Source organism: Pseudorasbora parva, chromosome 6 (assembly GCF_024679245.1).
Source record: "Pseudorasbora parva isolate DD20220531a chromosome 6, ASM2467924v1, whole genome shotgun sequence".
Classification (NCBI taxonomy): Eukaryota; Metazoa; Chordata; class Actinopteri; order Cypriniformes; family Gobionidae; genus Pseudorasbora; species Pseudorasbora parva.
The window spans coordinates 21094924-21239102 of record NC_090177.1 but is presented as its reverse complement, the minus strand read 5'-3'; the positions used below and the strand labels follow the sequence as shown (position 1 = coordinate 21239102).

The 144179-nt window shown below is 38.0% G+C and overlaps 8 protein-coding genes and 1 long non-coding RNA gene across 15 annotated transcripts in view; 5 read left to right on the top strand and 4 right to left on the bottom strand.

Moving 5' to 3' along the window:
- Nucleotides 1-34960, top strand: part of rbms2b (RNA binding motif, single stranded interacting protein 2b) — a 37168-nt gene extending 2208 nt beyond the window's left edge. Inside the window, exons 2-14 of one of the 2 annotated variants that reach the window (XM_067446133.1) lie at nt 13442-13608; nt 19334-19392; nt 20100-20191; nt 26097-26254; nt 26341-26420; nt 26510-26610; nt 26700-26746; nt 26839-26932; nt 28043-28093; nt 28171-28281; nt 33441-33521; nt 33616-33703; nt 33931-34960. In XM_067446133.1, the coding sequence (XP_067302234.1) occupies nt 13442-13608; nt 19334-19392; nt 20100-20191; nt 26097-26254; nt 26341-26420; nt 26510-26610; nt 26700-26746; nt 26839-26932; nt 28043-28093; nt 28171-28281; nt 33441-33521; nt 33616-33696 (1122 nt within the window). In that variant the 3' untranslated portion in view covers nt 33697-33703; nt 33931-34960. Of the gene's footprint in view, nt 1-13441; nt 13609-19333; nt 19393-20099; nt 20192-26096; nt 26255-26340; nt 26421-26500; nt 26611-26699; nt 26747-26838; nt 26933-28042; nt 28094-28170; nt 28282-33440; nt 33522-33615; nt 33704-33930 lie in introns of both variants that reach the window. The other variant, XM_067446132.1, reaches the window with a different exon arrangement.
- A 4074-nt stretch (nt 34961-39034) lies between these two features.
- On the bottom strand, nt 39035-51148 carry senp1 (SUMO specific peptidase 1). The gene is made up of 18 exons (XM_067446121.1): nt 50586-51148; nt 50055-50116; nt 49762-49952; nt 49528-49624; nt 49238-49421; nt 48901-49048; nt 48433-48551; nt 46698-46981; nt 46549-46612; nt 46410-46448; nt 46219-46303; nt 46000-46143; nt 40716-40847; nt 40347-40550; nt 40042-40121; nt 39806-39890; nt 39604-39699; nt 39035-39517 (listed from the first exon to the last, which is right to left on the bottom strand). Exons 1-18 carry the CDS (start codon nt 50720-50722, stop codon nt 39455-39457), a joined length of 2214 nt encoding a protein of 737 aa, XP_067302222.1. The 5' UTR covers nt 50723-51148; the 3' UTR covers nt 39035-39454.
- A 382-nt stretch (nt 51149-51530) lies between these two features.
- Nucleotides 51531-55896, bottom strand: LOC137078644 (protein lifeguard 2-like). Its single transcript, XM_067446139.1, has 12 exons — nt 55737-55896; nt 54774-54858; nt 54482-54582; nt 54338-54402; nt 54201-54254; nt 53984-54034; nt 53815-53854; nt 53589-53626; nt 53353-53440; nt 53142-53237; nt 52975-53028; nt 51531-52780 (listed from the first exon to the last, which is right to left on the bottom strand). The coding sequence occupies exons 1-12, from the start codon at nt 55749-55751 to the stop codon at nt 52628-52630; spliced, it is 840 nt and encodes a 279-aa protein (XP_067302240.1). The 5' UTR covers nt 55752-55896; the 3' UTR covers nt 51531-52627.
- Nucleotides 55897-58853: 2957 nt separating this feature from the next.
- Nucleotides 58854-61542, bottom strand: fitm2 (fat storage inducing transmembrane protein 2). Its single transcript, XM_067446145.1, has 2 exons — nt 61330-61542; nt 58854-61094 (listed from the first exon to the last, which is right to left on the bottom strand). The coding sequence occupies exons 1-2, from the start codon at nt 61500-61502 to the stop codon at nt 60515-60517; spliced, it is 753 nt and encodes a 250-aa protein (XP_067302246.1). The 5' UTR covers nt 61503-61542; the 3' UTR covers nt 58854-60514.
- A 21712-nt stretch (nt 61543-83254) lies between these two features.
- On the top strand, nt 83255-87814 carry r3hdml (R3H domain containing-like). 2 transcript variants are annotated; one of them, XM_067446146.1, is made up of 7 exons: nt 83255-83303; nt 84499-84590; nt 85395-85702; nt 86066-86184; nt 86334-86436; nt 87423-87538; nt 87663-87814. In XM_067446146.1, exons 3-7 carry the CDS (start codon nt 85433-85435, stop codon nt 87802-87804), a joined length of 750 nt encoding a protein of 249 aa, XP_067302247.1. In that variant the 5' UTR covers nt 83255-83303; nt 84499-84590; nt 85395-85432; the 3' UTR covers nt 87805-87814. The 2 variants fall into 2 exon arrangements, with proteins under 2 accessions (XP_067302247.1, XP_067302249.1); XM_067446148.1 differs by lacking the exon at nt 83255-83303 and having other exon boundaries at nt 84465-84590.
- A 24-nt stretch (nt 87815-87838) lies between these two features.
- On the bottom strand, nt 87839-110000 carry LOC137078651 (uncharacterized). Of its 3 annotated transcripts, none has more exons than XR_010905332.1 (4): nt 109907-109974; nt 109689-109770; nt 106747-106935; nt 87839-91953 (listed from the first exon to the last, which is right to left on the bottom strand). It is a non-coding gene; the product is annotated as an uncharacterized lncRNA (long non-coding RNA). The 3 variants fall into 3 exon arrangements; XR_010905333.1 differs by lacking the exon at nt 87839-91953 and adding an exon at nt 97426-99413; XR_010905334.1 differs by lacking the exon at nt 109689-109770 and having other exon boundaries at nt 109907-110000.
- On the top strand, nt 102835-109094 carry hnf4a (hepatocyte nuclear factor 4, alpha). Of its 2 annotated transcripts, none has more exons than XM_067446126.1 (10): nt 102835-103061; nt 104425-104599; nt 104703-104797; nt 105200-105306; nt 106003-106158; nt 106585-106672; nt 106770-106922; nt 107024-107260; nt 107562-107708; nt 108041-108178. In XM_067446126.1, the coding sequence occupies exons 1-9, from the start codon at nt 102947-102949 to the stop codon at nt 107690-107692; spliced, it is 1257 nt and encodes a 418-aa protein (XP_067302227.1). In that variant the 5' UTR covers nt 102835-102946; the 3' UTR covers nt 107693-107708; nt 108041-108178. The 2 variants fall into 2 exon arrangements, with proteins under 2 accessions (XP_067302227.1, XP_067302226.1); XM_067446125.1 differs by having other exon boundaries at nt 102839-103061; nt 107562-107684; nt 108041-109094.
- Nucleotides 110001-110082: 82 nt separating the features above from the next.
- On the top strand, nt 110083-115833 carry ttpal (tocopherol (alpha) transfer protein-like). Its single transcript, XM_067446136.1, has 5 exons — nt 110083-110351; nt 110913-111357; nt 113872-114065; nt 114147-114257; nt 114338-115833. The coding sequence occupies exons 2-5, from the start codon at nt 110916-110918 to the stop codon at nt 114614-114616; spliced, it is 1026 nt and encodes a 341-aa protein (XP_067302237.1). The 5' UTR covers nt 110083-110351; nt 110913-110915; the 3' UTR covers nt 114617-115833.
- A 395-nt stretch (nt 115834-116228) lies between these two features.
- Nucleotides 116229-143326, top strand: pkig (protein kinase (cAMP-dependent, catalytic) inhibitor gamma). 2 transcript variants are annotated; one of them, XM_067446149.1, is made up of 4 exons: nt 116229-116382; nt 116479-116640; nt 140594-140772; nt 142570-143326. In XM_067446149.1, the coding sequence occupies exons 3-4, from the start codon at nt 140622-140624 to the stop codon at nt 142650-142652; spliced, it is 234 nt and encodes a 77-aa protein (XP_067302250.1). In that variant the 5' UTR covers nt 116229-116382; nt 116479-116640; nt 140594-140621; the 3' UTR covers nt 142653-143326. The 2 variants fall into 2 exon arrangements, with proteins under 2 accessions (XP_067302250.1, XP_067302251.1); XM_067446150.1 differs by lacking the exons at nt 116229-116382; nt 116479-116640 and adding an exon at nt 122169-122371.
- Nucleotides 143327-144179: the final 853 nt, after the last annotated feature.

Here is a 144179-nt window from a genome sequence, read left to right as displayed (position 1 = left end):
GGCTATTGGCCAAAAGCCTAAATGCAGCCCTATTAGTTGAGCACGGAAAGCTGTTGTTGCTGCCAATGTAAGCCAAAAAGGAGAATGACAAGTCCAGTTTGGACAACAATTTCAGACCCATGAGGTTTCACTTGGAATATGTACTGGCCATAGTGTACTGGGAAGCTGTGGGAGCCCTCTATATCGATTTTTTTTTCTGTAGCTATGTTAAAATGAAGAGAGAGAATGTCATGTGTGGGCAAAACTACAAAAAAACAGTATTTCTGCAGTGGTACTGCAGCTCTTACAGAGTGTGGTCACTGAGACGTACCATGAACAGAGCGAAAATGCTAATCAAAAGCACTCATTCGTATGCGGGTCAAATTAAGATTTTTGACTTATCAGAAATACTGGTTAACCTATGATGTTTGTCTTGAACATGCCTGCATAGTATCAACACACCACTGTGTTGTGGAAAGTGCATAACATTTTCTGTCACTATTATGATGATTGTTTAATAAGGGTGCTGCATATACCGGAAATAAATGTAATTTCTTGTTGCAGTTTGGTAGTTTCTCAACTAGGGTATTTACATGAATGCATTTGGTAGATGCTTTTATCTGAACTGTACATTTTTATTTGTTCATGCATGTTCAGTTTGCTGGAAAACTACCCCAAGATCTTAGCGTCGCTAGCGCAATGCATGCTCTGTTTGAGCTTCAGGACAGAACCCAGAAGAAGTGCTTTTCCACAGCTCTTCGGTTTAAAATGTTACAAAACCAGTAACAATACTATTAATAATAATATTCACAGTTTATGAATTAAATTAGGGTGCATATGACCCTGACCATAACAATTATACCAATATATTTTACATCCTTATGCAAGGGTTAAAGTTAATATTTCTGGCAATGCAACATCACCTACAAGATACATATTTAATAATATTTTACTCATGGTCAATTTTTGTGCTTGGTGTGAATAAGCTCTGCAGAAAATGTAATTTGCCTATGAATTATCAAGGAAGGGACATACATTTTTTCCAGAATATTTGAATATTGAGAGTGTGCAGCCACTGGTCTCTAATTTCCTCCTTAAGTGCCCCAAACTTAGATAGGCTTCCTAAGCCCTGCAGGTCGGCTAAGCACTGGTGCACTGACTCACCCAACGGCTGTCAGCTTTGGTGGAATAAAATCCGCTGGAGAATGACACTCTGTGGGGTGGAAAAATGTTGCAAAATATAATTTTACACATGAATATTTGAAGAAATTTTCTTTGACCTTTCAGGTAAATATTATTAACATTTTACAAATGGAGTTACAAGTTTTTTGACTAGCAAATGTCAGACATATATGTTTGGTCCATCACTGGAACGGCTGTTAGTGCATTGCATTTATGTTTTCATCAACTTACAGTTTATAAAGTTTACTGTAGCTATCTGTTATTAAAGATAAAGTGCTACGCACAGGGTTTTAAAAACAATTCTGGCTATAAATTGAAGACAAATGCAACACTAAGACACTCTTCTCCGCTCCTCAAATACTCAAAACATTAGCCTTTATATATATTGATTTTTGAGTAAAGAAAATGCTGTACTTATTCAAAGAACCAGTTCTCTATTGACCTTTGCATTGCAAACAAACAGAGATGGTCCAAACTCCGTGCAGCATTTTATTCACGATAGAGGAGTGGTGGAGTTATGAGGTCTTACCCACCTTTTGCGGATCCAGTGGAATTATAAGGTTAAGCTCTCTTTAATACTTTTCATTGGTTAAATATTTGCAAAGCCCTAAGACCGACGTAAAGGGCTACCAATAGTAATTGGTGAAGTAATTAAGAAAAAAAACACTGTCAATGCTGGATGATGAAGGCATACTTCATCAAGATATACTTCAAACTATATCAAGAATAATCTAAAGTACTAATAGGCTACATTTTTTATAAACGGCAAACTTTGACTTTTAACCTTTGTAAAGTTTTAAATTGTAACAAAGTTTTAAACTAACATGTAAAGTTTTCTGCAAATTGTGTAATTCTAAAGTATTTAAATCACTCAGTAGTGCATGTAGATTCCTGGAGACAGAGTCTGTTTCTCTTGGTACCGCCACAGAAATGTGTGTTCACTCACACGCACGCACTTAGAAATTCTCCTTCACGGGATGGATCGCTGCTGAAAGACAGTTTTGAAAACCAAGCAGCCTAGACGGAGAGTCATTCCCCTCCTTCCCGCACTCTTGGCAGGGATGCAGATTGCTCAGATAAATGACCTAGAATTCCTGAAATTCCCATCTCAAACATTTTGCATGGATCCCGGGTTACTGGCCGTGACAAGAGTTATTTGTTAAGTTTCTTTCTTACCAAAGGATATTTTCTGACATTTCATATCAGAAGCTGAGAAAATTGTAATACAAGATGTAATCCTGATTTGTGTAGCTTGAAATGGGTGGAGAACTGAGGGATTTTTTGTTTTGGTGAAAAATGGCATATTTCACAAGAATCACATATGCGTGATTTATAGACCATGTCTCTATTCACATCTCTGGGGAAATGGGAGTGAGGGACAAAAATCTGTATTTCGGAGTATATTTGACCTCATACCGAATCTATATTCTCTATATATGCCGAGAATCCGTATTTGTAGTTAAATGTTCTTCTTCTTTTCTTTTTTTTTAAACATTACATACTATATCATTAAACAAACACACTTTTGAATATTTCTATTTAATCCAGACTCTAATATGTAATTGATTAATTTGACTAACTATATAAAAATAAAGAATTACATATTGCATTATGACCCAGAGTACTGGCCAAAAGTGATGTCTGGAAAGAGAATGGTTTGGCTATTTGTCTCTAAAAGTTTGATTAAACCATTGAAAAAATTAAATGTGATTTATATTTTTTTAATAAATTCAAATTTTGAGTTTATTGAAATTAAAAATTTGAGTTGATACAATGAAGGAAATTTGTTTAATAAATAAAAACTCAAAATATTATTGTATCTGAAGCACATAAAATATTTGATAAATCATGAAAATTGCACTATTGGGCATGTTTCACTGCGTCATCAGAAATAAAATACACACAATTACCCAATATGCTTACAAAATCTTAAAAAAATATTTTAATAAAGGTTGTCGAATCTCAAAAAAATATTGTTGTATTAACTCAAAATTTTAATTTCAATAAACTCAAAATTTTAAGGCAACCAGGTAACTTTTTTTCTAAATATTTTTTTACAGTATAGAGAAGAACAAAACACTAAACTTGTTAAAGGTATTTATCTAACAATGTTTGGCAAAAAGGGGTAAATTACAGCTAGGGGTTTTACTACAATATAATCTTTTTATGTTATAATATTTTGTTGGTTCTCTCTTGTTTTCGCTTGTGTTCATAATTTATTTGTTTGACAGCCTTGACAAAATTTGGCATGTTTCATTGCGTCATCACAGAAAACAATTAAAGCAAAACTACGCAATATGCTTACTAAATCTTTAACAGAATTTAAAAAATTTAATAAAAAGATGTCAGTGAAGATGTCACTTTTGATCACTACTTCATATGATATTATTATGTATTCTTAGAAATTGAAAACTAAAAAAAGAATTGTACTTAAACAAATAGGAAAAAAGTACAACCATTAGACTGTCATTGTATACCATAACTCATTTCAAACAATAATGGCATATAAAATGAATGAAAGTTATTTTCAATTGCTACTGTAGACCGCATTATGCTGCAATGTGTGCTGGTAGGTCATTAAATGTCCATATTCCCCAGCAAAACCCAAAGCACACCACAATTCTATAACCTATGCAGGTTGGAGTGGTAGACAGACCATTTATTTCCATTCACAGTCACACCTGGTGCCAGCCCTTTAGTGCCAGATCCCCTGCTAACCCATCCGAGCTGCTTACTGCCTCCTGTGACCTCTATTTCTGCAAGCCTTCCCAAGAGTCTGCCCTAGTGGCACTGCAATGGAGTAATCAAGAGAGGTGCAAACCCCGCCATGCTCTCATTACCACACTGCGCATATCTATGGAAATGAAGAGGCGGCCTATAGCCGCTTCCACTGCAGTGCTGTCCTCAAGTGCAAATAAGGGAAAACTCTCGGGTTTCATTATAGTGCAACTGAGATGTTCAAGGGCAGGTTTGCTGGTATTGATTAGTTGTTGACAAGGATTTGTTCTGCATTCAGGTACAATCTGAAGTAAACCGAGCAGTCGCAGCAGATGGAGCATGTGAGGATGGTCGTGATGCATGAATCACTGTCAGCATGGTTGTGGACTCGGAGGAATGTCTTCACCTAATATATCACATGCTTTGCATGAACAAGAATTAAAGCTGTAGGTTTAACAGATGTACTTGAATGGGAGCTGTTTGTGTAGAGTCCATATGGGTCACGGGAAGTCAGGAGAAACAAGGCATGCAAATATAGTTAAACAAGCCCTTTTAAAATGCATAGCTAAATTTCCTCCCCAGAATGCAAGCATAAAATGACCCATGATACAATTACACGTTTTTGTAACATTACTTGTTTAGTACATTTTAATGAGCTACAGTCTCTTGTTCTGCATTTACACTTACGTATTCCTCTGATAGCAAAGTTGAATTTTCAGCAGCCATTACATGTGTGTGTGTGTGTGCGTGCGTGTGCGTGTGCGTGTGTGTGTGTGTGTGTGCGCGTGCGTGCGTGCGTGCGTGCGTGTGTGTGTTTGCGTGTATGTGTTTTAGATCTAAAAAAAATATATCACAAACTTCCTTTTAGGGGGGGGGGTAGGGTTATTGTATAGAAATTATATAAAAACGGGAAAAAAATTATGCACATAGAAATTTTATAAACATTTACAAATATGTATGTTAAAGTAACCCGGTTTTTCTGGGTAAGAAAATCTGTTAATTAGAAAACAATATGGCTTTATTTGAACAACTATCTGGATATATGTCATTAGTGGGGGTTGTTATTTTTAGCATGTAGTGTTTGTGCGGGGAAGACGGGTGTTGTTAGGTGTGCAGCGCTGCTCAACCTTGAACAGTGTTGCAGGGCAGATGGGCTTAGTGGGGGGCAGCGGTTCAGTCATCTGTTTTCCCATGCAGAGGCAGAGTTAGCCGAGTAGAGCAGTCCTAATGAGACGGTGCTTTCTGACTGCACCCAGCACATGAGAGGGATTAGCGCTCAACGCTAACAAGCTCAGATCTCAATTAGACAGGCTTCTATAACTAAGTTCAACCGGCTCAAGAGGAGAGGAAAAGACAAGAGTCCTATATATGACATAACGTTTGTGCGGGCACTTCTGATTGTGCCCTCTCCCTTTTTTCCAACAATCTCAGCCAAACCAGTGAACTTGTGGCATGTATTAAACTGGCCCATTGTTCCCTGTCTGAGATTTGATTTCACAGGCTTGACTAATGAAATACTTCATCCTTGCCTGCCCCTCTGACTGATGAGGAGTTAATTAGAAAACTAACAGAACCTCTCAGGAGAGGGAAAGCCCCAGGCTCTGGACACAACAACAATCTGAGACATATTCTTTTTTTAAGAATCTGCTTGTTTTCGTAAACAAATTACACTTTAAAGAGATAGTTCACCTAAAAATGAAAATGCTGTCATTATTCACTCTCCCTCACTTCATTCCATACCTTGTTGGAATGATACCTTCATTCCATACCATACCTCTCCTTGAGCCTTATGATTTTTTCAACTTGAGAACCAAACTATTGAATCAGTGAAAAATGGATCAGTTGGATTCATGAATGAATCACTCCAGTGTCAGAAAGCTTTCAGATTTCATAAAATCCACTACGTTTGTGTGAGAAAAATACCCATATTTAAAACTTTATAAATTACAATAACTAGCTTCCGGCAGATAGCCGAACGCATTGATTTAAAGCGAAAGAATAACCCTAGACCCGTCGCATGACGTATTGGTGAACACGGAAGTACAGAGGATAGTGCAAAACAAAACACCGGCCATGACCTAGAAATCTAAAACGAGATTTTTTAATGAGAAACGTCAGAGGATTTCGATAAGTGAAGAGGGGCTTGAGTGTGTTGCCCAGCCCTATTTGTTTGAAGGCGTTAACTTGCGATACTTTTATACATTGTGTTAGGGGTTGCTTTTTTGTATTTGTGGGAAGTTTGGATCATTTTATGGACTCGGATCTTTGAATCTCGTTCAGAAAAATGAATCAATCTTTTTTTCAATTCGTTTAGTTTATCTCAGCAGAATATAATAAAAATGTCACATTAACACATATATTTCTTATGCAACAGTTGATCATATTTGGAGTAATAAATAAATTATAAGCTAATGCAGCCAAGGCCAAACTTTGAGAAATAAATTATTAATTAATTGCTTAGCTGGGTCTTAAGGCTATGCAGTCTGTTAGTTCACCTCACCTCCGAATCCGAGTCGTTCTTTCTTTTATCACATTCACATTTAATCACATCTGTTCCCTGGAAAGATTAGTACACCTCTCCTGTCTCCGTGTTTGAGTTGTTAGTTGCGTGATCAGTGTCTGATCTGGGCCGTGACAGCCTCATATGCAATGCATGCAGTCCCGGAAACAGAATTCATTAGTTCACCTCTCGAGTCTTCGGGTTCGAGACATTCGTTCACCAACTCACAGCCCCATAGGCTGAATGCAGAAACAGAAAAGATCCTTTACAAACTGATGTTATCTTGCGCATGCACGGTCAAACCAAAATTAAGTTAACGTTATTAGGGGCCAAGCACCGAAGGTGCGGAGGCACCTATTGAAATCGTTAGTGTTCCTATTATTATTATTCTGCTTCTTCTTCCGCCATAGGAGTCTCTGGCAGCCCATAGAACCGTATGGTAAAAAGTTGTGAAATTTGGCACACTCATAGAGGCCAGTCTGAGCTGTCATTTTAGTTTGTAATTAGGGGCCAAGCACCGAAGGTGCGGAGGCACCTATTGAAACCGTTGTCGCACTTTCTTCTTCCGCCATGGAGGTCTATGGCAGCCCATAGAACCGTTTGCGGGAAAGTTGTAACGATTTGACATTCTGATAGAGGGCAGTCCCAACATTAAATACACCAATTTTGGTGTCTCCAACTCAATCCCTCTAGCGCCACCACCTGTCCAAAGTTGCACTCATGTTTATGCTAATAACTTTTGAACCTTAAGGGCTAGAAACAAAATTCTTGTTTCCTCAGATTTCTGAGCTCCTGCCAATCCGAAAACACCCTATGACGTCATTTCCGACATTATATGTTTCCCGCCATTTTGAATTTCCCCAAAATCCTACTTTTGCGAACTCGTCCTAGACTGTTCGTCCGATTTGCACGAAAATTGAACCAGATCATCTTCAGCCAGTGTCGACAAAAAGTTATGGAATTCAAGTTGATTCGTCAAATCTTTTCCGTTAAACGCGCAAACAAATTTTACGTAGCGCTTGCAAAAACAGACGTATGGCTGTATCTCCGCAACGCTTTATCGTATTCAGACCAAACTTGGTACATGTCGGCACAAGCATGTCTTGAGGCAACCTGCTGCGTTTCGGCGCAGCGCCACCTACTGGCCCGGAGATAGGAAAAATGGCTATTTTTGCTTTTTTTTGCTGAACCGTTTGCCCAAAAATCACAAAAGTGGTCTCGTCAGATCCGAGACGTCATGCCGAGTCGACTGATGTCCAATTTTACCATGTCGGCCATTTTGGCTGTCGGCCATCTTGAATTATGTGCCAAAATGCTGTATTTTATGAACGCATGAACGGATTGTTACCAAACTCGGCATGGGTCATCACCACGATGCCCTGAAGTAGCCTGAGAAGTTTCGAAACAGCGCCACCTAGTTGAGATTTTTTTTAAAAAGTGCTTATAACTTTGGGTGTGGTTGACTTATTTTCACGGGACTCATCTCCTTAGACTCCTGAATCGTTGCCGAGTCCAACGATACCACACTTGCCAGGTTTTGGCGTATGGTTTGTGCACCGTTGTAATTTAGCGCTTTAAGAAAATTAGCCGATATCTTCGAAACCACTGGTCCGATCGAGACGAAACCAGCGTCAGAAGTTCGGAAACATAGGTCGCTAGGCACAGTCGTGAGGCCAAATCTCAAAATTTTGATAGTAAGGGGTAGTAAAATCCAATCAAAGTCAGGCGTCAGGCTGAAACCATATTGGAACTGTTCATTTCCCCATGATGCATCATTTTCCAGCTAAAACTGCTCGGGCAGACCAAACCGTAAGTCGTAGAGACTTGAAACTTTCAGGGCTGGTAGTACTCACAACCACTGCAGACGTCACCGAAGCCCGCCCCGATCGGCCTGACGGGGGCGCTACAGCGATCAAAAGTACGAAACGGCGGCCAAAAGTACGAAACGGCTCATAACTCCTCAACCGTAAGGCTTAGCCTCGAGTGTCTTATATTGCTGGAATCCTTGGCTCGAGTCGGACAAAATGCATATCTCGGATTTGCTCGCCCTTCAGGCGCCAATTTCGAGATATTTTAGGTTTTTTGTAAAACCTACTTTTGCAAATTACTCCCAGCTTATTTGACTGATCGGAACCAAACCACTGCAGAAATGTTCTCTGGAGAGAGTCTATCAATAATTATCAAAAAAAAAAAAAACATTTTGATTTATGGTTGCTAAGGGAAGCCAAAATGTTTGATGTGACCGGGACCTTATTTAATAAAATGGCTATAACTTGTGAACAAATCGAGATATTTCCACCAAATTAAGGTCACGTGTGAGTGAGATCAGTCTGAGATCACATGAAAAAAATCGCAACGATTGATCACTTGGTGGCGCTATAACAGGGGAAAAACTCATGAAACTGGCAATATACGCACCCAAACATTAGTCAGATGAAAATGGGCATTCATTGTCTTTATCCTTGGTGCCATGATAGTCGATGAGGACAATGGCGTATCACAAACAAAGCATACTTCATTGGCGCAATGCCCTGAAGGAGCCTGAGAATTTTCAAGCCAGTGTTTTTCATAGTATTCACCTCATTAGACTCCTGAATCCTTGCCGAGTCCAATAATACCAAACATTCCTGGTTTCACCTTATGGTTTGTAAAAAGGTGTACTTTAGCACCTAAAAAACCTTTGCGAATGTAGGAAACAGTTAGTCCAATTAAAACAAAACCACAATAGGAAATTCTGAATACTTACATAGGTCAATAGCTAAACAATAATGACCAAAACAAAGCCAAAATTTTGGAAGAAAAAAAAATCCAATCAATGCAGCCCATGCTCTCATAAATATATTTTGCTATAACTTTAAAAGAAAATTAGATATTTACAACAAATTTGACATATATTTATGGACCCCTTTGAGGACACCTAAAAAAGCTATGATATTATATTTTTCCTTAGTTAATTTACCCATGAATGCTCTTTCCCATCTATGATCTAAGTTTATTTGTTTATTTGGATCCCCATTAGCCAATACCTAGGCAGTGACTACTCTTCCTGAGGTCCCAAAAAGTAAAAAATACAAAACTACATTGAAGCTACAAGAGGAATAAAAGGGTCCTCGCAACTGTGCCACCACTACCTTGTGGTTGTAGGAACACAGAGCACGGTGGGCAATATGCATTTAAGTATATAAAAATAGGAGGACTATATCAATCATTTGTATTTGCCACACTTCCTGCTACTGGGCTGTATTCTGATCAGAGGGTGGACCTGTGCCAGGACATGACCAATGCATCCCTGAAATGTCTGAAGAGAGTGTGTCAATTAAACTCTGCCCTGTAAATGCAGACTCGAAAAGACATCCTTATAAACCTGTCTCCGGCACGACAACTCCAATCTATCAAATGATCTTACGAATATCTATTTATCTAATATGACTTCTGAACTGTAATGTTGCCAGTTTAAAAGGTAAAAAATAATCATACACTGTTATACGCAAAATAATAATCATACACTGTTTGTTCGTCGGCCAGAGGAGAACTGGCATCCCGACTTAGCCTGGTTTCTCCCAAGATTTTTTTATCTTCATCCTGGCCCTAAAGGATATTTGGTTCCTTGCCACCGTTGCCTTTGGCTTGGCTTGCTCAGTTGGGGACACCTAAATTTCAACTATATTACTGATCTGCCCGCATTGACACTACATGATAATTGAAATTAGCTGGATAACATCACCATTTTCAACAGAGCAGTTGTACATAATCTGTTGCATTATTTTCCTGTTAAAACTGTGAAGCTGCTTTGAAACTGGACTTGTTAAAAGTGCTATATAAATAAAGGCGACTTGACCAGCTAGTGGCACTATGAATAACTAAAATTTTGCCGAAACATCAGACTTTGTCAGGATACCACGGACACGTTCAACAAAACTCAAGATCTTTGAAATTTAACATCATTAAGTCTATTAACTATTAGACTGACCAAATATGATGTTGTTTTTGTTCAATCTTAATTAGTAGTTAATCACAATTTACTCTTGCCCACAGGTGACAATATAACTGACTAAATATTGACATGTAGACCACCATCAGTGCTCGGGCCCTAATTAAATCCACAACAATAAAATGAAACATACAAATCCCATTAAATGTCCCTTCCTTTTAAAACTCATTTTACTTCTTAAAATATGTAATATCTAATAGTAGTTAATTCTATATTTTCATTCCGATCGAGACGAAACCAGCGCCGGAAGTTCGGAAACATAGGTCGATAGCTATACACTAATTCCCAAATGTCAAAATATTGATAGTAAGGGGAAGTAAAATCCAATCAAAGTCAGGTGTCAGTCATTTTTTACGTGTTTTTTCATACAACTGTTTATAACTCCAAAACAAAATGAGATATTTTCACCAAACTCGACACACATATGTATGGGCTCACTCTGAGGACATATAAAAAATGGTAGGATTCTGCCTCTTGGTGGCGCTATAATAGAACAAAACATGAAATTCCCATTGACTTCAATGCAGTATTAGGGTATAAAATGCATATGCTATACTTTACGAATGCATTAGTGTATAATTACAAAACTCAGTATGTGTCTTCCGCTCTATGTCCTGAAGGTACTCAAAAAGTTTTCGGGCAACGCCACCTTGTGGTCAAAAGTTGTAATAAAGTGTACAAAAATGCTAATAACTTTTTATTAAATTAGCCTATTGCAATGAGACTGGTTATAAATCATTCTATGGCTCATGCCGAGAACATAGATACCAATTTTTCCCATATTTGGCAAACCTCTCTGCCCTCTATCTTGTTATTGGTTAAAAACCTACTTTTTCAAACTCGTCCTAGACCGTTTGTCCAATTTTCACCAAAATTAAATCGTCTCGTCTTCAGACCATGTGAACAAATAATTATGGATTTCGTGTTGATAGACAAAACAGTTGTCATATACCACAGCAACGCAGTTGAGCTCTGATGCAAAAACTACTCTTGAGGCCGTATCTCTGCAATGCTTTGACATATTGACACCAAACTTTGCATGTGTCATTGTCTCCTCAATCTGACTACACCACATCAGTTTAGTAACAGTGCCACCTATTGGTCGAAAATGATAAACCATTAAATCATTATTATTGACTGTATTTAAAATTGTACTGCTTTTTTGCCTAAAATCAAATTAATAATTCTTTAATGGCTCATTGTTGCAGTTGGTTTGACACTTCCAGCCATGCTGGCATGTCTTGTCTTCTACTTTGCGCTTGGCCCCGACAATTGCTGCTTGCAGCTATATTTTTAAATATGATTATTTTTCTCACACAAATGCAACACTTCCCTTCAGATGGCGTTTATTAACACCTAGAAGCCATGTGGATTACTTTTAAGATGGATAGATAAGGTTGATTTCAAAACAGAAATAGCCGTTCACTGCCATTATAATGCTTAGAAGAGCCAGGACATTTTTTAATATAACTCTGATTGTATTCGTCTGAAAGAACCTAAGATGACTTGATTGTGAGTAAATCATGGGCTAATTTTAAAATTTTGGGTGAACTATCCCTTTAAAGGTGTCACGAACTGGCTTTTTACATTTTTTATACTATTGTCGGAGTCAACTAATGACATTAGTGTGGTTTTTACATTCAAAACCATCATAAATAATAAGTAATAGGCTATTTTCTAGACTGGTTTTAAAGCTCTCTCCTGAACGCTGGGTTTTGATGGATGTGCCTCACTGGAGACTTGGAAGTAAACGGCCACGGCTAGGATTGGATAAGATTTGCATATTTAATGAGCTTCAGCTCCCCTGTCACATCTATGCCCCTGTCAGTTTAGTTCACATGAGGGATTGTTTTGAAAGCGGCGACCGAAATGATTCAAGTACGTCTTTATCAAACAAACACAATGATTTATTTCTTATCCACCCGCGATTGATTGGACTATTATTTTTGTATTACATAGCCCGCACAATCGTTCAATATAAGCGTGAACTGTTTGCACACACATACACGTGCGCAAGCACGCCCTTCAAATGTCGAGAGAGAGAATAGCAGAACAAGAAAGGAATATTACGAGAATCATAGGCCTGCCAACAGGCTTCCGTTTTGGTAGCCCGTCTGGAAAACACACAGCCATAGCTGGGATGTTGGGCTTTGCGAGCCCTGGCCCATGCGTGTCTGACTCCAGCATGCTAAAGGTGTGTTCTGTTAGATACGTACACATAAGCAAAAACATGTTTTACTCACCTAAGTGTGCTGCACCATTCCTCCTTTCGGATTCGATATATAAAAGAATAGCATTGTGAGATTTGTTTACAAACGATCCTGCAGTGAAATGAAGTGAACACACGTACATGTCTTCCCTTCGTCAGCTCACATTCAACCACACATTCCTAATATTAGGATCCGAAAGAAGCTTATGCAGCGACTGTGTTCTTCCACAACCAGGAATAGCGCAATATCTTGCTATCTTCTTCAGCATGTTTATTGCTGCTGGCTAGCATGATCCGATGAGTCGGTGGACGGGGCTACTGAATTACACGCGCTTATTATTCTGTAGAGGTGGTGTTTTGTCAGTTGATAACGTCAAGATGCAAACACAATCGTTTTCTGGGCCTGGTGTCTATCAAAGCTTTTCTTTGACTTAAAAGGATGTTTTTTTAGCTCTGAAACTTAGAGGATAATCTTATATTATCATGACCTTTTATATGTCAAAAGTTCAAGGGAAAGTTGATTTCTCAATTCATAACCCCTTTAAATCTTTCCTTTTGTGTTGCATGGGGAAAAAAATTATCAAATGGGTTTGGAATGACTGTGACACCCTTGTGAGCAATAATAACAGAATTTTAATTTCTGAGTGAACTAATTCTTTAAAGGTCAAGTATGTGGGAAAATATTCCTGTTAGCCTATAAAGAAATGTTGATATTGCAGTATTTAGCTTTGCATGCGTCAATAAGGGTTAGAAGAATATGAAAATGATTCACTACATCTGTAAAAGTCACAGGGGAAATTTGTACACACTCTGGAATTTTCATCTAATAGCATTGTATTGCATCTTATCTCTGTTTTCACAGCAGGCTTATGCGTCCTCCACCCAGCAGATGGCACCACCCAGTCCCAACACCACCACCAACAGTAATGGAAGCAGCAGTGCTGGGGACCAGCTGAGCAAAACCAACCTGTACATCCGTGGTCTCCATCCAGGAACCACAGACCAGGACCTGGTCAAACTCTGTCAACCGTGAGTGTCCTTTAGCGATCCTTATTTCATGTGGAAAAGAATTCATGATTAGGTATGGTGAAGGCAAGTAAGGTTCATAATCAGCAGTTTAAGAGGAGCTCAGGGTGTATAATAAGAGCAGAATATGCATTGAAAAACATGGGTTTGTGGGAAAGAAAAACTCAGAGTTCGAGCGTCCTAATTTGACCCTTCATGAGAAGGTTAGAAATGCACTGCTGGCAGATCATGTTGAAATTAATGCGAATTACTTAAAGTGTTTTTGGATGGGCTTATGCAGCATCTTGATTTAGTAGATGGTGTGTAAATCCCACATTTTCTATTCATGAAATGTTTTTGATATTTTTATAACATTTTGGTGCAATGCCTGAGGGGTGCTCGTTTTTCATCCTGGTATGTGTTTTGTTGGTAGATGGGGAATTCATCTTTTGAAATGAATGTCACTTTTTTACATTAGAGCCGTGCTTTCATGTTAGAGGACGTTTTGATGGAATGTAATGACACAAACTCAACAGAGGTTTGGGTTTCAAACAAAGCTCTTTTTCTGTTGACCGACTGCAGTGTTTCCAACAGCTAGGCATGACGGTTCCCTCTCCTCGCCTCTTTCCCTGCCTGCGCCTCACTTCCTTTTAGGGTTGATAAAAGTAAGGAAAGGTTTGAAGAGAGATCATTGCTTTTGCTTCTCCCACCTAGATGTTTCAAAATATACACAAAAATATATATGAATTATGAGATCGTCCTTTTAACATTAACAACACGGTACTTTCTGACTACTCAATTTTGTCACTTTTGTTAGTTTTAATCACTAAGTACATTTAAAATGGTTTGTTTTTACTTGTTTTTTGTGATATTTGTATTTGTAAATCTGCTGGTAAACAGCAATGCAGTGTTGTAATTGTTAACTAAAACTATTTTAAATGATTTATTAAATAATTGACAAAGCTACAATAAAATTTTGACTAAAATGAATGTAAATATTGACTAAAAAATAACAACTTAAACATTTATAAATGTTCACTTGGCAACTAACTAAGTTTAAAATTATATAAATTAAAACTAAATATAAATGTATAAAATATATATTACAAATGACAAAAGCACATCAATTACTAAACCCTAAACTGAAAATGTAAAAATGTGAGTCATTCAAAATATTAAAATAATTATAGAACTCTAAATGTTTTAGTTTATTGTATATTAAAAAAATTATCTTGTTTTTTTTATTTTTGTATCATGCTGCCAAAGCAAAAGTTAAAAAAAAACCTCATTATCTTTGATACCCAATTTGATGTGATTTATGTTTGGCAATACAAATATGTATCTTTTTGAGCTTTATTGAACTATATATCCCATTTTTAGAACAAAGGGCTTGTATATTTAAGTTGGTATACAAAGAAAGTGCACAGATTTGAGAAGTAGTGTTGGAGATTCTAAGAAACGGCTGAGATGAGGCTGCCCAGCCCTACAGGAAACTCTGAGCCCAGGGGGAAAGGGAAAGACAAACAAGGGCAACAGCTGGGAGGGAGAGGAGACGAAAAGTTGTTGGTGATGGGGGTGGGGAGAGAGAGAGAGAGAAAGAGAGAGTGAGAGAGTGAGAGAGTGAGAGAGTGAGAGAGAAAGAGAGAGTGAGAGAGTGAGAGAGTGAGAGAGTGAGAGAGAGAGAGAGAGAGAGAGAGAGAGAGAGAGAGATAAGAGTTAGTCAAATATATCAGGTGTTTCTTAGCAAAGAAGCTGTTACCTAAATGGAAAGCGAAAGAGCATATCACAAGCTGAATGGTTTCAGAACACTAAAGCTTGTTTTATGAAGGAAATGCTATGGATATCACGAGCAAAAGACAGCCACGTGTATATATCTAATTTAAGTGCAAAAGTGCCATTGTTCTGAATATCAGTGGTTCAGAAAAAAGCATGATCGCATCAGTGACATTGCTTCAATATACAAAAAGTTAAAGGGTTATTTCACACAAAAATGACAGTTTTGTCATTAATTACTTACCCTCATGTCGTTTGGCACCCGTAAGACCTCCGTTCATCTTCAGAACACAAATGAAGATATTTTTGTTGAAATCCGATGGCTCAGAAAGACCTCAATTGGCCACAATGTCATTTCCTCTCTCAAGACCCATAAAAGGCACTAAAGACGTCCAATCATCTCTCTTCGTGGTTCTACAATAATTTTATGAAGAAAAAAATAGTTTGAAAAAACAAAAACAAACTAAATAACGACTTTATTCAACTTGATTCTTGTCTTCCGTCTGGGCCTCTGACGTGAACTCACAAAGCACCACGACGCATGCGGGAGAATATGACCTGGAAGCAAGGAACTTTGTTTACAAGCAGAGGAAGACGCGCCATATCTAAGCTGCTGAATTCTACATTGATTGTGCTTTAGGTCTTGGCGTAGCGCTCAAAATGGTGCTAAAGTGTGCATTTCCTGGAAAAGTGCCTCATCAAACCGTGAAATGAAGGGCTCTACGTGGTGCTTTTTGAGTTCACATCAGAGGTCCAGACAGAAGACAAGAACTTGTCGAATAAAGCCGTTATTTAAATTGTAGAGCCACTGTAGTTAGATGGACTTTATAACAATGTCTTTAGTGCCTTTTATGGGTCTTGAGAGAGGAAATGACATTGGTGTCAATGGAGGCCTTTCTGAGCCATCGGATTTCAACAAAAATATCTTCATTTGTGTTCTGAAGATGAACATAGGGTTTCGAACGACATGAGGATGAGTAGCTAATGAGAGAATTAACATTTTTGAGTGAACTAACCCTTTAAAGTAGTAACTTACATTTTAGACAATATTGCTAGTTCATTTGTCTATTTTTAATCTACCAACAAAAATAGTTCCAAATGGAGAAAAAAACTAAATAAACATTGGTCCTTAATGATTCAGCGATTTTTGTTTTGACCAAATCAGTGGAGTGACATATTGTCACTTGTTTTGTTTCTGAATGAATCAGTGTTTTGAATGAATTAGTGGAGTGAATGATTCACTGTGTTTCATTTAAATTAATTAGAGTTACTGAAGCATTACAGAAGTAAAAACAGTAACAGAAACCTTTTCTTGAATTAATTTTTTAGTGCTAACTGCCTCAACAAGGCTGCAACAAGGTCAAATATGAGTACAAGTTACTAGTCAGGATACACTAAGTCCATAGTTTGCTTGACCATGATTCTTGGTTGGATCATCTCACACATGACTAACGGTCATTTCACCCCATAGGGGACATCAGGGATAAACAATACTAAATGCCTAACTAACCATACAGTCATGCATATTTAGGATGGCAAAATAAATAGGCTTTTGTAGAGGAGGAGAAAAGGCTTCCCTTATTTTTGTTATTAACGTCAATGGCAGTGGGTCCAATCAAATTATACCATGTTTTGTAAGCAGTATTTTATGTGTTACGTAAATGAGGATAATATTACAATTTAATTTGACCAGTTTTTGTTTCATGTTTTAGGCTGGTAAATCATACTTTTGATGCATTATCAATAGTGATACCCTTAAATAAATATATTAGACTCAAAAACATCAAAACCAAAGTTAAAGGTGCACTATGCAACTTTCCGTCCACTGGAGGGCGCCTATTCAAAACAAAGGTGTAGTTTGATGACGCCAAGTGTGAGCGCAGTATCTTGGGAAATGTGGTCATCACCTCACAGCCGGTGGAAAATAGGACTCGGGCAGATATAATGTTCATGGATGCAGTTATTAACATTACTGTAGTGTAAAACAGAGCAGGGCGAAGTGTTGTGGAGCTGATCACGGCCGCTGGAGTGATTGTTATACAAGCACACGGCTCGCGAGTACCGGGACTTTTATTATGATGGGATGAGACACAGTCGCCGCGTGCGCGCACTTCCGTTTTTTCCGGTCATGACTATAAGGTAAAGCCAGCAGCTTTGTTTATCATATTAGATACATTTAAGTGTGTTTAAAATTATGTTATGATGTTACTCTGTGCGTTCGCTCGGCGCTGATGTGACATAAGAGACCCCTCATAATATTAGGAATGTGTGATACTTCATTTATTTTTAATGAAGTTCCAGCTGGTGGGGAAGACTGAACGTTTGCTTCATTTCACTGCGGAATCGTTTGTAAACAAGTCTCAAGTGCTGGATTTGCAGACACAATGTTGTGCCTTCTATGTTGGATCCGACAGGAATGGTGCAACAAACTTATGCGAGTAAAACGTCTTTCTTATTATAATAGTACTAACAATAACAAAACGTACGCCTGTCGGCAGAAATTCTTTTTTGATCTGGGTGTGCGTGTGTGTGTGTGTGTGTGTGTGTGTGTGTGTGTGTGTGTGTGTGTGTGTGTGTGTGTGTGTGTGTGTGTGTGTGTGTGTGTGTGTGTGTGTGTGTGTGTGTGTGTGTGCGCGGTTCGCGCTTATATCGAACGATTGCTCGGGCCATGTAATACAATCGCGGGTGGATGAGAAATAAATCATTGTTTGTTTGACAAATACAAGTTGCATTTGCCACTTTCAAAATAATCTCTTCCTTTATGTGAACTGACAGGGGCATAGATATGACAGCAGCTGAGCTCATTAAATATGCAAATCTTTTCCAATCCTTGCCGTGGGCGTTTACTTCCAAGTCTCCCGTGCCTGCACATCCATCAAAACCCAGCGTTCAGGAGAGAGCTTCAAAACCAGTCTAGAAAATAGCCTATAACTTATTAGTTATGATGTTTTTGAATGTAAAAACCACACAAACGTCATTAGTTGACCTCAGACAACAGTATAAATAAAAGAAAAAAAGCCAGTGCATGACAACTTTAATATTTTGTTTGTTAATTTTAAATTTGCAGGGCAATGGGTTTCCACTTGCATGCGCCTGCGCTGTTTTATATATCTTAATTTTAATGAAAACATATGCTAGACAGACACATTTTATTTGATGCTTGAAGATGTCTTGTGACATTCCAAAAAAACTGCCATTTTTTTTATTCTATGTCCAGCATGAACAAGAACAACCGTTAAAGGGTTTGAAGGATTAAGTAAAAAACTCAAACTGTTTGGAAGGTTCTCATATTGCTTCCATCTATACTACAATTACACTATAGAGATTTAGTTCAATCATGTAGCTCAGTGTGAGGTGCCATGCACTGGCAGTAAGACCCATGAGGAGCCTGGCAGAGGGCATTGTTGGTTGATTGTTGTGGATTCCAGCCAGAGCTGTGCAGGGCAGACGAGGAGAACTCTCAGGTTACACTGCAAGCACATGCCTGGAGAGAGAACATCCTACCCCCCTTCCCGTCCCTCAAACACCCGCATGCCGCCAGTAATCCATAGAAGCGTACGCAATCCTACAGCTATATACCTGTATCATGCTGCGGCAATGCCTTTTCCTAAGATATGCAAAGCAGTTGGCCTATGAACACAATTCATAGAGCACTACCATTTGATCAGGGCTTCACCACACTGGCACCCTCATGAAGATTTCAAACAAATTATTTCTGAATATGGGGGCCCATTGATCAGCGCATTGTGAATTGGGCAGAGATGGTGCCCGCCGTTTATGGGTTTTTGTGCCCCTGCTGCTCGGCTGTTTCCGGCTTAGATTACACTGGCTCTTCCAAACTGTGTTTGACCCTATAAAATTTCAGACGCACATCAGCAAGTCTTCTAAGTTTGATTGTATTTATTAAAAGCAAGATGTTAAAAATCTGTTCATCTAAACCAAATGTTACTTTTTGTTCTTGTTTTGTAATGCACAGCTATGGAAAAATAGTGTCCACTAAGGCCATCCTTGACAAGACCACCAACAAGTGTAAAGGTAAGATGTAATATTTAAAGGGATATTTTTTCCCAAAAAGAGAAATATATTACTTATTCCCTATATTCCAAGTTTTCTGAAGTGACATTTCTGAGAAACAGACTGAAAATTAAGCTGATATTCATATAGAATCTTGCTTGAAAGCTTTGGCCACCATTCGCTTTCATTGTACGGAAAAGAGCAGGGCATTCTTCTAAATATCCTTTTGTGATCCACAGAAGAAAGAATGTCATACAGGTTTTAAAAGTCATGAGAATGAATAATCGAATTTCATTTTTGGGTGAACTGTTCCCTTTTAACTTGTGAGTGGTCTTTGAAAATACTTCATCTATTTTATCTCTAGCAAATGTGTGCTGATGTAACAGCAATGAGATTGATATTGCATAACCCTACATCTGTCAAATGGACCAATGCTATTACATTTGTGTGTGTGTGTGTGTGTGTGTGTGTGTGTGTGTGTGTGTGTGTGTGTGTGTGTGTGTGTGTGTGTGTGTGTGTGTGTGTGTGTGTGTGTGTGTGTGTGTGCGCGCGCATGGTTAACTTGGTCTGATAGCTCTTTTCTCACAGATTAGATTACCAGTGTGAGCTAAGGTGTAGAGGAGTGATAGGAACGCCATTGGCTTAACAACTAAACTTTAAGCAGTGATCACTGATCCTCTGTGTGTGTGTGTATGTGTGTGTGTGTGTGTGTGTGTGTGTGTGTTCAGGATATGGCTTTGTGGATTTCGACAGCCCGGCCTCTGCACAGAAAGCAGTGACAGCGCTTAAGGCCAGTGGAGTTCAGGCTCAGATGGCAAAGGTAAGAGTCAGTGACACTAAACACACTGTTCCTTAACTGCTCATACTTTCTGTAAACTTTCCTCATACTTGCTGTTGTGAGACACTTTGAAACGGCTTCAAACGAATTTTAAACACAAACATCAGTGTTGTTATTGCTAAGTTTTGGATTTGAACAGACCACTAAGCCAAAGTATTCAACTTTGGCTCATATTTCGTCCTGCTACATTTGTGCTACGGACATGAACGATGCTTCAAATCGTGCAGATTGATGAGGAAACGTGCTTTTCTTAACAGACTTTACATTTGTGGCTGGTAGATGATAAAATGGGTGAAACATTTCATGAATTTAGTTTGAAGGAGTACTTGCAATATCTAGGAACTAGAATATCATATACAAACTGATATTATATAATGGTGAAAAAAGTATACAATATTATACAGTAATTATATTGAGAAATGTATTATTACAATTTAGTATAATTCTATTTGAATATATTTTGAAATGTAATTTATTACTGTGATGCAAAAAAGCCTTTTTTTAATAGAATTCTTTTGTAAATGTTCGCTTTTGATCAATTTAGTGCATCCTTGCTGAATAAAGGTATTAATTAAAAAAAATTCTTACTGACCTCAAACTTTTGAATGGTATACAGCTTTATTAATCATAACAATTATGATTTTTGTCATAATCGTGAAGTCCTACAGAAGTGCACACTCATATGTGACCCTGGACCACGTCATAAGTCGCACGGTATATTTGTGGCAATAGCCAACAATACATTTTATGGTTCAAAAGATTTTTCTTTTATGCCAAAAATCATAAGGATATTAAGTAAATATCATACTCCATTAAGACATTTTGTAAATGTCCTACTGTAAATATATCTAAAATGTATTATTAGTAGTAATATGGACTGCTAAGGACTTCATTTGGACAACTTTAAAGGCAATATTCTCAATATTTAGGGTTTTTTTCACCCTCAGATTCCAGATTTTCAAATAGTTGTGTCTCAGCCAAATAATGTCCTATCCTAATCCTAACAAACCATACATCAGTGGAAAGCTTATTTATTCAGCTTTCAGATGTATAAAAATAAATAAAAAATGTGTCCTTTTTGACTGGTTTTGTGGTCCAGGGTCACATATTTGTGTAGTTTTAATATGATTCTTGGATAAGGTATCACTATAAAAAAATATTGCATATCTGATTCAAGGAGAAGCTAATTAATGTTGAAAGTAAATGGCGGCAATCACTTTAATGTAGGGCGGCTGATTATTTTACCACCATTGGCCTGTCTGTGGGTGTTGAGCCATGAAAATGGACCTGGTGTCCCCATTAGGCTCATGCAGGTCCACCATTGAGAGCAGTTCAAAGTAAGTGCCTGAGGAGTATTTGTCCCGTTCCTGCTCCTGCGTGGTGCTCCAGCTCTACAAAGAGTTTGTGTGTTCTCTCTTTCACCCATGGCTGAGTCACTGTCTGAGCAGCTTGGCTGGTAGTTCTGCACGCACTCCGCAGAGGACTGTGGCCCTGCAGGCCAGCACTGCTCCTGCCCTGGCCAACCACTCACAAAGCCCTGCTGTCACTCAGACCCTCCCACTGATTTCACATCCTTTTTATCAAGTTTATGTAGAACATTGCATAAATCTCACGGAAAAATATCAAGATCATTTCCTAAAGAAAAAAAACGTAATTTTTTCCTAAATGGTAATTATCATTAGATTGTCCTTCTGTGATGTGCTTTGTTTTTTTTAAATGTAAATCATCAAATTAAAGGGGGTATAATACATTTAAGTATGTTACCTTATCTATCTTTGCATTACAGTAAAAACATAATTGTATTGAGATGAGGGAGGTTTATTGTGCTTAATATCCCCAATACAAAAATGCAACAAAAGCAAGGTTGTTTTTCTTTAAAGGTCCCGTTCTTCGCGTGTTTTCGAAGCTTTGATTATGTTTACAGTGTGCAATATAACATGAGTTCATGTTTCGCGTGTTTAAACACAGTATTTTTCACACAATTTACTTATCTGAACACCGCTGTTTCCTCTGTCCTAAAAACGGCCTGATGATTTCCTTGTTCTATGAAGTCCCTCCTTCAGAAATACATAATGAGTTCTGATTGGGCCAGCGAAGCGCTGTTGCGAAGCCGTGTTGTGATTGGACAGCAGCTTAGCGCACTTTGCCCGGAAAGGTCCCGCCTCTTACCATAACGGGGAGATGCAAGCGCTGAATGCGCGCTCTTCTCCACGTGGGAGAGCAACAAGACCACGCCCCCTATTTTGCGTGTTCTTGTGGGCGGAGGGTTAGTCAACAAACGGTTCTAGTGACGTCATTAAAGCAGAAAGTGCAGGGGTGTAGTCCAAACCGGCCGTTCGCTGTAGGCTTTGAAAGGGAACTTCTGTTAAATAAAATATCTCGCTTGGCATTAAACTTTGAGCTTTATAATTTTACAGGTATTATTTATGCTCCAACAACAACATTTCACACTAACTAAAGTTTGAAAGATGGAATCGCAAAGAACAGGACCTTTAAGCAAATTTATTTCTTTTTAAATTTTTTTGGAGGGTAAAATGTGAAGATTTTGTGAGATTCACCCATTTAACCTGTAGGTCAGCGTGAAAGGGCAGCCTCTTCACACAAGAACATCACGAGCACCCATCTTAATTACAGCCATTTTAGAGTCTTTTAGTGACCTGACCCGTTTAAGAGTCTGTTGAGGCAATTGCAGTGGATTTTCCTCCTCCCATTCACTCTGTGGAAAAAGGGAATCGTCGTGTGATTAGATCAGTATAAAAATCACCTTCATCGCAGGTCACTGCAATTAGATATTCATTATTCATGGTGGCGAGATGATCTGGTAATACATTTACAGCTCACATTTTAATCTCATCTGCACACCAAAGCAATGAATATGCAAATTAGCAGCAGGGTGAATAGGAGGTTTGCTGTCTTGCAGCTATCTTTACTGTCTTTCTGATTTGTTTAGACAAGTAACACACAGCTCATGCTTCAGTGATAATGAACAAAATTAATTTGATATGCATAATATGATTAAGGATTTTTGAGATCCTAAAGTAAAACCTCCTACTCGCACCTCACGCAGGGTAATCTGTAGAAGACATTCAAGCACCAGTTCTGTGTATCCGTTCATTTGAGGTTAGAAAGGTGTCACTTTGCACTGTATGCATATTTGCTGTCATGCCCGCAGCTTCAAATGAAGCTAATTAGGTGTTTATATGGTAATGAGCTGACTCAGTACTGGCCTTGAAAACGGTCATTTTGACACGTTTTCCTAAAAAACATACTCCTGCATATAATTATGCAAACGTAAAAGACAAATATGGCACAAAATATGTGAAATGCACTCTTTGGCTTTTCAATTTCATTAATATTTTTCTATGAATTTGTTCTATTTTTTTGGAAAAGAACATCCAAGACTAAAGTGATATGTTTAGTTGACTTTCAACAAAACAAGCATCATATAGGATTCGGCAGGAGCTGAACAGTCTTATCTCTCCACACACACACACACACACACACACACACACACACACACACACACACACACACACACACACACACACACACACACACGTTTATTTTTGTGACATATGGGGACATTCCATAGGTGTAATGGTTATACTGTACAAACCGGATTTTCTATCCCCCTACACTGCCCTTGCCCCTAAACCTACCCATCACAGAAAACCGTCTGCATTTTTAGAAATTTTTACTTTCTAAAAAAAGTCATCCTGTATGATTTATAAGCATTTTGAAAAGTGGGGACATGGCCAATGTCCTCATATTTCACCCTCTCCTTGTGATACCTATGTAATACCCATGTCATAATACACATTTGTGTCCTCGTCACAAAAACATTCCCGCCCACACACATACACACACACACACACACACACACGGCTGCTGGGACAGTGGAAATCAAAAGGAAGATGGGAAAGACTGAAATTATGAGGTCGGACACCTGAAAACCTCTAAACTCCTTTACAGTCTTTCCTACCGTCCTTCTTTGATTTCCAATATATTTTAAAGGTGGAATGCGTCATTATTGGAATAATCAGGTCATTCCAAACATAATGTCTGTATGAAGTGCTTATGGTTGTCGAATGCTTAACAAATAATAACAATCATTTTGATTCTGGAAAATTAACCTGGCTACTTATCTATGTGAGCATATTGTGAAGGTGGCATAGAAAGGATGTGACATAACTATCCTAAAAAAGGCCCAGTGTTTGATGGTGCTCTGCTTTGTCACCTTTATTTATATAGCGTTTTTACATTACAGATTGTTTCAAAGCAGCTTCCCAGTGTTAAACAGAAAAGTAATGCAGCAGAATTTGATTTGGCTGTACAGCCGCTGTGAAGAAAACGGAGACGTCATCCAGCTCATTTAAATTATCATATAGTGTCAATGCGGGCAGATCAGTAATAAAGTTTAATATGTAGTGTCCACAACTGAGCAAGCCAAAGGGCGAAAGTCAAACCTGATCCGTCTGACAGGTCTGACAGGCTGATCAGGTTCTAACCTCACTTACCCATAATCCTAACCTTACTGAGCCTGTAAGGCTGATCAGTCCTTCAGGAAGAAATCAGGGCACTTTGCACACATCCACCTACAGGAATTATGTCAGTAACACATAACCAGAAGTTTCTCCACCTACATGAATTGATTGAGGACTGAGACGATCAAGCTCCAAAATGGAGAAAAAGAAGAAGAAGAAACCCATCATGAGCCGTGGCCCGTGCATATTTGCATTCCTCAGCTCTGCTTTTCCATTTTCCATAAGCTAGATGAAGAAGGACTCACACATAACACAGCATTCTAAAATATGGTGCTCGAGTTAGTTATTCAAGTAGTCATTAAAGACTGCCTTGGGTTATGAACGACTTCTAAAACTAGTCCGTATGACCAATGTGTCCAAGTGCTAAGTTAATCACTGTATTTATCTTAAGTCATTCGACAGCGTTGTGTGAAAAAATAGGCTGAAATTCAGAGGGATAGTTCACCTAAAAATTAAAATTTTGCAATCAATTACTCACCCTCATATACTTCCAAACCTGTAAGACTTTCATTCATCTTCGGAACACAAATGAAGATTTTTTATTTAAATCTTTATTTGTACATGTCTTCCCCACGTGAGCTGGAACTTCCTAATATTAGGATCCGAAGGAAGCTTATGCAGCGACTGTGTTCTTCCACAACCAGGAATAGCGCAATATCTTGCTTCTTCGGCATGTTTATTGCTGCTGGCTAGCGCAATCCGATCAGCTCAATGAGTCGGTGGGCAGGGCTGAATTAGGCGTGATTATTATTCTGTAGAGGTGTGTTTCGTCGCGTGATGACGTAAAGATCCGCTCACGATCGTTTTCTGGTGTCTTTCAAAGCTTTTCTTTGCCTAGTAACAAGGAAGTTTTCAGCTCTGAAATTTACAGGATAATCTTATATTACTATGACCTTTTATATATATCAAAAGCTCAAGGGAAAGTTGATTTCTCAATTCATCACCCCTTTAATATTTTAATAAAAGCCTAAATTCAATCTGTTCAACATATAAAGTGATTGTGTCACCTCAGAAGATTCTAAACCGCTCAATTCATCTTGATGACTTTTACAATCTCTTTATGAACATTTTGAAGCGTAAAAGTGGTAGTTGCGTAGCTATCAATGAAGGGACAGAAACATCTCAGTCAGATTTAATAAAAATAATCAATGTTTCGAAGATTAATGAAAGTTTTACGCGTTTGGAAAGACATGGTGGTGAGGAAATGATGACAGAATTTTCATTTTTGGTTGAACAACAGTATTTCAGAAACAAACGTATTGTTTGAGTTGAAAACAACCCAGAATATTGCTTTAGCCTAGTCATGCCCACATTTGTTTCTCTCTTCTTCATTTCCTCTGCAGCAACAGGAACAGGACCCCACCAATCTGTACATCTCCAATCTGCCTATGTCTATGGATGAGCAGGAGTTAGAGAGCATGCTTAAGCCCTTCAGCCAGGTCATCTCCACTCGCATCTTACGAGACGCAAACGGCACTAGCCGAGGAGTGGGGTTTGCCAGGTACACCTGATCAGCTCTCACGCGTATAACATGACATTATCATCATTAATATACCATTAATAATGCATTTGCAATTACTCTGTTAGAATGGAATCGACTGAAAAATGTGAGGCCATCATTCAACATTTTAATGGCAAATACATCAAGACTCCTCCTGGAGTAGCAGGTACGGCATTATGGTTGTTTTTCATATTGAGGAGGATATGGCTATGACAGATAAATAACGACTAATGTGTGTTTACTAAGTGCCTACAGAACCCTTGTTGTGTAAATTTGCGGACGGTGGACAGAAGAAACGTCAGAATCAGGGGAAATATCACCAAAATGGGCGGCAGTGGCCAAGAGAGGGCGAGACTGTGAGCGACTGTGCTTTTTCATGTTGATTTAAATCATTCTCTAGCCCAAGTCTTAATTTGACTGTCTCTTTTGTTCCACACACATACAGGGCGGGATGACGCTAACATATGACCCTACTCCCGCTTTACAAAATGGGTGGGTTATGAAATTATTACTCAAGAAAGAAATGTTGTACTTCGTGCTTTCATTATGTAAAATATATCAAATGTGTTTGTCGCCCCCTGCAGGTTTTATTCTCCTTCCTACAGCATCGCTCCTAACAGAATTATTGCTCAGACTTCTATCTCTCCCTACATGCACTCACCTGTATCCACCTACCAGGTATGATTTCTTTTTGCTTTATATATATTACTGCTTTGGCAAATATGTATATTTGTAGTATTGTTTAAAAGGAATTGTTCGACCAAAAATGAAAACTCTGTCATAATTTACTCTCCCTCATGTCATTCCAAATCATCAAGCACTAAAATATACAACTTTTAGAAAAACTGTTTAAAAATAAAACTGCTATAAAGTTACAAAACCACCACTAAATATACTGCATACAATTCATGCTCTATTATTTATAAATGTAAGTCTATTGCCGACAAATGATGCAAGACATTTTAAGGATTAGTTGATCCAAAAAGGAGAATTACCCTGTGATTTACTCACCCTCAGGCCATCCTAGGTGTATATGACATTCTTCTTTCAGACGAATACAATCAGAGTTATATTTAAAAAAATGTCCTGGCTCGTCCAAGCATTATAATGGCAGTGAATGGCAGCTCAAAAAGTGCATTCATCCATTATGAAAGTACTGGTAATCTCAATGGCTCCGGGGGTTAATAAAGGCCTTCTGAAGCGGTTTGGGTTTGTGTGAGAAAAATATCCATATTTAAAACTGTATAAAGTTAAATATCTAGCTTCCGCCAGACCGCCTTCCGTATTCAACTTATGACGAAAGTGTAACGCCTCTAGCAGTTCAAAACGCTTATGCTACGTCTGACTTCGTCGTTGTGCCATTTTTTGTAAATTGGACGAAAAAGCTAGATATTTTACTTTATAACGTGTTAAATATGGATATTTTTCCAACACAATCCCATCAATTTGCTTCAGAAGGCCTTTATTAACCCCCTGAACTGTGTGGATTACTGTTATAATGGATGGATGCACTTTTTTCGGATTCAAATTTTGGGCTGCTGATTAGCCAGGACATTTTTTTTAAATAACTCTGATTGTATTTGTCTGAAAGAAGAATGTCATATACACCTTGGATGGCTTGAGGGTGAGTAAATCATGGGATCGTTTTAAATTTTTAAATAAACTACACCTTTAAGTTGTATTATACAACTTATACCTAAGTTCTTGACATCCACCTTTATAAATCATTATAGATCTGAATGATATAGAATAAGGACCTAAATCTAAAGTGTATTTTTTTTATTTCAGGTACACAATCCCTCCTGGATCCATCACCAGTCTTACCTCATGCAGCCCACAGTAAGTTGCAGTTGAATGGCTGCTTTCCTAAAGCACCTTTCTTTACCTGTCTAACTTTCTTTCCGTCTTGTGCACAGGGTACCGTCCTCACGCCTACAGTGGACCACACCATGGCCATCCAGCCCACTGCCATATTAGGGCCTCTCACACAGCAGCTCAGCCATCTAACCCTGGGCAGCACAGGCACGGTATGTCCCCCACAGATATATTGCTAATGTCAAAAAATACACTTTTTTATTTTTTATTTAGTTTACTATTTTTATTAATAATATGTCTATTCAATTTAGTTTTGGTTTTAGTTTTCAAGTTTTACATTATTTTACTTTTTAGTATGTTAGGGCTCCCAAAGTTATATCTGGTATCATTTATAATATTTAACACAGGTTATTATATAGGCCATTACATAGGTATTTTTTGACACACACACACACACACACACACACACACACACACACACACACACACACACACACACACACACACACACACACACACACACACACACACACACACACACACACACACACACACACACACATATAGATGCAATATAACAGAGTGAAAAATATTAGGGGGTCTGAATACTTTCTGTACCCACTGTACATACATATATGCATATTTTGCACTTAAAATCTCATGTCAATCTTGAGTACCTATAGAGTAGTATTGAATCCTTCATAACCGAAAAGTCTTTAGTTTTCTCGTGTTAATAAAAGACAACTACTCTGTACAGAGTCTTTCCAAATAAAACCGAGCAGCTGGAGGCATATCATGTGAATGGAGCTAAAGAGTCAGATTCATGTTGTTTACTTGATGTGCACTTATGCGCCGATAAGCCAACAACACGCACAAATCACCTACATGCATTATAGCTGCATATTATTCCTCGTGAACACTTTTACTCACTATCACGGCGCTTGCTGCCCAAGGGAACGTCTGCCAATTGCACCATGCAGTTGAAAGATGTCATTTGTATGAAATAAAATGACTTTTAACATTTAAAAAGAGACATGTTAAAATTCAACAGCTTGGTTGCATTGGTAAAACTGACTCAGTAATGCAAAACTTTGGAATTTGGACATTTAAACACAAAAGGTAATTCATACAAATTGAAATTATACGTTTCAAACACTTGGGAAATTGGCAAACGTTCCCTTAACCCATTCCCTTAAAGGGTTAGTTCACCCAAATATAAAAATTAGATGTCTATCTGCTTACCCCAGTGCATCCAACATTTAGGTGTGTCTGTTTCTTCAATAGAACACAAATGAAGATTTTTAACTCCAACCGCTGCTGTGTGTCATATAATGGTGTGAATGGGTAACAACTCTGAGAGCAAAACAAACAACAACAAAAAAACATGCTTAGGCAACATGCACAAAAACCCTGCTGCTCCTGACGACACATTGATGTCTTAAGACACAAACCGATTGGTTTCTGTGAGAAACCCAACAGTATTTATGTTATTTTTTTTACCTAATATCCCAACGAGTCTCATCAAGTTTTTCCATTACTTGCAAAAAAATGGCGCGGTTATAGAAATATATTATGTAGATGGATCATTCGACCGATCCAACAGGCACTAATAAGGAATCTATATATATATATATATATATATATATATATAATGTTAGCTCTAGTTTGATCTTATCAGACGGAAGTAATAGCCGATGGAAAAACTTGATGAGACTCGTCAGGATAGGAGGTAAAAAAATAACATAAATACTGTTGGGTTTCTCACAGAAACCAATCGGTTTGTGTCTTAAGACATCAATGTGTTGTCAGGAGCAGCAGGGGTTTTGTGCACGTTGTCCAAGCATGTTTTTTTTTGCTCTCATAGACTTGTTACCTATTCACATCATTATATGACTGGCACACAGCAACGGTTGGAGTTAAAAAAAATCTTCATTTGTGTTCTATTGAAGAAACAGACACCTACATGTTGGATGCACTGGGGGTCAGCAGATAAACATTATTTTTTAATTTTTGGGTGAACTAACCCTTTAAGTGCCGTGATAGCGATTAAAAGTATTTTAAATATGCAGCTATAATGCATGTAGGTGATTTTGAATTTATATTTAATGTAGATATACACTCCTGAACAAAATCTTAAAGGGGGGGTGAAACACTCAGTTTCAGTCAGTGTCATGTCAATCTTGAGTACCTATAGAGTAGCATTGCATCCTGCATATCTCCGAAAAGTCTTTATTTTTTTAATAATTATATAAGAAAGATGCGCTGTTCCGAGTCTTTCCGAAAAAAGCCGAGCAGGTGGGGGCGTGTCGTGTGAGCGGAGCTAAATAATGACGTGCGCGCTGCTGCTATGTTGAGTCGAGTGCGTCGTAAAGCTGTGTCATCCCTAACAGCGGGAAAAAAACTTCATTCAAAATAAAAATATGGCTTTTAATCAGATACAGCCATACATCTATGATCCGGAATCAGACCCAGAGGCTGCAGTTGAACAGGAGCAGCAGCAAAAACGACTAGAGCAGGACGTCTCTATGTGGTACAAGTTATACACTAACTATATAATATGCTTAGCGGCTTGTGTTATTTACATATTTATACTTGAATTATATCGTCGTATTTTTGTCTTTGAAGGTGTACATGTGGGAAGTGCAGTTGTGCACGTGTGTTTGTGTGTTTACGCGTGGTTTGTGTAGACAGTAAGCGGACTAAAAAAAACACAGACATTTGAAGCAGTCTCACTCACCCTTCTAACGTTGGGACTGCTCCATCCTTCAGCATTAGGCGATTGGGAAAATCCGGTGTCGAGCTGGGCCTTGATTATGAAACAGTCGGCACCGAAATGCAGCGAACAGATATAAACATTCGCGCAACTCAGTTGCTGATCCGGAAAAGCAAATTACATCCACTGTTGCCTTAACGCGGGGTTTTTGGCGAATCTGTGCAGGACTGTCTTGGTCTGGCAACCAAAAACGCACTTTTTTGGTGACATTGTTATGTGCACATCACCTGTCCAGCATCCTACAAGCCAGCGCTTTGATGGGCGTAGCCTGTTACTTTCGCTCTCTCCCTCTCTCTCTCTCACGCGCTTCCGATAGAATTGTCCGTAAGGCCCATACAAGGAAATTCCGCCCCCATTAACGTCAAAGGGGACGCATGATCTCAAAAAACTTGCCGAAACTTATGACTAACCGGAAGTAGTATTTTTGACAAAGAAATACTCCCATCAAACGTCCACCTTAACTTTTGAAACTTTGTCTATGTTTAGTATGGGATTCCAAGTCTTTAACAGTGTAAAAAGATCAGTATGCATGAAACAGCATTTCACCCCCCCTTTAAGACCAGGGGATGCATTGCAAGTTTTACACATTTCGCACTTGTGGATCATAACCGGGTTGTAAGTGCTGCTTCAAAATGCCAAAAGAAGAAACAGGAGCAAGAGACAAAAAATAGAGAGTAGGCAATTTATTGAAAACTGCATTTAACTCAAACAGGCCGTTCATCAGCTGATCAAAAGTTTAAGACCATAGCCCAAAAATAAACACACAACAGTACTAAAAGTGTCAAAAAAGGACTCAGTAGTGAATACCCCCACCGTTCTTGTTGATCACTTCAAAAACTCGTTTCGGCATGCTTGATGCGACTGTTTCCAGGAGGCTGGTGGATGAAGTGCTCCATGTGGTGAAGATGGCTTCACGAAGGGCATCCACAGACTGGAACTGACGTCCATTTTTGTAAACTTCCCTTGCCATCCATCCCCAAATGTACTCAATGGGATTTAGATCAGGAGAACACGTGTATGGTCCAAAAGAGCAACGTTATTCACCTGGAAGAAGTCCTTCCTCAGGCGGGCGTTGTCAATTGCAGCATTGTCCTGTTGAAAGACCCAGTCATTAACGCACAGACGGGGGCCCTCGGTCAAGAGGGATGCCCGCTGCAACAGATCCACATAGCCAGTCGCCGTTTGACGCCCCTGCACAACCTGAAGCTCCATTTTCCCATTGAAGGAAAAAGCGCCCCAGATCATGATGGAGCCTCCTCCACTGTGCCGCAGGTTGGAAAACGCAAAAACATCTCAGGTTGGATCTCCTTGTCGTGCCAGTAACGTTGGAAGCAATCAGGACCGTCCAGGTTAAATTATTTCTCGTCAGAGATTAAAACTTTCTTCCACTTTTTAATGTCCCATGTTTGGTGCTCCCTTGCAAATTCCAAACAGGCAAGTTTGTGTTGTGGGAGGAGACGTGGCCTTTGAAGATGTTTTTTGTTCTTGAAGCCCTTCTCTAGCAGATGACGTCTTATGGTTATTGGGCTGCAGTCAGCATCAGTAAGGGCCTTAATTTGAGTTGAGGATTGACCTGTGTCTTCACGGACGACCCGTCGGATCATGCGGATCAGTGCAGGTGAAATCTTTTTGGGTCTACCACTTGACTTTTTTGTCCCATTACTCTCAGGATTTTTGAAGAAATTTAAAATCTTACTGCGTCCAACCTCAGCAGCAATGGCGCCGAGGTTGCTTGTGCAGCTCAACAATCCTGCCACGTTCCAAGAGAGAAAGCCTTTTTGCCTTTGCCATTAGGAGATCTTGGCAGTATGACTGCTTGAAGAACAATGACATGAAAGCCATATTTTTGTGCAGATTTGACCTTTTTATGGCTATGGTCTTAAACTTTTGATCAGCTGATGAACGGCCTGTTTCAGTTTAAATGCAGTTTTCAATAAATTGCCTACTCTCTATTTTTTATCTCTTGCTCCTGTTTCTTCTTTTGGCATTTTGAAGCAGCACTTACAACCCGGTTATGATCCACTAGTGTGAAATGTGTAAAACTTGCAATGCATCCCCTGGTCTTAAGATTTTGTTCAGGAGTGTACAATGGTTACACACTTAAAACTGATCGTAGTGTTTATCTTTACTGTCTATGGTGTTTTTATCTTTGTAAGAATCTATTGAACAATGCCATGGGAAACTAACTTTACCACACAACGAGAGCCTAGTGGTCGGGAGCATTTCAGTTGTGTTGTAGCTTGTTTGCGTTGTTGTGTGGCTTGATGTTATGCACCCCCCCCCCCCCCCCCCACACACACACACACACACACAATATCATGCAGTTCTAGTTAGTTTTTATTTCATTATACAAAATGTTTTCATTTTAGCTCTCCAGATCAATACTTTAACTATGCTAATACCCATTGTGTTTAAAGTATGTTACAATCGAGTATTTTAATTCCTGCCATGACCATGTAAATCTAGTAAATCCTAAGAATAAAGAATTTCAGGAATTATGCATAACCATATGAACCAGTTTTTCAGCTACCTAAAATATTCCTCTGTCGCTGTTTGTGGTTATCACACATTTGTCAATGTGTGTCCATCTGTCCTCAGTATATGCCTGCAAACACAGCTATGCAAGGGACCTATATACCACAATATGCCCAAGTGCCTCCTTCAAGCATTACAGCCGAGGTACGAAAGCCTTGCATGCTGAATTATTCCAAGTGTTTGAAAGCTTGAATCACTGTGATGTATTGTCAGTAATGTTGACCTTATGCCACTGCAGGAAAATAGCGTCCAACAGCAGCAGGTTGCCATAGAGACACCCACAGACCACACAACATACTCCTACCAGCATGGCAAGTGAAGAGGAGGTGGGCTACTTCCTGTTGCTTTGGAAATGCTGTGGTCTGTAATGCAAAGAGAGTGAAAACAATGTTTATCCACAAGATCATTTGTTAATAACATTGGCATATCCATTGTATCGGGAAAAAATATAAAAATCAATTCTTCTAATCTAGATGGATGAGTAATGAGTAGATGTTTTGTCTTTTTATAAGCTTCTATTCTGACTGTATGATCATTCTTTCTCGCCTTTTAGTACATTCATAGGAATGATGGAGGACTTTGGATACGGAAAGACCTCTCTTGACATGAAAAGAAATGGACATTGTGAAAAGGAACTGAGAACCGTGTCTCTTTCCAATTGAAGAAATTTTGCGACTTTTTTTTTCTTGGAGAAGACCAACCGATAATGAAGCTAAACCTCTTTTAGTAAGTGAAAGACTTGGGTGGAGAAAGCTATGACTACAAGATGTCATAAAAAGCAAAGTAAGCTTTTTTTTTAAACACAAAGACTCACGTACATGCACACACACTCCAACACACTTTGAGAAATATTTTTCTGCAACTTTATTTTCTAAAACATTCTGCAAAGCCAGAATGAAACAACAACGATGTTACAGCACCACGTGTCATTTTAATTTGTTTTTATCTTTTTGTAAAATTCTTCAAAGATTTTGTTGACTGCTTTTGAACTGTCTGCTGCAAAAGGAAGAATTTTGTACATAAAAAAAAATGTTTTTGCAAAGATCTTGCTTCATTTTTCTTGAATATTGATTTAAGGAAATCCAGAGGAACCTGCTGAAACCAGCAGCTAAGTTGTTTTAATAGATTTACAGAGAAATGTGCTATATCGAAGAGTGTTTTAAATGCACTGTTTCAAGCAAGTTTGTATCCAGTGATACAAGACTGAATTCTGAAACCAAGACCTCATATCCCCTCACAAAAAAACAGTTTTTTCTTCCAAAATGCTGCTTTATCTTGTAAGTTAGGTTATGCTTTGTTTAAATGTTGAGATTTATTTTTGTATTTGAAGAACATTTTTTTAAAGGAAATTTCAAAGAGAAGCTATTTGGATGATAAACTTTTTATGGCTTTGTTTTCATGTCAATGGTTCTGTCTTGCTTCTTCATACATATGGGTTGTCTTTTTTTTTTTAAAGCATTGTAAGGAGTGCTCCACCAACGCTGTAATGTAGGCCTGTAAATTTATTTTTCTTGCCTTGGCGAGTGAGGAGGTTGTTCTTTGGGCTGTGTCCCCTGAGCTATAAAAATGGCAATATAATGAAATCCAAGAGTTTTTCCCTTATTAGTGGATCATGCCCTCAGTTTGTTTCCTTCTTGTTTTGCTCTGTGTGTGCATATAAATCTAAGATGTTGAAATGTACATTTAAATTATCTGACCATGGCACTAGTTCAGTGATGTATGAAATCCAACTTAATACTTTAAATCTGAATATATTAGCATAAAAGCATATCCATTTTTAACACAAGAGCAGGTGTGAACTTGTATCTTGAATGTGCGGATAGACATCACAATAGGAAAGAAAAGATCTGATCTCTTTTGATATGGTTAACTCACACAGTTTCGGGGAGGAAATACATTTTTCTCAGAATACTGGAACTTGATTGGTTCACATCTGTGCACCTGCAGAGAAAAATGGCTTTTTTTTTAGCTTGCCAAAACAGGTGGGGCAGACTGCTCGTTTAAGTTGCGCTGAAAGTCTTTTTTATTCTGAATTTTTCTCCTTCAGCATGAAGATCATCTCCTCGCTGACCGTAGAAGCAAGTTACCTGCAGCAGATTAACAGAGCCTCGCAACTCATAGCTCGCAGCGGAGTCAGTGCTTCTCCTCTGTGGCTTTGCTGTAAAAGCATGGCTTCACACTATGGAGGTCCTCCAAGATTATCAGGACAAGCTTCTCCGTGCCATGGACGAGAGTGGTCCTGACCCGGCAGCCTTTCAAGAGCTGCGCAGTGTGATTGCCATGGCCAATTTGGTGGTCCTTAAGCGCCTTAACTGAGATCAAGGTTGCTGAAAAGACAGCCCCTTTAGACTTCCTGTCTCTCCCATGGGCTTATTTAGTTCCACAGTGGATTGTTTTTTTTTAAGCGTTTCACAGTGGCGCAGGAGATAAGACAAGCGATACGAAACTTCCTGCCAGAGACCGCAAGTTCCGCTGTTCCTTGGAGTCGCTCTAAGTTGTTGTTGACTCAGCAGTGCACCAAGCTAGATCCCGCACCTGCTCAGCCCTACCAAAAAGCTGAACCCAAGGTGAAGAAGCGCTACCCATTTCCCAGGCACCAGGGATCCCACCCTAAGCGAGAGCAGGATTCTGAGCCACCCAAGCTCCCCTGATATCTGAGATAAAAGGAGGAGGAAGCTAAGTTTGGCCGAGGCCAGACCGCCCCCAGAGCGCCAGTATGTTCTCCTCTGACACCTGTTCAGTTCCGGCTGTTGGAGGTGTTGTGTTTGCTGTTGGTATTTTGAAAGAGAACACCCACTACCCAATATTCTTCTCTAGAGGAAAGAATGCATTAGCACACATGTGGCTCTCTCTGCACCTTTACGCATTCCCTCCCTCAGGTCATCACGGGAGCTATCGCATTCGCAGCACATCACACTCCTATAGCTGGCTAGTCGTTTGGAAAGATTTCTGGTGGGCTGATTTCTCAGAGGGGCCAGGAAGCTAAATCCAACTCACCCCAATACAGTCCCTTACTGGGACCTATCCATTGTCTTCATGGCCCTCTGTTTGAGCAGCTCACAACAGCCACCTTTCGGCCTCTCTCGCTTATAACTGCCCTTCTGTTGGCTCTGGCACTGTGATTCAATTGATTGGTGATCTGCAGGTTCTATCAATGGATGATTCCTGCCTCAATTTTGGGCCCAACGACAGCAAGGATGTCCTTAAGCCCAGATGAGTATGTGCCAAAGGTGTTTTTCACACACCTTTTAGAGCCAAAGTAATTTCTCTTTCTGCTCTTCCCTCTACTGAGGGTGAACAGATGCTGCACCCACTTTGCCGAGTTTGAGCCCTTAGTGTAGGGTTGGGAAATGGGCCACTGTCCTGCAGATTTTAGCTCCTACCCTGATCAAACTCACCTGCATGTAGCCTTTTAATAATCCTGAAGATAACTGATTAGCTGGTTCAGGTGTGTTTGATTAGGGTTGGAATTAAACTCTACAGGACAGTGGCCCTCCAGGACTGGAATTGCCCACCCCTGCCTTAGTGTGTACGGGCGTTCAGGCAAACAGAGTTGATGTCCTTCAGAGGCCACTTGAAGGGGCTCCCAGGTACGAAGCAAAGATTATCCGACTAGATAGTGGGCAAATTTGCACTAGCATACAAGTCCTTGGACTTGCAGTGCCTTATTGGGTTGAGGGCCCATTTTTACCACAGGAATAGCCTCCTTGGGCTTGGTCTAGGACCATTGGATCATTGCTGATATGTTTGGCGGCTAGCTGGTCCTTGCCATCACCCTATGCCAGGTTCTATAACCTAGATATCCCTGCTCTTTAGGCACAGATTTTGTCTGCCTAGGCATTCTTGCCATTTGGATTTTTTTTCTAAGGGGCACAATTACCATCAGAGCCTTATCAGTCCCTTTTTTCTGGTAGCCTGCCTTGGGGCACTTGTCAGCAAGTACCCCCAGCCCCGGGCTATGGCCTAGCAGGAGAGCTTCCATTCTGTGCTAGTAGCACATCAGCATTGAATTGTGTTCCCCATACACGTCAGAAACTGACGCAATGCAAGTGAACCATATTAAAAGGGAATATTTCAATTACTAACGCAATCTCGGTTCCCTGACATAACGGGAAACAAGCATTGCATAGCTTGCCATACTACTGCCCCGACACACGATTCTATGCAGTCTCCACATTTCTGACTAAAAATAGCTTTCATCTTGATGTGAACCAATCAGGCTTTTGTTTTCCCCCATAAGCATCAGCAACTGACTCATTCCTGTTATCTCAGGGAACTAAGGTTACATTAGTAACCAAAAGGTTTCACGCTGACTCTAAGATTTTTAAGAAATATGCAACACAGGCCTATAATCTATGTATTTTCTGTTTCTTAAAAATAAATTAAAAAAAAAACAGTCAGCTTATGCCAAATTTAATTTACTTTAACAAAAAATTAACAATATTAATTTCCAGATAAACTGTGATCTTCATCCAAATGATACCGATGGGATCTAAAGTAAGTATGTGTACTAAATGCAGATCTACCGGAAAAGATCTGCATTTAGTACACATACTTACTTTAGTCTTTACTAAACTGCATTTTTTAACTGCATAGATCAGGGTTCCCAATCTCAGTCCTGGCGGGCCACTTTCCTGCAGAGTTTAGCTCCAACCCCAATCAAACACACCTGAACCAGCTAATCACTGACTATAAAGGCATTGATTAGCTGGTTCAGGTGTGTTTGATTGGGGTTGGAGCTAAACTCTGCAGGACAGTGGCCCTCCAGGACCGAGATTGGGGACCCCTGATGTACAGCTTTAGCAAAAAGAAAAAAAAAATATTGAAATGCACCAGCAAATGAATCAGGACACTTTTAGTTATCCAACCCTGTCTTAGCATCTTAAATAATTTGTTCTTTTCTTGTTAGTCAAGTCAAATTTCATGTCTAAAGCACATAAAACAGGAGTTTCTTAGATGACAAAATCCATTTGAAATTATGTAAATTATAATCGGATACACGCATAACCTCAGGAATTTATTTCTGGTAAGATCTGCTCCACATACAAAAACAGATAATAAAAGGTACAAAATGAGTATTAAATATGTCTTCAATTTTACCGTATAGTCACTGTATATACAATATTTGTCTATCCTGCAGAAAAGTTTTTTTTTAGAAACGGTTGCAAAAAAATAGTTCTCTCTTACACAAAAGAACAGAGTAATGTCAAGAACAGAAAACATGAAGCTGCTGGGTTAAGCACAGTCTGTCTATGAGATGACCAAAAATGTCAGAAGACTCCTCAAATGATCAGAGCCAGCAAATACTGATAAAAATAAACATGCCTGTGATGACAACCATCTCAACACATACTGAAGTCAAAACCATTGCCGCACAAGAGCTTTTCATCACCCACTAGGGGAAAAAAAAGGAACCACAAATCTGAAATGTCTTTCCAAAAATGTAGACATCCTAAAGACCTCTAATTGAGTCTTAGATGAACTTAATAGTTAAATACCAAAACAGTTTCTGTATAAAACATACAGGTATCAAATATCACAAATGTTAAGTAAACTGCTGTTTTTCATTACAAATTCACTGAGCGAGTCTGTGATTGTCATTTCCAGCTGTTTTACCAGTACTTGAGTGAAAAGAGATCAGCGTAAAAACTCAGTAATCATATTACTATAACATTTATGACTTCAGATGATTTGAGATCAAGCACACTGAATTCATCTCAAGACAGACCTTACATAGACAGTAACTGCAGATGAATGATAGCAAGGAAATATTGAAAATATGAAAATTACATCCTTCCATAGTCTAACAACATTAGCTGGCTAAGCAAAAGCATGTCATGTTATAGGGAACTATAAAAGGGCAAAAATCCATTGCCCTGACTCTTAAAGGCTGAGAATGTGTCCTTTAGGTGCATGAGGATTTCCCTTGTTTCATTTAGACAGCATAGAAATGACCAGTGATTGAGGGCATCCCATATTTGTCTTGGGGGTTCCTGAAGTGCACAGGAGCCCTCATTTCCATACGACACATCAAAATATGTTCTGTACACACATGTACACACACATACAATGTCCAATCACAACAGTTTCTGTTTCAGGATCTCCCATACCATTCGTCTTCTGAAATAGGGCATGTGTTTCTGTTTAAAACAAGAATGAAATGTCAATTAAATGTCCAAGTGTGACCAACAAAATCTTCAGAAAAATCTATGCAAATGATGCTCGCCTGTGTGAATGTGATTGGTCGGTCTTTGGTGATGTATTCAGCATATTTGCATGTGAACATTCCGCAGTCACTTCCATTCATTTGCTGAGGGATCTCCTGAGCATTCAGGGAAATAAAACATCTTTTAGGTGATCCTGGAGGTTTTCTTTGGTCAATTTAAAACACTACAAGCCCTAAGTGATGTTTATGTTGGGAAACTCACATTGCGTCTTTTGCTTTTTATAGTCCATTCTGAGGTATCCAAGTTCTGCCCCTTCTTGTCTTCACTTTCTTGTTTCAGATATTTTCTGAAATACAGAGGCACAGTTAAGACACTTTTGACAATGCCTAGTCATGCATAATTCATTGTTTATTTCCTAATGGGTTATCATGGGATTTATTTAGAAAAGACACTTCTTGCAGACCCATTTCATCATCTAATCGTCAGGTAGCACTCACAATAAAATCCTGCAGGCCTCGTCGTTGTTTCCTCCCATGGAATCAAAGTAAGTGATGCTCTTCTTACGAAAATCCACCACCTATCAAAAAGCAAAAAGGAAGAAATGAGAATAATAATAATAAAATAATAAAAACACTGCCAATCCTGACTTAACAGCAAACCAGAATGAACTGTTCATGTATTAAACTCATTGTATATTAATTAAGATACTATTCTAAATGACAATGTCAGGAAAGAAAGCATCAGCCCGAAATGTAATGCATCTACCATGCACATGCCCTCAGTGTGACCTTGGTTTACTTACAGACAAGCACCAGTGCACCCCCAAGTGGACAGGCACCAGAATGATGTCAACAGAAAAGATATCCACTTTTTTAGTCCAGCGTCGGACAGCAGAGTAACCAGAGCTACGCAGCTTGGGGAAAAAGAAGGTGTTGAAGGTGTAAGCGGATGGCAGGTCTGGCTTTTTGCTGCGCTCCACAAGCAGGTTCATGTAGAAATTAATAACCTGAAATGGAGAAAATGTATCCATCAGGCACTCAAATCTTGAGATATCAGCCACTGGAAAATTTGTAAGTGTTGATAATTATGGCAAACAAATCTTTTCAGAATCCACTTGAAAAATTACGGACAGGGTTGTACAGAAACCTGAATAATGAAGTAAAGCTCTGACCTCATCATTGAGCCAGTTGAGGTGGTTGAGCGTCTGCAGGTCCTTCCTGGTAATGGTGAGGCGGAAGCCCTCGCTGAGAATCTCATCTTGACTGCCGCCTCTCAGAGCTCTGCTCACCTCATTCTCCATGTCCTGTGAACGTAATAAACAGGAAACACACCAATCAAAAACATTCCTGCACTGCACACTTTCCCAAACTAGGGATGGATTGTGAATTGATGAAAAGCTAATAAAAAATAAAACTATTTTAAATAGAACAGTCTTTACATTAACACTTTACAGAACATTTCTTAACATTTTATTTGATTATTTTATTCCTTTTTATTTGTAAATATTATATTGAATTTAAAACATTTAGTATGGTACCCTCTGAGATTTTAAATTAGAACAGTTTTATAATTATGAAAATGTTTATATTATTGTATAATTATAAACAACAACACAAATAACCAAATTCATAAAAACAACACTGCACTCAATAAAATGTTCCAGAGATTATAAAGTTCCCTGATACTTATATTTTTATAACTATGGATAGCCATATAAAAAAAAAATGTTGAGGTAATATTTAAATTCTTTAAAATATTTCAACAGCACCAACCAAATTGCATGCAAATGTGTGATGCCGACAATGTGAACATTGTGTATTGCACAAGATCAACTCAGTGCTCCAACAAAACTATTATCTTTGAAACATTTTAAACCATGATGGATAAACATAGATCATCAGATTTTGCAGAAAGACAAATGGAACAGTTTAACTAATAGTCTCAGACCTTTGGAAAAGTCAATTAATCTCAAACTGGTGAACTTGAAGGGGACATTCAACCAAAAATTCAAAATCCTATCATGTCATTACAAACCTGCAGGACTTCTGTAGAACATAAAATATGATATTCTGAAAAATGTGTTTTGCCCATACAAAATGGAAATCAATGGTAAACAAAACTGTTTGGTTACAGATATTCTTCAAAATTCCTACTTTTGTGCTGTAGTAAGGGAGCTTTCACATGGGCAGATTAGCTCAAACCTGAGCATGGTAAATCACATTAAAAAAATTGGTAATGCGAATTGTGAAAGCTGTCATGCTGACCAGGGAGCGCACCAGGGTACCAAACCCAAGATAACCTCTATTAGGTGAGGGTGGCTGCACTTGTTCAGGAAGTAAAATAACATGTGCATGATTTTTCGTCAACAAACATCAACAACCAACATCAACAAAACATGTAGATGACAATGGAGATGATTTACCTGGGATACACCATGCATGTTCGTGATGACGTAGAACGTAGATGACGTAGAAATGGTTCAAATAGTTTAATAGAATGAATAGGCATTTTTTTAAACGTTTCATTTATAGTCCTGATAGATCTCAAAAAAACAGGTACTCGAGTATTTCTGTGGAGAACAGGTTGTGTCCCTCATGTTGCTAATGAAAATATTTTAATTTAACCACTGTTAAAAAAAATGAAGGTTGAAAAATAAAAATATGACATGCAAAAACGTCAGTTAAAATGAGACAAGAAAAATAACACCGCAAGATTATTAATAATGCATGATTTTGAAAAAGAAATTCCTAAAAAGGAATCGCTGCATGAGGTGAAGCTGATGAGTGAATGAACACCAGTAAACGGAGGCATCTATCTGACACATACTATATGAGATTAATCAGATATCCTATTTACACAACATAAATGTAACATTACAACTTGTCTCTGTAAAAAATAACCCAAATGCAAGTGAACTTGAACTTAAGTTCAAGTTAAGTGCTAGCCACAAAGTGGCCAGTTGTGGATGCTCTTTTCATGTAACAACTAAGGTTGGGCGATGTCCCCTAAATTGGCAGTTGACAACAGTTAAAACTGGCAGTTGCGATGGACGATGAATAATGTCTGGCATTGCCATTTAAGCCAACTCTAAAGAGTAAATGAACACCAGTAAACTAAAGCACCTTGCTAGCAGGTTAATAAACTCAACCAAATGCATCCTTCATGAGATGAATCTGATATACAGGGAGGAAAATAAGTATTTGAACACCCTGCTATTTTGCAAGTTCTCCCACTTGGAAATCATGGAGGGTCTGAAATTGTCATTATAGGTGCATGTCCACTGTGAGGGACAATCTTAAAAAATCCAAAAATCACAATATATGATTAATGATTTTAACTATTTATTTGTATGATACAGCTGCAAATAAGTATGTGAACACCTGTCTATTAGCTAGAATTCTGACCCTCAAAGACCTAATAGTCTGCCTTTAAAATGTCCACCTCCACTCCATTTATTATCTTAAATTAGATGCACCTGTTTGAGGTTGTTAGCTGCATAAAGACACCTGCCCACCCCGTACAATCAGTAAGAATCCAACTACTAACATGGCCAAGATTATAGAGCTGTCCAAAGACACTAGAGACAAAATTGTACATCTCCACAGGGCTGAAAAGGGCTACTGGGAAATTGACAAGCAGCTTGGTGAAAAAAGGTCCACTGTTGGAGCAATCATTAGAAAATGGAAGAAGCTAAACATGACTGTCAATCTTCCTCAGACTGGGGAATCATGCAAGATCTCACCTCGTGGAGTCTCAATGATCCTAAGAAAGGTGAGAAATCAGCCCAGAACTACACGGGAGGAGCTGGTCAATGACCTGAAAAGAATTGGGACCACCGTTTCCAAGGTTACTTTTGGTAATACACTAAAGCCCCGTTTCCACCAAAATTACCCGGAACAATTTGTACCAGGAACTTTTTTACAGGAACTTTTCTCCCCCCCAGACCTGCAGCTGTCTGCGTTTCGACCGCGATAAAGTTCCGAGAAGATTAGGCAAATTAGTCCGGTGATGTAGGACTGCGCGCGACTGCTCCTCCAAATCAGTGAAGGACAGTAATCATTTGTGTGTGTACCGATTGAAAGATTTAGTGAACTGTTTACATGAGACGTTATCTAAACCGATCTGGTGTTTACATGTGATGACTTTCAATCGCAATCATTTTGTCACATGCAGTTTGTCTGCCGCACCAAAAATGTCAACGCTGTTTTCTCCAGCAGCTGGAGTGTGTTAACTGTAGCCATAGCAACTCTTAACGGCCACCAGGACTAATACAGTATTATTTATAGCTATTTGTTGTAAAGTGTAATAATCATCTCAGAAAAAAAAATCTTCTGTCAGGCGCAGTTAAAGTAAAAACTGCCTGGGGCAATATACGCTGTGTCATTACTCCAACATTATCTTCATAACTTACGAAATAAAAAGTTTACCCCTCAGAAAAATTAGCTTTCCTCTCTTGTCAACATGAGCGCGGCGCGCGCCGTCACGTCATGTAAGGACACACACTTAAAAGTAATCGGTCAGGTCGTTTACATGGTGAAAAAAAATTAATAACGAGTATGGAAGAGATTCAAGCTTTGCTGCTTTTGCTGGTTATGTATAGGTTTACTAAGAGGTAATTAACAACGACAGAAAAGAGGACTAATATGCAGATTCAGCAGCATGCAGCTGCAGCATATTCAGAAAGCTTGTAAAGCTAGATTTAAAATGACAATGTATATTATTATCAGCTATTACGGACATTGAACGTGAGATGGCTGAGACGACCGCGCGCCACCAGACAGAGAGCAAAGACTGATATTTACTGAACGCAGAACGAACCTCGCAAAAGACTTTTAAAAATGCCGGTTGAACTGCGTGAGCTCAACCAATCAGCATGTTCAGCGCCCAAGTCCCGCCCTCGAAAGTTCCTGAACTTTGAAAAAGTACTACCTCGCGAGCAGGGCCGTTTGGAGGGGGAAATATTTACCCGGAACTTCAATTTTACCCTGGTTCCTGCGGTCTAAACACACGAAGTACCACCCAAAGTTCCTAGTTCCTGGGTAAAGTTCCTGTGGTGGAAACGGGGCTTAAGACGTCATGGTTTGACATCATGCATGGCACGGAAGGTTACCCTGCTTAATGTCTAGGCCTGTCTTAAGTTTGCCAATGACCATTTGGATAATCCAGAGGAGTCATGGGAGAAAGTAATGTAGTCAGATGAGACCAAAATATAACTTTTTGGTCATAATTCCACTAAACGGAGGAAGAAGAATGATGAGTACCATCCCAAGAACACCATCCCTACTGTGAAGCATAGGGGTGGTAGCATCATGCTTTGGGGTGTTTTTCTGCACATGGGACAGGGCGACTGCACTGTATTAAGAAAAGGATGACCGGGCCATGTATTGCAAGATTTTGGGGAACAACCTCCTTCCCTTAGTTAGAGCATTGAAGATGGGTCGAGGCTGGGTCTTCCAACATGACAATGACCCGAAGCACACAGCCAGGATACCAAGGAGTGGCACTGTAAGAAGCATATCAAGGTTCTGGCGTGGCCTAGCCAGTCTCCAGACCTAAACCCAATAGAGAGTCTTTGTAGGGAGCTCAAACACTGTGTTTCACAGCAACAGGCCAGAAACCTGACTAATCTAGAGAATGTGTTAGTGGGCCAAAATCCTGGCGAAAGTGTACGCAAACCTGGTGAAAAACTACAGGAAACGTTTGACCTCTGAAATTGCAAACAAAGGCTACTGTACCAAATATAAACTTTAATTTTCTCAGGTGTTCAAAGTTTTTTTGATTATGCCTCTCACAGTGGACATGCACCTATGATGACAATTTCAGAACCCTCCATGATTTCTAAGTGATTTCTAACTTGCAAAATAGCAGGGTGTTCAAATACCTAGTTTCCTCACTGTTTATAAAATATAAAAGTAATATTACAACTTGCATCCGCACAAAACAACATGAATGCGCATGTGAACTTGACCATGCTTGACTGAACGTATAATTCCCTTTATGAATGGGCTTATCCCACAACAACAATGCTAAAACACAGGCAACTAAAGCACAAAGAATTCCATTACAATAGTGATCTCACTATAAATGTTGTGATTGCATTTAACTGTATTTTTACAATCAAAGTGATGATTACAAATGTCACTGCAGTGCACGCTTTAAATCCATAGTTTAACTTTATTTCGCCAGTCTGGGCTGAAACCAGCCAAAATGCTGCAATAACCAATCAGAATAAAAACGAATACTTTAAGCTACAGCCATCATGTTTTAATGATTGATCGTCGCAGTCACATCCGAGTACTCAAGCACATCCCTAGAATGAAAGGAGTGTGAAACCAGACCAACACTGCAGCGAGGCAAAATGTGATCAGTGTGAAACCCCCCTAAGTTATACAGCTTTGGAACGATATGAGGGTGAGTAAATGACAATTTTCAACTATCCCTTTAGGAGCACTTACCTCTGTTAACTCTGGGAATTCTGGCTCCTCTTTAATAGGCTGAGGCTCTGTGATAATAGCTGCAACAGGAACCTCCTTCTCTAGAGGGACTCGAACCTTCAGCTCAAAACTCGCTGGGGTGGCTCGACCCTCTCCAGAGAGACGCTGATTACACAAATGAAAGCATGAGTTGGATTGTCATTAAAAATGCAGGTGTAAAATGAGGGAAAACTGACTTACCTGGCGCAGGAGCTGGGAGGCCAGAGCCTCCTGCTCTTCTATCAACCTCCGTCGCTCTCGAGCTCTAGAGTCATAGAGGCTAGTCCTGAAAAAAATTCACAGCAAAGATGGTCAATATCAGAAGTCATTTACTTCCACAAACTAAAGCACTGAGACCTGTACATGTTAGATAAAAAATAACAAGTACTCACAGTTCTTTGATCCACAGTTCAGCCTGGAAGCACGGCACACTAGAAAGAGTAGGAACGGGTTATGTATAAAAATAAATAAATACTTCTTTTTTTAAAGAGAGAAATGGAGAGCAAAGGTAAACTCAAAATGTACTCTTACCTTGAGCTTTCAGGCTTCTTGCCCTGTTGCTCCTTTACAAAAATGACTGAATCTCCGTCGTGAGCTAAAGAAAGTGAAACACCACATTAAGCTAACCTTTAAGCCAAAGTTACAATTACAAACATGACAAATAATGAAATTGGACTCACCTGATGACTGTGTGTCCTGAGAGGAGGTATCCTGAAGGGCAGCTGGTGATGGAACTAAGCGAACAGCTGGTCTTTTAGTTCTGGACTCAAGGTCATGGGCCCATAGCTGAGGCTCTGGAATGCTAGAAGCCACACCAGGACTAGGCAGGGCACTGGAAGCCTGACTGGACCCAGGCGGGGGGCTGGGAGGCAGACTGGATAACCCGTAGGACGACACACCAGCACCGGAGCCTGCTGGAGAGGCACATTGAAGAAAACTTCGACTGGACGACAGGAAGCTGGAGCTGAAACAAGAGCAAATGTTTCACCACAAGCGAGAGAACCTGTCTGAAACTAATCTTTAAGCAATAGTTCATCCAAAAATGAAAATTCTGCCATCAATTGCCCTCATGACATTCCAAATCCATTAGAGTTTAATTTATCTTTGAAAAGATCTCCAATGAAAGTCCAATCCACCAAAACACTGATGCTTTAAAGAAAACATGTAAACATAATCCATGAGAATAGGGCGGTTTATATGGTTTGTTTTGGCACGTCAAGCATATAAAACAACTCTTTAAAAGACTTTTAAGGATTAAACAGTTCAATTCTTTTGGATTACTTTTACGATGTCATCATGAACTTTTTAATAAGTGATCGGATTGTTGCGTAGACTTTCAATGGATGGACAAAAAGGATGAGAGAATATTAAAAATCTTTGTTTGTGTTCCGAAGATGTGCAAAAGTCTTACAGGTTAGGAACGACCTAATGGTGAGTAACTAATCAGTCCCTCCAGTTTTTCACGATTCCACGATCGCTGAATACAAATGCAAAATCAGCAAAATGTTTAATTTTTTTGCGATCCAGCATAATTTGTCATTACACCGCAAAATCACAAAAAAAACAAAAACATTTTTAAATCACAAAATAAATTATATTATCTAATTGAACTATCTCTAATTTATTTAAAGCTGTAATACATTGTTTTCATAAGGATGCAGACGTTGTGGTGCATGCGCAATATTGTCTGTGTGAAAGTGAATCTTTCTCACCTGCCGTCTCGCGTAAGTGCCATGGACCAGGCAAATTGATTACTCAAGATGGATGAATGACCAAATAAAAGTATATGTACGATAAAATAAAATAGTTAATAAAAGCACTGTATACCCAAACTCAATTCAAATTATTAGAACACCATCAAACAACAACTGGAAAAAACAAACAATAGCCTACTTAAACGTAAAACACTGTTTTGTATTTGTATCTGTGTTGTATTTATTTGTCCTCTTATCATTTGTTTATTAGTTTTTATTTTATTACAGACCGTTAACTTGATTAATTAATTATTTGAGAGCTTTTTATTTATATTAGGCAATTGCTTATTGCTTTGATTTATTTTTCCCAGATATTTCCCACGCTAAGTGATCACTGATCATGTTTTTAAAGCTACATAGTACACCACTGGACTAGCCTTATTTAGTAAGATACCAAAATAAACAAGATTTGTGCATGTTGTCATGTATGATTTATTGTCCATCAAACATAGTACATAATATGGTAAAAAATGCCAAAAAAACAAAAAACATTGCAATTTTTTTCGCAAATTTTGGTCGCAAAAAAAAAATCACAAATAAATATTGCGAAATCCCGGAGGGACTGACTAATGGACAAATTAAAATGTATGGCCAAATCCTTTAAGTAGATCAGGATTAGACACAGAAACACTATGTACAGTAATTTGACACAGATACTTACAAATCTCGATGCGAGCGAATGCTGGAGTGAGAACTTCCATCGTGAAGGAAGGTCGACTGGCCGCCGGACACCATGGCTAGAAGCTGCCTGTAAACTTCCTTTTCCTCCTCACGCACAGACTGAAAAACAAACAGACAAATAAAACGTTAATTAATTTTTTTTTTTGTTACAGATTTGCTGTGTTTTTTTGCCCCAAAATTGTGATGTATCTAAAAGTATATATATCATGAACCGCATGCGTGTAAATTAAAATCGTCCCAAATTTCACTCTGAAAGTCTGAAACACAGGCGACAAATAAATGTACTCAATCTTATTTTATCAAACCACAGCCTTTGCAATTTGACAATCAAAATAACAATTTCTGTTTTATTCTGATGATCAATTGTGCAGCCCTAAGGCTAATGAAGCAATTCTACACTTATGAAATATTTAGTTTATTAAACAAAACACTACAATGAGTTTCTGACCTCCTGTGCTGTACAGCGGGCTCTGGTCCGGAGGGGACGGTTTGAGCTGCCATGTGAAGGACTCTGGACCACTCGAATGGGAAAGGTCTTCTCATACAAGCTGGTATATGCAGCTTTTCCTGAACTGGTCTCCGCAGATGACAGCAAGCTACACACAAACTTTCTTTCAGCTTCATACCGTTGCACTTATTACACTCTGTCAAAACGGGAACTATAATATTCATCACAACAAAACTTTAAACAACAAACAGTATGATTTAATTAATGGCATTTTGTACTTATTTCAAGTGACTACTTTTAATTCAAACATGTTATATTGTTTTTTCTTTAAGGTGACCTGTGTGGTCGGTGGTACAGGGACCTGCCCAAGCGGGGAGAGGGGGATGGTTTTGGCATGGAGGCAGCAGGTAAATTAACCGAGTGTCCGTTAGCTTTGTGTGTCTCGTGGGGGGGATGGTCCATACAAACTTGCCTTCTGCTTATTTTTGATATGGTCACTGACTGCTCCGTACTTAGGGAGTCTATCCAAACAAAAAAAGATTGTATATATCAGTATATGTATATGCAGAAAGAAAGAAAATATAACTACCTACATGTAGAAAAAAGAGAGAGAATATTTATGCTTACCAGATTTTGTGACAGTCTTCCACTCAACTGTACTGGATGGAGCCACAAATGTGCTGGATGATGGAGCCTCAAGTATATCATGTGACCGATCCCCAAACTTTAGGGAAAAACAGAGGTAAACACATTAAAATATATAGCATAGTAAAATACATTAGACAGCACAAGTGCAGTTGCTCTTCTGTTATACCAAGGATATATTTTAAGGATATCACAAAGGCTTGAGCAAACAAGTACCTTATTTTCCAACCACAAAGACCCAGAATTGGCTGCGGGTTCTGATGGTATTCCTGTTTGACGTGAACCAGGTGATGCCGGCAGCATGTTCCTTAGGTCAGGTCTGACGCTGTTCTTCACCCAAAACGCAACACTTGAACCATGGGTCTTCACTCCTTCGGCTGCATTTTTCACCGTATCCATAATATCTCCTAAAAACAAGCAAAACAAGTTATTGTGACTGACTTATAAGCAACTACGTCTTTTTTTTTTAAATCATGTAACGTTACTAAAAACAGTGTTACTTTAGTTACCCATTCTGAATTTCTTCACTACCCTCTCCTCCTCCAGATCAACTGCATCTCCATCATCTAAACTGCATAGAAATAATTGAGACAAGTATCAGAATTAATTATATTATAATAAATGTTTCATATATTAAAAACAATTGTTATTACTATTAATACAAAATAAATAATAAACGTTAATTATTCAGTAAAATTAAAACAATTATATCATAAACGTTATTAACTTCCTTATAAAGTTACTACATTTTTTGAAGCAGCAAACGATATGTTTTCATATATTCAAACAAACAACATTAGAAATGAGGGAGAGAAAAAACAGTAACAAAAATAAGAAAAATTGTGTTTCGGGAGCTGCTAAAGCGCACGCGTTTCTGACGTCATGCTATCGGAACAGTTGGCGCTTTAATGACCGAACCAAAACATTCTAACTTTATGACACAAAAACAAACTTTTTAAAATCTAAAAGTGATAATTTAAAGTAACAATTCTTATTGAACACGTAAGTAAAGATCTTACAATTCTTCGCAAATCACTAACCTATCTATGGGTCTTTTTCTCCGTAAAGCCCCGTCCTGATCCACTCTCACTGAACTGGCATGAACGGCACCAGCTGGAGCTCCGTTTCGCAGACTGGCGATACCGGTTCCGATCCATTCGTAGAACTTATTAAACATGATGAAGCCTTTATTTTAGCGGGGTAAGTCCTCAGGGCTGTCAGCGCAGTCCCAAACGCGGGCTCCCTCTGCCCTTCATCCGCATGCCACTGCTAACCAGCTTTGTTAGATTAAAAGTACCCGAATCATTCACTTGAGCACGACTAAACCAGTCCAGATAAACCTACACCGCTGATCGTTAGCTCGACCAGCTAACCAACTGCTAACGCGCGAGATGCCAGCCTAGCAATAAGTATATCTGTGGTTGAGCAAGCCCTAACGAGTTGACCGTGTGTTAGTATCTGTTGTGGATATTTTTTCCTATCTGACTCAAATTTCCCAGAAAACGTAAGAGATACTGTGAATGAGATATTGAGTACACAAAGTTGCATTAACGCCTCCCGCTTCTTCCTTATTTAAAAGCAGAACATGGCCGAAGCCCACATGTTAAAACCGCGCTTTCCCATTGGACGAGCTGAGCGGAAGCGCGTCATCGGTGCGCAGTGTTTTGAAAGAGGAATGGTTGGATCATGTGCAAAGTATCTCACGCTTTTACTTCAAATACCTTTTGTGTTGTTGGGATTAATTGTTATCAGTGACTCGAATCTTTAGGATTATTAATTAACTCTTTCTTCAGGTTACATCGTTATGCCAGTAGGTGGCGATAAATGAGTCGTTTATGTTTTATGAAATTGAACCACTCAACCAATTTTTTTTTTACAGTCTATGGTTTTTATATTAAAATGTTATGTGAATGTGTCCCTTTAATTACAAGCTAGCATGTTAAAACAACTGTAACTTCACCAATAAAAACACACCTGCACACAAATAGGAGGGATTTGTAATTTTATTTTATTTGTTTATCATTTCTCTGATAAACCTTTTCTTTTCTTTCTGAAACACACATTATGTATTGGCTTTATATTCAATATATATTATTTCAGATAAAGTCACTGTCTCTACTGTAAAGAACACAAACAGGAAAAATTATATGCAGCACTGCACTTGCGTTAAACTGCTGTTTAACCCAGCTACAGTGATTTTTGCACTCTTTTTGTAAGCACGTTGACGCTATGTACACATCCAAAATCATTCAAAATAATACATTTTCTTCAAAAATAGATCTTCACTATAATATTACATTAAAATTCTGTGTAGCCTAATGATGAATAATACATGGATTAATAATATACATAGGCCCAAACAAAATAAATAATGCTCAACAAAGCATATCTCAGTCAAAGTCATTGACTTTAAATGGCAGTGAGAATTTGCCTGATGGAAAATCCCTAACATGAAAATATGAAGGTGAATTTAAATAGAAACACTGATTACTTAATTTTTACAAAATTAATAATATTAATTTGATTTGTAAGTGCACTCTTCAAATTACCATTCAAAAACCTTTTTTAAAAAAAACATTCAAAAACCTTTTTAAATATTCACCTCCATATATAGTTTATCAGAATGATTTGTTAATGGTCTCATGCTGTGATATCACATTATGAAACTTTTGCAGAGTCAGACACAAAGAGGGAACAGATGGATAGATACACAGATTCACCTCAATGTGATGCTGCTTGTGCTCAAAATCTGAGTCTGATCAAATATTTCATGCAATTTTACTGCTAATTACATCATACAGGTTCACAAATGTTGACACCAGTGCAACTAATGTTGTATTTTGTTTTTCTATGGCACCATGTGTAAAACTAGATGGATGTTGTTAAAGTTTTACCAGTGTACATATGTTATGTGTATCCTTTCTGCTACAGGATAAGCGCATGACACATGGTAAAAGCTGAGGGGATGAAACACAACAGCGTGCACTGAAGATCCGTATCATGCTGGAGAAGACAGGATCACTCAGACCAGAGGGACAAAAGACACTCAGAGCCACAAAGAGCTTCAAGTTAAACAGTGCTTTCACTGTCGTTCAGCAGTACCAAACAACTGGAGAAAGAAAGAGAAGATGTACACAATGTCCAGGTATATGCTGAGGGTGGCAAAGATGTATTCCTCAGGACTTATGGTGTATCGCTTGCTTCCCATCAGCATCTGTGTGTCAAATGCCAGGAACTAAAAAGACAAACGGATAAAAAAAATGAGATGACACAATTAGCAACAAACACTAGAGATAATGCTGCATACGCATTTGCAATAATGAAATGCTGAGTGTACATTATTGTGCTTTTTACATGGATACTCATCAAATAAAAAATGCATTAACATTTAAAATTGATCTAAATTGAAATTATTTTATAATGATGTACCATGCAAAACAGTATTGCTCCCAAGACAGCATACAAAGCGTGCAACCATGGAACCTGTAGGAGAGATAAGCCTTTGTCAAAGTACATTCTCATTTCTGTGGATATTAAATTCCTGCTGAGAAAGAATAAATCTACCATCAATCAATCAATCAATCATCGGTACTTACATATCCAAACGGCAGGATGATTGCCAGGACAAGTCCACAAATAAACACAACTGTGCAGAACACTACCAGCACACCTTGGTATGAAGTAATATCAATCTGTAAAATGACAAAAATGTGTATGATCTAAACAGATGTAATATATTCCAGATTACAGTTGAAAATGATTGCATTCAAGAAAAATTGAAATATGTGTTGCTTCGAAAATTCTAACCTTGGTTTGGAAGCTAAAGATGGTAATAGCAAGACAGACCAAGACAGTTATTCCCAGGCAGATGACGACAGATTTAGTATTGTAGTAGCTAGAGAGAAAGGGCCAGAGGGGAATATTTCAATAATACATGCAGTAACAACATATTGTTCAAGTAGGATGAATATATGCATAAATGTAGGGCACATGCTTCTTTATCATGTACACAAAAAAAAGACATGATACGCATATAACTGTACCTGGACAACATTCCTGTCATGTAAGAAAGAGACAGAGTCTAGGGCAAGAGAGAAGAGATTACATGTTTAAATAGAGGAAGACTTTCTTTTAAATGTGACAGCTTGTTCTTGAGGAGTTCTAGTACTTCTAGTCCAGCACTAGCGCTGACTAGTAGATATGTGATGGTTTGATGTATCTGAGATGACCAAAGACTTGTTACGGTTGTTCTGGTCTTTCAGTACTCACAAAGATCACGAGGAGAATCAGATTCCATGGGAACTGCCTCCTGTAAAAAAAAAGGATAGAAATACATGAGAATGTTGAATGGAAATCAATTATTATATTAAATATTAAATTATTTATTAAATTGTGCATTATTTATATGCATCTGACTATAGACTACAAATACACTCACCGAGGTCCTCGGCAGCAGGACAGGGTCAGATATGTGACAAAAAACACTACACTATAGAGAGAAAATTACAACCAAGCCATTATACATTCACAATGGATAACAATGCATTACACCACATAAAGCACACATTCAAATACTAACTCACTAGCACTGAATTGCTGTATTTAAAACTAAATTCCTTAAAACATCAACCTTAAAGTAATACACGTTTACTTACTATGATGCCCAATACCAGCCAGGGTTGGTTTGAATGTAATCTTTCACAGGTTTACTACAAAATAGACAAGACATATTTGTTAATCAAGCTTAAAAAAAGAACAATGCATTATTAAAGTTTTTAGCACACACACTCACCAGAAAACGAAAAGAGCCACAAAGGAAAATGTGACAGAAAGCTGGAGCATCAGGATAGTATACACCTACAGGAAATATTTTTACATTAATTCACGTCACATCATTCACAGGAGATCAGGATCACTTAACAGAAGACAATGATACCTTGCGGATGAATATCCTCCTGATCTTTCGGTCATCCCAGCTGAATTCTGTGAGCATCTCACCATCTTCAGGATAAGCTCCACTATAACAAGGGCTCCCACCTTTCAACAACAAAAGGATATATTAAACATATTGTGTCTCACAGGTATTATTAAAAACATTCACAGACTTTCATTGGTGTTGAAGTGTTACCAATGCCAGTGATGTCCCCAAAGTAGAGTAGTGCATAGTTACTAAAATGTTGATCAGTTTAAACAATACATTTACTGAGGAAAAGTCAAAGTAATATTACCAGTAGTCGCCTCATGGTAACTTGGGGGAGCTGAGGCCATCGGCTGAACATCTGAGCCATTGTCCGACTTGTTTGCTACCGACAGCTGTAAAAATATTAAACTTTATATGTATGTACTCAATGTCAATATATTGGTTTTCCATTAAAATTATAGATAGATAAGTAGGTATTGTTCATACCTGTTATTTATTTATTATATTATTAATCAGACAGGACCATATTTTTAATCATAGGGTTACACTGTGCATCATTGGTCAATCATAGTAGATAATGCCAGCCAAAAGAATGCGGTACAGTAACTGAGAATGGAGAGACTGAGTAATTTAAACGGCCATTACTTATAAATGACTAATTCGCTGTAATAGGAGAGTACTGTTGGTAAATTACATCACAATCCACCTTAAAAGACGCTTTCCTCCTTAATGCCAACTGAGAAATACCTTGTTTAAAAATAATAATAAAAGGATTTCTTGCAGATGGAGTTGAAACTATATTAATTAAACATAATCAAAATATCTGTCCAATCAAGAAGAACACATAAAAATAAATGTCTTGCTAACATTATTTTCTTAGTCTACCTTTGTCTAGCTCGTGCGCAGTTGTAAAACATTATGATAAATATAACAGCAGGCTTTACGAAATGAAAAGGCATTCCTAAAGCAAAAATAACAAAATGTTGCACTATAGAATTGAGCTGCATAAATCAGTTCAAAAGCATAAGGCACAAATCCAAAACATGACAAGTCTTATTTCAGCGTCACTGACTGGACCATCATTTAAACAGAGACAAAACCAGAACAGGGCAGACAGACTAGCACATAAAATATATTTCAGTCACACAGACTACTGCGAATTCACACTCACAGACAAGAAAAAAGTCCTTGATTTTGGTTAACATTCAACAATCACACACACATATAAATGATAAAATCTTAAAACATAGTAAATAATACAAATGCTTACCTTTCCCTGGGTCATGGTCACAGCTTTGAATCTAATTTGGCTTACTTAAAAAAAGTCTTACGCGTCTCTTTAGAGCTGTAGCCTGTATTCTCTCTAACTGTCTGGGATGCTGCACGCAGATGATGATGCTGTACTGATATAATAAACCGCATTTCTATGAGCACAACCCCCCTCCCTCACTGTAAAAGGCACATTCTAGCAACATCCAGGTTGGCTAGGACTGTACCAATTATGCTGGCAGAAAAGGGGGTAGCATTTCCCCGATGACATGCATTAAACTGCATCAATCCCGCAACATTTTTCCAGAGACATCCAGAATTTTTATCCACAGCTCCATAACAGAGACAAGTGAGAGGAATGGAGGACGATGAACGACATATTTTATCCAGTTAACAATCTTAACATGTAACAACAATAAGAAATAAAATGCACAACAAAAGTTACTAGAATTAATCAATTCAGCTATTGATTCATTTAAACACCATAGTGAATTAAATAAAAATACACCACAGTGACGAGTTGTTACACAGTGTGCAATATAGCTTTGGTGAATGTAAACGTTCTGCAAAGTTGTAAAGTTTAATATACAATCATGCAGAAAATAAGATGGTAAGAGTTGTCAATACAATATAGGCCTACAGACTATGATTTTACCGCAAAATTAAACATATTTTTGATACAAAATGATAACTGCAAATCCAGATTTCACTGCCTGCTATGTTGTTTCTGGGAATTGTAGGGATCCATTTGCTTCTCTTTTCTGTAGCTTTTGGCAGTGTGTAAAAATATGTGTTGTGGGTTTTTCGCAGCATTCACACTGAAAACCAATAATCTCATTATTCTTTCTGCCACTGTTACACATTGGGTGTAACCACAGTCACTCCGGCTGACAGTAAAGTCACAGGCATACCTTCTATAGACAGTATCCACTGACGTCACTTTCCAGCAGGAACACTATGTTTCTTCATAGATGTTTTTTAAAGTTTGTATTTGGTCTCTGAGGAGCGACTGAGGGTCTGATAGGGACATGTGACGTGTCGCTAAACACATAGCAAAACATGTTGTCATGTGTTTGGATTTTGGAGGTATCACACATCAACATGCCAGGAGTGCGGTATCAGTGATTGCTCACTTAGCCCTTATAGCGGCTTCCAGAGATGAAATATGGATTTGTCTTTCATTTTGTTTGAATATTTTCTTCATTTTATATTATATTATTTCCTTTTACTGAAACACTAAAGAATTATGGTGAATACTGTCTCTACCTCTTACTAAGAGAAAGCACATGTTATTAGTATGTTTTGGGAAACTTGGAAATGGAGCTCAACAAACTCCAACCTTGGAGAACAGTTACAGATCAGTAGGTGTACAACGGGCATCCTAGGGAGAGTGACAGTATGTTGTCTTGGACAAGCTGGCGCCTGCTTCAGAACCGGAAGGTGAAACCGCCAACAAGTGATCTATAAACACTTGCATCTGATTAACTGACAATGTGTGGAAATTTACCATGACTATCTATTTTCTCTAAGACAATCAGAATCATTCAACCTGCAGTAATGACGTGGCTACACCTTGAAAATAGTATACAGTAAAAGTTGAGAAATTGTATGTAGGAGATCTGAGCTCAGAGAGGGAGCACGGCCTACTGATTTAAACCGCAAACTATTCTGCAGTCATTTTTCTTTAATAAATTGCACTCCTGACTTGGTCCTCATTCATCACAATTGGTCTTGGGTCATAAACTGTTATCCCCTAACAATATATTGTGTAAGTTTCTGGCTAACTCACATTATTACCGTCTTACTGAAATATTTCTGTCAAACAGCTGTGGGCCACTATTAGCTAAAGCTGTGTCTATATTAATGTAGATTGTCTATCTACTTTGAGTAAAGATAAAGGATGGAGCAAGATTTGTTTTTACAAACATTTGTTACATCATTCATTCACAATAGGGCAGGGCTAACTATGCACTTTTATAGTTGCCACGTTCAAGTTGAATAACTAGTTCTTCCAATGTTTCATTGGACTCACACTCGTTTTGATATGGTAAAAACAATGTCATCGTTACTGTCTTTAATCGCTGAGCTTCTCCAAGAATTCCTCGCTGCAGCCATAGACAGTAAAAGAAATGGACCGAGCGATCCCATTGACGTCAACGGCGAAATAATGAAGTCAACCTAGGGGCACTCACTTCCTGATGGCTGAGCGAACTGCGCCGGCTCAGACTGAGCTTGACAACGTAGTTGTGACGTGAGCCTCCTGTCTGACAGTTGTAGGTCTTCTAGTAGTTGTGGAAAGCGAAAGCTGAATCACGTTGTTTAAATATTTTCTCCCGTTGCTTTTGGCTCTCTATGGGCTTCTCCCCATTCTTCCCCCTTGACTTTATCAGACTTTATGTCTCCACGTCCCCCCGACTGTCTCATAGACAGTAAAAGATTGCCTGCGAGCGTCTCCTCAGGTCTATACGGTAATTTCTCAACTGTGCGACAGGGTCGCGTTGGTTATGACGCAATCGTTAGCCTATTTTTACAAAAACAGCTTCTGCGGGGCGATAGTGTAAGATACAAGGTAATGGAGGCTTTTATACTTTGTCGTGTCGAGGGGGTAATCTAGCGCTCGGAAAGCGTTCCACCCCTAGGGGCTGCCATTGCTAACCAAGCCATCACCTGCTGTTAGCATCCCATTGACTCCCATTCATTTTTGAGTCACTTTGACAGTGAATAACTTTACATCTGAGACGTTTAAAGACTCCATTTGTCCATTGTTTATTTCTAAAGAAACATGACAATGTATAAAAGGCTCCATTACCTTGTATCTTACACTATCGCCCCGCAGAAGCTGTTTTTGTAAAAATAAGCTAATGATTGCGTCATAACCAACGCGACCCTGTCGCACAGATGAGAAATTACCGTATAGACCTGAGGAGACGCTCGCAGGCAATCTTTTACTGTCTATGAGACAGTCGGGGGGACGTGGAGACATGTCCTGGAGACTAGTCTGATAAAGTCAAGGGGGAAGAATGGGGAGAAGCCCATAGTGAGCCAAAAGCAACGGGAGAAAATATTTAAACAACGTGATTCACATTTCACTTTCCACAACTACTAGAAGACTCACAGCTGTCAGACAGGAGGCTCACGTCACATCTACGTCGTCAAGCTCAGTCTGAGCCTGCGCAGTTCGCTCAGCCATCAGGAAGTGAGTGCCCCTAGGTTGACTTCATTCTTTCGCCGTTGACGTCAATGGGGTCGCTGTGTCCATTTCTTTTACTGTCTATGTAAATACTCAAACCGCTCGCGCAAAAATAATGATTAATAACATGCTCACGCCATCAGGACACGTTTTGTATTTTAAGCTCTTTACAGATTGTGTTGCATTGCATTGTAGCCTACCTTGAGGATTAACATTACAGATACGATTACTTGAATAATTTTTCCTTCCACTCAACAGCAAATATGACCAGAATATATAAATGTTTTAACTGCATGTACTTTGCATGCATGTACAGCGAAACTAGGATAATTTAAGAATCACATTTATGAAAAGATGATTTATTCATCGATAATTACTTAATACTATTTATCAGTAATAAAACTACACAGGTTAGAACATCATCTATATACAATATTGATCATACATGTCACTTAAGACCAGCGCATACGCATTATAAGTTAACCCAGAGATCGGTATGACGTCGCCATAACAATCCACCATCCAGTGCGTTTTGGATCTGATCCAGCTTTAGGAAGCCTCCAGACGGTGCTCAAGTTCAGATAAGGTAATGGCAGGTTCTGAAACCATCCGATTCACGCTGTGGGCGGTAGACCAATCACAAAAGACAGGGTGGTCTGACCAATCAGAGCAGAGTAGGCTCACGGAAAGGTAGGATTTAGGGCAATGCTATTCAAATCTTGCCCTGGAGGACCAACGCCCTGCATAGTTTAGTTCCAACCCTGATCAAACACACCCACCTGTTAGAGAAACCGATTCAGCCACCCAGTCGTTCGTTTGAAAATCATAGAAAAATGTGATGTGCAATGTATATAATGAGAAAAATAAAGTGTTTTTTTTAACCTTTGATGCATGTAAACCTGTTGTAGAGACTAAATTATAACAGGGGCACTCAAATAAAATATCACTCAAACAACAATCCAGTCACCAAATACTTATAATTTTCAAAAGTACATTTTGGATTGTTTTAGGTTTCCAAGAACAGGCAGTGTCTGTTTTCTTGTAATAAACTGATCAGACTTTTAACATTCAGTGATATGAGGAATGACAACAACTGCGAATGATGAATCTAACAGTGGCACACTTAAATGAACAACAGTTTGGCCTTCAGGTAGAAAACATAAAATGGTCCATGAAAACACAATTAAACTATATAACAATGCATTGCGCTGTAATTCGCTGACCTCCAAAACAAAAGAAAAAAAGAACCTCCATAAAAATATTTGTTTCTGGGGTACAAAGTCTAATATTTACTGTTAAAAGGCAGCTTAGCTGAAGATTGCAGGTCGATTACAGGAGATAGCAGCAGACTAAAGTAAGCTAAATTTACTGTCAGGTTTACTATTCTAGCTCTGTATAAAGCCACAAAACTTTAGAAGGCAACAATAAGGTTCAGATGGGACTTCTCAGATTACAGATTGTCATTTTAGGAACACCAGCTGCCTTCTGCCCCACATGGATGGCTAACCCATCATAGATCTCACATAACAAAAAGCAGTGCAGGTATGTAAAACTTGTTGTAGTGCACTTTGTATTATTTAGCTCTCACTCTAAGCATGTTGTTTCTGCTGTGAAGGGAGACCTGGAGAAAAGGGAAATGGGTACCAAACAACATAGGTCACGTACCACCCTAATATCCCACACAAGGTCCCTAGAATCTTGTCAATAATATTATGGAAATACACCGAAGTGCATCCGAACATCCATATCCAGATGGCTACAATAGCATTAAGTGCTATATAAAGACAATCAAGAGGAGAGCTTCTGTAAACACCAGTTATGTGTAACATGGGCACCATTTCCTCCACAATCACAAGAGAAGAGTATGTCAAGATGAAGGAGTGTCCAGATATGTCAAATCCATCCCAGATGAATCCAGCCTTCTTGCACATAGCTTTTGTGGTAATCTTATCATCTATGACTTGCATGTTTTCTGACTGATAACATGAACCCGTAATGTCTTCAATGTAGAAAAAAGTCTCAGTGCAGGTGTACCAAATTAATGTTGCTACCAGTAGTGACGCAAGCCGCTTCAACACAAATGTGCGTTTTTTGTTGTAAGAGTTGGAGTAAAGGATGAAAGGCAGAAGCAAAACAATGGTCCATCCCCAAGAAACTTTCACAAAATATCTGAAAGTAAAAAAGTGAAGTGAAAAGATTAAATGACTTTGAGCCAACCATCAATGTCATATTAAGTTGTCAATGACATGCGTTGCTTTTATTATTGTATATATTGCTTTATATTGCATATTCATATAAATGTCTAAAAACGAACACATTTCTAGTAAAATTATTAAGTTTTACAGTGTTTCAATGAGTTATAGCTGGGTGAGGTAACTGTTAGCTACCATAGACAAGTACTCACAAATTTAATATATTTCTACTGCTACTGAAATAGCTCTCCGGCACGATGTCCATCATTTTCAAAACCGATCCTATAAACGAAATACAAAAGAACAAGTGCGGTAAATAAGCACGGGTACATGGTTGTCTCCAGAAACAAGCCAAACTGTTCACTAAGCTGCCTACTGCAGCCATGTTGTTCTATGTGCTGTATGTGTGTTTGAATGCGGAAACTGAAATCATACTACTACGAATCCTACTATGGTTACGGATTGCTAATTAATATTCATAAGCACGCATTCGTCATTGGAGCACTACTAAGTAACGTCACCATAACCAATTAATATCCAAGTGTCAGTCGTCCGCGATAGGAAGGTTATCAAACACGTATACGCTTTTTGATTAATATGCATTAGCGAAACGTACGCTGCTCTACTAGTTGTTGTTATTTCAGTCGGGTAGCATGTTGCCCAAAGCCGGTTTAGGTTTTAACCCATGTAATTTTGCGGTTATATTGAGCAAACTCAGGTTTTTCAGGTTTGTGAAGTTGGATTGCTTTTAGCAGTGTTCATCACCATAATAATTTACACTACACGGTCTATGGAATGTCAAAGCTGCCAATATTAAGAATAAATAAATACATAATACATAACTAATACATACCTAAATGTACAAAAAAAAGTTAAAAAAGCATAAATAAATAAATAAATATGCATAGAAAAGCAAAAAAGCAATTAATTATTTATACATTTATTTCCATATATATATATGTATTTATTTATTTCCATATATATATTTATTTATTATTTTATTTATTTCTACATTCATTCATTTCTATTTTTTATTTCCACATTTATTCCTTTCTACATGTATTTATTTATTTTTATATTTATTTATTTACTTCTGCATTTATTTATTTATACATTTATTTATTTCTGCATTTATTTATTTAGACATTTCTTTGAGCATAGGAGGGCGGGGTTTACCTCAGGCAGATTGTCTTCAGAGATGGTATTCCTTGGAGCATCCACATTTTTGGGACCCTTCCGCATCATCAGCAGGGATCTCGGGGTCTCAGGTGTTTCCAAATACTCCTCGCTGCAGACTGTAGCGCGGTGACGTCACGAATATTGCGTCACGTAGTTGTTAGTGCGCATGCGCAATGTGACGTTTCGTCGGTATTTAATACGCATGCGCGCCGATGATGTCACTTTGTGTATTCGCGCATGCGCGTATATTCATTTTCAACTTCAATCACCTGAGGATGATGTTAGCGTTCGCTCGAAAGGTATGGATTCCATGGCAGTAAGTCAATAAGCAGTGTATTTATGTTGTTTTTAACAATTGTGTGTTTGTGTTAACAGCTTTTAATTGTTAGGGATGCCATATAAAGCGTCATAAATGTTTAATTTATTAATGTTTAACATGTACGTGCCTCTAAACAAATCAATGCTTTGAAGATGTCTTAAAATAGAGCAGAAAGACTTAAATTAATGAAGTCATGTCATTGATTATTGCATACATTGCAAAAAAATAAATAAAAAATCCTAATTTTTGTCTTGTTTTTCCAAATAGATATTTAAACATCTTTAAACAGAGATGCATTTACATGGAATGCAAATGTAAATTGGAGTCTCAAAAGAATGAATAAAATTATGGGAATCTATGTTGAAAACAAATCAAATATCTGTCAATGAGTAATTAAACCTTTCCTTTGAAATAGGTTGGTTTTCTCAGCTTTGATAGATGATATTTGTTATTATTTTAATTATAAACTCACTTTATATGATCAATTTCAAGAATTCGTATTCATATGTCATTTCGTAACTTCAGTAAATTGATCTTGGTTAAAAAAAACTTTAGACACTTGTGAAAACTACTGAGGAACAACACTTTTTTTGCAGACATGATCAGACAAAGTTATGTTCCTGTATGTACTGTAGGTTATGTTACTTTTTTTTTTTTTTGGTAAAATAAATTGTGTGTATATATATATATATATATATATATATATATATATATATATATATATATATATATATATATATATATATATATATATATATGTCTGTAATGTGTCTGTCTGTAATGGCTATCTGCCTGCATGTCATGCCAATCTGTAATGTGTCTGTCTGCATGTCATGCCAGATTGTAATGTGTCTGTCTGTAATGTCTGTAATGTCTGTCTGCCTGCATGTCATGCCAGTCTGTAATGTCTGCATGTCATGCCAGTCTGTAATGTGTCTGTCTGTAATGTCTGTCTGTCTGTCTGTCTGCATGTCATGCCAGTCTGTCTGTCTGTCTGCATGTCATGCCGTAATGTGTCTGTCTGCATGTCATGCCAGTCTGTAATGTGTCTGTCTGTCTGTCTGCATGTCATGCCAGTCTGTAATGTGTCTGTCTGTAATGTCTGTCTGTCTGCATGTCATGCCAGTCTGTAATGTGTCTGTCTGTAATGTGTCTGTCTGCATGTCATGCCAGTCTGTAATGTGTCTGTCTGTGTCTATCTATTTATCATGTTTTTGTTTCTGATAGACTGTAAACTTTCAGTTTGAAAACTACTTTGAACTACTGAATCTTCAAACTTCATAGCTGTTGAAAATATTTGAAACTTTCAGGCTAGGCTTTCTCAATCTAAAGTTTGCCAATAACACCAATAACACTCAAGCATATCTTTGTCTAACTTCTTCCAATAATGCATTTTAAAATATTGTCCTGGTATGACCCTGTACCATGTTAATGCCTTTCTTAAAAATTATTCAACATTGTCTGTGCTATATTTTGTCTAAATTAGGTGTTGTAACAACAACGACTAATGAGTTTAATGTCTCGGGGAATAATTAACTCAAAAGGGATTTAATATTCAATATTCATGAATTTATGAATATGATTTGCCAGTTGTTCATTACGTATTAAAATTTTCCGATAGGGAAAATTGTTTAATTAAATACAAGTAACCCTTTATGAAATTGCTTGAAATTATCCTACTAAGTTTGTCCTGCAAATTAGTTATAGACTTTTCAAATCAATTCTCAATAATGGATTACTGCTTTACGAGCGCATGAGAAACATTAACTTTACTGATCAGGATAAGTTCAATATTTCAAATGGTCATACAGTTTACTTTACTAACATAGTAGCATAAGCAGTTAGGTAACGTTTAGATCGCAAGTTTCATTGACTTCGTGTATGTGGCAGAATAACAGATTCAACTCATTAAATGTCTTTTGAAGGTTTAATAAACACAGACTAAAAATAACACTACAATTCACACAGAAAGTACATACTAAATATGCATCAAGAGAGTAGAAATATAGATATTAACGAAAGAATACATAAACGAGAATACTGAATAGACTGAAGTTAGAGAGAGATAAAAGAGAGAGAGAGAGACAAAGAGAGTGAGAGAGAGAGACAAAGAGAGTGGGGGAGGGTAAGCAACAACTTTCCTTCAATTCAACCAAATACGACCTTCACGGAGTTAATTTATCCCAACGGGAGAATAACACACCCTCTTTACAGCAGTAAGAAATAGAATACTTGCATTCTTTTTGGTTTCGTTTTGGCTTCTCGCTTGTGTGCATGTGTGTCTGCGTGTCCGGCGGTCCGGCGGTCCGGCGGTCCGGCGGTCCTTTCCGAGGTTGGGAGGGAAGCGGCTGTTTGCTTTAGCGATGCTTCGTGTTCTTGAAGATCGGATTGTAGAAGAGAAGATTTTTGGAAGAGATGAGGCCTGCTTGGAGGGCCTGCATTGGTGGCATGGCTTAAGTGCCAGCCCCGATGACGTGTTGGTTCAGCCAGAGAGAGAAGAGAGAGAGGGGAGTGTAAGAGGGAAGGAGGGCATCCGAGGTCCTCCTTTTATGGTCTGGCCGTAGTCCCACCCTCCAGGGTTAGACTTAACCAATGAGAGTGTTGGGGTTTCCCGGCAGGAAATTCCTCAGCAGGATTTATAGCTCTTTGTTTAAAAGTTGGACTCAGTGGGTCTCTGAGTTCTTCATACTATAATTAATGCAACAAACACACACTGCATTTTCTGAATAAGTGATATACATGGAAGTGTAAGTCGTGAAGTGAGCATTAATTTGATAGGAGACATGACATATATGAGGTTATCTGAACTAGTACTTTGTTAAGACACAGACAAAAAGATGCAAAATACCATACAGAAGAAACATTTTACAAAACAATTATGTGTTTACATATAATGTCCTGGGGTGCATGTTCATCTATAGATGGTTTGTCTATAATTTGAGGCAAAAGCTCTGTGTCTTAAGCTCTTTGTGTATAAGACTTTCTCCACATTCTTTCCGGTCGTAAAACATCTTATCAGATGGTTTCCAGGGTAGCTGTTGTGTTGGGGGAAGGTCTGTCCATCAGCACAACTTTCAAAGCATATTTGTTAAATGTAACTGGCGATTGTGTGTTTGATTCGCCTGAGTCGCTACAGTGTCTAGAACTGGTGTGCATTTTCCACAGAACACAAACAAGAGTTTGGGGTGCCCTGCTCATTGACACTGTGCTTGCACTGCACTATCGAAGGACTGCCCACCGGGTCTGCTCCTGATGGCGGAGGGCGAGTCCTGAGGTGATTTCATCCAGATAACGAGGATGAGGGCTTTTGCTCGGGTTGAATGTTTTTTTAATGATGGAGGGAAATTTCTGAGTAGATTTGAATGGATTGTTTCGTGTGTATGCGATATAAAAAATTATAATGTTTGTATATGTGTGTGTGATCATCTGTATGTGTACATAATTCTGTAATTATAATGATAAAAGAGAGGTCTGCTTTGTTTTGAAATAAAAGAAAGTTGTCACTCTTATGAGTTTGAAATTTTTTAAAAAGTTGGTATGTATAATATGGGATATAGACACTGAAAATGTACTGTATGTAGTCAGTTTAACATCAAACTACTTTATTGGCATAAATGTTTTACATGCAGTATTGTCAATGCAACAGAAACTGTCCAAAAAAATATAATACACAAAAATAAAGAAGAACAATGTAGGCTACAACATAATGTGAAAATAACACATTTATACCATCTGCCATGATTTTATACAATTAACGATCTATGTACATTGTTACTAAGGGTGGTTATTTATTTATTTAGTGATATTACTTATTTATGGTCTTAGCGTAATTAGTTTATACGTTTGTAATGCATGGGGCATGTAATTCTTTCAAGTTTCTTAGTGTGTTTGCTGTATTGAATTAGGAATTCAAATTAATAATTTTTGTGAGGCTGAAGATGAATTTCCACCTGCGTGGACAATAAAGAGTTGTAATCTAAACTACACTTAGTTTAAATAAAATACACAGCCATTACAAAGTATACTCTGTAATTCCTTATAATTATATTGTTTTACCTCAGGTGGCATGGCCAAAACCAAGGATATGTGTACTCCGTTTTGCTGTTTTTTATTATTACTTTAGCGTTTTTAACATTTTATCAACCTATTATGTCAAGTTTTCTCATGCATTTTAAACACGTGGGACGTCAAACAAGACATCAAAACACGTGACATCACCGCATAACGCAAATAGTACACGCATGCGCAGTCACCACGTTATGGCGCATGCCTTTTAAAGATATGCGATACGTAATATACGTGACGTATATTCGTGACGTCAGCGCGCTACAGTCTGCAGCGAGGGGTATCTCGGTGTTTCGCCTCTTAACCTGAACAGCTCGCCTGAGTGGGGCAGCGAAGACTGGCTAGCCTTCATCTGCAGAAGGCATGATGACGTTGCTGGATCTGATCCAATACGTACTGGATGGTGGATCGTTATGGTAATGTCATTCATACCGATCTCTGGGTTAATTTATAATGCGTATTCGCTAGTCTTAATGTATGAACAATATTGTGTATAGATTATGTTCTAGTTGTAGTACTGATAAATAGTTGTAAAAAAGGCCACCAGGAAGGTTATATTGATATATATATTAGTATGCCAAATCGCATCATCTGTCACATCATCCATCCAGCGAGCCAATCAGCGCTCAGAACAGAACGTGCAGAGTTGTGCACCCGCCCACTAAGTTGAGTCAGATCGATCAGTGATGCAAAGGGATGCGAGCTGTACTGTAGCGATTTATATTTGCTAAAGTTGTGTGCGTGCCTGCAAAGTAAGTAGCAGTCTGTTTATGTATATATATAGATATAGAGATATTGTTTCTTACTCCGTTGAGGACCGGTTCGATTGCCTCGAGTGTGTACAAGTTAATGTATGCGAGTGACAAATGCGATCTGCGAACGTGTAAAGATGTTCGTGTGTATATTTACATACCAGTTTCCTCACATATATCATTGTCATGTAGCAAAGACATATTCTGTGCCATTTATTTATCATATGGTTTATTTAATATGTATATATCGCTCATTTCCAAGAGTTAGAGCACTCTGTAAGCGCATGCGCACTAATAAGCTAGACAGAGCGGCTCTGTCTCTGTATTCAGCATTCAGCGCTAAAAGGTGTCGAATTTCAACTGCACTATATCAGTAATTTGTAACGGTTTATTTTCCTATATAATGGCACATTTCATTCTTACTATTTACTGTATTAACCATTGTATTTAAACATTCCTTGTGGAGATTACTGTTCCCATTTATTGGGATTGCTGTTATTTGTCATTGTTAACTTTGTACTTACTTCTCTTTTATCTTTCAATTGTAGAAAACCACACACACATGCAAAGAAGAATTTATTCGATGTACTGAGTTGTGGTGACAATAAATGGGTTATTCCCGTACACCTGATCTTCTGTGTTAAACGTCTCTCACCGGACGCTCTGTAGTGGGTCTGTTATCAACCGGCAAATTCACATCAGGAGAGCTTCTAATAGCCATCCTTTTTACATGGTCCTTCGAGCCGGAGCCAGATTTACTACAGAAAATGTCACAGTATGGGGAAGATGAGCCGGTCGTGCGTGTCAGGAGGAAGACAGCCCTCCCCGCGCGATATGAAGAATATGACCTCAGCGGCTTCACTCTCCCAAGACTGTTTCCTGAACCCATGTCACCACAATCTCAGTTTCATCCTACAGTGCCTCCTAGCCCAGAACCAGAGGAAGGTGCAGCTGGTACCACTCAACCATCACTACTGCGCAAAGAGCTTGAAAGTCCTCAACAGTGGTCTGAAGATGAACCATGGGAAACCAGCATACTCCAGCGTGAGAATAGGGATCTACGCCTTGCCCATGATAATCTGATACAGACTTTGCAGACGATGCAGCACGAAAGGGACACGTTTCAACAGTCAACAGATCAGTATTCACAAGAACTTTCTCAGTTGAAACGACAGATGCAACAGCTACAGATCCAACTGGAGCAGCGACAGCCTGTAGTACAGTCTTCTCCTCCTGTCCCCCCTACTCGACCTAAACCTGCGCCACGCAGTTTTCTGAGAACACAACAGAGTGATAAGAGCTTTGCACCAGTGCCAGCATCACGATTCAGGCCTATTGAGTCAGATCAGCCCAGGCACTGTGCTGAGTCTTTTCTAGATCCAATAGCAGTACCCAGAGCAAAGCAACATCCTCCCCACCATATGTCACACTCTGAACATGCCAAATGGGGTGCTACAAGGGAGGAAAATACTTATTACTCCAGAGTTGAGGAGCCCTACAGACAAAATCGTTATGCATCATATGAGCCAGAATCTGCCCAACGCTCTTACTTGCCATGCAGAGCATCCAGCCCAGTCCCTCCTGAGCTAGCGCAGATGTACCGTGGTCCGACCCCCACAATTCCAGACTTTGTACATCCGAACCCTAGGGAATTCTCACGGCTCAAGATAGCCCTGGAGAACATTCTCCCTGCAACTGCCACAGAGAGGTTTAAATTCCAAATACTCACTGACCACCTTAAACTAGAGGAGGCCCTGCTTATCGCTGATTCTTACAGTCATTCACAACAAACATTCACCAGGACCATGGCAGCACTGGATCAGCAATATGGTCAGCCTCATCAGCTCGCATTGCAACGTATAGCAGAGCTCATGGATGGTCCAAACATAGCCAGTGGGGACATTAAAGCTTTCCGACTTTTCGCCCTCAGAGTTCGTTCCCTTGTTGGTATGCTAGAGCAACTAGGAAGGAAAGGCACCTTTGAGTTGCAGTGTGGCTCTCATGTCTCCAGGCTCCTAGAAAAACTGCCACATGACCTTCGGTCAAGTTTTCGACGCTTTGCACATCCTCACCAAGTGCCAATTCCTACCCTTTTTGATCTGTCAGATTGGCTAGAGTACGAAATTCAAGTGCAGGAGGACACATCAAGGTTTGTAGGCGCCAGTCGTCGTGGATATCCAGTACGAACACGAGATGTGATCAGAGACACTAAGCCCTTCGCTAAAGGTGCCACCATCCTGTTTGGCACAGATAAAGCACCTCCACCGACAAAAATGACTTCGTCCACCGACAAACCTACTTCAACTCCATACTGCCCTTACTGTGACCATCATAAACACTCCCTTAACAATTGCAACAACTTTAAGCAGCTTACAGTTGAGCAGAAACTAAACTGGATAAAGGACTGCAACAGATGCTGGCGTTGTGGGAGGAATCATCAGGTTTCAGAGTGCAATCTGAAAATGCGTTGCAAACAGTGTAACGGCCGCCACCTACTGGTCCTTCATGGCATCAATTTCAAAAGTGCAGTCATCCCAAAGCCTCCCCCACATGAAGGCACTTCAGCTAATGCCTGCCTCCTGAATACTATGAACGAGATACTTCTCATTCGTAAGCCTCCTTCCAGCCGAAAGGTTCTCCTGAAGATCGTCAAAGTCATTCTCCGAAATGGGGCACACAAGATGAAGGCTTATGCCATATTGGATGATGGATCAGAGAGGACTATCCTTCTGCATAATGCTGCCCAACAGCTGGGCCTAAAAGGTCAGCCAGAAGATCTTCCCCTTCGGACAATTAGGCAGGAATTACAAATGCTCACTGGCGCCGCAGTGTCATTTCACATCTCCCCCCTGTCACAGCCCCGCAAACTTTATCACATAAAGGGTGCATTCACAGCCCAGCAGCTGAGTCTTGCTGAACATTCACACCCAGTTAAGACTTTAAGGGAGAAATACCATCACCTCAGAGGGCTTCCTTTGAGCCATTTAGAGGCAGTGCGCCCTGTACTGCTCATCGGATCCGACTACCCCCACCTCATTACAGCAGTCGAACCAATCCGCTTAGGGCCTCCAGGGGGACCAGCAGCCATCAAGACTCGTCTCGGCTGGACTTTGCAGGGCCCTGTACAACATCTGCAACAGGAGATCACTGAACAACAGTGTCTTTTCACCTCAATGGCACCTCCAGAAACGGATCTTCTTAAACAAGTGGAGAGACTCTGGCAGATAGACGTGCTTCCCTGGCAAAGTGAAAAGATGAGCACGAGATCCAGACATGACCAGGAAGCAGTGGAAATTTTGGAGAGCAAGACAGAGAGAGTAGAGGTGGATGGCATTAAGCGCTACGCAACCCCACTGTTGCGCATTAAGAACATGCCAGACCTCAAGGCCCCCAAAAATGCTGTTCTCCCTCATCTGCGAGCCATGGAGAAAAGGCTGGCCAAAGATCTAGAGCAAGCAGCTGCCTACACTGAGGAGATTCAGAAACTAGAGCGGGCAGGTTATGCAGTCAAGGTGGAAGAAAGTGCAGAAACATCCTCAACCAACACATGGTACATACCCCATCACCTGGTCCGACACAATGGAAAGAACAGGGTTGTGTTTAATTGCTCGTTTCAATTTCAAGGTCAAAACCTTAACAAGCTCTTGCTCCCAGGGCCGGTGTTAGGTCCCTCACTTCTCGCAGTGTTGCTCAGATTCAGAGAGCATTCCATTGCCATCAGCAGTGATATCCGGGGGATGTTCCACCAGATTAGATTGCTTCCAGAAGACAGGCCACTTCTGCGATTCCTCTGGAGGGACCTAAAGACACAGGATCCACCTAACGTTTATGAATGGCAGGTTCTTCCCTTCGGAACGACATGCAGCCCCTGCTGTGCAGTTTTTGCATTACAAAAGCATGTCCTGGATCATAGCCAACCTGGGGAAGACGTTCGCCATTCTGTCCTGAAGTCTTTCTATGTAGACAATTGTCTGCAGAGCTTCCCCTCAGTGGAAGAAGCCAAGAGTCTCGTTGACAAAATCAGAAGCTTATTGGCAGACGGAGGTTTCGACCTGAGGCAGTGGTCCAGCAACCACCTCTCGACAATAATCCATTTGCCCCCTGAAGCCAGATCAGATGGCACTGAACTTTGGATCTCACAAGGGCAGAGTGACACCCACGAATCTACTCTTGGGCTTCTCTGGAATCACCAAACGGACACGCTTTCTTATAAGTATCGTCCCATTGCAACCACTGAGACAACCATGCGTACCATTTACAAAATTGTGGCCAGTCAGTATGACCCCCTGGGCTACCTCATTCCCTTCACTACTCGAGCCAAGCTCATAGTGCAGCACCTTTGGGATAAGAAAAGAGACTGGGATGACCCACACTTACCTGCGGATCTTCTACAGAACTGGTCAGAGTGGGTAGACGAGCTGCCTGTCCTGCAAAACATCGTCCTTCAAAGGTGTTACACCAGCCCAATCCGAGACACAGACCTGAGTCAGAGAGAGGTACACGTTTTCTGCGATGCCTCTGAGCAGGCTTATGGTTCCGTTGCTTACCTCCGCACAGAGGATCAACGTGGTGAGGTAGAGGTGGCCTTCCTCACAGCCAGATCACGAGTGGCACCCAGAAAACAACAATCAATCCCTCGGCTGGAACTCTGTGCTGCGCTGACTGGGGCACAGCTTGCTAAAGTAGTCAGAACGGAATTGAACCTGCCCATACACCAATTCACTCTGTGGACTGACTCCACTACAGTCCTCACTTGGCTGCATTCAGACTCTTGTCGATTTAAAGTGTTTGTTGGAACCAGAGTCGCAGAGATTCAGGACCTAACAGAACAGCACACATGGCGGTATGTACCATCAGCTCATAACCCAGCAGACGATATAACACGGGGTAAGAGCCTATGCAGGCTGGGACAAGACAGCCATTGGTACCAAGGGCCATCCTTTCTCAAAGATCCTCCAAATCTGTGGCCAGAAATCCCACATCCTGAGGCTGGGAATGAAGAGGAGCTCCGAAAACCAGTTCACTGCCTCCTTACCTGCTTCACAGTCAGCCAGTCATTCCCTGACATTAGCCGTTATAAGACTTTCGAAGAACTACTAGAGTCTAGGGCCTGTAATGGGGCGGCAGGCAATAGTCCAACAGCTGATGACTACAAAACAGCAGAAATTCACATTCTACAGCAGGCTCAAAGGGAGTGCTTCCCCTCGGAGCTGGAGGAGTTAACCGCAGGTAAATCACTTCCCAGAAGCAGTCGGTTGAAGACACTTGCCCCCGAACTAGACCATGAGACTCAGCTGATCAGAGTAGGAGGTCGTCTACGCTGGAGCCCTTATCTAGATCCGGATACCGTGCACCCCATTGTCCTTGACCCGAAACACCCAGTCTCTAAATTGCTCATACAGACTTACGACACTAAACTCCACCATCCAGGCCCTGAGAGAGTCTTTGCCGAGCTTCGGCGTAAATATTGGATTCTTCGAGGTAGAGAGGCCATCAAACGGTGTCAGAGTGTTTGTGTGGACTGTCAGAAGTGGAGAAGAAATCCAGAGGTACCGAAAATGGCAGACCTCCCCCCAGCCAGATTACGTTTATTCAAGCCCGCCTTCTACTCAACAGGAATGGATTGCTTCGGTCCATATACTGTTAAAGTAGGTCGCAGAAATGAGAAGAAATGGGGCATCCTGTTCAAATGTCTAACGACTCGGGCAGTTTACATCGACGTCCTTCACAGTCTTGACTCTGATTCATTCCTCATGGCTCTCAGACGATTTATCGCCAGACGAGGCAAGCCATTCGAGCTGTTATCGGATCAAGGGACCAACTTCAAAGGAGGGGAGAGAGAACTGAAAGAAGCATATGCAGCCATCGTCCCAGAACTGCAAGAGCAGTTGGCAAGCCAGCAAATACAATTCCACTTCAACCCTCCTAATTCTCCACATTTTGGTGGCAGCTGGGAAAGAGAGATTCGTTCCCTAAAGCAGGCCTTGCGGACAACACTAGGTGCCCAGTCTGTCACCTTCGAAGTACTGTATACTGTGTTGGTGGAGATCGAAGGGATCTTAAATTCCAAGCCACTAGGCTACACTTCATCTAACATTTCTGATCTAGACCCCATCACTCCAAACTCCCTTCTGATGGGGCGGCCAGATTCTTCACTTCCTCCTGTGATATACCCGGAATCTGAACTTATCAGTCGGCGCAGGTGGCGCCATAGCCAAGTGCTGGCCGACCAATTCTGGATGCGCTTCATCAGGTTCTACCTTCCCAGCCTGCAGACCCGTCTGAAGTGGCAAGATGAAAAATCTGAACTACAGGTTGGCACCGTCGCCCTGATCGTTGACCCCCAACTGCCCAGGGGACTCTGGCCAGTGGGCCAGGTGTCAAAGGTATTCCCTGGAGTAGACAGCAGAGTAAGAACAGCTCAAGTTAAGGTGGGGGACAGGTTGTACACACGCCCAGTCGCACGCCTAATCAGATTGCCGGCAATACCAGATTAAAGCTAATTTGAATGGTATAGGTTATAGGCCTTTTATGATTATACATATTTCCTTCTGGAAATCTGGGGGCGGCTGTAAAAAAGGCCACCAGGAAGGTTATATTGATATATATATTAGTATGCCAAATCGCATCATCTGTCACATCATCCATCCAGCGAGCCAATCAGCGCTCAGAACAGAACGTGCAGAGTTGTGCACCCGCCCACTAAGTTGAGTCAGATCGATCAGTGATGCAAAGGGATGCGAGCTGTACTGTAGCGATTTATATCTGCTAAAGTTGTGTGCGTGCCTGCAAAGTAAGTAGCAGTCTGTTTATGTATATATATAGATATAGAGATATTGTTTCTTACTCCGTTGAGGACCGGTTCGATTGCCTCGAGTGTGTACAAGTTAATGTATGCGAGTGACAAATGCGATCTGCGAACGTGTAAAGATGTTCGTGTGTATATTTACATACCAGTTTCCTCACATATATCATTGTCATGTAGCAAAGACATATTCTGTGCCATTTATTTATCATATGGTTTATTTAATATGTATATATCGCTCATTTCCAAGAGTTAGAGCACTCTGTAAGCGCATGCGCACTAATAAGCTAGACAGAGCGGCTCTGTCTCTGTATTCAGCATTCAGCGCTAAAAGGTGTCGAATTTCAACTGCACTATATCAGTAATTTGTAACGGTTTATTTTCCTATATAATGGCACATTTCATTCTTACTATTTACTGTATTAACCATTGTATTTAAACATTCCTTGTGGAGATTACTGTTCCCATTTATTGGGATTGCTGTTATTTGTCATTGTTAACTTTGTACTTACTTCTCTTTTATCTTTCAATTGTAGAAAACCACACACACATGCAAAGAAGAATTTATTCGATGTACTGAGTTGTGGTGACAATAAATGGGTTATTCCCGTACACCTGATCTTCTGTGTTAAACGTCTCTCACCGGACGCTCTGTAGTGGGTCTGTTATCAACCGGCAAATTCACATCAGGAGAGCTTCTAATAGCCATCCTTTTTACAATAGTATTAAGTAATTATTGATGAATAAATCATCTTTTCATAAATGTGATGCTTAAATTATCCTAGTTTTGCTGTATATATATGCAAAATTTGAATATATTCTGATTATACTTGCTGTTGAGGGGAAGGAAAAATGAGTCAAGTAATTGTATCTGTAATTTTAATCCTCAAGGTACAATGCAATGCAACACGATCTGTAAAGAACTTAAAATACCAGTAGCCTACACATTCAAGGGAAAATGCAAAACGTGTCCTGATGGCGTGAGCATGTTATTAATCATTATTTTTGCGCGAGTATTTATATATCAGCATTCTCTCCTGTGCATTCAATGATGTCCCCAAAACTGTACTGCGCATGTGTATATGACGTCATCGAATTGTGAATGAAACCACTGCGCACGCGTGTCCAGTACATGTTGGATCTGATCCAGTACGTCATCGTGCTACAGGCTGCAGCGAGAACTTCTTGCTTCAGCCACAGAAAGAGAGCCCACATACGTTTAATGTTTAATATGAAACAAAAACAGACAGCAGGTGGCAGCAAGTCACTGTTGTAATGAGTGAGTTCAATCCATTCGTTTGATTCCTTAAAATACACAAATCAAAAACAACACAATGGGCCTCATTCATGAAACACGAGCAGAACAAATTTGTGTGTAAATCGTTCATAAAGCCGCTCTGCCGTAAATTTTCGGATTCACGAAAATGTTCGTATTTTCAAAAATGTTAGTTGGTACGAAAGAAATTTACACCTGCTCCTTACCACGTGTAAATGGTGTGTAAAACATTTGAAGGTTTTCTGTTGTAATTTAGGCAAACTGAGGACATTGTATTTTGATGGGCAGGCCTACCATAATAATATTTCAGGACTTGTTTTCCCCCGGTATTTTTTGTTTTGTTTGTACTGTTTAACGTTGGTTAATAGGCAGCGCTCTGTTCTTTTTTACCAGGCCGTCCAATCACAGTGGAGGAGGGGCGGGATAAAAACTACACCGACCAATCATCCCACTTGTACACAAACCGAACAACAATAATAGAGAAGTTAATACTGTTTTTTTAACTGTATTTCTAAAGTCAGTAATATTCTTCAAAATGAGATACCAGTATCACATTACTGCCATTCTGTATCCAGCTGGATCTCACGAAAAATGCGTATAAATAGTACGAGTGTGCAATGTTGTGGAATGTATACGCCAAAACTCATTTTGGCATGCATATGATACGCTGTTTTTTGCGTGCATATGATACGCACTTTATGGCGTATTATACATACGAACCCCCCACCCCACTACCCTAAACCTACCCAAGAGAACCATAAAGTGCGTATCCAATGCACGTGAAAAACAGCGTATCATATGCACGCCAAAATGAGTTTTAACGTATACATTCCACGACTTTGCACACGTACTATTTATACGCATTTATGTGTGATCGGGTTGCTGTATCATAGCTACCAAAGTATCTCAGCTGGAAAAAACGCTGCCCTTGCAAAGCGCTTTCAAGCACCACTAGCTGTCCATTTTCAGAAGAGCACCAGGTGTTTAGCTGGCTAAAACATGCTTTGGTGGACACACGATAATTTAATATTTATTGCTAGTCATATGGCCAATTAGTCTCTTCAAAATTTACACAAAATCCTGGATCCAAACCTGAGAAGGAATTCCAGAAGAGTCCACAGCATTCCTGGTCATGTCATTTGCATTTATAACTCATGGGCAGGGAATATGCAAATTATGAATAAGCGTGCACGCACATCCTTCTTACACATGTTTGGAATTCACTAACATACACACGTTTAACTAAAGAATCCATGCGGGCGTTTGTGAATCTGGAGCAGAGTTTTTGTAAAGGTCAATTTTACGTGCAAATTACTCAGAATTTGTTCATATATTTACGAAAGTTTCATAAATGAGGCCCATTGTGTTGAAGCGTTTCAGCTGTATATTTGTTTTTTTGATCATTTCTATTAAGGCCTGCATTATTTAAAAAATTACATTAATAATACAAATAAATGAATAAATACATGACCAAATGTTCAAACAGTTGGAAACTCTAAACCTACTCTGAAACTCTTGCTGCTCAGTCTGCCGTCATTATAAAAAAATGACGAACTTGCAGAAGTAAAATGATTAAACCCAGGAGACGTAGACAATACGACGATCCGACAAAGACTGACAAACACAAGGAGCTCATAAAAGGGAACAAATGAGGCAGGGACTGAGGGAACACAGGTGGGGCAAATGAAACAAATAATGAGATAACAAGGGGGGAGGGATCAAACAAAGACAGAAGCACATGGCCACACTAACAAAACACACACATGCAAGACAGGACAGGGATGTGACAATGTATGTCTGTCCCACGCTCACATCCTAAATGGAAAGGTGACAGAGCATTTGCAGTTGCTGCTCCCGATTATGGAATCATTGCCACCTGACATTAAGAGTGATATATCTATTTCTTTTTTTAAATCTAGACTGAAGACACATCTTTAGTCTTTGGCCTTTCCGGATTAATAAATTATGGTTTAGTAACTGTTGATTTTCTTATTCTATTTTTATATTTGATTGTATTTTATGATTTTTTTGTACAGCACTTTGGTCAGTGTAAGCTGAATTTAAATGTGCTCTTTAAATAAAATGTACATAAACAATGCAATGACATGAAAACAAATATTCAATATTCAAAATTCAAAATGCTTTGTTTTTCCTGGGCCTTAGGAGGATAACGTCAGAACGGAAATTAGTTGAAAAGTTTTAACTAATAGCACTATTAAAACATGACAACATTATATATTTTATTGATCACCTTGTAGTTTCACTCTTTGAAAATGTAAAGAGAAGTTTTGCAGATTTTTTTTAACAGGCTTTTACTGTCCAATAGGTGGCACTATAATATTCACGAAAAATCTTGAGGCTCATCAAAATAGTCACCAAAGATGTATCATCTCATCCCATCTTATCTGCACACCATTTGTTGAAAACCAGTTTTTACCTGAATGAGACCCACCCTTGACGATCTACTGAAACATTTGAGAGAACAGATAAGGTTCAATGTGCAATTATTAATTAAAATAATAATAATAAAGAATATGTTTTGTATGATTTAGAGCTTTAGGCAACTTGGAAAGTTCCACAGGCTTGCCCTTGTTGTACTCTTTATTGGAAAGACTGTATTTATTCAGAGGCAGAGTTTCCAAGCATGTGTGCCATTTGGCTATGCTTTCTCTCCATTCTGCTTCCACACATTGTGCCAGACAGAGCAGTCTGAAGGGATGTTAAACACACACACGCACGCACGCACGCACGCACGCACACACACACACACCCCCCTTGTATACATCCCAAAAAAATGGGGACATTTAGTAAAAGGCAATGAAATCAAGAATGTGTTACTTCTCTTTCAACTTTATTTAACTGACAATAACAAAGAAATGATTTCCAATGTTTTCACTGGACAACTTTTTATTTTGTAGATAAACACACTCCAAAAAGAGAGAGAGAGGGAGAGGGGCATGATAAAAGTGAAAAGCTTAGAATATCCATGTGAAACTCTTGAAACATCACATTTGAAATATCAAATTTCTCAAGACGGCATTGCTTTCATATCTTTCACCATATACTATTGTGAAAAGCTTCAGGGAATCCAGAGAAATCAGTTCATGTAGTAGGGCAAGGCAGGAGACCTCTGTGAAATATGTGTGACCTTTGAGCCCTCAGTGATATGACAGTGGTAAACATGCCTCTGTCCCAACGTTTTTGGTGTGTGTTACAAAATTTATTTATATTTCAAAATAAAATTAAGTTGTTCAGTGAAAACTGTGGAAATTGTTTCATTGTACAAATCACAGTTTTTATTGCATTGTACAAAATATCCTAACTTTTCAGAATTTGGAGTTGTATATTTGCTTTATTCACCAGTAATAGCCTTTAGACACACTTTTGTGCCTAGACAAGATGATGTCATATTAGAGGAAGTGGGAATGTTTGGGCCTTGATTGGGTAGAGATGTTTCACCCAAGCTTGACTCACTTCATACCGTCTCACAGAAGGGGGCCTCAATGAGTTATGGCTTTGTCTCTTCCTTGGAGCATTCCTGACAGTAAATCTGAAATGTTAAAGCTTGACATCATGAGTGCTTTATAAAATGGACCTTTACAGATCCCCCAAATGAGAGAAATATAATTATGGTATGATATGGGCTAAAAAGTCTCACACAATCTTAAAAGGATCTATCAAAAATAAAAAACGATTTATTCACCATAATGTTGTTACAAACATTACATTCTTTTGATCAGTGAAACACAAAAGAGGATACATGTTAAAAGTTTTAATTCTTTTTAAATTAAAAATGTAAAAATGCAGAAAGTTTTGTGTGATGGGTAGTGTTAGGGGTTAACAGTTTATGACCCAAGACCAGAAGATCAGGAGTCAGGAGTGCAATTAATGAATGTTTCATCAGCAGAAGCCAGCTTCAAGTCTCACAAGGAGTTTTCGGCCTCGCTCTCTCTCTCCCCATCTTGTCATACAGTACATACAAGTGTCCCAGCAGTTATACTGTTTTCAAGGTCTATCCACATCATTACTGCAAGTTAAATGATTCTGATTGGCTCAGAGAAAATGAACAGTCATGGTAAATTTCCACACATTATCAGATGCACATGTCCATAGATCGTGTCACTTGTAGACGCTTTCACCCCGGAATTAGGCTCGTAGTGGTGCAGGCACCAACTTACCCAGAAAAACAAGTCGACCCATCTCTTAGGAAGCCCATTATACCTTTACAACACTGATCTGTAACATAGAATATTGCACAGATACAAAGATACACAGTCTCTCCAATGTTTGAGCTGATTAAGCTCAAGTTCTGACCAGAAACATACTGATTACACTTCTCTCAGGGAGAGGTACAGACGTCAGTACAGACAATATTCGTCTGGACTCAGTGTTTTAGTAAAAGGAAATATAAAATGAATAAAATATAATAAAAATGAAAGACAAGAAACAATCAGTGGTTTATCAATCAGATTAAGCAAAATCATAACTGGAAAAAAATCTTTAAAAATAATATAGGAAGATAAAAATGGATTAATGCTTTGGTTATGAATTTAATTAGGATATATATATATATATATATATATATATATATATATATATATATATATATATATATATATATATATATATATATATATATATATAAGGGGATAGAATAAACAGTTTGTACAGTATAAAAAAACATTATGTCTATGGAGAGTCCCCACAAAGATAGTAAACCAGACGTGTGTGTGTGTGTGTGTGTGTGTGTGTGTGTGTGTGTGTGTGTGTGTGTGTGTGTGTGTGTGTGTGTGTGTGTGTGTGTGTGTGTGTGTGTGTGTGTGTGTGTGTGTTTATCGTATGGAAAAAAAACATTCTTCAGGATATCTTATTTTGTGTTCCACAAAGAAATAAATTACATTTTGACACGTTTGATCTATAATTGAACTATAGTTTTTGGTAAAAATAACTCAAATTAATTGATGTTAATTTAGAGATACTATAATATTTTACTGCTATGATTTTTTACATTTAATGAAGAATTTTGCAGAGATGCAGGAAATGCAGTATAAATGTTGCACGGACAGAACTAAAATGATGACAGAATTTGTATTTACTTATTTTATTTATTTAAATATTTATCTCTTTTTAATGATTTGAGGACAAAATATTATCATATAAAAGTTTTACTGATTACTTTATTTTACTGAATTACACTGTAACTGTTATTATCTAAATTAATATTCAATCAGTTGAATAATTTTGTTTTAATTTAATGATATATTTTAAATTATTCATTTGTAATTTGTAATAATTATATATCACTTCATAATTTTTTATTTAATTTTTAACATCTACTGGAATACTGCAAAAAATAATTTGTTTCAATGCACTTTTGGATAAAAGTGTCAATATAAAATTGTCAATATAAGTTTGTACAAACCCGATTCCAAAAAGTTGGGACACTGTACAAATTGTGAATGAAAAAGGAATGCAATAATTTACAAATCTCATAAACATATATTTTATGCTTTAGTTGGGAGATGTAGCAATAAGAGGCCGGAAAAGTTAAATGTACATATAAGGAACAGCTGGAGGACCAATTTTTAACTTATTAGGTCAATTGGCAACATTGGGTATAAAAAGAGCCTCTCAGAGTGGCAGTGTCTTTTAGAAGTCAAGATAGGCAGAGGGTCACCAGGTCACTCAATGCTGTAGCGAAAAATAGTGGAGCAATATCAGAAAGGAGTTTCTCAGAGAAAAATTGCAAAGAGTTTGAAGTTATTATCATCTACAGTATTTAATATCATCCAAAGATTCAGAAAATCTGGAATAATCTCTGTACGTAAGGGTCAAGGCCGGAAAACCATACGGGATCCCCATTATCTTCAGGCCCGGCACTGTGTCACATACAGGAATGCTACTGTAATGGAAATCACAACATGGGCTCAGGAATATTTCCAGAAAACATTGTCTGTGAACACAATCCACCATTCGCCATTGCTATAGGTAAAAAAAGAAGCCATATCCAAACATGATCCAGAAGTGCAGGCATTTTTTCTGGGCCAAGGCTCATTTAAAATGGACTATGGCAAAGTGGAAAACTGTTCTGTGTCAAAAAAATGTGTAAAAAACTTTTTGGAAAATTGGGACATCATGTTATCCGAACTAAAGAGGACAAGGACAACCCAAGTTGTTATCAGCACTGAGTTCAGAAGCCAGCATCTCTGATGGCATGGGGTTGCAGGAGTGCATGTTGCACGGGCAGCTTACACATCTGGAAAGGCACCATCAATGCTGAAAGGTTTATCCAAGTTCTAGAACAACGTATGCTCCCATCCAGACATTCTCTTTCAGGGAAGACCTTGCATTTTCCAACATGACAATGCCAGACCACATATTGCATCAATTACAACATCATGGCTGCATAAGGATCTGGGTACTGAAATGACCAGCCAGCAGTCAAGATCTTTTACCCATAGAAAACATTTGGTGCATAATAAAGAGGGAGATGTGACAAAGAAGTCCTAAGACAGCTGAGCAACTAGAAGCCTGTATAAGACAAGAATGGACAACATTCCTAAACTTGAGCAACTTGTCTCCTCGGTCCCCAGACGTTTACAGACTCTTATAAATGTTATAAAAAAGAAGAGGGCATGCCACAGTGGTAAACATGGCCCTGTCCCTTTTTTTTAGATGAAAATTCATGAAATTTAAAATCAACTAATTTTCCCCATAAAATATACATTTTCTCAGTTTAACATTTGATATGTCATCTATGTTGTATTCTGAATAAAATATTGAAATTTGAAACGTCCACATCATTGCATTCTGTTTTTATTCACAATTTGTTGTGTTCCAACTTTTTTGGAATCGGGTTTGTATCTACATATGAATAATTCGTTCCAGTGCAGTAAAGGTGTAAATCAATGTGTAATTTGAATATGAGTGTGTGATTCCTTTAATTCCAGTAACCGGTGGTCAGAATAGAACCATTGTCTATGTTCCCTTCAAAACTATCCATCACCATGAACAGCTACATCACTTAGCAAATTTGTTTTCAGGGCTGCCAAAACAAAGTTTGGACTGCTGACATTAGAAATGGAGCAGCAGCAGGGAATGGGAAGCCCTGGATTTATGCTAAATGACGTGATTATACAGAGAAAGACCCGACTGTCCTTTTCATTGCTGTGGAGGAGATAATGGCGCAGCTGTGCACCTTTTAAAGTAACTTTTTCTCTCTCTTTCATTCCCACAATGCACAAGGATCCTTCAGCATTATGTAGACGGGAAGCATGAATGAGGTGCACTCAAGGTAACATTATGCGAATGAATTAAGCTTAATGTGTACTGCTTGTACATGCACTGCGTGATTCAGTTGATATTTCTGCTCAACATTCATCACCTCCTTTGATGTGTGATGACAACGCTATTAAGTATGTGACAAAATTGACAGAGACATGCCTGTGGCTATTTTTAAACACTACACTTCACAAGGGCTCATTGTAGCTTAGAGTTATGTATAGCCTATACGTCATATTAGCACATAAAGCTGTCAAACATTTGACGCGGGGAAGAACCTCTCGTCAATGGAATGGCTAAACTTGTGCATTTTGTCTACAAAGACAAAACCATAAGCTTGTAACATTGTGAATGTTAAGAAATGACATCATATGTTTGTCTAGGTAGGCTCTTATAGAAAGTCTTCCAAAAAGGCCTCAAGTTGAACCTTGACCCTGCTGACCGTGGCAGTTTGAGGATGACTGCTAACTTGAAACGTTTCCTTTGAGGATGCTGAGCCTTAACTACAGGTATGCTGAATAAAAAGCTGAAGTAAAGGATTTATTTCTTTGATATTTTGTCACGCGTATGCATTTCAAAATGTCAAAAGCTTTTGGCGTATTTATTGCTTAAATGATATCTTTACATATTGCTTTCATTGTGGCTGGTAGTGTATTTATTGAAAATGATTAATTAGAAATAAAGTTGGGGTCTTTCTAACGTCTTTTTCAAAAAAACTTTTCACACAACTGGATATACCGCAACAATCAAACAACATGTTGTCGTTTAATCTAATCTTTAGTAGGAAAGATGAATCTCCTATGATATTGACATTGCATTGACATTTCTGTTCAATGATGAGGTGAATATTTGGAGAAGCCACATAGCATTAATAAGTCAGAATGTGTAACACACTGTTTTCCATAGCCTAGTTGCGACAGTCACAGTTGTGCAGTGTATAGCCTATATTGGCAATGCCTGACTAAAGATATTACACATGGCATGTCCTTCCTGAATAGACAGATGGAACAATGTGCTGACTCGGCTATGACTTAAAAAGTTGGACTTTAATTCATAAAACAACTCCCTCTCTTTTATAAAATTATTGCCTGTGCTTTTCAACTTATTTTATTGAAACGTTATGCCAGGATGGCTGAGAGCAGCTCCAACCAAAGCTCACAAAAAAAAAAAAAAAAAAAAAAAAAAAAAAAACACAAATGTCCAATATAAGCAAGGAACAGAAATGGATGATTTAAAGGAACAAGGGCCAAACGTACCAATACAATTTTTTTTTTGTCGTTGAATATTACTGTGCATGTGCTGTATGCTATTTTGCATTTACTATATAGAATATGCAAATCAAATGATGCTATGCATACTGTATGATAGGATGTTAAATCAGAGGTGAACATTGCCCCAAAAAGCTGTAAAAAAAACATTTGAAAATCGCAAAGGTAATGGAAAGGATTGCTGAAAAGTCATCAATCTTAAAATCCTGTTGGAGAGCATGGCTGTTTGGAGCTCCTGTGTGTGCTGAAAAAGCAAAGCCTTCCATTAAATTGTTTCCTGAACCTTGGGAACATCCCTGTGGGGGAAGAAAAAGAGACAAGGGCTTTTCTTTTACGTCAAATGGCCTTAGAGAGTTGGCCCAGTTAAAGTTCGCTGCCACACATGTCAAAGATGTTGTTTGCAAAGGTGGAGATCTTTTGAGCTGCTCTTCTCCAGGCTGTGCTAAAGTGCTGGAATCACTCCTGAAGGCATGAGCTGTGAAGACTGAGGACCCCCGCTCTCTTCAGACTGCAGAACTACCTTCATAAGTATATACAGCAGATTTATCTCAAATAGACATTAAGAGAAATTTTCAATTTTTTATTAGATTACAATTTTTTTAAAACTGTTGTTGTGTATGTATTTCCTTGAGATGGTCATGTTATAATATCTTTAAAGACTAGTGAGGGCATTTAGGTTCGTCAGTTTGGTTAAACCCTTTTGCAGTGTTATTTTAGAACTTTATAGTTATTATATAGGCTTATTCCCCTGGTTTCACAGACAAGCCTTAAGCTAGTCGCAGACTAAGATGCATGTTTGAGTTGGTTTAACTGAAAGCAACTTGCATTGGTATATTTTAATTTTATTTTGTTAAATTTAGTTTAGTTTTTTCTTTCTAAAGTCTGCTATACTTAGATTGAACTAAGGCCTAATCCTGGCTTAATCTAAACCCTGTCTGTGAAACTGGACCATTGTTTAATATACATGTTATTTTATAACTTTTTAGCCAGATAAAATAACACCTATAACTAACAAAGCAAAATGTAGGGTTAGATTATATAACTACATATGTTTGTTTTTTTGTGTGTGTAATTTTTGGGTGGACTTTACATTTTACACTGTAGGTTATCTGTAATTACTAATTATAGCCAATACTATCCCTAATTATATAACTATGTTGTTCATCTGTTTTATATGGTCTGGCTATTTTACTAACAGACATTGCAGGATTAAACTATATTCTACTTGCATTTAAACAGTGACTGTTACGTTCCTCGGTTTTAGTGTTATTTAGCTGGCTAATACAGTGAGAGATTGCTGACACTGTATTCTCTTTCTTTCCACAAATAAAGCACCTGTAGCTGTAGCCAACCAGACAGAAGGCAGCGAGATGAATTTGGCCTGCGCTCAGCTGTTCTTTGCTGCCGCCTTGTGGACGCCAGCGTGCACGACAGCAGCAGTGGCGGTGAGCGACGCGACAGAGTCGCTTCACCTCAATGAGGTTTCCATGGAGGCTGTACTGAGGAACGGCAGCGACGCCAACGCTTCTCGAGCGCGGCGGAAACGCTTTATCTCCAGTAAAGATATGAAGGCTTTACTGGACTATCACAACCGCGTGCGCTCACAGGTCTTCCCACCCGCAGCAAATATGGAATATATGGTAGGTTTTTGCATTATTAATGTTTTAGGTTTAACAAACACATGACACGATACAAAAATAGTTTCACTTCAAGACAACCTGGACGCAGTCTCTTTTTAATGCAATGTATACTGTGACTGAAAAGTGATACCTCCAAAAAGGACTCAAACTCACCGTACATGCATCATAAGAGATCAAATTTTTAGTCTAGATCTTGTTGAAAAATCTTCCAAGTGAGCTTGAGTCAGTCTTCTGAAAGAATATATTCTGGACAATCATTTTGCTTGACAACTTCAGGTCCTATTCATAGTTATTGCATGGTCTTTTTGGGTGACCTTTATTCTTTTAATTATTTGTTTATCTACCTTCTCTCTTCTTGGTAAGGTGTGGGATGAGAGACTGGCTAAATCTGCAGAGTCCTGGGCCTCTCAGTGCATATGGGATCATGGGCCACCTCATGTTTTGCGGTCCAGTGGACAGAATCTGTCCATTTTCTCTGGAAGGTACAAACACTTACAAAAACATAGGCCTACCAAATGGGTACTCTAATGGTATCAGCATGAATTAATATCTGAAATCCATCGATTCTGGATTATATTTACACTTTCTAAACATTCTGAGTATGATTGTTATAATTTCTTTCATTTTGCAGATACAGATCGATCGTTGATCTGGTAAGATCCTGGTATGACGAGAGACACTCTTTCTCCTTCCCCGATAGATGCAGCGGCTCTGTCTGCACACACTACACACAGGTGGGTCTCATATATATATATATATATATATATATATATATATATATATATATATATATATATATACACAAACACAAAACTGTAATATTGTAAAAATATACTTTTATGGTTTCTATTTTAATATACTTATAAAATATATAATAAATAAAATTATTTATTTCTGATGAAAAGCTACATTTTCGTCAGCCATTTCTTCAGTTTTCAGTGTCACATGATCCTTAATATTTTTTTGGAACCTGTGATTTATTATTTACTTATCACTTTTTATCAGTGTAACATATCCTTGCTAAATAAAAGTATTCATTTTGTTAAAAAAAAAAATATCGAAATACTGACCACAAAATGTTTTAATTCTAGTGTATTGCTACAAAATATGCTTATTTTAAATATATTCTGTTCTTTTTTTAAAAACATTTTATTCATCAAAGAATCCTGAAAAAAATATTACTTGTTATAAAAAAATATTACGCAACACAACTGTTACACTGACAAAAAAAATTGTATATTGAATGATTTCTTAAAGATCATGTGACACTGAAGACGGCTGATGAAAATTCAGCTTTGCATCACTGAAATAAATTATATTTTAAAGCATATTAAAATAGAAAACCAATATTTTAAATTTTAAAAACCTAATATTTTTAAAAATATTACTGTTCTTTCTGTATTTTTGATCAAATAAATGCAGGCCGAATGAGCATAAGAGACTTCTTTCAAAAACATTAAACCGTTATTTACAGAATACTAGAACTATATATATATATATATATATATATATATATATATATATATATATATATATATATATATATATATATATATATATATATATATATATATAATGCCTAATACATAGGCTAATTTATTTCTGTGATGGCTAAGCTGAATATTCAGCAGTCACTACTCTTCAGAGTCACATGATCCTTCATATATTAACAATACATCTATATATAGATATTCATTTTAGTGATTACTTTTTGTTTCAGATGGTGTGGGCCACCAGCAATAAGATTGGATGTGCTGTCAAAATGTGTTCAAACATATATGTGTTTGGGAGTACATGGAAACAGGCCACCTTACTGGTTTGCAACTATTCTATCAAGTAAGAATCATTTTCTACTGTATCAGTACAATCATTTTTTAGTAAATAATGGTTGTAGTAAATAATAAAGATTTTTGAAAGAGAACAGTACTCAAACCTGTATATGTTGCTTCTTCTGTTGAAGGGGAAACTGGGTAGGAGAGGCTCCATATAAGACAGGAAAACCATGCTCCGCGTGTCCCTCAAGCTATGGAGGATCATGTGATAAAAACCAGTGCGACTCCAGATCAAAATCCAGAAGAAATGGAAATGGTTTCAGAGGCTAAGCGATAAACCCCCCCCCCCCCCCCCCCCCCCCCCCTAAAAATCATTTTATTTTATTAAAAATGTTATATAATAGAAACCACTAAAATTTTAATTTCACAATGCAAACTATTCTGTGGTCATTTTACAAAAATGAAGTGCTGTAAAATGTCCAATTAATCAAACGTGTAAATGTCAAATTGCATCAACTGTTCTTGTGTTTAGCCCATAGCTGTCCATGTTTTTTTTTTATTACTTTATTAAGTTGTTTAATGTTTGCTATTTGATGTTTTTCAAGGCTATGGACTGTTTGCACTGTTATACTTATCATTTTTTGTAGTTGCATCGCAGTGACAATTCATGAGAGTTAAGCACTTTCTTTTAGTATTTTGTTCTTTTTATACAGGTAATACATTTTCTTTAGATTAGAAAAAGTTGTGTGTTCAGTGGTTTCTAAGTTACTATCTTTTTTAAATGTCTCTTGCACTCAAGTCACACAGAGGACACGGCTGCATTGTCAACACATTTGTCCTCATAAAAACAGACCTTTTATTTACATTTTCTCTTATAACACAGACAGACTGTTGCCAACACCTTCCTAGCAGGCACATATCCAATAAGTAAATAATACAATAAATAAAGACAAAGAACAAAGAATCATTAATACATTTCAGTAATATATTAGATAGCTCATATTATTAAGGTACATGTGAGAAACTTGGATCATACTGAGAAGGAGAATGAAACCATCCTTTATCACCTCATTAATGTGTTCAATCCAACTACAAGAGCCAGATCTGCTGTAAATCATGACTAAAAGGCTATTAAAGCCATAAACAAAGTGCCGGGCCTTGGGTGTCCGAGTCAGAGTAGGGAATACTTTACCGGTAATTGAGATCATTCATCTGTATAACAAAACATGAATACATCACAGATTTTTTAGTTTTTGTCTCTAAAGGGTATATCAAATATGTAAACTATGTTTACATTTAAAAATAATAATAAAACTTTTATTCAGCAAGGATGTATTCATTTTAGTCACAGTATACATGTATAATGCTACAAAAAAGGTCAAATAAATTCTGTTCTATTGAACTTTCTATTGATCAAAGAATCCTGAAAAAGATGTATCAGTTTACGCAAAAAATATTAAGGAACCGTTTTCAGCATTGATAAATAATTATAATAAAGAATGTTTCTTGAGCAGCAAATCATATGATTTCTGAAGGACCATGTTACTCTGAAACTGGAGTAATGAAGCTGAAAATTCAGCTTTACCATCACAGGAATAAATAACTTTTTAAAACATATTAAGATAGAAAACAGCTCAAATATTTCACAATATTACTGTTTTTATTTTAATTATCAAAGCAGCCTTGGTGCGCATAACAGACTTCTTTTAAAGACATTTTAAGCATTTGAATGGTAGTGCAAGTATTATCAGGCAAATGGACAAAAGGTAATGAACTTAGAGCTTAAGGTCTCTATACCAGCGTGACAAATTGGGGGAAAATCTAAAGTTTCCAAAAATTCACTTTCCCATGAAGCTGCTTAAAAGTGAAAGCAACAGTAGACTTGTAATGCTATACACTGCAGTCTGAAAGTCTCACATATTCATGGGAAAAGCTGTTGAAAATAACAAAGTATCTGTAAAGAAAACAAAAAGGTAGCATATTTATTGACGGATATGTCCTCTACAGTATGTATGTGTATACTCAAGTTGTCAAGAACTTATAGCCCCACCACTTTTCAGCTCTGCACTCGTTGTCTTTTGTCTTCCGGTTTATATTTCCACAGCATGGAGGTAAGATCTTACGGACTTATGAATGAACCGCTCATTTTAAAATCTTCCCAGTCTGACTTCCCCAGCGTCTCTACTATAGTGAAACAAAAGTTTATCTACTCAAGAACAGCACCAGTATAGGCTACATCGCTAGTGAGAAATGCCATGTAATGTACTTTTAAGTGGTTATACTATTCATCAGAGCAGCCTTGACAACAAGTTTCTGTGCAAGTGTGTGTATGTGTGTCAGTGTGCGTTTGAATGGGAAACGGAGGGGAGAAACCGTACATAGCCTAATAAAACAATTTTGTGGTAAAAAAAACAAAAAACATGTGGGAATAATTCATTGTTTAATCCTCTTGGTTTAATAATATATTTATTTGCTTGGCGAGTGCCGTTGTGGGTTTAACGTTATGTTCTTTTGCTGTTGTTGTAGACTGTAAAGCCCTTTTAAATAACTGAACTCATTTGGCGAAGTTATATGAGCATGTAATGCAGTCAAGGCCTGTCTGAAACTATTTTGGCTGTGTGTTTCCCTGAAAATAATAAAGTGGTGCAGGTATGACGTCACTTGGTTAGCATCACACTGGTTCCCTCAAGAAAAACCCATTAGGATTTTCCCATAAGCTTTTGGATTATCACTAAAAACAAGCTGTGTGATTAACAAAAGTTAATGATACTTACACATTTTGTCCATCAAGATAATTTTTGCAGGTGAACACAACTTTAATGAATCCTGAAGCCAAAATGTGCAGTTGTCAGAAGTAAAAAGCTAAAGGTAGGCTATAAGCGGACTACACCACAGTTGCTCGAATTCAACGTCAACATCAATAAGCTTCTGACAACAGTTTTTATTTAAAAACATTTTCCCTGACTAGTTTATTATGAGCATAATGAAATAAGGGTTTAACTTTTCGTTGTGATGACGTTTAATCTCCCCGACAGCCTCTGTGGTCCGATTTAGCCACTTGTTAGTAACCGCCTCTTTCAAGACACGTAACAGCTTTTTAAAAAAACATGAGTGGGGTAATACAGGTGTATTTTATGTCAGAATAAAACGGGAAAGTGACTTGAGCTTGTATTTTTTCCACAGGCCTTATTTTTGCCATTTAAACAAAACACATTCAAAAACCCCATTGACTTTGCTCTGAGGGAACCGGAAGTGCTAAAATGCTAGGCTGCTTGGCCTACAAAGGGACGTCATACCCGCACCACTCTATGGTACACCTTATAGTGTTCGTCAACCAATCAGATACAAGCATTCACCAGCCCCCGTAGTATATGTCAATGTGTAAACATACCAATACAGATCTACTGCAAAAACGGAAGTTCAAAGTAAACACAATATTCTAAAAATAGCTGAGCACTTGTTTCTTTGGCAGGTCTATATAAGACTGACATGAGATGGTATTGGAATAATGGCTAAGCATCTAACCTGCTAACACAAAGGTAGAGATGAACCAGTTACAACTACACCTCTTGAGTCTATCTAAATGCAAATAATTACAGTGGCGGAAATGAAAGCTGATATGAGGCATGTTGTCAAACAGTGAATTTGGACTATTTCTTGTCAAAGGTAATGGGAATCGGACAAATCAGAATAGCTAATTGAGTCTGTGTAAACGCTCCACTCCTTTCTTTTCTCACACCCCTTCCATATCATAATGCTTGGCTACACAATACTTGTGTAACCCTTAATGATCCATTCCTGAATATGGCATGAGTTTAAAAAGATGTGAGAAATGGAGAAAAATTATAACAAACTGTCTATTTGAGTTTCTATCATCCTGTTACTATAGCTACAGCTGTCATATGGATTGGTCTCTATACAAGCCTGGTTACTGTTTAACCTCTCCACCCACATTTGCCCAGATTAGGAAAATCAATAAGATAACAGGAGTACCGGCCTTACCTTGCGCCAACAACACCTTCACCAGAAACAGAGGACTGTGCAAAACTTATATGTGTTTATTCCTCATCATCTTTTACACTTAAAAGAGAAAAATCACTAAAAGAACGTGGTGGGGGGCAGAAGAGACATCATGGTCAATGTGAATGCTCAAGTTAGCACCCATATGGATCCACCGTATGGTAAGTACTCTGTCTCTTTCAAAAGCTTTCTGGGGAAAAATGGCGGGTGCTTTGGTGATCTTGGTGGAACATGTTTTTGAATGGGCATTTTGTTCGTTGACATTTCATCCAGTATGGTAGCTATCATCGCCATTCGTGAGAGCTTGTGGTGCACGGCTGCAATTTGGGAGGTGTGGCAAATCCATAATGACTTGTAAATAGGGCCTATTTGCTGGAGAAGGTGAATAATATGGACTGAATGGCTGAAGATCCTCTTTTCTTGCTGGGATGTAATGACTCAAAGTATCTGGATAAAGTGCTGGAACAAAATGAGCATTATGAAAGATCTCTAGGCTTTAATCTTTAGACCAAACTTGTAACCAAACATGATGTTTTACAGATATAGTTATTCAATGCAACTAGGAAACAGGTCCACAGAAAAACGATATGCATGACAATATTACATAGCAAAATGATGTCAATGCATTATTAATTTTTTTAAAATTTTGTCCGTTTTGACCTAGATATTTAAAAAGTAGTTCAATATTATACACCACCGTTCAAAATGTTTGGAGTCAATAAGATTTTGTAATGTTTTTGTAAAATTCTGTAATACTTTTTTTTTGATTGATTGATAGAAAATTCAAAAGAACAACCTTTATTTGAAATACAAATATTTTGTAACATCAGTGTCACTTTTGGTCAATTGACTGCAGCCTTGCTGAATACTGAAGCATAAAAGTTTGTTTTATTTAGTAGTGTACATTACACTTTATTATTGATTATTAAATTATAAAATAATTATGAGAAATATAACAATTACGTTATATAAAAAATATTATCTATAAGAATGTGATATGTTCTCTTAAGTTTATATAGTAAATGCTATTTCCTTTTTTTTGCCCAAAACAAAGTATGCTAACTTTAGCATCTCTCTATAGTGTCATATAAACATAGTTCTTAGAAGATGCTTACCTCAAATCCTTGTGGCCAGATGCTATGCTTGCTTGCTACTATGAAATATGATTTCTAACAATCAATCAATCACAAAGTCAGCATCTCTCTAATACATTTAGAGAGTATCTTTTAATACATTTAAGTAGGCAATAGCATTACAATCGTATATGACAAAATTTGCATTTGCCTTTATAGAGCTCTAGTGTGTACTGAAACATTTACATTATTGTTGCATTTCTTTTGCTGTTTTGTGGTCTAGATCCTTTCAGAGCTGATGTAATGTCTTTTTTCATGAATAAAAAGAATGCACAAAGCACTGCTGGGGTAAATCCTAGTGCGAAATGCTGCTGACCAACATTATGTAAGAAGGCTCAAACATATTAGCATACATTATAGCTAATACTTAACATGAACTAAAAGTAAACAATAAGCTAAATGACTACATTTTAAACAGTGAAAGTTATTTGCATTGACATGATTTAAAGCATGAACTAACAAAGAATAACAGTATACATTAAGCATGATGAATGCAGTATATAACATGCAATACATTTTTTTAAATAAAAAAATAAATATGTAACATACATTGTAAATCATATTTAAATTTAAGGCAATGTTACATTGCAGGCGTATAAATCTTGCATGTTTGCGCAAAAAGTATTAGGCTATAGGTCTACTGTCTAAAATGAAAGTATGAAATAGAAGTTGCAATAGTCTTTTCTTCTCTGCGGCGTGTTTCTGAGTAAAACTGCTTCTTTAACAAGAACAAAATGTGGGGCGGGACTTGATTTTGTCCATCAGTAATTGATTGGATGGTTGTGGTTTGTTATTGCTGTGATGTCATGTGAGTGACAGATTGTCCTGCCCTCGCTCCAGTAAACGCATCATCAGAGAAGTTATTTTGATTAAATATGACTGCACATGAATAATAATTAAAAAAAATATATAATGCTGTGCACGGATAAATCATTCATAGTATATCTGCAAGGTTCCATAAAATGAAAGAATTTGATTTCATGGTAGGTTTAAACACAATGGTGCTGCTGTAGATGCTGAATGCCTTTGAGGTGGAGCTCCAGCAGCTCCAGCTGTCAGCTCAGAGACCGTTCAAGGCTACCAGAGTCAACAAGCCTCAACGGTCCATGTGTGTGGAATGTTGCTAAAAGCAGAACTCCTACAAAGACTCTTTGCCATGTCTGGAAATATGTGTTCCTGATCAATAGCATTTCTTTCTCCTGGTCTCTCTTCAGTGTAGCCTACGCAGCAAAGTTTCAAGAGGCTTTTAAACCAGAAATAAAGCAATTTCATCCACATTTAGGTTATAGTTAATTTGTGTCCTGCTTTTTATATTAAATTATTTGACATTTTATTTATATATTATATTTTTTAATATTAGGTTAGTATTAAATACATTTGGGTAGTTGACATGTTCTGCTATATGCAATACATATAATAGCAATAATAGCATTTTGCTAATCATTGCAACTTTTAGCATATTAATTGTGAGACTTCGTGGAATATTTAAAGCCTAAATTAGTGTGTATTAGTTTTTGATGTGTATATATAACTGATTGTAATTTCATATGCTCCTGCCGTGCCAAAGTATTTTTTTCAAAAAGTACAAATTCATTATTTGTACTTTTTGAAAAAATAAGCAGGAGCATATGAAATTACAATCAATTATATATACACATCAAAAACTAATACACACTATGCTAATCCATATATATGACATATACACATCCCCTATGCTGTAATAATAATGTAATCATAAATTTGTAGTAAAAAATATTTTACAGTATATTACTATTTTACTGTATTTTTTGTGAAAATACATTTTTTATTAAATAAATACAGCATTGGTGTGAATAAGAGACTTTTCAAAAATAATGACCCCGAACTTTTGGCAGCAGAATTTTTTTTGCGTGCAAAACTTAGCTAAATAGATATTTGGCCACTGAATAACACTCTCCAGTAGTTTAGCCTAATTGATTTCTAAGGAACAGAAACTTTCACTTTTCACAGTCTCTCCTTCTCAGTACCAGAAAACATATTCAATTAAGGAGTGACTAAACACTGATGCCGCACTCATCAAAATGACAACTTAATGTTTCCTATCCATTTGTGGGAGAATCCAGGGGCCTCAGAAACAGGAAGTGCCAGATATGAATTATACGCTCTGTACACTTGACAATATTAGGCCGTGCGCTCAAGCCCCCAATCAAATCTCATTGTGACAGGCATTAAGGGATTATGCGAGCTGCTGGTCAGTGTGTGTACGGCAGTGAGAACGGCGGCTCCCACACACGTTCTCACACTCACTGAATGGATAGATCATTTTGTGGAGGAGGTTGAGGAGCGGGGGGTCCCTGCCAGCTCTCAGGACCAAAAAAACCCAGTGCAGGATGTATGAAGGACATGGCACCGGGCACTTCAACACCACACCAGGTACAAGGACCGCATAGATCCACTGCCTCTTTAAGAACAGTCAAAGCTGAAGGTCGTGAGGTAGATTTTGAGAGTTTGTTTACCTCCTAAATAGAGTGGCTTACAAAAAAAAAACTTTGCGATTTTCATTTAGATAGTTGATGAGACAAAACATATGGATGAAAATTATATAAAACATAAAAGGAGTTGGGCAGAAATTAGACATTTCACTTATTACAGTAATGGAAATGAGACGTACCAGAGCATAAACAGTTTAAAGCCAAAAGTGGTTAAAATGTCTGATCAAGACAAGAATATTTGACTCTTGTTTATCTCTAGAGGTTTATGGTCAGAATGTGAAACAAAGCCTGGTTTTGGATTAGGTATGTGTGTCAAAATGGCTGTTATGAATGTTTCTTATTAAAATCACTGCTTTTTTGGAATTTCAAGACACATTGGTGAAGCCCTTGTGGCTCTGCTCTGAGGCCCCTGCAGATGTAATTGCAAGCTTTGTCCACATGGAGAAGCTGCTTAATAGTAGACTTCACGGAAACAGCTATATTAGTACAGTCTCATAGTCAGATGTGTTTCTTAAAATGGTTTTGAGGTTACAGTTTATACAGTTTCAAAGTTACAGTTCCTTCTTTTATGAATTTACTAATATAATACAAAATGTTTAATTATATATAACATTATAACTTAAAAAAAAAGTTGAATTAAAGAATTCACATGACTTTTAGAATGTCTAAGTATTTGGTTTGTCCTCCTTTTGCATTAATGTCAGTCGCACACTAGCTGCACAAGGTTGTGTAAAAACTGATGATCATGTTCTCAGCATGATTTGAGATGATCTTGAAGCAAGCACATCTGATTGTCTGTAGAAAGAATCTCATGATCCAGTGCTGCCAACTTTTGAGTTTGCGATTCGATTCTCGATTCGATATAGATTAATTTGGATAAATATCAGGTATCTTACAAGATATGTTCACTTTTTTCCCTCAAAAAAAAAAAAAAAAAAAACTTTCTCAATTAGCCTAATGCTGTAAACTATGTGAACCCTGTCAGCTAGTAGGCCTAGCTACATTACAAAAATATCACTATTAAATAATAGTATTGCTATGATATCAATAATATTATAATATTAGGCTACTATAATATTAAAATAGTACAATATTAACAAGCGATTTGTAGCTATACAATGATATAGGCCCTAAGGCCATTTTTATAATGTAATACCGTTAGTGCATATATTTAGCAAAATGCTCCCTCTAGAGAGCATGCCCCCCAAGCTATGCTATTGTCATTGAATGGCTTTCCTGAGGTAAATGTAACACGTGACATATTGTTTACAACATCTTTCTCTGGTTGAAACACTGATTGAGCAATTACATGGAGAAGGGGGAGGCTACAGACCCATATAGATTAGCTACATGAGATAATATTTCAGTAAGTTATACTGTATATTTCAACCTAATGTTTATTCATGTTTATTTCATGCTATACAAGTAGTTAAGAGGAAGAGATTATCCGTTCAAGTGCCACGGTGCCAGCTGGAGTGAGGCACATTAAAGAGCGCCAACATGGTATTTATAGTTTGAATAAAATTGAGAGAATTTAAAAGCTGACAGTTTGTTTCTTGCTCTTTCTTGTCTGTAAACTGTGAGAGAAACTGTTTGGCGTGAGAGCTTGAGAACAGTGTCAATTAATCAATGTCACAAATTAAATTATTTGATTAGTGACCTACAAATAGTACAGGATCTTAAAATTATCAGTTTCACATCATAACATTTCTTTGTTATAATTTTGTTTTTCTAAATCTCTAAAATATTCTGTTAATTTAGGCTGCAGTTTCCCAAGATTTTCTATATGCTCAGACATTTAATATAGGCCTACTGTATGCATGTAAAGTAAAACATGGAATATGAAACGTTTTATACAATAATATAGTTTATACGATGTAAACAATTAGCTGATAAACATTTATCATCATAGAAATGCTGGCTTCTGAGTTCCCGTAGTGTCGTTAAAGTGGTTAAACAGTGGTAAAACTTCCTATTCATTACACAGTTATGTCATTTCTTCGTACTATTGTGATATTCAAGAAACTGACACCGCACAGCACCAGTGAATAAAAGTACATCAAGTGGCAACAGGTTAACGGGTTATAATTTAATAACCATGTAGGACTCTTTAGCTTTGATAAACTGGGGTAAAGTTAAACTTGTTTGGGCAAAATGTTCCTGTGAGCTGTACACTATGATGAAAAGGTGATTGATTGATGATAACAAGCGGGTGATAACTGTCCACGCAGCATCACACAGCCTGCAAATATGATTGGGTCAACAGACAAACAGATTCTCAGCAGAAAAACTGTTAATCATTTAAGGAACCTTATCAGAAGATGTGATTGATTTACAAAGAGCATTGCTCCAAATGTTTATTGATGCAATTGTTTACTTGCGTGATGTGCACAGAGCTACTACTTGAGCTTTTGTAATGTGATGGAAGTAACAAAGCAGCTTGATCATTTCAGTAGCATGCATTCTCAAATATAGTGAATCCCATAAGCATGGTCACTTGATAGTAACAAAGCCATCAGGGCAAAATCCTATCATGTTTCTAATGAAAAGAGACAGATAAGCAGAAAGTATAGGCAAAGGTTGGCTAAATGTGACTTTCATCCCAAAACATATTATTACCCAGTGATTTTGAGTTTAAAACTGCAATACTTTATGGAGGCTGTGCAATATTAGGCCCTAGGGGTTTATGATTACCTAGACTACAAATAACCTGATGGGTAAGGACTATGGGAACTTCATAGATAACTGTCTCTGTTAATCGTTACGGATGGTGATGGTTCTGTCTCAGGAGCCTCTTAAGAAGTAACAGTGAAAACACTGCTAAAAGACTGACTTGACACATTGGAACTAAAGTCAGAAAATCAACATTTTAAAATACAAACAAGTGGAAAGGAATAAAGTTTTGCTTGCATGGTTTGGGTTGAGCCCTATGAGAAAACTTTACTGACCATCATAAAATGACTAACAACATTGTGAATTACATCTTGGCAGGAATTACAGATTTTGCTTGTAAAATCTCTTCACTTGCACCATTGGTTATGTATTGAAGCATAACCATACTTCTAGATCTTACTGTTTGTCAGATCAATAGGTAGCCAGACATGATTCCCCGTTTCTTGATGCTGACAACAGTTTGATAGGCAAATACTTTGAATTCTTTCTGTTCTTGCTTTATTCTTAAAATGAGTTGTATTACAATCTGCTGACTGAAATATACAATTAAAGTTAAATATAAACCATAGGTAAAACACAATGAATGAAAATGCTTGGAATATTTCAAATCTGACCACTGAGTTACATTTGACAGGCCTTTTTAAAGCCCAACAGCCTGATGAAACTCAAAAAAAAATTGTTTTAGACTGAGGGGAGGGGCATTATCCACCCCTTATCATGCTCAGTATGGAAAGATACATTTCAGAAGTCTTTCATTAAGTTACATGAACACCGTAACAGTTTAAAATGCTGTTTCAGATATCATTTGCATTCAGTAAAAGTCAATGCTCTGCCCCAAAAGGGCATGAGCTGTGTGATTCTCAGGTTACCAACCAATCTGTTGACAATCTATGTCACCATACTCACATATCTGTGCCATCTACCCCAGTCAATCCACAGAGGCTTTTCTACTGGCCTCGAATGTGCATTAGAAAGCACATTGCTGCCGTCTTCTCCCAATCGTATCAATAGCACAAAGCCTCAAATGTTCAAAAACAAAAGAAAGTAACTCATATTCCCACATAAAACACGTTCCCGAGTACTCCAAGAGGATGTTATTCCATGTAGGCCACCGGTTCCCACAAGATGTGAATTGCACATCCACCTTTGTAGTGCTACTTGTTATTCCCATTTGTTCAGACAGGTGAAATGAAAAAGAGTCATTGGAGAGAAAGTACAAATAGGCAGTGGTTACAAATGGAGTTTGGTCAGTGGTCGGAGATCCTTATTGTGGAGATAGACAGGACTTTGTTCACAAACTGGAGTTTGAAGTTTCAAAGGGGAAAATAGGCAGAGGAGTTACATCAACCCTCTGACTTTTAGCCCCAGACAGGCGGTATGGGTGACTGATTATAGGACATGACATTGCTGCCTCATATCACACAGAGGAGACGATCAGGGCATGTGGTATGTCATATTGTCTTCTGTGATGTGAATCAAAGTACGATTGCACCACGCCACAGAGCGCATGTGAACGTCTGCCTTGCAGCATTGATCGGATTATGGTGGAAAATTCGGAGCGTTTGATGAGGGATGCTTTCAGTTAGTGAGCGAGTGGCTAAGAATTTGCTGTTCTAACTCCGGTTCAGTTTCTGTGTCCTCACTGATACAGTAAGGAAAATACATTTAGAGGGATAATTCACCCAAACACAAAAGTTCTGACATGATTTACTCACCCTCAAGTTGTTCCAAAACCTGTATGAATTTCTTTCTTCTGCTGAACACAAGATATTGGCAACCAAACAGTTGTTGGCGCCATTGACTTCAATAGTACCCCCCGCAGCAGAAGAAAGAAATTCCTACAGGTTTGGAACAACTTGAGGGTGAGTAAATTACATTTTTTTATTTTTAGATGAACTATCCCTTAAAGGTGAGGATAAATAGGTGGTGGGAGTGTTAAATACAATTCAGAAGCATTACAGGTGTAATTGAATGCTATTGTTCACATTTAATTCACTTTTTCTAAATCAACATCAAGATTAATCATTAACAAATCATAAAAATATATTAATACAGTAATAATGATTATATTCATATAATTGTATTAGACAGTGTATAACTATTATACATAGTTGAGTAAAGTAACTGCTTTACTGATAATATGCAGTCATAAAAGCGACATGAAAATAATAAAAGTAAATAAAATTATAAAATTATACAGCAGATAATTTATTTATACATATTCACTCAAATGTTTTTTTGTTTTTTTTCCAGTGACAGCTATGGCCTGCCACGTTAATAAAAGTACATAAGTGACACCCAAATCCCAGTTAATAAATACATAAACCAACCATAATCCACATCAGCACAATCTGCAGATGTAAATCTGTTAAATAGGTTTGTTCACCAGAGGCTTTTGCCCATGTGAGGTAATGATCTAATGTAGTTATCTACGCCTGCCTGCTCTGATCATTGAGGTGCATGTGAGAAAGGGCCATAACTTTACAGATTATACTTTATAGAGGTCATTCCTTAGTTAACAGAAACACAGAGATGTGCACTGCGATAAGGAATTTAATGGTGACTCAGATAAGATTTTTTCATGCGAGTCATTCCTGTACACCGATTGCCATTTCTCAGGGCTAATTGCTGTAGAAGTGAAGTCCTCTTACAGAAATAAGGAAGACTAATAAGTATTTATGATCCATATAGGTTAAAAATATGCAGTTTCTGTCCAAATTTATAGAAGCTAAACATCATCCTGTCAGAGCTATTTATTCCACCGCCTTAACAAATGTGCTAATATACATTTCTTCTTATAAATTTGCAAGTGTTTTTATTTTTTAATATTCATAATATTCAAGTGACTATAATGTCCCTGAATATTATTCAAAACCAGCTATCTTGTAAATGTAGGTGTTTTCCAGCCTGTTCAAAACCAGCTCAGCATATTTATAGTCCACAGAGATGGTCAGATGGGATGTGCCATTTTCTGATAATAAATAATGTCAGGACTGTTTTAGCAAGATCAGCATAAAATACATAATCCTGCTTGATGAATCTTTGATTTTATCAAAAGAAAAAAGACTGTATAATATTCTCACTTTTGCAGCTAGAAAAAAACATTTTATTGACGTGGCTAACTGACAAGACTCCGACTATATCGGGTTGGCACAAGATTTTGATGGAACTAGTTCCGCTGGAATATTTAACTTGTGTAGTTAATGGCCAGCCAGACCAGTTTTATAGTGTCTGGAAGCCCTATATCAATAATCTGGGTCTCGAATTGTCAACTATTCGGCGGAAAGGTTTCCCCAATCAAGAGTGAGAACATCATGGTTTTAAAAATGTAATGTACCTTTTTATGTTTAATTTTTTCACACTCTTCAAGTGGCCTAGGTTAAATGTGCTCATTATTACTTATACAAAGGGTTTTGTTGCTGTTGTTGTTTTCTGCTAAAGTTGGAAAATGTTCAATAAATAAATATATATATATATATTAAAAAAAAACATAATCCCACATTGCCATTCAACTTCATGCTGTGAAAGAAATAATTATTTGTCTTCAGACAATATCTAGATTTTTTTCTTAGACCTTTCTTAGATTAGTTATCTAGACCTCATTGCCATTTCCTCTCGCTTGTTTTAAGAAAAACCATGTAAAATTTGAACCGGTTCTTAAAACTGCTCTTTTCAAATAGGGTAAAAAAGGGTCACTCTGACAGTATAGCAGTTCTCCATGCAGGTGGACAAGAGATTTTAGAGGATCTGAACTAAAGAACGATGACCCATGGCTTACGCTGCTTTCTACACTATACTTGCCTCTGTTTGCATTGGCCTGGATACTTATGTGCTTGAAGTTGGTATTTGCACAATTGTAACATCAAACTTTCCTGTTTGAGTAACAAATAGTTTTATCCTCTTTAAAAAGGGTTAGGACAACATAGACTGCAACACAGATGATCACCTAAGTTTTTTCCTTATCTCATGGTGATTTGGACACTGTTGCAGAATCAGGCCTAGTTTATGGATAGAATGTGTGGAGACAATATCTCGTGTCACCAAACCTTAAAAAATGTTGAAATTTGAATGGGAAAATAAATATGTAATGTAAAATGGTGCATTAAAAACCTGTTCATTGGTTAACCTAACTATATAGCCTCAAAAATGATTTGATATTTGATAGAAAATACATGCAATTGTACTGTAAAAAAATCTTGCAAGTAAAAATGCATGAATTAGCCATATCATTTACAGTCAAAATAAATACGTGAGTAAATTGGTTTATTAGGTAGATGTTCTAATATTTACTAGGTATATAAATAATAATACAAAATAATAAAGTGATTGTTATAAGTAATAGTACAATTAATGTGCATGTGTTTATTACTATATTATTATTATTTATTTATTTGTGAACTGTACAATAAACAGCCACCAAAAAGCATGAAACAGTTAAATGAAACATTTTTTTTTACTGTGCACTTCTGGCAACCACAGCTGCCTGTTCTTTATCGCAAATTTACCAAGATATTTTTCAACGTACCAAATGGTAGTTTTGCATAGTTTGATGAGAAGTAAACGATCTCTTCTGAACAAATGATTTGTGCATCACGTGCACATTTAGAATGTTCAACAGAACAATGAGCTCTTTTATATAAAGGCCACAATTTTTACTCCGTGTGAGTTATTGCTGTTGTTTATTGTGCTAGAATTAACAGAGATTTAGCAAACACGTAATTTGCACATTGAAATGCGGACCATTACTCTCAATCTTACACATTCGACTTGTGTGTGAGTGAACGTTCCCTGCTGTCGAAAATGGGTCAAGGCCTATAGAAAGTATAGGAGTTGAGACTGGCTATTTTTCTAGTAATGAATTTGAGACAACTGAGATAAAAAAACAAAAATAAAAGACAGAAAACCCCCCATTTTGTCTCCGTTTCTGAAGAAAACAACAACTCTGATTTAGCACTTCAATCATTAACACGAGGGCCATCCCACACGAGAGCGGGGCCGTGCCCTGGGAGGAGGCCCGGACTGTCAATCACAGCAAGCCTCATCTTTGCCCTTGAGGACATGGCCCCTGTCACTCAGAGGTGTCTACCCCTCTGAGAGGAGGGGCCTGGCCTATGAGGGGGTGTCCATACGCTGTAGAGAGGACAAGTCTTTCCCCCCAGCATCAGGTAGTTGAGAATGCGTTTGTCCAAACCACTAGTAGACATGGAGATGGCAGACTATAGTGAGGCCTTGGATCCAGCCTACACCACCCTGGAGTTTGAGAACATGCAAGTGCTTGCGATGAGCACAGGTGAGTCATCTGCTCAGACCCTGCGGTGAACTTTGAGACCTTTAGTGACTTATATAGACTGCTTTATAGTATGTGGTCAAGTGTGGGTGGCAGATGTTTAACAGGGCTGATAGGGTTATGGTTAAGTGGCAATTGGCAAGTTCGTAACCTCTTGCACAGAACACCCAATACTGATTGTAAAAGCCAATTCGAAATGCATTTTTCAGTAGAAGATAAGAAGCGCAACATGCTCTGTCCTGCAGACATGGTACTCTATAAGGAGAAGAGGTTCATTCATCTCCTCTTGCTTGTTCTCATACAGTTGGCTTGGGATAAAATGACTTGTTTGGATAGTATTTCAAGAAGAAGTTTGACACCGGGATGAATGATTACTGAGCAAAGAGGCTGTCATGTAAATGTTTTGCAGCTAAGTCTCCCATGTCTAGGTTTTGTGCAACAAATTGATATTCAACCACTGTCAACCTGACCTGTGTGTGCGTGTGTGTGTGTGTGTATTTTCTACTGTTACATTATCATGCATTGTAGAGGTTATTTATTCAATATAGTATATCAATTATTTTAAATATTCTTTTTTTTAATTAAATAATGAAATATAGACAGTTTGTTCATTGCACATTATACGTTGTTTTGTTTTTAAAAAATTTAATCACATCATTACATAATCATTCACACCAAGTCATTTAACCACATTTGCCTTTGATCATTGCTTGAGTTTTAATGTAATTATCTCTGATTACCGCTAACCTAAAAATGAACATCTCACACATCTTTCCTTCAAAATCATGAATAGTTAAATGATTTCTGTCATCAACATAAAACCACTTTCTTCATAATCATTTTTTTAACCTTTATTTTTTGGCCTTTTATATCTTTATTAGATAGGATAGTGTAAATGAGACAGAAAGTAATGGGAATTTTTTTTGGTTGAATTTGTTTAGTAGGTCATCAAGAACACTAATTAGAGTTTATATAATCTAACATGATCTTGTTGTAGCTTTTGTACAGGTTTAGTCCTAATCACTTCTGGATTACTTAGCAAACAGTCCTTTCCAGCACATGTTCTTGATGATGATTCACAGCCAATTGATTTAGCAGTAAAAATGTCTTTTTGAGAGTGCTTTTCACTCCATGACCTTTTCCCTATTTACTTTAACTCTGATTGGTCTGAAATCAAGAGTCTGACTGGTTCAGTCTGCAACCTATATATTTAAGCCTCAGAAAAATATATATTTTGCAGCCACACATATATTTTAATTATTTTGAGTCGCTTTTCTTTCTTACGCCGTTTTTGTCGATATGAAACCGCAATGAAAATTACTTAGCATAATTGTGACACTAAATTCAAGATCCCCCATGATTTCAGACTCCTCACCAGCTGAGAGTGCCAACATGAATGCTGCCAACCACTTAGGGGCGGGCACCCTATGTGCCATCTGTGGGGACCGGGCCACAGGAAAGCACTACGGAGCCTCCAGCTGTGATGGATGCAAGGGGTTCTTCAGACGCAGTGTACGCAAAAACCACATGTACTCCTGCAGGTCAGAAAACACAACCTCCTTGGCTACATTTGGCAAATATAATGGCAAATGTCTGCAAGTTTCTATCTAATGTGTCAAATGACTTCTTTATGCTTCTGTCCAGGTTCAACAGACAGTGCATAGTGGACAAAGACAAGAGAAATCAGTGCCGGTACTGCAGACTAAAGAAATGTTTTCGAGCTGGGATGAAGAAGGAAGGTACTTGCTCATGCATTCATATAACGATACTAAAGAAACGGAGATTAAACGCTTCTGCCCTGTTTGGGAGGTTAGGGGATGAGGTGGCGCAAATGGGAGATGTTGCAACAGCAGCGAGAGACATTTTGTTAATGTTCACTCAACAATGCACTGAGGTCTACGTCTGGTTTATGCTGAACAAACAGTTTAGAGCCATCATAACTGCACACTGATAAAAAAGCGCAACCTTGAGGACTCCCCCCTCTCACAAAGGCTAATATCCCTCATCTCTGCTATCTCAATTGGTTGTCAGAACTGGGTTGCATTCATTGCTACCGATAACCAAAGAGTATGTTTCAGTGGTTTACCAAGAGCTGTTTTTGTCTTTAATTTGCTGATTAAATCTGTTCCTCTCATTCTCAGCTGTGCAGAATGAAAGAGACAGGATTAGCACCAGAAGATCCAGCTATGAAGACAGCAGCTTACCCTCCATAAACGCACTCATTCAGGCCGACGTCCTTTCTAGACAGGTACATAGTGCAATTCAAACTGAACTACTCTATCAACAAATGTTGAGAAATATTAAAGGTGAATTGTGTAAAATATGTTCTCTTAACCCAGTTTCATAGGCAGATGCTAGAAATGAGACATATACAGGTTGATTATTCTGAAAAAGTGTAAGCACACTGGGGCAAGGTTGCCAGGTTTGTGTAAGAAAACCAGCCCAAATGCTACTCTTAACCCCCCAAATCACTAACTCAATCACGTTCAGAGGACGTTCCTCAGTAAAACAATCGTTCAATCAAATTCATGGGGGGGTAAAAGTCGATATTTCCTGGGGTAACCCATGGACTAAAAAAAACAAACCGCAGCAACATAGCCCAATTTTGTGAGAAAACCGCATATTTGATCATAACACCGCTTTGTTTGAGCATCCTAATAAGAACCACATAGCAAAACTGGCTCAACCAATGGCATAAGTTTGGGGTGGGACTATCTGACCAATAGTAGAGCTGCAATTCTGCAATTCAGCTGGGTGTCACTATTATATACTTTGTATTTATAACATGATTTATATTTATAAGATGATTAAAGCATACATATAAATCATCACTAGGCTATATGTATTAATAACAATCATAATAAAATGATGATATATCTATAATCATGTTTAAGATATATAAACATGTAGCTATAATAAAATTCTCTCATATGTTATTATGCAGATCTCATCACCGGGTCCTATCATGAACGGCGACATCCGAACGAAAAAGGTAGCCACTATAACCGATGTTTGCGAGTCTATGAAACAGCAGCTGCTGGTGCTGGTGGAATGGGCCAAATACATCCCTGCATTTTGTGATCTCCCTCTGGATGATCAGGTAGGATATACCTAAAATATATATATGCTCCCAGAATATATTTCATGGATAATGGTGTCAGTTGATTCAAATGTTTGTCTTAGCTGGAAAAAAGTTCAGAGATCTTTCGTTTAGGTAGTTAATGTATTTAGATGGCTCAGGTTAGAATATGATGAGCTGGTTTGAAAGTTACATCTCTTCTTGAGACATTCAGAATCATTAACATGCTGAGCACTGAAGCATGGTAACTGATCAGTGTTTTAGCCAAGGGTGAGAGCGTCTCAAACTGCATCTTCTCACACAAACATGCACGTGAATACACACATGCACATATACTGTAGTCACGAAGACCAACCTTGTTTTGCCCCCAGAGATACTTTATGTCTGTTTATTCTCATGGTCATAAAAAGAATACTAACCAAACAAATGCATGTTCATTTGTCTTAGGTGGCTTTACTGCGAGCTCATGCTGGAGAGCATCTCTTACTAGGAGCTGCCAAACGTTCTATGCTGTATAAGGATATTTTACTATTAGGTAAGTAAAAAAGCAAGACACATAGTGGTGGATATGACAGTCTTCTGGAGAGCAGACGTTTACTAATGTTTTACCTCATTTTCCATGTTTCATGCAGGTAATGATCATATAGTTCCTCGAAACTGCCCCGAATTGGAGGTGAGCCGTGTGGCCGTAAGGATCCTTGACGAATTAGTCCTTCCCTTCCAAGATCTCCAGATCGATGACAATGAATATGCCTGCTTGAAGGCCATTGTATTTTTTGATCCAGGTATACAGTTGTCCTATAAAAAAAGAGACAATGCACAAAATAATGTCAAGTGAGTTCTCATACACATCTAATGTGATGATGGTCTTTCTTTACTCATATAGATGCCAAAGGTTTAAGCGACCCAAGCAAGATCAAACGTATGCGATACCAAGTTCAAGTTAGTTTGGAGGACTACATCAACGATCGCCAGTATGACTCGCGGGGACGGTTCGGCGAGCTGCTGCTTCTGTTGCCGACGCTACAGAGTATCACCTGGCAAATGATCGAGCAAATCCAGTTTGTTAAATTGTTTGGAATGGCGAAGATAGACAACCTGCTACAAGAGATGCTTCTAGGAGGTAACTGATTCTGTTAATGAAAGGAAACTTTGTAGAAGTGAAAATTCATGGTTATCAAAGAACTGTGGCACTGCACTTTTGTTCTGTAAACGACCCTTAACTTTTTAAAACTGCAATATCTGAGATGGTCAATGAAACATGTGGGAACAACAAGAGCAGCTTGAGAAAAGCTTAAAGTCAGCCTACACATACTGGATTCTTAATGACCCGCCTTACATGTAGATCCTATTGACTGAAGAAAAAATAAATCTTGAAAATGATCTTTCTAATCAGAGGTTTAATGTCCCTCTTTTCCTGTCAGGTTCAGCTAATGAAGCCCCTCATTCCCATCACTCTTTACATCCACATCTGGTCCAGGAGCACCTCAGTAACAATGTCATAGTTACCACTAACATGGCCACTTCGATTCACAACGGCCAGATGTGTAAGTAACCCTGTCTTCTTGAAGGTAATTAATAAAAATGTGTTATGAATAAAGAGCTAAAAGAGAATACAGGTCCTTCAAATGTTAGAATCAGGTATAGACAAACAGGCTTGTTGGAGTAATCCCTGCCAGAATCATAGAAAACTAATCAGGCTTATTTTGTCAAAGAAGGCTACTGTAATTCTTTCCTATTCTAATGCCTTCAGAAATTTCATAAGCGTGCTTATTTCGTGTCAACCAGTGGTTTATTTCTTTCACATGTTATCATGCTATGCAAATTATGTCTATTTATGCTAACATAATACCCATATGCGGACCCCTGAGCTAATGTATCCTCTTGCTCTTTTTCCAAACAGCCACTCCGGAAACTCCAATCCCATCTCCCCCCACAGCCTCAGGTTCTGATCACTACAAAATGGCACAGGGGGTGATAGCCACAGTACCCAAGCAGCCAAGCTCTATCCCTCAACCTACCATCACTAAACAAGAGGCCATCTGAGTGCTTAGAGAAACAAAGCTAAAAAGCTCAAATCTAAAAATGTTTTAACTTGGTACTTTTTAAAGGCTGTGCGAAGCATGACAATACATTCTCATAAACATTTGGACACAGTAAAACTGACATGTATATTCACTAGCTGTTAAATTGAGGATTTTCAGTAAAGACACTGTGGAAATGTGTCTGATTTTCCCATTTTAAGACTTTAAACCAAAATAGTTGAGTTTAACAGTGTGCAACAATCACACTTTAAATATGTTCATCCCATCTCATCTGTTTGCTGTTTGTTTAGAACGAACTAGTGGTGCATATGTATACTACCCAAGGGGTCACAACAGCATTCAAAAAGTCAGAAAGGACCATAAAATACAAAGGCTATGCAAGTTTTCTTCTCCTTTCAATGAGTTTGAGTTCCATAAATGTTACAGCAGGCCTGAATGTGATCGGATGTTTGCTTTTATTGTACAGTATTTTAACAGCTTGCTACAATTGACTGGCTCTTATAGTACTTTTACAATAGCCTGATAGAATATATAACATTTGGTGCCTTGGAAATATTATTTACCAAAATGCTGGTAATTATTTTATATATGCTAAGAGTATGTGCAATTCATATTTTTCTGTATGTGCCATACTTAAAATGTAAATATAATGATTTCCTTTTTTCATAAATGCATTTAGTCTATTCTAAGTCATGATTTTAGGATTAAAAAACATTTTTGTCTCCTGCTCAACCCCTTAACTGTGACTAGTTTAGTGATGTGTATGCACAGTATATTTCAGGAAAGAATGTCACACTCATTTGTAGTTTTAAATATTGGTCATTTACTACCAATAATTACTGCCTTCAGTGGGAAGGACAATTTCAAACTTTTAATGTGAACTTATAATAAATGTCAAGGCTATATTTTTACATAAAAGTGTGGTGCTGTTTATTTTTGCTCATATCTCTTTTTGAATCTTATCTTTAAGTCACAGAAGCTGCTATTCTAACAACGCACATTTATAACAGCATACTACAATTTCAGTGGGTGGTCTGAACAAACATTCCAATAAGCTTTTTTATTTGGCAGACATATTTTGATTCCCTTCTGGAAAAAGCAACTTAAACCAGTTTAAAATGGTTTGCTAGTCTGAATTTAGAAAGGACATTTATCAGGTCAGTTTGGAAGACCAGCTAAGATTTTTTTTAACAGGCAGTTGAAATGTGATCATGTCCATTTCTTTCTAAATGACAAACCTTATTTGATAGCAAAAAAATTCAAAACTTTTAAGGCTCATAATCATTTCCAGCAGTAAAACCTGCTTCAAAACAAGATGATAAAAGTGAGTGTAGCCTACGTGGCAGAGCATGGTCAAGGATTTTTAGTGCTGGGGGTGTGTGCTGCTCAACACTGATAAAAGACAATAAAACAATTCATAAAGCAGGCGCCTTTACTGATAGTTTCTCTTAAGAAATCTCAGTCAGGGAATGATATGACCAGATGTGCTGAATGAGCTCCACGTACCTTAATCACATCTATAATCCAATAAATCTGGTGTGTTGAAGATATAATTAAAACATTTTCACAACTGTTTCAAACAGCTAGGCTAAAAGATGAGACAAAGTAACACAATGTATTAAATGCATATGAAAGAAAGATAAAGGTAGAATTTTATCACAAAGAGCAAGTCACTTAACGTTGCAATTATGCCACCGATCAAGAAGGAAAGTGTGAATTATTACCATTTTAACTGCAAAATAACCATAAATCCGTATTGGTTGGGTTTGGAAAAAAACATTTTCACCAGAACCCCCAGATTCCCAGAACCCCGAGCACTCGCTTTGCCTGCTGTCATTGGCCAATAATAATCCATAGCCCCGCCCCCAAACTCACGCCATTGGGTGAGCCATTCTTGTGATCGTTGTGGACGATAGAGCCTCAGTGATGTTCAAGTCAGCGTAACTCAGACTGCTGATTTATTACTATAATTGCATCAGGATATTTAGCTGCTAGATATCTAAACGTTTTACATCATATAATGACAGCTTTACGGGGAAAGGAACTTTGGGGAAACATGCCGAATAAACGCTTCTGGCGTCATACATCACATGATAGAAGGTGACCAATGGTAGAGCGCCTTGCCCTTCTACACGGAACTGATTGCGGATTTCTCGATTTCTTTGGCAGGTTGGTTATATTCACTGTTTGATTTCAGTTCGGTTTATGTAAATAGCATCAGCCTTTCAACGCGAATTTTAAAGTATTATACATGGCTATATATTTAATTGCAGTGCTTCATTAGCATTAGAAATCATTTAATTTGTGTTTAGCTATGGGTCTGACGTCGGTTATTAAAAATATTTTGTATTCTTGTGCATATGATGATACAGTCATTGTTTAAGCATACAAATCCAACTACAGTTGTTCGTTTTAAAAGGAATAATGCCATGATTACTTTTATAATGGCCACCACTAGCTGTATATAGTTCTAAAATGTTGTACACAAATACGATACATTTTCTACTGTTTTGATATTGTACAATTGTACCACATTGTGGCATACAATACGATGCAGTACAAATATAGAATACATTTGGGGAAAGATGAAAAATGTCAGCTTCATACAAAGCTGAATTGGCACTACTTCTGAAGAACAACCCTTATATAGTGCTTGATTGTATTTTCTAAATTAAATCTTACCCATAAACTGCTCTATGTCTGTTATTTACATGTGTCCATATTTAATAGTCCATGGCAGACCAAAATGGTCACATTGATCTTGGCCCTCCAAGGGAAGCGGTGGCGGGTGTAGGCTTCCCAGCTCCTCCCCCACCCATCTACGCCTGCACCCTTACTCCCGAACTGGTGGCCAAGGCACGGGAAGAGCTCCAGGAGAAGCCTGAATGGAGGCTCCGGGACGTCCAGGCATTACGAGATATGATACTAAAAGACCACCCTAATCTGAGGACACGGTTAGACGATGCATTTCTTCTGCGTTTCCTCAGGGCTAGAAAGTTTGATTATGACCGGGCCCTTCAGCTTCTCTTGAATTATCATGCCAACCGGAAAGCCTGGCCTGAGGTGTTCCAGGACCTGAAGCCCTCTACAGTCAAACACGTCCTAGACCTGGGTTTTCTCACTGTCCTTCCCAGACCAGACCCTCATGGCCGCTACATACTGTGTTTACGGCCAGGTAATGATTCAACTGATGCAGACATGCTTATACAGCCATGGTCAAAAGTGATCACATAAATTTTGTGTTTTGCAAAGTTTGCTGCTTCAGTATTTGTATAATTTTTTTAATGCGTTTCTGTGCGTTTTCTATACTGAAAGACAATTCATATTATGTTTTAAAGACTTTTATTGGCAAAATTTGATATATGTAAAGACTAAATATTTACCGTGTTGACCCTTCTTCATAATCTCTGCGATTTGCTCGGACATGCAAAATCAGCTTCTGAGCCAAGTCCTGAATACTGGCGATCCATTCTTACCTTATTAGTGCTTAGAGCTGATCCAATTTGTTGACTTCAGCTTGTCCTCTCAACTTTTGAGGATTGACCACAGGTTCTCTATAGGATTAAGATCCAGGGAGTTGCAAAATGACACTGCAGTGATCTCAGAGACACTTCATTATCACCAGCGGCTTAGCACCAAATTTTGGGCCCTGGCTACAAACCATCTTGCTGGGCCCCCGTACCAAATACCATAGTGATACCAATGGGTGGGGTATTGCATTTTTATCATAAAAACACTTAAAACGTAATCAAAATAAGCCACACTCTAATTAATGTATAGAAAACTACTGACTAACTGACTTCTAAAGGGCCCCCCCCCAGCCTCGGGCCCTGGGTACTCGGTAGCCTTTATCCCCCCAGTCCGACGCCCCTGATTATCACTCTCGCTTTGAGACATGGTGCTACATAATGCTGGGAAATTCAAGGATCATCACCAAATTTCTCCTGGATCGTTGGGAGACATGTTCTTGCAGGACGTTTTATACCAGGCAGTGGTATAAAACGTCTCTTTTGTTTTAACAACAAACCCACTCAAAGAGGGTCTCGGGATGCTTTACTGTTGGCACGATTCAGAAATCATGGTTACGGTCATCTTCTTTTTTTTTCCCAGTCGATTTTCCAGATGTCCCAAACAATCGGAAGGGGGCTTCATCAGAGAGAATACATTTTGCACCTGTCCAATCCTTATACGTCCTGCAGAATTTCAGTCTGTCAACCTTTTTCATAGAGAGTAGAGGCTTCTATGCTGCCCTTCTTGACATCAGGCCATTGTACAAAAGTCTTGGCCTTACTGTGCGTGTAGATTCATTTATATCCACCTGCGGCCAGTGTTGAGCAAGCTCTGCACTGATGGTGACACTATACCATAGCTGATTCCTCAGGAGCAGACAGTCCTGGCACTTGCTGGACACTCTAGGATGTCCTGAAACCTTCTTCAGTGCAGTTGAATCTCTCTCCTTGATGATTAAAGAGTTATTTCAGGTGCAATTTTCTTTGCAGCAATTTCCTTGCATTTGAGGAAATTTTGATGCATGCAAAGCAATGATGTCTGTACTCTGTACAACTTTCTTTGGAGGTATCCATTGCTAACAGAAGAACACAATGTTTGGAAGCATTTTTCCCCCTCCATCAATCAGTCTGCTCTTATAATCCAATCAGAATGATTCTGACTTATACTCGGTCACACTTTCCCATGTGCTGATGATAGGATATCATTAGTTAAATGATGTTAGCTGGTCATTTTTTGCCAGGGCCAAAAAAACGTAATTTTTATTTTATTTTATTTTTTGTGAAAAAGGACTCTTTTTGGCCAATGAAGCTTTTTGCAGTTATTTAAAATACATCTGATCACTCGCTGAAGCAGCCAACTTATAACTGCTAATACTTTTGGCCACAGGCACGGCTGTAGTTATAACAAGACACTTTTTTTCTAAACCTTTGGATATGATTAATAAAACTTGAAGTAGAATACACCATAAAATCTGTGCCTTAACTTTAATCAGAATGCTGCTTATATTTCACTTTAAGTCACCATGAAATTAAAATGGATAATTCCTATTTTTATAGAGTAGTGCAATGTTTATTATAAATTATTTATCTGTGTACTTCTTTATATCTTGACTTCAAAACAGTTGTGTGGTCAATATAAAAATGTGTTTTTATATATTTAGTAATTTGCCAAAATAGTTTAGATGGGCATTAATCTTTAATTTTGTGCGCACGTATTGTTATAGTATTTAAACTATAACTGGTATGTTTTATTTTTAATATTTAGGGGAAATATTAAGGGATGTTTTATTTTTGTTTTACTGAGCACATTTTATGCCTTAGTTTCATGCCTTACATTTGATGTCATTATTGTTGCCATTTTTTATTATATAAATACTTTATTGATTAACACAGTAATATCTTATGTTGTTCGCCAGCACGAGAGCTTGGCAATAATCATTCCAGCAACCTGTCAAGCATGAGATCACAACAATCCATTCAGATAGACAATATCTCTTCCTGTGCCTAATTTTTTGTCTTGTTTAAGAAGCCGTTTCACTCCTGTATTTGTTACAATAGAGAAGAAAAACTTATATTATAATTCCCCTTTAATGCTGACTTTGATCTTCGGTAAATATATAGCCCCAATATTGCTGTGAGCAATTAAAAAACAAGGCTTTTTTTGTCTTTCGCTTTCCTAGGTAAATGGAAGCCTAATGATTACCCATTTGTGGACAACATTCGAGCTATTTATTTGACATTAGAGAAGCTGATTCAGCCTGAGGAAACCCAAGTGAATGGAATTGTTATCCTTGTGGATTATGGGGGAGTTGGCCTCTCTCAAGCCTCTAATCCTGGTCCACTTTTGGCAAAGAAAGTTGTTGGTATCCTTCAAGTAAGATATTGAAAAAACTGATTAATTATGATGAAGTCATTGATTTTGGCATGAGTACTGATCTGATTTTTTGTGTTTCAGGATGGCTTCCCTATCAGAATAAAGGCTGTAAACATTATAAATGAGCCACGGATCTTCAAGGGTATTTTTGCGATAATTAAGCCATTTCTGAAAGAGAAAATGGCAGAGAGGGTAAGTAATTAGCTACTTATCCTAGTATTTACACGTAGACATTTCTAGCATAGAAACAAGGTTCTTTCTTTCCTCAACAGTATGTCCTGCATGGCTCAGACCTGGCCTCTCTCCATCGAGTCATTCCTCAATCTGTCCTGCCTCAAGAGTATGGAGGAGTAGCTGGAAGACTTGACATGTCTGCCTGGTCCAGAATGCTGCTGGAGGCCGAAGAAGAGTTTGTGGTGGAGTTCTGTCAGCCTGATCCTCTGGAGGGCGTCATTCTGCCAGACTCCATGCTGTTTGAGGGAGAGCAAGCTGGCGCACATGGAGAGGACACCTTTAGACATCTGCGTTCCCAGCTTTATTATTGTTACTGATCTCCTGGCAATATGCAAGTGGATCTTTTGAAACATTTGTTTAGCTATGTTGACCAACTGTGTATTCACATTGTGACGAGGTCACCGGATCAGTCTAACCGTTTAAAAGATCTGGTACAGATAGCCACTTAAATGCTGGCTATATATACTCATTGCTTTGGCTAAACCTGGTAACCCTGTGTTTTAAAAACTTGATTCAAAATAATTTACTTAATAGCCATCCAAACAATATCCTTTTGAGAAGGAGCCCTGTGTTTTAATATATAATCAGTCTCAGTTTCACAGTGAGCATTGAAATGTCTAAAATAGTTTTCAGTGCTACGTAATTTTATGTTACATCTCAAATAATGCTCGCCTTGATTTAGGGAATATTTTGATTATTTAGAATTAGTCATTTGCTTATTTATATTTGTACTTTAGAGATAATCACCCACGTCAATTAAATACAATGCAGTAACAATGTGCAATTTTTTTAAAATGTAAAAGCCTCAGTACAGAGAATAATTATTTTACTAAAAATAACCTTTAACATCCATAGAACCTTTCCATCGCATAAAAGGAAAAAGATTATTTAAATGTTCTTCACACTAAGAAAAAAGGGTTCTTTTAAGAACTGTTTACTGAAAGATTCTTTGGGGAACCAAAAATGACATCATCACTAAAACCCTCTTTTGTGGAAGCTTTAGAAAATAATATAATTACCATGTTTCTTTCTGATTTGGGGATTAAACAAGTCTATTTTTTTCTTTTACTTTTCACAAATGAGCATTACAGAATTTACAATTGACTTTCTGTACACACAATACCTTTGTCCATATAAGTTACATAAAGCAAGGTAGTTGTCAGATAGTTGTATGTTTACAGTATATTAAGCTGATGCGCATATATGCTCAGTATATTTCTTTACATTTCGACTACACAACATTTTTAAAGTTGAGTGGCCAATATAAAATTCACATTGTATGATTGTATGTTGTCATTTGCCAAAATAGTTCAAATCGAAATAAATCTTAAATGTTGTGTACCTTGTATAGACAACTGGTTGATTTTATTTTAAATATTAAAGATTGTAATTTAATTTTTTGTATTACGGAGCACATTTATGCCTTCGTTTTTTAAGCCTTATGTTTGATATCAGTATTGTAGCCATATCTTTTTATTTAAATACTTTATTATTTCTGTTTGTGGAAACGGTTAATAAACATAATTTTAAAAGAGTTCATTCTGTTATTTTTGCTTGACTGAAGAAGTGCTGTTTATTACATAGGCAGTAAAAGAAATGGACAGAGCTATTCCATAGACGTCAACGGCGGAAAATGAGTTTATTATGGAGTTTGCCAGAAGGTGGAGCCATACACCATTTGATAAACTGGCACCCTTTTTTTCCCCTTATAGCTGGTAAAGGGAATACAGTTCGTCTTCAGAGGCACATTAATACTAAACCCCATAATTACAGGAAAACACCGTACATAATATCTTAAAAGTATATAGCTTCAGCTTCATTTGTTTATTTTGCTGACAATGGTGGCTACGTAGCCACCGTTTATAATAGAAACAATCACTAATTTTGATATTTTTGGCGGAAACTGTGGTTACCATGGCAATTTTGAAATGGTATTCAGCACGCGTGGTCACCTGCTCGCCTCCTGCTTGGAAACTTGCTCCTTTTCATAAATCTCTCAAAACATTTAAAAAATGCAAATTATTCAAAGTCACAGTTTTAGCATGCAAGCAGCGCCGCGGGAACACGAGAAGTGCTGTTGTTGGTAAGAGAGCAGACGGAGTGTGATTGGCTGTGGGATCACTCCATTTTGGAAACAGCTGTTTAAAGCCTTAACCCTCCTCCTTATTGTGTTCAATAGACTGTCAGAGGAGCGTTGAATTGGACTTGGAATCTCGGAACAGATCTATAGAAATCAATTGAATCGGTGTGTGGAATTTGGGAATGCTTTTGGAAATGAAGGGGAATAACAACAAAGAGTGAATGGCGCTGTAACAAGTGGAAGAAAGTAAAGCGGATCCAGGTTAGTGTTTGTTACAGTAATGATGGGTGATTGCAGTCGACGTAGTTTTGGTAGCGAAATAACAGTCGTTTCATATGTAACAAAACATTCACCTTCACCCATTACTTTCTTGATGTATTATGCTAAACAAATGCATAAAGATTGAGGCTCAATTGCAGTTTTGTTGTCATGTGTGAGTGACGCCTTATTGTATAGACTTTCAAGTAACTTAGTGATGTAAGGGCTTATTTTGCTTATTTCTAACATTCTAAACAATTAATTCTTACATACCCATTTTTTTAAAGAAACTTTAAATGTTCCTTCATCCAAATGAGTTGATAGTGGTTTTAGAAAATGTCTCGGTTGTTTTTCTTTACTTGGCCATTGTTTCCCAAGTGTTCCTGCTTTTATAGGCGAAAACATTTGCTAATTTATATTCAAAGACCTTAAAGGGACCGTTCACCCTAAAATTACAATGTGCCTACCATCATGTTGTAGGCTAATCATGTTATGTGGACAACGAAAAGAGATTTTTGGCAGTTTGTAAAGGATTGACAATCTTACTCTTTTAGTGACTCTTCATGACACATCATGAAAGGCAGTCTGCCTGACAACATGAGTGAACGATTACAGAATTTATATTTTTAACTATCACTTTATGCAAAACCAGTAGTATTTTATTGCGCAAAAACCTTTTATGTGCTCTCATATTTACAAGAGAAGGAAGTGTACCTCATATGAGGAACTTGTCAGAGACATGCATACTAGAGATTATTAAATGTTAGTTAATCCAGAAAATGAACATTCTTTTATCAATAACTCATTCTCATGTTCCAACTCAATAAGATTTTTGTATTATTCTCTCATCATTTTTATCTGTACATTGAAAGTCCAATCAACCACATTTGGAGCTTCCTGAGCTTCCTTTTACCATATTTGATGTGTTTCAAATTAATTTATTTTACAATGCTTATTTACACTTTTTTAAAACATACAAATTGTGATTGTGTGAAAAAGTAATAAGAGTTTGTTAAAGAAAATCTTCATTTGTTTCTATGTTGTTTCATTGTTGGTTTAAACGAGTAAATGATGACAGAATGCACATTTTTGGGTGAGCTATCCCTTTAAGAGCACTTTGCACACTTTGCATGAGTTCAGCAGTAATGTAGTAACAAAGAGATCTGCCATGCCACTTTCAGTGGTTCAATCATATATGGACATTTTTATTATGATAGAGTGGTCTGGCGGCACATGCGTGGAAGATGTGCCAAAGACATTACACAAATCGAATGTAATCACACATGGTGTAAGTGTGTGCATGCAGAGGACCTATTTGCTTTGATCTGTGTATTTAATATTCAAGATGGTAATTTGTAGCTCTTTCACTTGTAAGGAATCAGTTGTTGGGTCACTACATTCATGAGATCCTTCGTGAGAACAGGAGGAGGGACCCTTGAACCCAAAGACATCATGGACTTGATTCACTGAGGCGTTTTGATGAGTCGCACATCAACAATGAACAATCCGAAGCGAAACGATCTAGAACAATCAGTCCATTGTCGTTAGCCTTTTAATTTTTCATAGTCATGTGAGCTGTGTAAATGTATCCGGACAATTCGTATGAAACTAATTCTGTAAAGTGAATGTAAATATTTGATGGTGCAATGGGCGTTAGGCTGTATTCAAAAGATTGATTGGTACTGTAGTGACCTTTATGATATGTAACTTAAACTGTCAATTTGTACTATATAGCCAAGAAATCACTGGTGTCTTTTGCTCTCATGAGCTTGGCTGCCCTACTTTCTATCTCTGGCCCAACTACTTAACTAGCAGCAACTGCTTTTGGACCTTTGAGTCAAAAGATATTATTTGAGCAAGTCATCATCCACTTGGCTTTTTCAGCTAGAGTAGGTTGATGAAATGGCAGGTAGTGGTACTCAAAGATGTGTTGTGACTATTATAATTTATTATTGTGATATAGCTGAAGCATTATCCTCTGCTGGCAGCACTCGGTTCGATAAGTGCTCTCATGCTGAAAAGTTAATTTGTATGACACGTCCAAGTCAGGCTACGGCAAGAGTTTCGCATTAGTAGTACTTGAGCCATTATCATACCACAGTATCCATTTAGGGCTTTTTGCTGTTGTTTTTGTTTTAATTTGTTTTCCTCTATTTTTATAAAGGTTTTCCTAGTAGTTGGCCTAGCGAATAGGCTATTTAACTGTCTCTCATTTAGTTGATGCATAAATTTAAATTTATAAGCTACTCAAGCAGAGGCTATTTGTTGGGTCTCCCACTGAGTAGATCTAATTTGAAACCAATGTACATTTTTACTTGCAAGCTTAGCAAAATCCATATTTGTTATTGTTACTCTGAAATAATTTGGTTTGCACAAGTGCTTTGATCGAATTGCAGTACAATGTCTTGAGGGCCTCATCAACAAGGCTGTTGGTATTATAACATTATAGCTGGGAAGCAATTCTCTACTCAATTATAGCCTGCTGGCAGAGATGTTCAGATTATTATTGCAGATGAAATGTGTAGAATCAACATGGCCAATTGATACAACTTTATATATTTCAGGATTTGACACAACTGTTGCTTACTAAATCAGGGTTGACGCTCTCATATTATTATTTTTTTTTTTACTGATCATCCACAATTCTCAATACATTTTCCACATGAAATAATTTTTCAGTTGAGGAGGTCCATATTAGTGTTATTTGAGTATTATTTATATACTAAAGGTTTTATGAACCAGAGTACTCTGTTGCGATAAAGTTGAAATTAAAGAAAGTTAACCGGAAAATACTGGAAATGGCGTATTCCAAGGGCGAGGATCCACGAACCGCATTATTAGACAATTTTCTAAGGCTGCACGATATATTTAAACAATTTAAGATGTAACATAACATAAAGCTGTTGGGAAATTAAATAAGTATGCTCTGCGGGTTTCAGAGTCAAGCACGAATGATGCTTTAATTATTTACATGTGTGCAGGTTTTGTTTTTTCCTCCAGCGTCTCAGAGTGGCTCCCTTCACAGTAAATGCTGCTCCTCATGAACTCCGTCTCTGCGTGTGCTGTTTGCTTGGGTTTTCAATAACGTTCATTTGGGAATGCAAATAAAGTCTACATATGCAAATGGTTTTTCATTGCGATTTCAAAAGAAAAGTTTAAACCCTTGCTCTAGCATTTTTATCATAAAGAAGTTTGTGAGTTTGAATTAAAAGTAGGAAAAAACAAGGATTTGATCATGCTGTAAAGTGTAACAAAGATACTGTGCTGTGGCTGTGGGCGACCTATGCAGGCATTTGTTAAATACCTAATGTACATAAGTTGATTCTTAACATACATTAAGTATACATAATATAAACAGTGTTGTTCAATAAAACCATATGATTACTTGCTTTTGATATAACCAATTATTATTGGATCTGATCATTAAAATAATTGCTAGTGACGACCCTAAAAAAAATTGTAGATTATTAGCTGATATTTCAGCTTCTATTTAATTTTTAGATATATTCTAGGGAATATTTTTTCCTGAAAAAGTCACTCGTCACAGGTGCCTAACAGCTGTTCCCTCAATACATGTAATCAGCATAAGCTGAATCAATTAAATACTATTATTAAATGAATAGCTATCATCATTATATTTTATTGTTGAAGGAGCTGCTTGCTCTGGCCTTTTGTTGAGCAGATTAGTTCAAATAATTAAAATAAATGCTTATTCATGCCCTTGACAGCAGCACAAAAGAGCACATTGAATTGCAAAATGTATGGCAAAAGACTCTTATAAAGCTTTTGCCCATCTGTTTATTTATTAATTAATTTATTTGAATGTTTGTAGAATCTGTTTCCTCCTCAATAATCTTCTTCAGTGTGTTTTATAACACAATTACTTTTATTTGGACATTCAGTGCACAGCCTGTAAATGATTATGATCAATATGCTCCTTATAATAACAATAATTAGGGTTGTCACCGGTACTTTTACACCGGTAAAAAAGTTGACGGTAGATGTCACTGAGTAGTCACTAAACACTCTACCCTCTGCATATACACAAGGAGGATGTGGAGAGGATAGAGAGTGTAACATTTCTTGACCTGCACATTTCGGCTGAAACATGCACACCTCCCTCAACCTGCTGACCAATGTCTATCGGTCAGCCGTAGAGAGCCTCCTGACCTTCTGCTGCACAGTGTGGTTCAAAAGCTGCACAGAAGAGAACAGGAAGGACCTGCAGTGAGTTATGAGGGCAGCTGAGTGTGTCATTGGTACATCACCTATACTCGGTGACATCCAGACTGCTCGACTTCAAAAGAAGGCCAACTGCATTTTAAAAACCCCTACTCATCCTGGACATCATCTGCTCTCCCTCTATCATTTGGGAGAAGATGGAGGCTAATAAAATCCAAAACAAACAGACTGAAAAATAGCTTCTTCCCCAAGGCAGTTAAACGCAAATCGCCCTTATGAGATTTGTGCAATAAACCCCTACCTTAAAGTAAGAAGTGGAATAACATACCCCAACTATATTACTATACTGCACACTATTATTTCACTCTGCACTACCTCATTTTTTTATGTCCATTGTGACTATCTATTTGTTTTTAATTCTATATATGTATGCTTATGTTGTATGTTTTTGTATTATACTGTTTATTTGTTTGTATATATTAATCTATTTTTATTTACATTGTACCTATCTTTTTCAATTGTCCCAGTTAAATACACTGATAACATTTTGTTATCCTGCTAATAGCTGCTAAACGTGTTTCGTTGTTCCTTTTAAAAATGACAAATAAAGATTTTATCTATTTATCTACCAGCCTTTCTGCAGTACCTTTAAGCACTAAGTATCAGGTATGTTCTGTACGTTTTGAGTGCTTTCTGAGTGTCAAAGCACTGTTTTTTTTTAAAGCATTGAGAATTTTAACCAATCGCGATGATATCTGTTGATTATTATTATTATTATTATTATTATTATTATTATTATTATTATTATTTGTTTAGTTAGTTTAGTTTATTCGGTCATTCATCCAAAGAGGGAAAAAAAAATGTTTTAAAGAATAAAGTATTTTAAATTAAATTATATAATCCATGAACATTTGAAAGAGGATAAGATAAGATAAAATAAGATTAGATAAGATAATAGTAGTAATAATAAAAGACAATTAAATATAGGCCTATATGCATTTAATTGTACACTTGTCTCAACTGCCATGGCGGTTTTGACTAGAATATCAGCTTAATCAGGTTATGATAATCGGGTTAACTTGTTAACATGCTTACATCATAGGAATATGATCGAATTAAAATATTAATCAGAATTTTCATGTGCATGTAAACATGGTCAGTGTGCCTTTCATGCACATGACCAAAGCCATTGGTCAGATTCATTCAGGCTGTCATTCAACATTTGAAAGCTTCTCTCAGGAAATGTTTGGCTTGTCTTCCTCTCTTCACAACTCAGAGCAAATCAAATCACTTTACGCCCACATCCTCCCTGATCTGTGGGAGAGAGGCGTGCTGCAGCTGTGTGGGATCCGTTCGCTGCGGAGAGAGAGAGACGGGAAGGAGAAAGAAAGAGTCAGACAGAAAGAGAGAGAATGAGAGGAGGCTCCCTCATAAACCCTAGGATCAGAGGACGCCGCTTTCTGTTTCTCGTGTGGACTAAAATAAAACTGCCTTTATTCAGGTCCTTGGAGAGCTTTGTAGCACCATGTCATTAGCGTTCAGAGTGCGTTCGGTAAGTAATTGAAGCCGTGTTCTGTGGACTGTAAGTTTGGATAATGGTTGTTAGCTTGAAGTATTGATAATTCGAAGTGAGAATGGGGTTAAAGAGAAGGGCAGCAAAAAGAGGAAATGTACAGTGACAGGTGGTCTTTAAGACTTCACAGCTGTTCAGCTTCGTTTTCTGGTCCAGGACGTTTCTTTTTAATTGCTGTCTGGGTTTGGTGGCTGTGAGCGCCGGGTGGGAGACCTTGCCTGCATGTCATAAATGTGTCATAGAATATTATGCATTTCTGCTAGAGATGTTTTAACAAAAGGATGTTCTGTATTTCTTGCGCATACTTGTTTATCTGTTATAATTTACCGGTACCTAGTTTAGAAAATAGCATTTGGGTCCATTTCTGTTGTTGCTGCCAATGAGGTCAAAATCTCCCAAAACCCTGAGGTTGGCCATTTAGCGAACGCCTCTGCCAGTGTCATTCAATAGCTCTTAAGTTATGCATAGTTCTCATTCAAAAACTGTGCTGAGATCTAGAGACAGATATTAGAGGAACAGTTCACCCCAAAATGATAATTCTCTTATCATTAACTTACCATAATGTTGTTCCAAAACTGTATGATCGTCTTTCCTGTGTGAAACCCAAGAAGAATATCGTCCAAACGGCTAAAGTCAATGGGGTTCAGAACAACGAGATTCGTAATTTTTAGGTCAACCTTTCATTTAAGCTTAATATATATGTCTGTATTCTACTCTTGTCTGTCTGCAGACCGGATGCTCAGTGGTACGGTGTTTCTGGTTCTGTGTACTCTCTCTCTTTCTCTCGCAGTCAGACCTCGGTTGCAGTAGAAGGACATAAACGACAAGGACAGACGTCCCACCTGCTTCCTGTTAAGGCCATGTGTTGTTTAATGCAAGAGCAGAACTGGATGTGTGTAATGAAGTCCTGTCAAAGAGACAATATCCTGCCCTTTAGAGGGATAGTTCAGCCAAAAAACATTCATTCATTGTTTATTCTCCCTCGTGTCATTCAATCCACACCAGAATGTGTTTTTCCCAAATATACAGTATGTATATGTATGTTGTAGACTATTTTCTCATAGCTGTTTACTGATAATCGTAACCCCAGCTGAAACCGGTACTCCAGGGGCCCGTTCTTCGTACGTGGCTAGATTTGACTTCGTCAGTTAGCTGGATTTGATTGTTGAGGATTTCGCATGATCTCGGATTGTTTGGTTCTTCGAAGCTCATCCTGGACTTGCTGTCATAGCAACAGGTCCGTTAGCTTAAACCTGCTCAGGAGCAGACTTCCTTCATGTAAACAGGATTATATTGCATCTTAAGGTGATATTTAAAATCTGACCCAGCCACTGCTACTTTATTACAAGAATTCCTATATACACACACAGTCACTTGATTGAGAGATTTATTTGTGACAGAATAATTACTTTATAGTTGTATTGGAGGTTTACACACATGTTGTGCAGTTAATCTGCGTCGTGATGTTTGAGTGAATTTGAGTGATGACGGATATTATGGGAAGGCTGGATGCAGCGTAAGAGATGCAGATCATTTGATATGGACCGTTAAGAAACTTTAATTAATACTGTCACGTAACAAATCTTCTTCAAATTGAATTAAATTAAATTACAATATTGAAATAAAAATGTGTGTACAAGGGTGTACAAATACTATAAATGAATATAAATAATTGGGAGTTCCGTTTATGGTAAATGGACTGCATTTATATAGCTCTTTCAACAGACCCTATGGCCATCCAAAGCGCTTTACATATCGCCTCACATTCACCCATTCATACACCGACGGCGATGTCAGCCATGTAAGGCACCATCCAGCTCGTCGGGAGCAGCTGGGGTTAGGTGTCTTGCTCATGGACACCTCGACACTTGGTCAGATGGAACCGGGGATCGAACCACCAACCTTCTGGTTTGTAGACAATCTACATGAACCACTGAGCCACTGCCGCCCCTTATCAAAACAGCGTATAATTTATCTAACTTTTATGTTGGTTTGGTCATTTGGCTGTTTCCTTATAAAGGTCCAGAAATGTGTGTTTTAATTATTATTTTTTTTAAATTTTGCCAGGTGGCTTTTTTCATTATGATGTCATTACATTGGCTTGACGCCAGCCAATCGCGGCATTGCTGATCATGGTTTCGAGTGTCGATGCATCTGCAACGTGCAGTAATCTTAGATAACTTAATCCAGATACTTTAATCCAATCCGCAAATTTGTTTGAAGAACCGAATTAGCCATAGATCAGTTATAAGGATTAGAAGATCTGGGATCTGTCTAATCATCTCAGATGTGTTAAGCGAAGTACGAAGAATGGACCCCAGGTGTTCATTGTTAAACGTTATGACTTCAAACTAAGCTAAAGCGGTAGAGGATATTTTCAGTGACTTGTATTTCAGTAAGTTCCTCAATTTTCCTACCATTTAGCTCCAGAATACTTTTTTTAATGGTGCTTTTATAGGTTTGTTGTTGCTTTTGAGATTGAAAAGCCTCTGGTCAGTGTAGGGGGGGAAAAAACTGAAATCATTTTGTCTTAATTATAATGAGAATTTTATTGTTAACATAATGCCATATAGGTTTGAAATGACAGTACAATGACAGAACATTATTTTTGTGCGAACTGTTCTATTCCTGATTCACTTTCCTGCAATCTTGTTATTGCAAAATATATTTCATTACTTTTGAGGATCTTGTTTATCATTTGACATTTGTCCCTATACTGTTTGTGCTGTTTGTAATAGCAGGGTGCAGATGATGGTGAGCATATTTCAGCTTTGGATAGGTACTGTAATTTGTGTGCAAACCATTCATTTTCCAAGCAGCGTGATTTATTTTTGGAAGGCGTATGACCTTTTGACTGTTTGTTGGCAAAGAGTTTTCATGTGCAAATTGTGCATAAGTGTTTTAAACCTCCAATTATCAAATGTTCTGGGACCATTTACAGTTATTGTTTTTACTTGTCCATAACAATAGCTCACATGACTACACTCTTAAAATACATGTTTAAATGGTTCTTTTGGTAGAGTGTATGGTTCCATGTAGAACCTTTAATATTCAAAGAACCTTTCCATTGCACAAAAGGTTCTTTATTTGTAGTGCAAATAGTTCTTTAAAGAACCTTTCACAAATGGTTCTTTGGGGAACCAAAAGTGGTTCTTCTTCTATGGCATCACTGTAAAAACCCATTTGTGTTTTTTTCTGGCACCTTTATTTTTAAGGATGTAGTGTGTTATATGGCAAGCTTCCTCAAGACATTTGATGACACTTTTTGAGACCGAACGGACTGAAAGTCAATGAAAATCTTGTACTCCAAGAACTTGCAGTAAATCTTATTCATGCAATTTAATGCATATTAAAATTTGGTACGTCATGATTGGTCTGGAGATGCATGAAAACTAGGGCTGCATGATTAATCGAAATCGAACCACTATTACCCAAATTACCCAAATTGCGATTATGAAAGTTTAAGGCTGCCATTTTTATTAAATAAATAAATGCCCAGTGTGTTAGCGAAGAGCGGCTCTGTGATCAGAGTAAACGCTGCTCAGTCTGAAAGACTGCGAGTTTGAGTCGCTTATAACGTGCGTTTGAAAAAGCAGCACGAGTCAAACGTCTTCACAAACTAGTGAAGCGTTCAACAAAAGACAACGTTTAATAACACGTTTTGCTTCACGTCATATCGTCAGTCAGTGTTTGTGAGCTGATGTGGCTTCTTATCACAGAGTGAGGCAGATGATGCATTATTGTATTACAGTGATGAAGTCTATGTCAATCAGCACTGCCTAATAATATATTTTACTATTATGAAAATACCCATATGTTTGATGAAGAACTCAAATACACCATATTTTGCTGCAGTGGTGTTTATTGTCATCATGTTTAATCAAAGCGTTTCTATCTTCTGGTTGTTTATCCTACAGTGTTAGCTTCACATAAGGGATTTCCTGAAAATGAACATTATTATATTGCTTCTCTGAAGCCCCTTTCACACTGCACGTCGGACCCGCAATATTCCCGGAACATTGCCGGGTCGCCTTCTGTGTGAAAGCAACCACGTCCCGGGATTGATTACCGAATTTGACCCGGTAATATTGCGGTATTCGACCCGGGACGAGCGCTGTGTGAAAAAACCCCGAAACTAATGCCGCAACGTGTACGTAGTTATTGTGCGACTCCTAGAGCTTGTTTTTTCAATAATATAACCCTGCAGGGCCAGAAGAGCTAGTCGGTGTTTTAAACGCAGAGAGTGTTCATATACAAAAGAAACTAAATTAAACAAGCAGAAATGTGTGCAAACTGGACACAAGTTGAGACCACGGAGCTCCTTACTATCCGTGCTGAAGCGGAGATCGCTCGCCATTATACGTCACATTAGGATGTCACGTGTCAACTTGGCCCGGGACCGTTAAGTGTTGTGTGTGAAAGCGCACATATTACGGTATTTCGCTGGCAGTGTGAATGGACCAAATCTAGCGGCCCGGGAACAAATGCCGGGTCGCATTATCCGTGGATTTGCCGGAATCGCAGTGTGAAAGGGGCTTGAGGCAAATGTGGTGTTTTCCGCTCGAGGGCGCCCTCTGGCCTTCAGTATGAATTAAACTTTTTGGGTAATAAATTAGAAGAAAAATTATATTTAATAAATTAAAAAAACTTATTACCAAAAAATATTAACATAATAATAATTAATTATAAATATTAGTATTGGTATTATTATATTGTTATATTTATTCTGACATACTCTATTTTTAATTTGTAATTATGAAAATTTAATTGTAATGGTAATATTTCTTATTTTTAAAAATATTTTTTAGCAGTAATAATAATCATAATAATAATTATTAGTCATATTAATATATAAACACAGTTATATACACACACGTTTCATTTGTGTAATAAATAAATAATAATAATAATCGCATTTTAAATCGCAATCGCAATTTTAACCAGAATAATCGCAATTATATAATTTTTCCCCAAATCGTGCAGCCCTGATGAAAACCAATGATCTTTTGCCTCATTGACCTCAAACATGTCTCGATTATTAGTAAACCTCTTAGTTATTTCTTAATTTTCATTGCACAAAGCTATCGAATTAGTTAAGAATAATTTAAATACAGCACATGATTCAGTTTTAGGATTTTTTTTCCTCAATTTTTGACATTCCCTACTCCCTATACAAAAGTTCTGGATGAGTTGTGGATGAGAGATTGAAATGACATGAACATGAGTACATAATGAAAGAATTCTTGGGAGGACTTTACATTTTTATTCTTTCTCCAACATTCCAAGTCAAATAAACTCCCACTGTTTTCATCTGAAAGGCACCACCTGTTTGTGACGCGGCAAAGATTCCTCCCTTCTTTTCAGTCACTGTTGTCACAGTCTAATGTGTGATTCATGGGGAAATCCTGAACTCTTTTAGCCCCCCCCCCCCACCTCCTCCATGCTGCGAATTTAATTGGGGAGAGAACCACATAAAAACAATAAGTGGTCATTATGCCTCCAAACAAACAGCAGATTGATTCAGACATCTGATACTGTTTGGCTCAGACAGAGATTTAAACTCTCTCACTTAGCAATCCCCCCCCCCGTTTTCTGGCTGGGTGATTGACTATGACGGCTGGCCGCAAACTTCATCATGTGCGTGTGCATATCATCATAACGGTGGAAAACATATGCCACCTTTCATTGACACACAAACTTTACTTCCTTTAACGTGGTCTAAAAGGAAAGCCTTTAGTAGACAGGAAAAATGATTGCTCAATTTTCTTTTCTGCCCTCAGAACTTTAAAAAAAATCTTCTTTTTTACCTTCTGCATTGTCAGATGAGTTTGAGTTGTTACTTTTTATTCCTGCTTATTATAGACTTATTAATTGTATGTGAAGTAGGTAGGAAGAGAAACCATAAGCTTTTTACCCTTTATCTTTATGAAGTCTGTGTCAGCTGCCGTGGTTAATGTGTTTCTTTCAAATAATGAGGCAAATCCATCCAGGCGTCCACCTGTGCTAGGCAAATAATGCTGTGACCGTGTTGGGATGTGGGTGCTGTGGAATTATTAAAGAAGGATTTGCGTCCTTGTGTGTCGGCTCTAAAGTTCAGCAGGCCCAAACTGCTGTAACATTTGACTCGGTCTCCCTGCAGTATCCTCATTATTATTTAATATTTGCTCTGATATCAAAAGGGCTGATAGGCCACACAGGGAAATGAAGCACATCAACTCCTGCATTAGTAAAGAGGTGGCAGTTTCACACTTTCATCTCCCTGAGCCTTTTTAAATGCTAACACCTTCGTTTCATGAAATAACACCAAATACTCTCTCCGTTAAAGAGCCCTGTAAGCTAAAAGCCTCCCGACATCAGTGCATCAGAGAAAATAGCTTTAATCTCGATTCGGCTATCGCTTCCAAATCTTCAGTTAATTGCTTCTTAGTGGCTTCGGAAACCTCTCGGTTGTAAAGTAGCAGCCCGAGGCTTAGGGCCCAGGGAGCTGAAAGGGTCTCGGTGACATGAGATAACTTCCTGACCGCAAATGCTCTGCATTAGCTTTGCAATTCTTGTCTCGAACCTCACGGATGGAGTGGCGACGGTCCCGAGGCGTTAGAGGAAGACGAATGAGAGTGAGTCACGTGTGTGGGTGACACCACCATCTCATCCACAAGTAGCATGACTGTGGGCCTGCCAGTATCTCTTCATACTCGCTCCACAGTGTTTATGCCACCTCCATGACCAATATGCCCATTACACATTCAAGAGCTATTTTGTTTTACATGCAATCTGTCAGTGTTTAGTATTAAAGAGGCGCTTATAGGAATTTTAACAGGCAGATAGCAATTTAGAGACCCATATTTCTCTTAAATTTGCATCATATGGGTACTTGCCTTTTTTCCTCTTACATTTTTGATTTTGCAATAGACATCAAAGAATCATTTCAATGTATTTATTGTTTTTCATTTAACATTCTCAGAAATTGATCAAAATCAATAATGTGGATATAAATTAAGTTTAAATATTTAGCCATTGGGTCCATTAAAAAAACAAACAAACAAAAAAAAACCATACATATTGCCCTAAAAATATATATTAGTCACCACTCAGCAGTTATTGAGTCTTTAGGAGCATTTTTTGAGAATAAGTATGAATATCTGTCAGACAGTGTTTTTAAAGCACAATTTCTTTATGCTGTTTGTTTGTTTGATGACTTCTATCATTCATGATGACCAACATTTTGCTTTAGTGTTGTGGGACAATTTGAATGTAATTCCCTTTTCTGTTTTTGTTGGAAAGATCCCTCCTCACATTTAAAGTGCAGTAGATGTGTAATGCACCAGTAAAGTTCACTTGCTCATAACCTTTTTCTGGAGATGCTGAACATGTGCTGGGAAATGTTACAGTATGCTGATAAGAGGCTGTGAAAGTGCAGCTGAAGTGCTTGGGGACCGTAAAGTTGGCATTTAAAAAGTCATGATAGCACAAAATGCTCGGTCGGTGGAAGAAGGTGACCGTTCCTGGTCCTGAGTAATATCATCAGCATGGAAATTCAGGCAATGGCTCTTATGATGTCAATTGTGAAAAACAGACGTGGACACACAAAGCAAAGCCCTTCAAAAGGAGGAAGGATACGCAGGACGACAGCAAACGAACTTTGAATTGTGATATTTCTTTTGTTAAAACCCATGCCAAACAAAAAAGAAAACAATTCCTGCGCAATGGTTGATATAGGGTGTTTTCCCCTCTTGACTGAGTAGTCACTTACGTCATGTGAACACAGTGTGTGTTCGTTCAGTTGAGCTGTGGCTCATCTGAGTAAAAAGGGGAGTGCTGGAGCTGGTGCACTTATCTCAAGAGCAGCTAAATGTGCTTGCTTGCTTTAGACAGGCTGGAGTCTATTCAGCTTGATTAGATACAGCTCTGTAGTGTCCAGAAACACTTCCCTGATAAAGACAGAATATGGGACATTTTTCAAGCTTTATTTCTTTGGGAACTATTATATAAGCTTTGTTCTCTTGTCCAAAACTGGAGCTTTAAACATATTATCAACAGACTCCTTCATCTTAAATTCCTTGCAGTCAAGAGTGTGCATGTCTGTCAACTGGAAATAAGAAAAGAAGGTTGTGTCCTTTTTATGCATAAGCGTGTCCTATTTGGGTGTTTCTGCCTGGGCATTTTTCCCATAATAACCCACAGTACATAAACTAGCAGCAATATTTCAGTCTGGTTGCCATATTTCTATCACAGATTGAGTGTCTGTTGTGGTGGTATGTGCCAAGAATGGCTTTTGAAATGCATTACTGTAATCTAATTTAGTTTGTTTGGTCAATCATTGGTTCGTTTCGCATCGAAACTTTTATTTGACAAAAATTGATTAATATAAAACCCGACTAAAACCAACACTATTACACCCGAGCCTAAAACCGTCATAAAATCTAACACAGGACAGGAACTGATGATGCCCATGAGAAGAGGCTGCTCTGGTGTACACACACACACACACACACACACACAGAGACGGAAGTAACCACCAACAGGGACATCACAGTTTTTATTTATTAATTTTTTTGTTTATTAGTTAGTTTGTTCGATCATTGGTACATTTAAGTTGTTTGTTTATTGCTGTTTTTTGGTCTTGTTTATTTAATTTTCTTATTTGTTACTTTATTTGTTAATTAATTTGTTTGTTTGTTCATTTGTTCATTCATTCTTTAGTTTATTCAATTGCTTATATATTATGTTCATTTGTTTACTTGTTCATTTGTTCAATTATTCATGTGTTTGTTCGTCTGAAATATTGGGTTCAATACTCTTAATCACAAGGAAAATGTGTTAATTTGTTTGTTCATCCATAATCTAAATGTTTGTATATAAATATTCCTACAATGTAGGGTCTAACAGTTTGAGCTCACATTGAAAATTCACAATTTAACTTAAATTGATAAACTTAACAAAAATAACTTTAATTTGTGCTTATTCTGAAGTGGCAGATTCTGCTACATTATTATTATTATTATTATTTTTATTTTTATTTTTTATGCGGGTTTATTCCCTTAGATAATGTTAAATTAATTCATTAATTTCACGGTTTGTTTGGGCATACTGCTAACACCACCACCAGGTCATTTGTTTTTATTAGGCTTAGAGGCACAGAGGGTCCCATGTAGAATTGTAGCAGTAGACTCGTATCCTCTCCTGGGCGCTTGGGCCTTTGTTGATAATATCAGTAAGAGCTCCTGTTACACTCTGTTCAGATGATCCCCCATTCATCGGTCGACAGCAGCAAGGATAGAGGACTATAAATGAATCCTATTTGCTTTGCAGGTGTGCTGATTCACACTGCATTCATGGCTGCAATAATAGGCTCCCATAGCTGTACTCTGCCATTATATGATTAGAACATCACAGTGACAACAGAGAACAAAGAAAGTTTTTCATCCATTATTGACTGTGCTCATGTTACTGCAGGTTTAATGAGATTAGTTTGCAATAGCTGAAAATTGGCGGCCTTTCAGTCCATAATGTGATCCGGGTAAAGATCAAGTGTCTAAAGTGAACTCGATTGAAGTTTGGATTTACAAGTGACCCAATTCCAAGCCTCAATGGGTTAGTTCACCCAAAAATGAAATTTATGTCATTAATGACTCACCCTAATGTCATTCCACACCCGTAAGACCTCCGATCATCTTCGGAACACAGTTTAAGATATTTTATATTTAGTCCGTGAGCATATCTAAGTGTATGCACACTATACTGTCCATGTCCAGAAAGGGAATAAAAACATCATCAGAGTAGTCCATATGTGACATCAGTTAGTTAATTAGAATCTCTTGAAGCATCGAAAATACATTTTGGTCCAAAAATAACAAAAACTATGACTTTATTCAGCATTGTCTTCTCTTCCGCGTTTTGTTTTCAAACCTCAAATAAAGATTCAAATGGTCATGAATCAGCGTATTAATTCATTAATCAACCAATCACATGGCAGTTGCTCTAATGCGTTTAGGGGTTTGGTCCTGGTCAAGACAATCTCCTAAACTCCAAAATGAATGTCAGAATGGGAAAGAAAGGTAATTTAAGCAATTTTGAGCTTGGCGTGGTTGTTGGTGCCAGACGGGCCGGTCTGAGTATTTCACAATCTGCTCAGTTACTGGGATTTTCACGCACAACCACGAATCTAGGGTTTACAAAAAAATGGTGTGAAAAGGGAAAAACATCCAGTATGCGGCAGTCCTGTGGGTGAAAATGCCTTGTTGATGCTAGAGGTCAGAGGAGAATGTGCCGAATGATTCAAGCTGATAAAAGAGCAACTTTGACTGAAATACCCACCCATTAACACAGCAGACGACCCCACCAGGTACCACTCATCTCAACTACAAATAGGAAAAAGAGGCTACAATTTGCACAAGCTCACCAAAATTGGACAGTTGAAGACTGGAAAAATGCTGCCTGGTCTGATGAGTCTTGCCTGATGGCTACTTCCAGTAGGATAATTCATCATGTCACAAAGCTCGAATCATTTCGGGGTGGCAGGGACTCAGTGATTCATGTAGGTTGTCTACAAACCAGAAGGTTGGTAGTTCAATCCCCAGTTCCACCTGACCAAGTGTCGAGGTGTCCATGAGCAAGACACCTAACCCCTGCTGCTCCCAACTAGCTGGATGATGCCTTACATGGCTGACATTGCCGTCGGTGTATGAATGGGTGAATGTGAGGCAAAAATGTAAAGCGCTTTGGATGTCTATAGGATCTGTTAAAAGCACTATATAAAATGGAGTCTATTTCAAATTTGTTTCTAGAGTCTTTTCATGATTTCACTGTACTAAAATGGCCCCCACATTCACCAGATCTCAACCCAATAGAGCATCTTTGGGATGTGGTGGAACGGGAGCTTCGTGCCCTGGATGTGCATCCCACAAATTTCCGTCAACTGCAAGATGCTATCCTATCAATATGGGCCAACATTTCTAAAGAATGCTTTCAGCACCTTGATGAATCAATGCCACGTAGAATTAAGGCAGTTCTGAAGGCGAAAGGAGCTCAAACACAGTATTAGTATGGTGTTCCTAATAATCCTTTAGGTGAGTGTATAGTCGTTTAATGTAATAATGTCATTGAAACTTTGTAAACTTTCATTTTTCCCTCCCCTCATGCATTACTCGCGCTTTCAATGCAGGCATTATTCTCTCCCAGTGCTCACTGTGTCCAGCCTCTCCCGCTATTAATGCTCTAGAATAAACTAAAATGCTTCGAATAATCATGCTACTAAAACTAAATGTGATCTGGTGATTTAAATGATGTTTGCGTGTTCAAACTGTAAATGTTTAGCTCATCCTAGAATGTTAATTCTGCATTTACTCCCTCTATTGTTTTCGGACGTCACACAATCATTTGAACGTCCTTGTTTACTATAGTATGCACCACGTGTTATATTCATATTAAGCCATTGTCTCTTCTGAAGACTTGAATGCTTCAGAAGATTTAGATTAGACCACTCTATTAGTTATTTTACAATTCCTTTATGATATTTATTAGACATTTTAAGTTTGAGAGGAATGCATGGACTTTAAAAATGGAGGAACAGAAATACCTAGGGTTTCATAAAGAATATCTTCATTTGTATTTGGAAGTTTAATGAAAAACGACATGATGGTGAGTACATGACATAATTTACATTTGTGGTAGCCTACATTTGTAGGTTTGGGTGAATTATATCTTAAATAGGCCTACTACAGCAAGTTGAGCCTTGGATTAAACACTATATCATGAATCATATCGTTTCCATCAACAATACATCATCACGTATTTATATCGCAATATACCGTTTAACGATATACCGTTACACCCCTACGCAGAAAGCAAAAGCTTGTATTATCATTTAGTCTGCTTGCTTTGCAAATCACACCGTTTTTACTTACTTTTCAACCTAAGTTTTTCTGGGTCAGTACGTCTTACCTTGGGTTGTTTCACCAAGTGTGTGTAAATGCTGATGTCAGATATGGATAACTTTTTAAAGATGTAAAAAGTCTGATATTGTTAACAAATTGGAATTGGGCATCAAGACCTGCACTGTAAATGTGGCCTACATCTCCTGCATTTTACGGTTCATCTACTGCCTTTTGAGGAGTAAGGGTTTCTTGTCTCAAGGGTCCCATCTTCCTTATCCAGTTCCGGCCTATACGGAAGAGGCTCTTTATTGACTGAACAGTTTGCTGAGAGTGGCCGCATACACTTTCAAGCCAGGGACTGATGGATGAAGTCAAGCAGTTATGAGCAAAAAGTATTTAAACCATCCATGTAATTGCTTAGGCATATTGACACACCCTGTGACCGATTTGATGGACTAGAGAGCACCAGAGACTCACTCAGTATTCCTGTTGTTTTCTACATTTTGAAAGCCACATAAATATTGGAGATGGTCATATTTGTCCATAAAATGTATTAGCTTGTGGTCCGGTGTAATGATACTAACCTCAGAGTCATTTTATTTCCCTTTGAGCGTGCATTCCCGAGTCTCTGTCTGAACACTTTGCATTTCATGGAAGTGTCGTTCCCTCCCGAGGATAGTGAATGGTGCTATTTGTGGTCTAGAATGTCTTTCCATCACAGCCGTAATGTTGATAATTAAGACGGATAATTTTACCAAAGGGCCATATATGGTGTTTTTCAAGAACCCGGCAGAGTGACGCAGGCTTCATTAATTGAGAGAAGAGACATCATTTCTGAAAGACCAGTGTCCATATTTTTACTGATGTCCTCATTTGTCACTCTTTTAAGCATATTATACTTTTATACAGTCTGCATGCTATACCTTTAAGACTTGTATATGTAAATGATTTCTGCTCTGATTTGACTTGGCTAACCTTCCACATACAGGAGTAGTTGTGCATGGAAGTTGCTAAGTATGAAAAATATTTTTAAATGTAGGCAGTGCTCTTAGTGTTAATGGACCAGTGGTTGCCTCTGATTTTGAGTGAAGATCTAGTCGGCAGACTGAATGGCTGGATTTCATTCTCATGATCCTAATATCTCATGATTTGTCCAAATATGGAAATGAGCAATGAGTTTATGTACCCAGTGGGCTGTGCAGACTGTTTAGACACTGGACATATCCAAACATCTAGTGAGAGTGAAAGCAAGACTTTCTCTTTCACTGCTTTTCTGCTTTGTTGTTTTATTTAAATAAAGACTAAACCTGAATTTGTCATATGTTTAGGCTTGCTGGCGACGCAGAACTCATGTAAATGATAAACATGTCAGTGTTCAAGTTGGTGTTTTTGTAAGGCTCTTGTTCTTGATCCCACGAGGACTGCAGGCTAAGGGTGAACTGCCATTTTCCCTCTGCTATGTGAGGGTTTTTGGTGATATTCAGGGATTTGCACACAAACACACTCGCGCTCCCACACCTGCGTCATTTGTCCTCTGACGCTGCCCACAGCTGCTGTTGACTCCTGTTCCCTTCCTCTTGTGATGCCATCTGCAAATAAAAGATTTGGTTCCTTTAGATGGGCCACATGCAAGGGAAACCATATAAAAAATGACCTTTAGTGAGCCATAGTGTAACTTTATTGTAATGAAATTTGGGAGAGTTAATGGAAAGTAACGGAACACTGTACATTTCAGCCAAGCAAAACAACAGCCCCCGGTTACCAGATAAACTCGCTAAAGATAGAAACTTTTACTTAAGGCTGGAGTTCCGAGGGGTAGCCTAAAAGTCAAGATCCCAGGGGAACGCCACATAACTCATCCGGCACTGTTTTTCATAGACCCATGATCGAGGTGTCAAATCGACCAGCTTATTGAGGAGAGGTGCGTTATGACTTTTCTAAGAGATTGGCCCTAGAATGTTTACAAGACAGACAAAAAAGCTGGGCAGAAAAATCCCATAGCCATTGGTTTGATTCATAAATGTGAATCTCAACTGGCACTTTCTTACACACACAGCAACTTTTTTGAGCAATGTTGTTGGACACTTTCCCTTTGAGAATGGACAACAAATTTCTATCTGGGATACTTAAGATCGGCCGTGTCTCACCTGGTTGCCCATCGACGGCAACATTGCCCAGTAATATTGTTAAAAAGTTGTCCTGTGTATCATCTTTGTTTCGGCTCTCTTGCACTCACATTTATCACAGTAGGGACTACCAGAGCTGAATTTTGGCACTGCAAGCACCAAAAATGTACATTCTAGTAAATTATTACAATTTAAAGTAAAGTTTTTTTATTTGTTAATATATTTGTTAATATTTTAAAATATATTAACATGTTAATATATCATTTTTTTCAGCATCATTACCTTAGTCTTCAGTGTCACATGACCCTTCAAAAATAGTTCTAATATGCTGATTTACTGTGTTAGAAACATTTTCTTATTATTTTGATAACCGCTTTATATTTTAAAGTGGAAACCATGATACTTTTTCACTTTCATACTCTAGTGTGTATTCTCATGCTTTTGGGTGATGGGCAAACCTTTTTACAATTCAATTTGGCGTCCCAGTAATATTACTCTGTTGGCAGACATAAACTTGGGATGTTTTGTTGGGGAAGATTCTCTTTCAAAGCCTCATGCACTTTGTGTGACACTTTCATTAGTTTTTCTCGTCTCTGGGAGTCGAGCTCTCTGCAGGCCACTGTTCCAAATTCTTCTTCAGCTGCTGTGACCCCAGCCTGACCTTTTACTCACTTGGGTCACATCAATAAAAAATAACCTATCTACCTAAGTCACATTACGACATGTGAGTGCTAGTAATTATAGATGCTGTGGAAACCGGTTTATATTTGGAGAACATGCCAGCAAAGTTTGCATGAAGGTGAAATCGGCTCGCGCTTCTCAAGGTCCTTGCCGAAAATGAGGCTGGGACTCGGGAGTATCGGGTAACTGACATGCTGGTGCTGGCAGACGTTATGTGTAATGACTCAGCCTGCTAAAACACACAGTGGCCGGTGTTGAATATGCACAGGCTGTGATATGATGGAAAACACTGCAGATCCTCTCTTCATTGTGATGCTAAATTATGTAAACCATAGCCATGTGGAGCTTCCTTGAACGGCTTCCTTAGGGTAAAGGAGATTATGCTAAATAATACATGGCTACTTTCAAATGACCATCAATGGATGGCTTTTTGGAATCAGATAGTGAGGTTACATTTATCTAGCAGGCTGTTTGAACTGAACCAGCTGAATTTTGACCCCTTGATAAGTGGAGTCCAAAAGTTAACTTCTATTGCAACACATTTTGACATCCATGGACATCCTTTGGTCTTTTGCAGAAATCTCTGTTCAACTCCCCACACTTTGGGATATAATCATTACTTTTCAAGTTAAAGTTCCTCCCACTTTTCAGATTGTTCCTACACCCCTGATTTGCTCAGCGCTACTGAAGCATTTGAGAATAATAGAAAGGGTGATAGAACTATAAAAAGAAGGAGGAAAAAAGAGGAGGGTTGAAGGATGAAAAGAGAAATACAGGGATGGAAAGGGGTGATTTGAGGGAAGGAGAGATGCAGAAAGGAAGGATGAGCAGTGAAGACCAGCACTGTGATTTATACCCTGTAATTTTCTCTGCCTGTTGCTCCCTCACACCTCCCCCACTGCTTCCAACAAATAGCATTGCATTTATTTTGTATTTGCCGTCTTTCCCTCGCCCTCTCACATTCCTCTGGAATATCCCTTCTAATTCTCTTCTGTTGTTCCATCTCTTCAGACAGACCAGCTGTACAAATTCAGAGTGGCATTTAGAGTCACAACTTGCACATTTAGTATTTACAGCCCAAAGTGACGCACCTTCGAGTGAAACAGGATGTGCGATGAGATGAAAATGAAGGACAGAACTTGATTTTATCCATCATGAATTGATTGGATCTTGAAAAATGGCCTCTAAATCGCAAGCGGTTGTCACTGTCAGATGAAAAAGACATTTCAGAGATGAAATAAATTGACTATTTTTGAGTATCATGAACTGAAGGATAAAAATAGGAATGTGTTAAGAACTGTTGCAGTCAGTTTTGGGGCTATTTCATTACAAGTAACTTGTGTTATGTAATCAGATTACTTTTTCAAATAAGTAACGCAAGTTACTTTGTTTTTTCCATTTATTGACTGACGTAAGTGTGGAGTCATCATGTGTAAACATGATGGTTATGATTGTAGTTCTAGGCTAAATGTGAGTGTGCATTTACTAATCTCATTGGCACAAAAAAAAAAAACACAATTCAGTATTCCTCAATTAATAAAATCTGTGAAATGCAAAATCCGAATACTAGGCAAATCTCCAATAATTAAATATGTTAAACAAATCAAATATTTGTATGCCTTTAATCTCACTTTATTGACCAATGTACTTGCTGCTGACCTTTTAATGATTCAGTAAACCATATGCGAAAAATACTTTTTAGTTTTTATTGGGTAAGTATTACCTGAGGCTTATGATATATATATAGCCCAGCCCAGGTGAAAAAGTATGCAAAAGTAATGTAACACATTACTTTTTCTTCAAAAGTAACTAGGTAACACAATTAGTTACTTTTAAGGGAGTAACTCAATACTGTAATGCATTACTTTTCAAAGTAACTTTCCCCAACACTGGTTGCAGCATTAATTTGGGGTTTATGATGACTTGTTGACTTGTGACTTATGTAAGCATAAACATTTTGCTATCAGTATTAATTTTTAAATACATTAATACCTTTATTCAGCAAGGATGAATCAAAGAAATGTAAGAAAGAAATGTAACAAAAGGGACAGTAAAACATCTAATAAATACTATTCTTTTGAACATTCAATTTTAAAAAATATTAAGCATCACTGTTTTCAGCATTGACGATAATAAGAAATCTTTCCTTTAGCACCAAATCAGCATATTAGAATGATTTCTGAAGGATAATGTGACACTGAAGACTGGAGTAATGATGCTGAAAATTCATCTTTGCATCACAGGAATAAATGACGTTTTATATTGTCAATACATGATCTTGACCAAAAATGAATGCACCTCTTGATGAAAATAAATGCTGTAATCCTATTATATACCATAAAGAGGTGCATACATTTTTGGTCCAGATCTTGTATTGACAATGCAAGAGTCCAGAACTCTGTAAAGTCTTCTCCAGCACATCCCAAAGACTTTCAATGAATTTAAGACTCTGAGGTGCCAATTCATGTGATCCTTCATCTTCCCTCCCAACCATTCTTTCACAGTTTGAGACTGATGAATTTTGACATTTTTCATCCTGGAATATGTCCATAATGTGTCTTCCTACAAGGTTTATTATGAAATGAAGAGCTACACACGCCATCAATTAGGGTTGGAAAAACTGTTGCAAAACATGTAACATGCTAGAAACACAAAAACACTGCAATAATGATCCAATCATTGACTCTTAAACATTTGCCAATTTAAATCCAAACAGTGACTTTTTTTTTTTTTTTTTGGCTGGGCAGTAAACATATACCTATATTTTCCCCCCTTTTTCATTGACCTTGCTGTTAAATTACTGAAGATATTTTTAACATTATTTTTAAGTTTGCAGAACATAAAACTAGAGGTAGAACTTAAACCTTGTATATAATGGTGTCAAATTAAGAAGTAATGAGTGTTACTTTTGAGACGTTATCAGCAGCATTGGTTAAAAATAATAGGGTCATTTTTTTGGATTTCATGTTGACTCATTGAGCGAGTAGCTAATGTGTTTGGATGCATTCTCCAGGAGGATTCCTCTCTCAGCATAATGCCCACCCATGACTCTCCTTCTGAAAGCAGTTTAATGAGCTCCAAAAAGTGTCTAATCGATCGCTTTGGGTTTTATCTCTTATTTGCGTGCCAATAAGGCTCCATTTGGAAGCTTGAACTGATACTCGCAAGAAAACCCTGAGTGTAAACAAGCATGAAAAGAATGACGAATGCATCCAGGGTTGGATGAATGCTTTTAGCTTTCTTATATAATTAGGCCATGAAATGAGTTCATTGGCTGAATCTATTAACTTCAGCGTTGAAATAGAGCCCCTGAAGTAATAATTACTCCAATTCATCAGACGGCGTGTTCTGTCATGGGCATTACTGAACTGAGAGTTTCACAGCTTTTCTCTGTCAGGTTTTCCCTTTCCAGTGTTTATAAAATAGAGTTATTCAAAAGAGGTTTTTAGTCAAACGCTTGGTTTCTTTCTTTCTTGACAGTAAATGTTATACCTGTTTGTCTGTCTTTTTGTTTTTTTCAGGTGTAATGAGAGGGCAATTTGTGAGCAGATGATGGACGTTGAGGCGTCATATTCAGAGTTCATAAACTGTGATCGTACAGGTCGCAGGAACGCAGTGCCAGACATTAAAGGAGAGGGAGCAGTGGCGGGGACCAGTGAACTAACCAAAGACATGGCTCAGATGGACCTGAAAACTGCAGGTATGTCACACACACAGTACCAAAGTACCAAAATTAGTGGCTTACTGCGTACTGTCAAATGCATACAAAACGTCAAAATGCCCATCTTGGCATGTATTCAGTTAAAGTCAACCCCAAAGTATACTTTGGCTGTCCACATACTGTCCGTATGACATCATATTTGTCATGGGACACACCCTATCCGTGTGTGTGCGTACAACAGCATATGTGCGAGTGACTTGAGAAAATGAAATCCACCATGGTCACAGCCAAAGGAGTATACTTTAAAAAGCCTGTGCACTCAAATGTGCTCAGGACGGAGCGAAACGTGGAAAATGAAGTATACCTGGTCCTTTGGTTTTGGAACGTTAATACTTGGGAGAAAACACATGTTGTGTAACAGTATATTGCATGAACTCTTTAATCGAAGAACAAAAGACAAAGTAATACACTGTCGGCTCTTTAATGGTAAACATTAATCTTAAATAAAATAATCTTATTTCATTTTAAAAATGAAGATGATCCAGTGTTATTTTACATTGATTACTTTAATTTCTGCAGTTTTTCTTACCTGAACACTAACCTACTGTTAGACCCACTTGAAAGCCATAAAGCCGTGTTTTTCATATCTCTCTTTATTGTATTGTATTGTATTGTATTTATTTGTCCTATTGTTTGCAATTTGTTTTTGTTCTTATTTTATTACTTTTTCATAACCCTTTTTTTAACGAAAATTAAATTTTGCATTGAAGTTATACATTGTTTGTACTGTATATGCTGTCAATTATAGTTCTTAGAAAGAAAAATAGGAATCAACAAAAGTCTGTATCAACAGGTCACACAAAAAAAAAAAACGGAAATCGCCTAGAAAATTGCAGTCTTTGCATCTAGGCTATTATATGGTGGTTTTATACTAACGGATTACTTTGAAGAAATGTGAGATTAAACTCTTTTATTGTTGTTCGAATGTTCACCATTTAAATCTAAGCCAATGTAACAGACAGAAATGATATCATCTATCTTGCATTTATTTGCATGGAGAGTTGTCATTGGTCCTCTTTCTTCTATCTATTCGATCATCTATACAATTTTACACTGAAATTCTTCTTGTAATGAAAACAAGAAATGATGTAAAAGTGAAAACTATAAAGTGGCTATGCTATGAAAGCTAACCTTAACTAAAACTTTAACACTATGTACACACTAATACTTTCAAAACCCCTTTTTAAATATTCTGACAGTAATTTGTGTTAGTAATTCTGCACAACCAGCGCGGCTCATGTGATAAAAGAACTGATGATGTCTCTTGACTGCCAGTGGTCTATACGGTCATATTTATTATGCAACACTGCATCCTTATGGCCCCTTTAAAGACTTGCTTTGTGAATACGATAAGACTGTGATACATGAACGCATTACAATCGTCTTTTAAAAAAAGAGGATGTGAACCACAGTATTTCACTGGCCTTTCTTTCAAAATGTCCCTTACTTTATCCAGGACACGACTCTGTGAGTTCAGTGTCCAGATTGAACACACACACACTTGGTGACGAAGATTTATTATCTGCCCTCTCAACAATTACCGCTTCCTTGACCGTTTCCTATTCGTATGGGAACTTTTCAACTCTTTCCTACTGAAATAAGAGCTGCATCTGTCTCTATTTGACCCAATTTCCTTAGTTCACATTCTTGGCACCATTTTATCACTGAAATAACCTGAGACTTTCCCATGACCATGAGGACCCTGTCAAGAATGTGTAGCTGGAGATGCGCACATGTAATGTTGTGGCATTACGTTGTCTCATCTGTGTCTTGTAGAGGGAGATGCTTCTGGATCTCCAGCCCCTGATGCAGAGGCCTCCGGGAGCCAGGACAATCAGGGGACAGAGGGACCATCATAAAGATCGAGAATGACCCGGAGGAGAGAGGAAAGCTGAGGAGTTCTCTCCTTTTCTCATCAAAATTCTCCTCATCTTTGCTCATGGGGCAGCAGTGAAGGAATCCTCTCATAGACTGCCATTAAGGTGGACGTCCACCCGTTGCATGCTGTTGAGTGCCTAAGAGATAGATGGAGAAGACACTGCCTTTGCGAACACCACTAAATGGGACGAATCTGTCAGGGACTGTATTCATTCACAGCGCTGAGTGAGGGAAAGTAGTTTTTCCTTGCAGAGGTTGAACAGAAGCACAGGCGTTTTTGATATTTTTCCAACCTAAACTTAAACTAAAGAGTTCAATCTCATGTTGAGCTACTGTATACTATAAAGTACCAAATATAGCCTTTTTGTTACAGCCAATGACATGGATGGCTCAATTTTAATTTTTTTTAAACAATGACCACTACAGTTGAATGAGGTCAAAAAAGATTTGTTTCTACTATTCATTACATACTGTAACACAAATGTAACACAATTAACAATATTTATGTAGTTTCTTAAGTTACTGCTTTCTGCTCCTGGCACTGTTTTGTGTTATTTTTTGTGTGTCAAACTCTTAAGAAACAGTTGTTGAAACACATTGCATTTATATAGTGACTATAAATGGAAGTACCTCAAAATAAACAGGAATGACATCATTTCGCTTGCAATGTCTTAATTCATTGGACTTGGGTACATAGTAAACATTCATTCACAATGGGTGTGGAAAGTTATAAATGGTAAATGGACTGCATTTATATAGCGCTTTCAACAGACCCTATGGCCATCCAAAGTGCTTTACATATTGCCATACATTCACCCATTCATACACCGACAGCGGTGTCTGCCATGCACGGCGTCATCCAGCTTGTCGGGAGCAACACGTGTTAGGTGTCTAATAATCATGAATAATTAATATATGAATAATCATTATAGTCACCAACTAAATAAATATCTGGACATAAATTTGAGTCTAAGGCCCCGTCCACACGAAGCCAGCAGTTTCCCAATCCGATCTTTTTTCAAGAAATATCTGCGTCCACACGAGATTACCGAAACTGACTAAAAATGATGTAGTTTGCATGCCAGGCCAGAGTGTGGCGCTGTAATTCTGCCACAGAAATACACTAAAAACGGAGTAGAAGAGTTGTGGCTAGCAGGGGTATAGCAGTGGTCTGAGGTGAGGCAAAATCTCACAATAAAATAACAATAAATACATTTGCTACTTAACAGATGTGTTTTATTAATGCCTACGCCTACCCTAACCCAAAACATACCCTTACAATAATGCAGATACGTTGATTAAATGACGCGATATTGATGTGCGCATGCCCGGTGCCCGTAGTCGTATCCCTTAACTCTTTCACCGTGCTGGATGTAGTGTGATGACATCACCGTTTCAGAAAATATACGGATTCGCTGTACACACGAAAATGGAAGATGATCGTTGTCAGATTTACCCACTTTGGGACCCTGTTCCCAAAATATCGGATTCATGCTTCTAAAACGCCG

Excerpts from the sequence above, each read along its gene's own strand:
- fitm2 (XM_067446145.1), bottom strand. The coding sequence starts at position 61,502 with ATGGCTGCAGTAGGCAGCTTAGTGAACAGTTTGGCTTGTTTCTGGAGA. Across the intron at positions 61,095-61,329 it reads AGTAGAAATATATTAAATTT|ATATTTTGTGAAAGTTTCTT; the intron begins GTGAGTACTTGT and ends TTTTACTTTCAG.
- r3hdml (XM_067446146.1), top strand. The coding sequence starts at position 85,433 with ATGAATTTGGCCTGCGCTCAGCTGTTCTTTGCTGCCGCCTTGTGGACG. Across the intron at positions 86,185-86,333 it reads CTGTCCATTTTCTCTGGAAG|ATACAGATCGATCGTTGATC; the intron begins GTACAAACACTT and ends TTCATTTTGCAG. Across the intron at positions 86,437-87,422 it reads TCTGCACACACTACACACAG|ATGGTGTGGGCCACCAGCAA; the intron begins GTGGGTCTCATA and ends TTTTTGTTTCAG.
- LOC137078644 (XM_067446139.1), bottom strand. Across the intron at positions 54,255-54,337 it reads GTGGCTCTTTTCGTTTTCTG|TAAACCTGTGAAAGATTACA; the intron begins GTGAGTGTGTGT and ends TCTATTTTGTAG. Across the intron at positions 52,781-52,974 it reads GAGCAATACTGTTTTGCATG|TTCCTGGCATTTGACACACA; the intron begins GTACATCATTAT and ends TTGTCTTTTTAG.
- senp1 (XM_067446121.1), bottom strand. The coding sequence starts at position 50,722 with ATGTTTAATAAGTTCTACGAATGGATCGGAACCGGTATCGCCAGTCTG. Across the intron at positions 49,625-49,761 it reads CTTTGTGGTTGGAAAATAAG|TTTGGGGATCGGTCACATGA; the intron begins GTACTTGTTTGC and ends TTTTCCCTAAAG. Across the intron at positions 46,613-46,697 it reads TCAGGACACACAGTCATCAG|CTCACGACGGAGATTCAGTC; the intron begins GTGAGTCCAATT and ends CACTTTCTTTAG.
- hnf4a (XM_067446125.1), top strand. The coding sequence starts at position 102,947 with ATGCGTTTGTCCAAACCACTAGTAGACATGGAGATGGCAGACTATAGT. Across the intron at positions 104,600-104,702 it reads AACCACATGTACTCCTGCAG|GTTCAACAGACAGTGCATAG; the intron begins GTCAGAAAACAC and ends GCTTCTGTCCAG. Across the intron at positions 105,307-106,002 it reads CCGACGTCCTTTCTAGACAG|ATCTCATCACCGGGTCCTAT; the intron begins GTACATAGTGCA and ends GTTATTATGCAG.
- pkig (XM_067446149.1), top strand. The coding sequence starts at position 140,622 with ATGATGGACGTTGAGGCGTCATATTCAGAGTTCATAAACTGTGATCGT. Across the intron at positions 140,773-142,569 it reads GATGGACCTGAAAACTGCAG|AGGGAGATGCTTCTGGATCT; the intron begins GTATGTCACACA and ends TGTGTCTTGTAG.
- ttpal (XM_067446136.1), top strand. The coding sequence starts at position 110,916 with ATGGCAGACCAAAATGGTCACATTGATCTTGGCCCTCCAAGGGAAGCG. Across the intron at positions 111,358-113,871 it reads CATACTGTGTTTACGGCCAG|GTAAATGGAAGCCTAATGAT; the intron begins GTAATGATTCAA and ends TCGCTTTCCTAG. Across the intron at positions 114,066-114,146 it reads AAGTTGTTGGTATCCTTCAA|GATGGCTTCCCTATCAGAAT; the intron begins GTAAGATATTGA and ends TTTGTGTTTCAG.